The following is a 129,919-nucleotide window of genomic DNA, read 5'->3' as shown; positions in this document are numbered from 1 at the left end:
CATAATGCCCCTATAATAAGGCCAGATACAGGGGGAGATTTATCAAAACCTGTGCAGAGGAAGAGTGGTGCAGTTGCCCATAGCAACCAATCAGATTGCTTCTTTCATTTTCCACAGGCCTCTAAAGAGGCCTGTGGAAAATGAAAGATGCAATCTGATTGGTTGCTATGGGCAACTGAACCGCTCTTCCTCTGCACAGGTTTTGATAAATCTCCCCCAACGTGTATGAAGTCATATTATCTACTCACCATTGTGTTCCTCACTTTCGCTGCTGCTGCTGTGGCTGCCCTTGGCCCAACTCTGCTGCCCGAAGACCAGGAGGAAGCTCAGCAGTATCAATGCATTGGACGCCATGTTGAATCTTAATGATAAGATCGGTGTAGACCTTATGATGGGGGTTCTCTTATATATATAGGGATGATGCTGTTTAACCAGCACAGGGAACATTTACTGAAGGTGGAATAATTTCCTAATTACGGTCGCTACACCCATAGAAATATAACATTGACAAGAATTTATAGCCCACAATAAATGGACAGGCAGCGGATGGGAGACCTGATGTGTGTACAATGACTAACACTGGTCATGTGACCTGCTATCAGCGCACTACATTTATTATATTGTAATTATTAGTCCATTAAATGACAGTATTGGAGTTGTAGGGTTTTATTAGGGCTCGGGATACACAGGTCAACTGCCATTATATATCCCATCAAATATTAATAAAAGTCCTTGAGTCATCTTCTCCTTAGTTATATCTTTTTCGGGAATAGTTGAATGCCAACCAATATGGCTGCCAGTACATGTTCTATAAATTATAGTTTTCTTGAATGCTGAATAGCAAATCCACTTAGTATGATATACTCATGCCCAGAGATGTAGACTGATGAAAAATAATGCACGCAGATAAAGATGTCGGATTAATGTGAATTTTGTCATGCAGTTATGTCTCAGGCAGATGTGTAAATGATTATAAGTGCGGTCTGTCTGGGGCAGTGGTTCTTAACCTGGGACCCCAGGAGTTCGGTGAGTCAGTCTTGGGGGTTCGGCGGTGAGGCCCGCCGGGTGTTTTTGCCTCGGCACATCCCTGTATTCCGAAATATGCTTTCAGAACACAGGGACGCCTCTATTAAATCCCTGCGGCCCCGCGTTTACTTTAAAAACGCGGGGACTGCCGGGAGCTAGCACACGCAGGGACGTCACTCGCGTCCCATGCGTACGCCTATGGCAACAGAGCACGGCGGAGCGGAGAAGAAGCAAGAAGGACGCGCGCTGGCAGTTGGTAAGTGTTTACCAGCGGCGCGTCAGCTTCGGTGTTCCGACCAGTTATCCTCCGGTCCTGCTATGGCCGGACCCGAGGAGCAGTGGTCGGAACACTGAAGTGGGGCAGTGCACAGGCATACAGCCTCCAGCCATACTTTATGGCTGGAGGCTACATGTCTGTGGGGGAACATACTGCACCTAATGTGTGGGGAACTATACTGCCAACGTAATGTGGGGGACTATACTGCCAGCCTAATGTGGGGGGGAACTATACTGCACCTAATGTGGGGGAACATACTGCCAGCCTAATGTGGGGGGACTATATTGCACCTAATGTGGGGGAACATACTACCAGCCTAATGTGGGGGACTATATTGCACCTAATGTGGGGGAACACTGCCTGCCTAATGTGGGGGAACACTGCCTGACTAATGTGGGGAAACACTGTCTGCCTAATGTGGGGGGAACACTGCCTGCCTAATGTGGGGGAACACTGCCAGCCTAATGTGGGGGAACACTGCCGTTGTTGCTAAAATGACACGAGAGTGGCACTTGTCAAAGTAAAGCCGCGCATTTCTGACCTGGTCTCTGAAAGACAACAGCAGAAGTCACACTGATTTGAAGTAAATATTCATTATGTTTTTGTTTTTGTGTGAAAATCATGTTTTCATGGTTTTGTTCTTTGTTCTTAATGGTTTTGTTCATTTGGTGCACCTATTGTCATGAAAGGTGGGCAGGGAACAGGGAGTTAGTGTGCCCTAACTGTCCCTACCTATTGCCCATCTGCCCTAAACGACGGATCGACAACCATGAGTACGGACCCTATATTGCACTAGAGTGCATGGGTGAAAGAGTCAATCAAAACAAACCCAGGAGGTGCAGGAGATGAACAGGTTAACTGAATGTCAGAACACTAAACGGGTAAAGAAACCAAGAGCACTGTTTACACTGGACTCATAACAAGAAACACAGTAGACACCCCACTCCAATCATGGAGGGACATCAATACTATAGCCAAATAGGCTTCTAGCTAGCGGGCACACTCCACAGTGTGAACAGGATACTAGCCTTGGAAGAAACAAAAATCCTAAATACAAGGAAACCCAGGTACAGGCACAAGACTCACTCACTCCTAGATAGATGGATTAGCACAAGGCTCAGAACAGGATTCTATCCTAGGAGATCCAGCATCAAACATGGTCAGAACAGGACGGATAAAACGCACAGTGTGAAAACAGACTCAGGAAACAAAAAGCAGAATGAACAATACAAGAATACTAAAACCCAACAAAGGTACTAAAACAAAGCAGGCTAAAATCAGACAGACAACCATGGTTAAAACTCAGGATACATGTGCTCAGATGGACATAGTGAACATAATGCAAACATGGTCAGAGTAACAGGTGTAATTACCAGCCCAGAGCAGCACCTGAGGAGGCCTTATATACCCTCCCAGTGCTGAAGAACTGGAGGGTTAACTCTTTCCAAACCAGGAAGAATGAACACAGAAACTGTTCAGACATAAACATAATGTCTGAACAGGACCCATAGCAGAAAAATGCAAAATACAGATAAACGGTCATTACACCCCCCTCTCTCTTCATTACACCCCCTCCTCTTCATTACACACCATGTCTCTTTATTACACCCTTCTGTCTTTACATTACACACCACTGCATTGCATCCCTTTTTTCTTCATTACACCCTGTATCTTCATTACACACCCATCCCTTCATTACACCCCTGTCTCTTCATTACACACCCATCTCTTCCTTACACCCCTGTCTCTTCATTACACCCCTGTTTCTTCATTACACATCCCTGTCTCTTCATTACAACCCTGTCTCTTTATTACATCCCCTGTCTCTTCATTAATGAGTGCCTGTCATCAAACCATATTTTCTACACTAACTCAGATTATATTCCCTAACTACTCCTAACACCCCTCCTGCCCTTTAAAAAATTCTAAGCTTTAAAAAGCTGTGTATCATACCTTTCCCCTTGCTCACATTGTGTGAGCTCCTGGCAGGAGAAAGTGGGCGTTCCCCATCAGGCATGACATCACTGAAGCCTGCGAGAGCTGTGCCTCACCGTGCCCCACATGCACTTCCTGAGTTTGGTCTCCTGCCAGGCCGGCAGGAGACCAAACTAACTGTTTGACTTGTGCAGGGAACAGAACAGAGCCATCTAGCGGCTGTTTTTTTAGTCACATCACATATAAAGGTTGAGAATTTTAACAGCAAGTAAATAGCAAAGTGTCTTATAATTACATAAGGAACAATATATTAAAAGTTTAGCTTGGTGACAGGTACTCTTTAAACCCCTGTCTTTTCATTACATTACACTCCCCTGTTTCTTCATTACACATTCCTGTCACTTCATTACACCCATCTCTTCATTACATCCCTGTCACTTCATTACACCCCTGTCTCTTCATTACATCCCATGCTCTTCATTACACTCCTGATACTACATTACACATCCCTGTCTCTTTATTACATTCTGTCTCTTTATTACATTCCCTGTCTCTTCATTACATCCCTGTCTCTTCATTACATTCCCTGTCTCTTCATTACATTCCCTGTCTCTTCATTACACATCCCTGTCTCTTCATTACATCCCCTGTTTCTTCATTACACATCCCTGTCTCTTCATTACATTCCCTGTCTCTTCATTACATCCCTGTCCCTTCATTACATTCCCTGTCTCTTCATTACATCCCTGTCTCTTCATTACATCCCTGTCTCTTCATTACATTCCCTGTCTCTTCATTACATCCCTGTCTCTTCATTACACCCCCCTGTCTCTTCATTACATCCCTGTCTCTTCATTACATCCCTCTCTCTTCATAACATTCCCCTGTCTCTTCATTACATCCCCTGTCTCTTCATTACATCCCCTGTCTCTTTATTACATCCCTGTCTCTTCGTTACATCCCTGTCTCTTCATTACATTCCTGTCTCTTCATTACATCCCTGTCTCTTCATTACATTCCCTGTCTCTTCATTTCATTTGTGGTAACTGCCTTGGGGTGTAGTGTAGTTGGGGTAGGGTGAGGGTTACTACGCTGAGGTAAATCTTTGGCCTATCGCCACCTTTCCCAGAAACGATAGGTGCGTGCTTAAATGAATGAAGGTCCACAATAGAGATGATGAACTTGAACTTGCATAAATTTTACTGAGGTACTTGCGGTACATCCAATTAACAGCAACAGTCTTAGCAATACAGTCTCTATATAGCACGGCAGTGATTGACAGATGCTGAGGACCATTGACTTATCCAAAGGATTATTAGAATTAGGATTGGTGCAGAGATCCGTCCGGATTTAGGGGTCTGTTTAGGTCCGGTGATCTTGCGAAGTTAACAGGGATTGAGATAACTCACAGTTTTGTAAAGATGGCAGTTGCCGCAAGGCTTGGGCCTAGTCACTGCTGATGACAGCTGCGCAGATCCTCCTTCATCAGCAGCCCACGAGGAAAGAGAATGAGTAATGGCCGCCGCTCCCTTATATGGGCAGGGGCAGGACCATTTTGGATTGGTCCGTGTCAGCTGTCACTCACCGTTACAATGCATGGTGGGCGATCACCTGACTTCCTCCAAAGGTCCTTGAAGCAGAAAACCATAGAGTTTTTGGAATGCATCACGTGACCCTCAGGTCCTGCGATGCCACAACAAGGTAAGTACACTTTATTTACATATTTACACATTGAATTTGAATAATTTTAACTATTAAAGGGGTGACAAGGGGCTAACTATTGATGAGGACCCCACCGGTACCTAGGGACTCTGACTTTGGGGACCTCACCACAAGGTAACGGATGTAATTCGGTACTGGGACACCACAAACCCCCTTACTTAAAACAAGTCAACCTTGACACCTGTCCCCTAAGGTAGAGGGACTAGGTCAGGTAGTACAGGATCGCTAACTAGACAGAATCTATATCCTGATAAAACTTTTATACACATTAGGTACTTTTAAACCTACTAGATATTTTTCTAGGCATTTTAAACATTTTTAGACTAGTAATCCTACTAGACACTTATAAAGGCTTCCAAGACATTTATGAAGCCATCTGGCAATTATAAAGCTATCTAGACCTTTAGTTTCTAGCTTCTAAGACATTTTAATTAAGCTTACTATACATTTTAAAGCTTACTAGACAATTAGGCAGCTATCTGACATTTAGTTGCTAGCTCCTAAACATTTTTATTAGCTCTCTACACATTTTTACGAGGCTAACTAGACAGTAGCACAGCTCTTTGTACCTTTAGTTTCAAGCTGACTAAACGTTTTTTTATTATCCCACACATTTTTTTTGCCAACAATGAGTTACCTGTTAGTACACGAAAGGTATACTGGCTAGCCGGAAGCTAGGTCACAGTAAGATTGGCTGCTAGGGTCTATCGGCTACACGCTACTTACCCCTAGAGCACTTCAAAATAACCTACCTAGGTTACCTTTAGAACTACGTGTTTCATTTTTAGCTCGCAAGAGCACCTACTGGCCAGGTAGATCATCTCACACATGTAAGAAAGAGAAAAGAGAAGTGTACCTAACAGTGGCCGGAATTGTATATCAATAGACTACAATTCCTAAAGTGTTTTCTTAAGTGAGATATGTTCTGTTTTTGTGTATGTACTGAAGTAGACTGAAGTAGTACATTTAAGTGGGTAGTCTAAGTACTATGTGTGCAAGTACTATCTTAAGGGTAAGTTACCCAGTTATTTTTGTTGAGACAGGTGCTAGCCATTGGCGACTAGAAACAATGTCACTCTTGGAGAAGCCAAGAGAGTCACCCATTGAGCAACTATTAAAACACCTTTTAGCATGTTTACACCTTTTATATGTACATGTGTACAAGAGTTATTTACATTTCTGTTTTTGGTGTACACGGGCATATAGCGGACAATTTTCTGTGTACAACCTTTACTTATTTTTTATGTACACAGACATGAAGCTATTTTTCTTGTGTACAAGAACCATATACATCTTTATGATACATTTATTAACACTTCAACACGGTTCAGGCGCATACATTTTGACGAGAGTCCTATAAATATAGGGTTATGTACATAAAATGGACATGTAAGGATCTGCAGTCCACCTACACTAGGAGTCTATGGGAACACGGCTTTACCACAATCAGCCTGGCACAAAACTTACGAATCTCCTGCTGGCTAGGAATCTCTTGACCTGATGGTCAGGCACAAAGCTTGATGGTTACGTTGCTGAACTTAAAACTGGAACAATCTTAGCACAGTCCTGCTAGACACATGTCTTGAACTTGGTTACTGAAAAACAAAAGTGGTTAGCATAGAAAAGCAATAAACATTACTTTACAGTCCTTCAAAATACGTTTCTTCTGAATCTTCTTGTGCCCCTAGTAGATCCTCTATATCTGCCAACATCTGGAGCAGGCGAGGAGTTAATGTAACTCTCCCACACCACATTGGTGAGAGTAGAATGGGCAACAGTAGGATTTAGGGTGACCAGCGGCTTTACTGGCCTGGATCCCAGTTGGTGCATAGGGTTTTAGCACCCTCGCCATATCAGGAGTGGGGCAAAACACTTTCGTCGGTACCCTGGAAGCAGGCAAACTCTCCATGTCAGAAGAGGGCCTTGGTACATACGTTGGTACCTGTGCAGGAGGCAAACTCTCATTGCTCCGAGAGGGTCTAGGTACGGTCTTTGGTGGCAGCAATTTAGGCATACTTTCTTGAACTTGAGCAGGACTTGGCACTTTACTGTACACAGAAGATGATTGATGTTGTAGAGGCTCCTCCTCCTTGAGTATGTTGGTGGAGGCATCAGGAGCAGACCATTTCGGCCTCAGGTTGAAGGGATCCGATTCCCAATCTGTAGATGGAAAGTATATAAAAGGGAAGCTGTGTTGGGGCTGTTGGTCTTGTGACCGCTGCAGCCCATTCTCCACGCAGGCTCTGGACAGGGGAGTACTCAACAATTTCACCCACCTCCAGAGAGTAGAACTTTTTCTGAAGATATGGCCTCTGTACTGCTCGCCGGTTTACGAGGATGGTCTGCCCTGGAGTGTCCCATAGCCTCTGACCTTGTCTAACTTGGCCACAGTTGCTCTTCGTCGTTCTAGAGGCTCCTCCCCTTCTCGGAGATGGTCCCATTTGCGGATGAATAAAGCTTCCATTTCTTTAGTATTCTCCTGGCAGCAAATTCTTTCTTCAGGAGGCAAATGCACATGCTTAGGAGTGTACAGTTCTCTGTGTCGGGCCTTTAATCTGTCCATCACTTCAGCCAGCTCGGCTTCTTGACGGGCCCATTCCCTTTGTGCAACTGGAATTAGTGGGAGTGGCTTCCCAGGTATAGGTTGTCCCGACTCGGCCCCAAAGATCCACTGGGGCAAATCTGGTGAGCACGGTCGTGCACTTGGCAAACTTGATCGGGGTATAGCTTCAGGGCTGGAGGAGGAAGAAAAGTCCGCCTCTGGCGGGGCACTCACTGCAGACTCCTCCGATGTGATCTCAGCTCACGCGCCCCAAGTTCTGTGGTGAGGAGACAGTCTCACCGGCGATGCACCTCCAGGTGTCCCTGCACTCTCCGCTGGAGTTGTCTCTGGCCAATCGTCGTCATCATCAGGCAGTGGGGGAAGATTGCAGGCCCCCACTTCGTCTAATGACAACCGCTGCAGACGGTCAGCAAGTTCTTGGAAAAGTCGGGCTGCGACTGCCACAACTTTCCGCTGTTCCGGCACCATTTTGCCATCTTCACCACGTGGAACGCTGCTGTCCGCCATGTCTGTGATCCCTGTGCAGACTGAAGAGGTCGCTGTGCGTGGCGTCTTTTATAGTGGGCTTCCCCAAGATGGCGGCCGGCATGAAGGACGTCATCGGTGCAGCCCCGACTTCCGGTCCTCCCAGAAACAACTCCTGTGTCTCCAAGTTCCCTTTCGGCTGTGATACAGCAACTTGGCAGCCACGCCCAGGGGCGCGGTGCGGCGCAGCGTGGGCCTTCTTTGCGCACTTTTCTGGCAGCAGTTTAGCTCCGCCTGTGCTGACCAGAGCAGAGGATCGCTGCATGAACTCATTGCGCAGTTTACACATCTTAGTTGCAGATAAATTTACGCCTCCCCCTTACTTTTCTCGTGGCCCATTGTATGGCGCACCATGAACACCGCTCCCGTACACAACAACATGGTTTACAGCACATGAATAAAGTTTGTTACTTGGGAACGAGTACACTTTCACTAGTGGCATTAACAGTAGACACACACCAGAATCCTGTTCGTGCTACGCCAAAAAGGTTTTGTGGTAACTGCCTTGGGGTGTAGTGTAGTTGGTGTGTTGCTTCAGTGTATGAGGGGTTAATTTAACCCCTGTCACTCGTGACGCCAGGGTGAGGGTTAATACGCTGAGGTAAATCTTCGGCCTATCGCCACCCTTCTCAGAAACGATAGGTGCCTGCTTAAATGAATGAAGGTCCACAATAGAGATGATAAACTTGAACTTGCATAAACTTTACTGAGGTACTTGCAGTACATCCAATTAACAGCAACAGTCTTAGCAATACAGTCTCTATATAGCACGGCAGTGATTGACAGATGCTGAGGACCATTGACTTATCCAAAGGATAAAGAAGTTAACAGGGATTGAGATAACTCACAGTTTTGTAATGATGGCCGTTGCCGCAAGGCTTGGGCCCAGTCACTGCTGATGACAGCTGCGCAGATCCTCCTTCATCAGCAGCCCACGAGGAAAGAGAATGAGTAATGGCCGCCGCTCCCTTATATGGGCAGGGCCGTTTTGGATTGGTCCGTGTCAGCTGTCACTCACCGTTACAATGCATGGTGGGCGATCACCTGACTTCCTCCAAAGGTCCTTGAACCAGAAAACCATAGAGTTTTTGGAACGCATCACGTGACTCGCAGGTCCTGCGACGCCACAACAAGGTAAGTACACTTTATTTACATATTTACACATTGAATTAAAATAATTTTAACTATTAAAGGGGTGTCAAGGGGCTAACTATTGATGACTACTCCACCAGTACCTAGGGACTCTGACTTTGGGGACTTCACCACAAGGTAACGGATGTAATCCGGAACCGGGACACCACACATTCCCTGTCTCTTCATTACATCCCTGTCTCTTCATTACATTCCCTGTCTCTTCATTACATCCCTGTCTCTTGATTACATTCCATGTCTCTTCATTACATCCCTGTCTCCTCATTACACTCCCCTGTCTCTTCATTACATCCACTGTCTCTTCATTACATCCCTGTCTCTTAATTACATTCCTGTCTCTTCATTACATTCCTGTCTCTTCATTACATTCCCTGTCTCTTTATTACATCCCTGTATCTTCATTACATTCCCTGTCTCTTCATTACATCCCTGTCTCTTCATTACATTCCCTGTCTCTGCATTACATCCCCTGTCTCTTCATTAGATCCCTGTCTCTTCATTACATCCCTGTCTCTTCATTACATCCCCTGTTTCTTCATTACATTCCTGTCTCTTCATTACATTCCCTGTCTCTTCATTACATCCCTGTCTCCTCATTACACTCCCCTGTCTCTTCATTACATCCCTGTCTCTTCATTACATCCCTGTCTCTTCTTTACATCTCTGGCTCTTCATTACATTCCCTGTCTCTTCATTATATTCCCTGTCTCTTCATTACATCCCTGTCTCTTAACTACATTCCCTGTCTCTGCATTACATCCCTGTCTCCTCATTACATCCCTGTCTCTTCATTGCATCCCTGTCTCTTCATTACATGCCTGTCTCTTCATTACATTCCCTGTCTCTTCATTACATTCCCTGTCTCTTCATCACATTCCCTGTCTCTTCATTACATCCCTGTCTCTTCATTACATCCCCTGTCTCTTCATTACATCCCTGTCTCTTCATTACATTCCCTGTCTCTTCATTACATCCCTGTCTCTTCATTACACTCCCCTGTCTCTTCATTACATCCCCTGTCTCTTCATTATATCCCTGTCTCTTCATTACATTCCCTGTCTCTTCATTACATTCCCTGTCTCTTCATTACATCCCCTGTCTCTTCATTACATCCCTGTCTCTTCATTACATTCCCTGTCTCTTCATTACATACCCTGTCTCTTTATTACATCAATGTCTCTTCATTACATCCCTGTCTCTTCATTACACTCCCCTGTCTCTTCATTACATCCCTGTCTCTTTATTACATTCCCTGTCTCTTCATTACATCCCTGTCTCTTCATTACATTCTCTGTCTCTTCATTACATCCCTGTCTCTTCATTACATCCCTGTCTCTTCATTACATTCCCCGTCTCTTCATTACATTCCCCGTCTCTTCATTACATTCCCCATCTCTTCATTACATTCCCTGTCTCTTCATTACATCCCTGCCTCTTCATTTCATCCTTGTCTATTCATTACATCTCAGTCTCTTCATTACATTCCCCATCTCTTCATTACATTCCCCGTCTCTTCATTACATTCCCTGTCTCTTCATTACATTCCTTGTCTCTTCATTACATCCCTGTCTCTTCGTTACATTCTCTGTCTCTTCATTACATCCCTGTCTCTTCATTACATCCCTGTCTCTTCATTACATCCCTGTCTCTTCATTTCATTCCCTGTTTTTTCATTACATTCCCCATCTGTTCATTACATTCCCTGTCTCTTCATTACATTCCCCATCTCTTCATTACATTTCCTGTCTCTTCATTACATCCCTGTCTCTTCATTACATTCCCTGTCTCTTCATTACATCCCTGTCCCTTCATAACATCCCTGTCTCTTCATTACATTCCCTGTCTCTTCATTACATCCCTGTCTCTTCATTACATCCCTGTCTCTTCATTACATCCCTGTCTCTTCATTGCATTCCCTGTCTCTTCATTACATTCCCCATCTCTTCATTACATTCCCTGTCTCTTCATTACATCCCTGTCTCTTCATTACATTCCCCGTCTCTTCATTACATTCCCTGTCTCTTCATTACATCCCTGTCTCTTCATTACATTCCCCATCTCTTCATTACATTCCCTGTTTCTTCATTACATCCCTGTCTCTTCATTACATCCCTGTCTCTTCATTACATTCCCTGTCTCTTCATTACATCCCTGTTTCTTCATTACATTCCCTGTCTCTTCATTACACCCCCTATCTCTTCATTACATCCTTGTCTCTTCATTACATCCCTGTCTCTTCATTACATCCCTGTCTCTTCATTACATTCCCTGTCTCTTCATTACATTCCCTGTTTCTTCATTACATTCCCTGTCTCTTCATTACACCCCCTATCTCTTCATTACACTCCCTGTCTCTTCATTACACTCCCTGTCTCTTCATTACATCCCTGTCTCTTCATTACATTCCCTGTCTCCTTATTACACCCCCTATCTCTTCATTACACTCCCTGTCTCTTCATTACATCCCTGTCTCTTCATTACATTCCCTGTCTCCTTATTACACCCCCTATCTCTTCATTACACATCCCTGTCTCTTCATTACATCCCTGTCTCTTCATTGCACATTATACAATAGGCAGATATTATTTCTTCTTTCAATAAAATAAAAAAGAAAAGAAAAAAATTCCTGACCCTTGCATTGAACCCAAAGATAGACAACCCCATTCATGTTTTTATGTTGATGAATCGGGCAGTAGTGATGGTCTGCCTGCTGGCTCTGGTGGTTCCTAGGTTCAGGGGTCACTGATCCAGGGAATGATACTTGGTATATTAGAATGTTGCTGAGCCTCCGTTGTGCGGTGATGGAGTGGACTCTTTCTTTGTTAGCCGGGATGGTACACAAGCTGACAGAACATTACAGAGTATTATGGAGTCTGAGTTTACATTCGGAATCAGGACCCTGTGCCTCATCCTATGTCATCCTGCGACTCATTCATTACAACTATATCCATATAAACATAAGCACCAAACAAAATTACATATGTAATATATATTGTAGCAGAACCGTGTCAGTGACAGGAAGGGGTACTCCAGTGGAAAACTTTTTTTTTTTTTTTTTTTTTATCAACTGGTGCCAGAAAGTTAAACAGATTTGTAAATTACTTCTGTTAAAAAAAAATCTTAATCCTTCGAGTACTTATCAGTTGCTGTATGTTCCACAGGAAGTTCTTTTCTTTTTCAATTTCTTTTCTGTCTGACCACAGTGCTCTCTGCTGACACCTCTGTCCATTTTAGGAACTGTCCAGAGTAGGAGCAAATCCCCATAGCAAACCTCTCCTGCTCTGGACAATTCCTGATATGGACAGAGGTGTCAGCAGAGAGCACTGTGGTCAGACTGGAAAAAACTACACATCTTTCTCTGTAGTATACAGCAGTTGATAAGTACTGGAAGGATTTCTTAATAGAAGTAATCTACAAACCTGTTTAACTTGCTGGCACCAGTTGATTTAAAAACAATTGTTTTGTACACGAGTACCCATTTAAAGGGCAGCTCCACTCATAATGGAAATTTTAGTTTTGAATGATATCTCAACCCTTAAAACTCTAATTTCTTGGTATAAATGGGGAGAAAGGGACATAAAGTTTGCCTAAGTTTTTCCCTTTAGATTTCCTTTAATGTTGTAACCATTTACTCAGCCCCAAAAATTACAGTAACTCCGACCCCAAAACAGACCCTAAAAGGAATTAAGGCAACAGATCCCTAAATAATTTCAGATTCCAGATTTATGACGGTAGCTGTGCCGCAGTAATGGATCTTTCGAATGTCCTTTGTGTTTCAATTCAGGATCTCTGAATGGACTATGGAGTGGTCTGGAGTCCGAATTACTATGGGTTTTGGCCCAGGGGTGAAGTAAATGTTGGGTCTGGTATGGGATCTGATAAGATTTGGGACTCTGGTCTTGGGTCTGGTTTGGGATCTGATGAGATTTGGGACTCTGGTCTTGGGTCTGGTTTGGGATCTGATGAGATTTGGGACTCTGGTCTTGGGTCTGGTTTGGGATCTGATAAGATTTGGGACTCTGGTCTTGGGTCTGGTTTGGGATCTGATGAGATTTGGGAGTCTGGTCTGTGATCGGTGAAAATTATTGGTTTGGTCTGGAGTTTAAATTGCTTATGTAATCTAGCCTGGGGTGTGAATTACTTATGAAGTTTAGTCTGGGGTCTTAATTACTTTTGGGTTCTGAACTGGGGTCTGAAGTAATTATTGGGTATGGCCTGGAGTCTGCTATAAATTATTGGGGTCTGAGTAAATTAATGGGAGATCTGGGGGTCTAAATCTATATATATAAAACTCAACGTGTGTGTGTGTGTGTGTGTGTGTGTATGTATGTATGTATGTGTGTGTGTATGTATGTGTGTATGTATGTATGTATGTGTGTATGTATGTATGTGTGTGTATGTATGTATGTATGTATGTATGTATGTGTGTATGTATGTATGTGTGTGTATGTATGTATGTATGTGTGTATGTATGTATGTGTGTGTATGTATGTATGTATGTATGTGTGTATGTATGTATGTGTGTGTGTATGTATGTATGTATGTGTGTGTGTGTGTGTGTATGTGTGTATGTGTGTGTATGTATGTATGTATGTATGTGTGTATGTATGTATGTGTGTGTGTATGTATGTATGTGTGTGTGTGTGTGTGTATGTATGTATGTGTGTGTATGTATGTATGTATGTGTGTGTGTATGTATGTATGTATGTGTGTATGTATGTATGTGTGTATGTATGTATGTGTGTATGTATGTATGTATGTATGTATGTGTGTGTGTATGTATGTATGTATGTGTGTATGATCCACAAAAACTTCCACACGGCTAAAGATATTAACATGAAACTTAGCACACATGTTACTTATATGTCAGCAACAAACATAGGATAGGTGATTTAACCCTTACTCACCCCCATTTGTCAGGGGCGGGGTTTATGTTTAAAGTCCCATACAAGTCTATGGAAAATATATGTTACTGCATAACTTCCAAACGGCTGGAGATATTTCCATAATACTTGGTCACATGTTACTTATATGTCCACTTAAAATATAGGATAGTTAATTTAACCCTTAACTACCCACATTTGTGAGGGTCGGGGTTTTTGTTTAAAGTCCCATGCAAATCAATGGGAAATGTATGATCTCACATAACTTCTGTACGGCTGGAGATATTTCAATACCTGGTACACATATTACAGGTCGGGATATGAGGACGGGATGGGAGGTCGAGATAGGAGGTCAAGATAGGAGGACGGAATGGTCGGGATAGGAGGACGGGATAGGAGGACGGGATATGAGGATGGGATATGAGGACGGGATAGGAGGTGGAAATAGGAGATGGAGATAGGAGGTCGGCATAGGAGGCTGGGATAGGAGGTCGAGATAGGAGGACGGCATAGGAGATTGAGATAGGAGGTTGGCATAGGAGGTGGAGATAGGAGGACGGGATACGGGGTTAAGATAGGAGGACAGGATAGGAGGTCAAGATAGGAGGACGGGATAGGAGGACGGGATAGAAGGACGGGATAGGAGGTCGAGATAGGAGGATAGGATAGGAGGTCGGGATAGGAGGCCGAGATAGGAAGACGGGATAGGAGGATGGGATAGGAGGACGAGATAGGAGGTCGAGATAGGAGGACAGGATGGGAGGTCGGGATAGGAGGTCGAGATAGGAGGACGGGATAGGAGGTCGAGATAGGAGGTCGAGATAGGAGGACGGGATAGGAGGACAGGATAGGAGGTCGAGATAGGAGGCCGGGATAGGAGGCCGGGATAGGAGGCCGGGATAAGAGGTGGAGATAGGAGGTCGAGATAGGACGGGATAGGAGGTTGAGATAGGAGGTCGGCATAGGAGGTGGAGATAGGAGGACGGGATAGGAGGTTGAGATAGAAGGATGGGATAGGAGGACGGGATAGGAGGTCGAGATAGAAGGATGGGATAGAAGGACGGGATAAGAGGTCGAGATAGGAGGACGGGATAGGAGGTCAGGATAGGAGGTCGAGATAGGAGGTCGAGATAGGAGGTTGAGATAGGAGGTCGAGATAGGAGGACAGGATGGTCGGGATAGGAGGTCGGGATAAAAGGACGGGATAGGAGGACGGGACAGGAGGTGGAGATAGGAGGTGGAGATAGGAGGTGGGGATAGGAGGCCGGGATAGGAGGTCGAGATAGGAGGACGTGATAGGAGGTTGAGATGGGAGGACGGGATAGGAGGTCGGCATAGGAGGTCGAGATAAGAGGTTGAGATGGGAGGATGGGATAGGAGGACGGGATAGGAGGACAGGATAGAAGGACGGGAAAGGAGGACGGGATAGGAGGACGGGATAGGAGGTCGGGGTATGAGGACAGGATTTGAGAACGGGATATGGGGTTGGGATATGACAACAATATATGGGGATGGGATTTGAAGTCAAAAGCTTCCTCCTTTGTTGATTTTCCTCCCCAACAAAGATGAAGAAGGAAAAAACGGGCAACGCCAGGTACTCAGCTAGTTACTTATGAAGTTTAGTTTGGAGTCTGAATTAAAAATGGGTATGGTCTGCGGTCTGACCTAATTATGGGGTCTGGTAAGGAATTTGAATTACTTATGGGGTCTATTCTGGGGCCTGAATTGCTTATGAGGTCTGGTCTGTGGTCTGAATTAATTATGGGGTCTATTCTGGAGTCTGAATTACTTATGAGGTCTAGTTTGGAGTCTGAATTACTTATGGGGCCTGGTCTGGATTCTGATTTAGGCTGGGTTCACACCACATTTTTGCAATACAGTTCCCATATACAGTTTCAATTTGAAAACCGTACGGAACAATATTGAAAACCGTATGCATTGACTCTCCATTGAAAACCATATGCCAAAAGATGCAACAGGTTGTGTCCGTTTTGCGTCTTGTATGGTTTTGTCTGTTTTTTCCCGTACCCAAAACCATAGCCTACCACGGTTTTTGGTCCGGGTGAAAAATCGTATTGAAACACTTGTTTTTTTAATTTTTTTTAACATGGGAGTCAAGGGGAACCGTACAGAACCGTATGTGCGTACGGTTCCATCTGGTTTTCACCATACGGTTTTTGACTTTGCACAGTTTTTTTTCTTGGAATTTCAATCAAACTTTATTCATAATGGAATGAAAAGTTAAAAACGTGTACATTTAAAAAAAACTAAAAACTGATGCAACCGGACATAATTTTTCAAACCGTATACGGTTTTTAACCGTATTCGGATTCAAATTTTTACACATTTTTTGATACGGTTTAGTCCGGGTTTTGAGGAATCCATTTTATATTAAAATCCTGATACGGGATCTGTATTGCAAAAATATGGTGTGAACCCAGCCTTATTATGGAGTCTAGTCTGGAGTCTGAAATAATTATGGGGCCTAGTCTGGGGTCTGAATTACGTATGGAGTTGAGTCTGGGGTCTGAATAACTCATGGGGTCTAGTCTGGGGTCTGAATTACATATGGAGTTGAGTCTGGGGTCTGAATAACTCATGAGGTCTAGTCTGGGGGGTCTGAATTATGCATGGAGTTGAGTCTGGGGTCTGAATAACTCATGGGGTCTAGTCTGGGGTCTGAATTACGTATGGAGTTGAGTCTGGGGTCTGAATAACTCATGTGGTCTAGTCTGGGGTCTGAATTACATATGGAGTTGAGTCAGGGGTCTGAATAACTCATGGGGTCTAGTCTGGGGTCTGAATTACTTATGGAGTTGAGTCTGGGGTCTGAACAATTCATGGGGTCTAGTCTGGGGTTTGAATTATGTATGGAGTTGAGTCTGGGGTCTGAATAACTCATGGGATCTAGTCTGGGGTCTGAATTACGTATGGAGTTGAGTCTGGGGTCTGAACAACTCATGGGATCTAGTCTGGGGTCTGAATTACATATGGAGTTGAGTCTGGGGTCTGAATAACTCATGGGATCTAGTCTGGGGTCTGAATTACATATGGAGTTGAGTCTGGGGTCTGAATAACTCATGGGATCTAGTCTGGGGTCTGAATTATGTATGGAGTTGAGTCTGGGGTCTGAATGACTCATGGGGTCTAGTCTGGGGTCTAAATAACTTATGTAATCTAGTCTGAATAATTGTGGGGTCTATCTGGAGTCTGAATAACTTATGGAGTCTTGTTTGGGGACTGGACAAAAAAGAGGACCAAATGACTCCAATCAGAGAAGACATTACCTAAAGTGTTCTGTCTGGGACTGTGTCTGAACGATGCCATATTCACTTGTATACTCTGCAGAACATCTCTGTACATGTAGGATGTGACTACTATATGGCCACTGTATGGCATTATTAGATATATTTGTATTTGCATAATTCTTTTGGTATATTATAAACCCCATTAGCCATTGTCAGTTTGTATAGGAGCTACTCTGCGGCATAGAAATGCATTTGTCATTCACCATTGTGCATTGTATAAAGCTTCTACAATATATCACATATATGTCAGTCTAGGACCTGTGCAAATGCATATATACAGAGACCTGTCCTGTAAAAATGCTATATCATGTCAAATGGTGGACAACAAACATAGTTTAAAAGGTTTTGAAATTAGCCTTGTTCAACGTTTAAATTAAAAAAAATGTAATTAAAGGGGTATTCCAGGAAAACCCGTTTTTTTTTTTTTTTTTTTTATATCAACTGGCTCCAGAAAGTTAAACAGATTTGTAAATTACTTCTATAAAAAAAAAAAATCTTTACTCTTCCAGTTCTTTTTCGCAGCTGTGTGCTACTTCTATTAAAAAAAATCTTAATCCTTTCAATAATTATCAGCTGCTGAAGTTGAGTTGTTGTTTTCTGTCTGGCAACAGTGCTCTCTGCTGACATCTCTGCTTGTCTCGGGAACTGCACAGAGTAGAAGAGGTTTGCTATGGGAATTTGCTTCTACTCTGGACAGTTCCCGAGACACATGTCATCAGAGAGCGCTTAGACAGAAAAGAACAACTCAACTTCAGCAGCTCATAAGTACTGAAAGGATTAAGATTTTTTTTTTTTTATAGAAGTAATTTACAAATCTGTTTAACTTTCTGGAGCCAGTTGATATATATATTAAAAAAAAAAAATAAGTATTTTCCTGGATAACCCCTTTAATAAATATGTTTCATTTTCATACCCCCCCCCCCCCCCTCCCCCGGATTTTTTGCCCTGGGGCCTCCACTACCCTTAACCCCTTAACGACGCACCACTACCCTTAACCCCTTAACGACGCGCCGCGATCCCCCATCATATCGCGTCGGTCCCGGCGCTAATCAACGGCCGGGACCCGCGGCTAATACCACACATCGCCGATCGCGGCGATGTGCGGTATTAACCCTTTAGAAGCGGCGGTCAAAGCTGACCGCCGCTTCTAAAGTGAAAGTGAAAGTGACCCGGCTGCTCAGTCGGGCTGTTCGGGACCGCCGCGGTGAAATCGCGGCGTCCCGAACAGCTGATCGGACACCGGGAGGGCTCTTACCTGCCTCCTCGGTGTCCGATCGACGAATGACTGCTCCGTGCCTGAGATCCAGGCAGGAGCAGTCAAGCGCCGATAATGCTGATCACAGGCGTGTTAATACACGCCAGTGATCAGCATAGGAGATCAGTGTGTGCAGTGTTACAGGTCCCTATGGGACCTATAACACTGCAAAAAAAATGTAAAAAAAAAGTGTTAATAAAGGTCATTTAACCCCTTCCCTAATAAAAGTTTGAATCACCCCCCTTTTCCCATAAAAAAAATAAAACAGTGTAAAAAAAATAAAAAATAAACATATGTGGTATCGCTGCGTGCGTAAATGTCCGAACTATAAAAATATATAATTAATTAAACCGCACGGTCAATGGCGTACGCGCAAAAAAAATTTCAAAGTCCAAAAAAGCGTATTTTGATCACTTTTTATACCATTAAAAAATGAATAAAAAGTGATCAAAAAGTCCGATCAAAACAAAAATCATACCGATAAAAACTTCAGATCACGGCGCAAAAAATGAGTCCTCATACCGCCCCGTACGTGGAAAAATAAAAAAGTTATAGGGGTCAGACATTTTTAAACGTATAAATTTTCCTGCATGTAGTTATGATTTTTTCCAGAAGTGCGACAAAATCAAACCTATATAAGTAGGGTATCATTTTAACCGTATGGACCTACAGAATAATGATAAGGTGTAATTTTTACCGAAATATGCACTGCGTAGAAACGGAAGCCCCCAAAAGTTACAAAATGGCGTTTTTTTCCCGATTTTGTCGCACAATGATTTTTTTTTTCCGTTTCGCTGTGCATTTTTGGGTAAAATGACTAATGTCACTGCAAAGTAGAATTGGCAACGCAAAAAATAAGCCATAATATGGATTTTTAGGTGGAAAATTGAAAGGGTTATGATTTTTAAAAGGTAAGGAGGAAAAAACGAAAGTGCAAAAATGGAAAAACCCTGAGTCCTTAAGGGGTTAAAGGGGTTATCCAGGAAAAAAAACTTTTTTTGATATATCAACTGGCTCCAGAAAGTAAAACAGATTTGTAAATTACTTCTATTGAAAAATCTTAATCCTTTCAGTACTTTTGAGCTTCTGAAGTTAAGGTTGTTCTTTTCTGTCTAAGCCCAGTTTAGAATCAAATCCCCATAGCAAACCTCTTCTAAATTGGGCGTTTCCCGAGACAGGTGTCATCAGAGAGCACTTAGACAGAAAAGAACAACCTTAACTTCAGAAGCTCATAAGTACTGAAAGGATTAAGATTTTTTAATAGAAGTCATTTACAAATCTGTTTAACTTTCTGGAGCCAGTTGATATATAAAAAAAAAAGTTTTTTCCTGGAATACCCCTTCAATCCTCAATATGACCAATATCAATTGACCAATATAATATAATCTAGAAATCAGAAATGTATAAAAGAACACAAAATCCAAAACATTTAAGGATCTTTTTTTGCATCAAGAAAGTTTAATTGAAAAAATCATTGAAAAACTCTGATAAGGTGCTTAGTATTAGTGTAGATCACTTGTAACCAGATCTTCAAGGCAGTGATGTCATAGCCGGTTCTCTGCAGCCATTTTGGATCATATTCTGTGATACTGTTTCCCAACCAGGATGCCTCCAGCCGATGCAAAACTACAACTCCCAGCATGCCTGGGGGCACCCTGGTTGGGAAACACTGTTCCATACAGTACTGTAAGTCCAGAGTCCTTTATAAGACTGGTTTGAGGCGGTAACTAGAGATGAGCGAACTTACCGTAAATTCAATTCGTCCCGAACTTCTCGGCTCGGCAGTTGATGACTTATCCTGCGTAAATTAGTTCAGCCTTCAGGTGCTCCGGTGTGCTGGAAAAGGTGGATACAGTCCTAGGAAAGAGTCTCCTAGGACTGTATCCACCTTTTCCAGCCCACGGGAGCACCGGAAAGCTAAACTAATTTATGCAGGAAAAGTCATCAACTGCCGAGCCGAGAAGTTCGTGACGAATCGAATTTACTGTAAGTTCGCTCATCTCTAGCGGTAACCTTAGGCCATGGCGTCTTCATTCAATGTATAATTGTGGAGATGGTGGGGTAGATCAGAAAGTGCAAGCAATTGGACGGAAGGACGATGTTAACATCTAGAGGGCACAATCTGAAAAAGAAGGGTAAATATGTTTAGAATTGTTGTGACCTTAAAGAGAAGCCATCATATCCAAAGCGTAGTCCAATCTGAGCTGAGTATTTTGATATATAATACTGTGGCTAAAGATTCAGGAGAACTAGTAATTTTTTTCATTTAAACCTCTGCTCATTTTGTATTCAGGAGTCCAGTGGGTGGTCTTATCTGCTAATTGAGTAGGACCTCCCACTGGACTCTCAAATGGAATAATAATTACTAGTTCTTCTGATTCGTTACTCCCCCCTTCCCCCCCCCCCCTCCCCCAATATATATATATCAATCTGCTCAGCTCCTCGTTCTCTTTAACCTTTTGCCCACAGATTGGATGACATTTTCTATGTTGTGGACTTTAAAGGGGTACTCCGCCCCTAGACATCTTTTCCTCTATCCAAAGGATAGGGGATAAGATGTCAGATCGCCGGGGTCCCGCTGCTGGGGACCACAGGGATCGCTGCTGCAGCACCCCGCTATCATCACTGCGCCGAGCAAGATCGCTCTGCACGTAATGACGGGCAATACAGGGGCCGGAGCATCGTTACGTCATGGCGCCGCCCCTCGTGACGTCACGGCCCGCCCCCGTCAATACAAGTCTATGGGAGGGGGCGTGGCGATCATCACGCCCCCTGCCATAGACTTGCATTAAGGGGACGGGCCGTGATGTCATGAGGGGCGGAGCCATGACGTCATGCTGCTCTGTCCCCTGTATCGCCCATCATTACGCACAGAGCGAACTCGCTCTGCGCAGTAATGATAGCAGGGTGCTGCAGCAGCGATCCCCGGGGTCCCCATCAACTGGTGCCAGAAAGTTATACAGATTTGTAAATTCCTTCTATTAAAAAACCTTAATCCTTCCAGTACTTATCAGCTGCTGAATACTACAGAGGAAGTTATGTAGTTCTTTCCAGTCTGACCACAGTGCTCTCTGCTGACACCTCTGTCCATGTCAGGAACTGTCCAGAGCAGGGGAGGTTTGCTAGAGGGATTTGCTCCTACTCTGGACAGTTTCTGACATGGACAGAGGTGTCAGCAGAGAGCAGAAAATAACTACTCAACTTCCTCCTCTGGAGCATGCAGCAGCTAATAAGTACTGGAAAGATTACGATTTTTTAAAAGAAGTAATTTACCGTACAAATCTGTTTAACTTTCTGGAACCAGTTGATATGATTTTTTTTTTTTTCCACCGGCATACCCCTTTAAGTAACATTTTTGTTGGTAAAAGCATTGTTGCATTTTTTAGCAATTTAAAGGGGTACTTCAAAGGACCCCCATGATATCTAGCACTGTGTTTTTAACATTTATATTCAGAACACTGGCTGTGGTCGTCTCATCCCCCTCCACTAATGTCTATGGAAGGGGGATGTAAGGACCGTAGTAATGGATTACTGGGATGTCAGGCCAGAGATTGCGGGGGAGTCTTTTAGATAGTGGATAAGATGTCTAGGGACGGAGTTCCCCTTTTAGAAGAAAGCAATTAGCAGATAAAATTTAGGATACAATTTCCTCTAATGATTTTGCACGATTTCTTCGCCATTCAGGTCTAAAGCTTTAAAGGGGTACTCCGGTAGAAAACTTTTTTTTTTTTTTTTTATCAACTGGTGCCAGAAAGTTAAACAGATGTGTAAATGACTTCTATTAAAAAATCTCAATCCTTCCAGTACTTATTAGCTGCTGAATACTACAGAGGAAATTCTTCTCTTTTTGGAACACAGAGCTCTCTGCTGACATCACAAGCACAGTGCTCTCTGCTGACATCTCTGTTCATTTTAAGAACTGTCCAGAGTAGGAGAAAATCCCCATAGCAAACATATGCTGCTCTGGACAGTTCCTAAAATGGACAGAGATGTCAGCAGAGAGCACTGTGCTCGTGATGTCAGCAGAGAGCACTGTGTTCCAAAAAGAAAAGCATTTCCTCTGTAGTATTCAGCTGCTTATAAGTACTGAAAGGGTTAAGATTTTTTTAATAGAAGTTATTTACAAATCTGTTTAAGTTTTTGGCACCAGTTGATTTAAAAAAGAAAAAAAGTTTTCCACTGGAGTACCCCTTTAAAATCCTGCTAGTCGTCAGAAAGCAGTGCATTGTGGAACAGTATCACATGTAGATCTAAGCTGTAAGGTCATGTGACTGACAGAGGGGGTGGAGCTAGGATGCTTTCATTTTCTAAGGACAACCAGAAGAATTCTAGAAGCAGCTCTTTGTTACAAATAAGGAAAAAAGACGGAAAGGAACAAAAATCAGAGCAAAATTCATAAAGCAAAGTATATGTAGACTGACTGGACGTGTTGTGTAGTTTTATACAGTGGGATATTATTAAAAGTAGAAAAAACCCTTGAAGACTACCTTCCGATTTAGAGTGGAAACACCAGATGACACCAGATATTTGGGAGTTGAAGCAGCATCCTCTCTCCTCGCAGAGGGCCGGTGAGATTCCGGGATAACCGCAGTTTACTCTGGCTTTTGGCTCCACGTCACATTCTGCGGCAGCTGTAAGACACGTAGAAAGCTGCGTTATTGATCCCATTTTTGGGATCCATGTTTTATCGGGCGTCTGACCTCAGGGACTTCTGACAATGATATGGGACAAGCTGTAGTATCAGGACACCACAAATCATGAGAATGAGCCCCTGTGGGACCATCATCATGTTGCTTGGCAGGAGCCCCGGAGAGAGGACCTCACCAATTATAGATGGATAACACATCCTGATGGGGCCCAAAGGCCCCTCACCCATAAGAGGACACGAGGATTATGGTAAGGGGGGATTCTGTTACAGAAGTTGTGCTATGGGGGTTATACACGTTCAATAGCTGTCGGCTGAATGTTCAATTGGACCACAGTTCTCCCTTCTGACCTCCCCATACACATGAATGTTCGGCACCAAAGAATATTAATGTGTCCTAAAAGGCAAAGGTCCCCAACTCAGTCCTTAAAGGGGTACTCCTCCCCTAGACATCTTATCTCCGGGAGACCCCAGCGATCTCGGCTGTGGTACCCCAGACATCCGGTGCACAGAGTAAACTTCACTCCATGCCAGATGACTGGCGATGCGGGGTGGAGGTTTGTGACGTCATGGTCACGCCCCACTTGTGATGTCACAGCCACACACCCTCAATTCAAATCCATAGACTTACATTGATGGGGCGTGACCATGACATCACGAGCGGGCGTGGCCATGACCTCACGAGCCTCCGGCACCCCACTCAACGCTCTAAACGAACGCCGGATGCAGCAGGGAGATCGCAGGGGTCCCCAGCGGTGGGACCCCCGCGATCAGACATCTTATCTAATATCCTTTGGATATGGGATAAAGATGTCTGTGGGCAGAGTACCCCTTTAAAGCTCCACCAACAGTCGAGAATTTACATTTTTCCCTGTTCTATTCCAATGGAGAAACTGGTAAAACCAAAAATGTTACTACTGGCAGACTCCAGGAATCTATAGATAGACACCAAGCCATATGGGGTCCCTGGCACGCCTTTCTATCCCCCACTGACCACGAAAGGATGTGTCCACATGACAATCATGTTTCTCTGTCACCACCTCCCCCCTGTAATTAACACATGTCATTCCTGCTGTCCCATCACAGCCCAGGAGGTCACGGGCCGGGAGGTTGTCCATATCTTTACCTTATCTGGATCAACGTTCTATCCCCATAAATCTACTATCCATAATCTGTAATATTATATTTTTCCAGAAATACATCCAGGCCCCCCTGGAACTTGTTTATTGAGTCAGACATCACAACATCATGTGGCAGAGAATTCCATAGTCTCACTGCTCTTACAGTAAAGAATCTCTGTCTGTGATGATGGTGAAACCTTCTTCCCTCTAGTAGAGGATGCCCTCTTGTCATGGTTACCGGCCTAGGTATAAAAAGATCCCTAGAAAGATCTCTGTACTGTCCATTCATATATTTCTACATTGTGATCATATGGCCCCTAAGACGTCTTTTCTCTAAAATAAATAACCCCAAGTGATAACCTGTCTTGGTCCTGTAATCCCCCCCTACCATTATTTTCTGTGTCGCCCTCCTCTGCACCCTCTCCAGTTCGTTATAAGATATAACACTCTAGGCACTACTGTTAGGATAGCATTTTAGGCACTACTGTAAGGATAGTACAATGGGTACTACTTTGAATATAGCATTTTAGGCACCAATGTGAGGCTAGTACTATAGATACCATTATGAGGATATCACTGTGGGCATTACTGTAAGGATATTGGGGGAGGTTTATCAGAACCTGTGCAGAGGAAATGTTGACCAGTTGCCCATAGCAACCAATCAGATTGCTTCTTTCCTTTTACAGAGGCAATTTCAAAAATGAAAGCAGCGATCTGATTGGTTGCTATGGACAACTGGGAAACTTTCCCTCTGCACAGGTTTTGATAAATCTTCCCCATTGTTATTTGTTTCAATGGGAATACAGCACTGTAGGCACTAATGTGAATACCGCACTATAGGCACTAATGTGAATACAGCACTATAGGCACTAATGTAAATACAGCACTATAGGCACTAATGTGAATACAGCACTATAGGCACTAATGTGAATACAGCACTATAGGCACTAATGTGAATACAGCACTATAGGCACTAATGTGAATACAGCACTATAGGCACTAATGTGAATACAGCACTATAGGCACTAATGTGAATACAGCACTATAGGCACTAATGTGAATACAGCACTATAGGCACTAATGTGAATACAGCACTATAGGCACTAATGTGAATACAGCACTATAGGCACTAATGTGAATACAGCACTATAGGCACTAATGTAAATACAGCACTATAGGCACTAATGTGAATACAGCACTATAGGCACTAATGTGAATACAGCACTATAGGCACTAATGTGAATACAGCACTATAGGCACTAATGTGAATACCGCGCTATAGGCACTAATGTAAATACAGCACTATAGGCACTAATGTGAATACAGCACTATAGGCACTAATGTGAATACAGCACTATAGGCACTAATGTGAATACAGCACTATAGGCACTAATGTGAATACAGCACTATAGGCACTAATGTGAATACCGCACTATAGGCACTAATGTGAATACAGCACTATAGGCACTAATGTGAATACAGCACTATAGGCACTAATGTGAATACAGCACTATAGGCACTAATGTGAATACAGCACTATAGGCACTAATGTGAATACAGCACTATAGGCACTAATGTAAATACAGCACTATAGGCACTAATGTGAATACAGCACTATAGGCACTAATGTGAATACAGCACTATAGGCACTAATGTAAATACAGCACTATAGGCACTAATGTGAATACAGCACTATAGGCACTAATGTAAATACAGCACTATAGGCACTAATGTGAATACAGCACTATAGGCACTAATGTGAATACAGCACTATAGGCACTAATGTGAATACAGCACTATAGGCACTAATGTGAATACAGCACTATAGGCACTGATGTAAATACAGCACTATAGGCACTAATGTGAATACAGCACTATAGGCACTAATGTGAATACAGCACCATAGGCACTAATGTGAATACAGCACTATAGGCACTAATGTGAATACAGCACTATAGGCACTAATGTGAATACAGCACTATAGGCACTAATGTGAATACAGCACTATAGGCACTAATGTGAATACAGCACTATAGGCACTAATGTGAATACAGCACTATAGGCACTAATGTGAATACAGCACTATAGGCACTAATGTGAATACAGCACTATAGGCACTAATGTGAATACAGCACTATAGGCACTAATGTAAATACAGCACTATAGGCACTAATGTAAATACCGCACTATAGGCACTAATGTAAATACAGCACTATAGGCACTAATGTGAATACCGCACTATAGGCACTAATGTGAATACCGCACTATAGGCACAAATGTAAATACAGCACTATAGGCATTAATTTGAATACCGCACTATAGGCACTAATGTGAATATCGCACTATAGGCACTAATGTGAATACCGCACTATAGGCACAAATGTATATACAGCACTATAGGCACTAATGTGAGCATAGTGCTACCAAGATGACTGTATTATAGCTATTACTATGAGGGTAGATGCTGTTATGGTACAAAATCTAAAGCTAATATTATGGGGATAACATTAAAGGTACTACAGGGAGGTTAAAGGGGTACTCTGGCACTAAGACATCTTATCCCCTATCCAAAGGCGGGACCCCCGTGATCTTCCACGCCGCACCCCGTTAGAATCAGTCCTCGGAGCGTGTTCACTCCGGGTCTGATTACTGGCGATCACGGGGACGGAGCATAGTGACGTCATGGCTCCGCCCCCCTGTGACATCACACTCTGCCCCCTCAATGCAAGCCTATGGGAGGGGGCGTGACAGGTGTCACGCCCCTCCAATAGACTTGTATTGAGGGGGCGGAGCGTGACGTCACACGGGGCGGAGCCGTCACGTCACTATGCTCCGTCCTCGTGGTCGAGATGGACTCAGCCTGAGGACTTCCAGCGGTTCCGGAAGCCGCTAGAGGTGGGTGCTGCATGGTAGATCCCGGGGGTCCCCAGCGGCGGGACCCCGGCGATATAACATCTTATTCCCTATCCTTTGGATAGGGGATAAGATGTCTAGGGGCGGAGTACCCCTTTAACATGATAGACCAGTGGTCTTCAACCTGCGGATCTCCAGATGTTGCAAAACTACAACTCCCAGCATGCCCGGACAGCCAACGGCTGTCTGGGCATGCTGGGAGTTGTAGTTTTGCAACATCTGGAGGTCTGCAGGTTGGAGACCACTGTGATAGACAGTGTCTATAGACCACTGTGATAGACAGTGTCTAGTGTTGAGCACGAATATTCGTAATGCAAATTTTTATCGCGAAAATCGTCAATTCGCAATTTGGCGAATATTTAGAATATAGTGCTATACATTCGTAATGACGAATATTCATTTTTTTTGTTGTTGTTTTTTTCACATGCAAATTTTTCTGCGAATTTTCCATGTGAACTTTCGCATGGAAAAAAAAAAGTGAATGAACATAGCGAATATGCGAATTTCGCGAACATAGGACGAATAATCGTCACTATATTCGTGAAATATCAAAAATTCGAATATGGCCCCTGTTGCTCATCACTACTGGTGTCTTCTTATGTCCAGATGGGCCTTCAGGCCCCAACAGGCACCAGGGCCCAGGGTGAATGCTATTTCTCCACCCCCCCCCACCCCCCCTGTAGCTACACTCATGAATATGGAAACTGGGGATCTCCATTTTAGTGTTGAGCGGCATAGGCCATATTCGAATTTGCGATATTTTGCAAATATATGGATGAATATTCGCGGCCTTTTTTTGCTATGCGCCATAAAATTTTACATGCGCCATAAAATTTTGCAATAGAAAAAATGTTTACCCAAAACCTCATGGAGAGTGTATATAGTATTTATAATGAATGGAACAGACCGTGCTTCAATTAACAGTAGAATTTATTATAATATCACATTAATTATAAGAATTGCGGTAGTATTAAGAAGATCCCCTCACAGGGCCCTATGGGGGGATCAGACAATAAAATAAAATACACTAAAATAATTACTGATGCCTCTAATGTGCGTTCATATAGCAGATATCATGTAAAAATATCTAGCAATAAATGGTTCACTATAAAGATATAAATGTCACTTAATAATGTATCACAAAACTGTTCTTTCAATAAAGATGAATGGCAGTTGTTATGAAACAATGTTGCAGTATTGTCCTTCTGATATGAAAATGTATCAGGATTGCGGTATCATCTGAGGGCAGAGATATTAACCCCTTAAGGACCGGAGGTTTTTCGGTTTTTGCATTTTCGTTTTTTGCTCCTTGCCTTTAAAAAATCGTAACTCTTTCAATTTTGCACCTAAAAATCCATATGATGGCTTATTTTTTGCGCCACCAATTCTACTTTTTAATGACTTCAGTCATTTTGCCCAAAAAATCTATGGTGAAACGAGAAAAAAAATCATTGTGCGACAAAATTGAAAAAAAAATGCCGTTTTGTAACTTTTGGGGGCTTTGGTTTCTTCGTAGTACATTTTTCGGTAAAAATGACACCTTCTCTTTATTCTGTAGGTCCATACGATTAGAATGATCCCCTACTTATATAGGTTTGATTTTGTCGCACTTCTGGAAAAAATCATAACTACATGCAGGAAAATTAATACGTTTAAAATTGTACATCTTCTGACCCCTATAACTTTTTCATTTTTCCGTGTATGGGGCGGTATGAGGGCTAATTTTTTGCGCCGTGATCTGAAGTTTTTAACAGTACCATTTTTGCATTGATAGAACTTTTTGATCACTTTTTATTCATTTTTAAATGATATAAAAAGTGACCAAAAATGCACTATTTTGGACTTTGGAATTTTTTTGTGCGCACGCCATTGACCGAGCGGTTTAATTAATGATATATTTTTATAATTTCCGCACGCGGTGATACCATATATGTTTATTTTTATTTTTATTTACACTGTGTTTTTTTTTTTATTGGAAAAGGGGGGTGATTCAAACTTTTAATAGGGGAGGAGTTAAATGATCTTTATTCACTTTTTTTTGCAGTGTTATAGCTCCCATAGGGACCTATAACACTGCACACACTGATCATTGTTATCCCATAGGGACCTATAACACTGCACACACTGATCATTGTTATCCCATAGGGACCTATAACACTGCACACACTGATCTCTCATACTGATCATTGTTATCCCATAGGGACCTATAACACTGCACACACTGATCTTCATTATTGATCACTGGTTTCTCATAAGAAACCAGTGATCGATGATTCTACCGCTTGACTGCTCGTGCCTGGATCTCAGGCACTGAGCAGTCATTCAGCGATCGGACAGCAAGGAGGCAGGTAGGGGCCCTCCCGCTGTCCTGTCAGCTGTTCGGGATGCCGCGATTAGCCGCGGCTATCCCGAACAGCCCGACTGAGCTAGCCAGGAACTTTCACTTTCACTTTTAGCCGCGCGGCTCAGCTCTGAGCGCGCGGCTAAATGGTTAATAGACCCTTTCTTCAGTAGGGATAACCCTACTGATAACCCTATTGATTATCCCTACTGAAGAAAGGGTCGATACCTAAGTACCCTGAAACGCGTCTAGGAGGTGGATGCCATCTACATGTGCGGTTTTTCACTTGGCAGTTGCAGTTCTAATCTAGTATACCCCGCAGAGGATTTATGCGGCTAACACTTACGGCTCCTATTCCATCTCCACTCCGGTGAGGCCGTTGTTCCAGCAGAGCTCTCAGTAACGTCACACGCCAACTCCACGAGGCCGAGATACTGGAGCCCATCAGAGAACCGGCAAACAGCTCTTGTCCCAGATCGGGTACTAACGTGGACTGCCTAACATCAGATACCGGTGAGTGCATAACCCTTATTCTTAAAGCGCTTCTATAATCCTGTGCACACAGACGGGCAGCTTAAACAACAGGACCGGTGCAGTCCGGACCAGCTGCTACCATCACCGGCAACATCCTTAGTCAGCGCCTGACAGCACAGACATATATCGGCACTCATAGTCCACAGACTTTCTATTATACTTTGCTGGAACTTTTAATATCTCTGCCCTCAGATGATACCGCAATCCTGATACATTTTCATATCAGAAGGACAATACTGCAACATTGTTCCATAACAACTGCCATTCATCTTTATTGAAAGAACAGTTTTGTGATACATTATTAACCCCTTCCCGCAGAATGTCATATATAAACGCCGGGTTGTGCAGTGCGTTCGCGCATCCCGGCGTTTATAAATGACATTCAGTTAACCCGGCGATGCGCAGCATCGCACGGGTTAACTGGCAGAAGTCCCGCTGTTTCCAGCAGGGGACAACTTCTGCTTCACCCCCAGGACCATCCATTGATGGTCCTGGTCAGCGATCACTGTGATTGGTCCCTGTGGACCAATCACAGTGATCTGGGGTGAAAGTTCAGATCCCCCGCACTGCCCGCCCCTGGAAGTCGGGCAGAACGGGGGACGAAAGCTGCAGGGGCTCGCTCGGGACCTGCGGCATTCGGGGGGAACACGTGGGGACCGGCGGACTTACCTGGAGCAGCGGCGGGACCGAGGAGCAGCGCGTGACCGGCCACGTGGACGAGCAGCGACGGGTAAGTATATAGTCCTCAGAGGCAGCAGTGAAGATCTTCACTGCTGCTTCTAGGAGTCTGAAAACTACAACTCCCAGCATGCCTAGACAGCCTTTGGCTGTCTGGGCATGCTGGGAGTTGTAGTTTTGCAACATCTGGAGGGCCCCAGTTTGGAGACCATTGTATAATGGTCTCCAATCTGTGCTCTTCCAGCTGTTGCAAAACTACAACTCCCAGCATGCACTGACTGTCCAGGCATGCTGGGAGTTTTAGTTAAGCAACATCTGGCCCTTCAGATGTTGCCGAACTACAACTCCCAGCATGCCCTTCAGCTGTCTGGGCATGCTGGGAGTTGTAGTTTTGCAACAGCTGGAGACATACTGGTTGGGAAACATTGTTTCCAACTCAGTGTTTCCTAACCTGTGTGCCTCCAGCTGTTGCAAAACGATAACTCCCAGCATGCACTAAAAGACCATGCATGCTGGGAGTTGTAGTTTTGCAACATCTGGAGGGCCCCAGTTTGGAGACCATTGTATAATGGTCTCCAATCTGTGCTCTTCCAGCTGTTGCAAAACTACAACTCCCAGTATGCACTGACTGTCCAGGCATGCTGGGAGTTTTAGTTCAGCAACATCTGGCCCTTCAGATGTTGCCGAACTACAACTCCCAGCATGCCCTTCAGCTGTCTGGGCATGCTGGGAGTTGTAGTTTTGCAACAACTGGAGACACACTGGTTGGGAAACATTGTCTGTTTCTAACTCAGTGTTTCCTAACCTGTGTGCCTCCAGCTGTTGCAAAACTATGACTCCCAGCATGCACTAACAGACCATGCATGCTGGGAGTTGTGGTTTTGCAACAGCTGATGCAACCCCCCCAAGCCCCCCCCCCCCCCCCGCCCCGCCACCCCCGTGAATGTACAGGGTACATTCACATGGGCGAGGCTTTTACAGTGGGTTTCTCGCATCTTGAGATGCAGCAAATTTTGCGCTGGGAAACTCGCTGTAATCCCCCGCCCATGTGACTGTACCCTAAAAACACTACACTACACTAACACAAAATAAAATAAAAAGTTAAAAACACTACATATACACATACCCCTACACAGCCCCCCTCCCCCAATAAGAACGTCCGGTACACCACTGTTTCCAAAGCAGAGCCTCCAGCTGTTGAAAAACAACAACTCCCAGTATTGTCGGACAGCCGTTGACTGTCCAGGCATGCTGGGAGTTTTGCAACAGCTGGAGGCACCCTGTTTGGGAATCACTGGCGTAGAATACCCCTATGTCCACCCCTATGCAAATCCCTAATTTAGGCCTCAAATGCACATGGCGCTCTCACTTTGGAGCCCTGTCGTATTTCAGGGCAACAGTTTAGGGTCACATATGGGGTATCGCTGTACTCAGGAGAAATTGCGTTACAAGGTTTGGGGGGCTTTTTCTTCTTTAACCCTTCATGAAAAGGAAATGTTGGGGTCTACACCAGAATGTTAGTGTAAAATTTTTTTATTTTTTACACTAACATGCTGATGTTGCCCTATACTTTACATTTTCACAAGAGGTAAAAGGGAAAAAAGCCCCCCAAAATTTGTAACGCAATTTCTCCCGACTACAGAGATACCCCATATGTAAGCGCAAAGGGCTCTGGGGGCGCACAACAAGGCCCAGAAGGGAGAGCGCACCATGTACATTTGAGGTGATTTGCACAGGGGTGGCTGATTGTTACAGCGGTTTTGACAAACGCAAAAAAAACAAAACCCCACATGTGACCCCATTTCGGAAACGACACCCCTCACGGAACGTAATTAGGGGTGCAGTGAGAATTTACCCCCCACAGGTGTCTGACGGATCTTTGGAACAGTGGTCCATGAAAATGAAAACTTGTACAGCCCACTGTTCCAAAGATCTGTCAGACACCAGTGGGGGGCAAATGCTCACTGTACCCCTTGTTACGTTCCTCAAGGGGTCTAGTTTCCAAAATGGTATGCCATGTGTGTTTTTTTTTTTTGCTGTTCTGGCACCAGAGGGGCTTCCTAAATGCGACATGCTCCCCGAGCAAAATTTGCTCTCAAAAAGACAAATATGACTCCTTCTCTTCTGAGCATTGTAGTTCGCCCATAGTGCACTTCAGGTCAACTTATGGGGTACCTCCATACTCAGAAGAGATGGGGTTACAAATTTTGGGGGGTATTTTCTGCTATTAACCCTTGCAAAAAGGTGAAATTAGGGGGGAAACACACATTTTAGTGGACATTTTTTTTTTTTTTACATATGCAAAAGTCGTGAAACACCTGTGGGGTAATAAGGCTCACTTTATTCCTTATTACATTCCTCAAGGGGTCTAGTTTCCAAAATGGTATGCCATGTGTTTTTTTTTTTTTGCTGTTCTGGCACCAGAGGGGCTTCCTAAATGCGACATGCTCCCCGAGCAAAATTTGCTCTCAAAAAGACAAATATGACTCCTTCTCTTCTGAGCATTGTAGTTCGCCCATAGTGCACTTCAAGTCAACGTATGGGGTACCTCCATACTCAGAAGAGAAGGGGTTACAAATATTGGGGGGTATTTCCTGCTATTAACCCTTGGAAAAATTTGAAATTTGGGGGGAAACACACATTTTAGTGAAAAAAAATATTTTTTTTTTACATATGCAAAAGTCGTGAAACACCTGTGGGGTATTAAGGCTCACTTTATTCCTTGTTATGTTCCTCAAGAGGTCTAGTTTCCAAAATGGTATGCCATGTGAGGGTTTTTTGCTTTTCTGGCACCATAAGGGCTTCCTAAATGCAACATGCCCCCCAAAAACCATTTCAGAAAAACGTACTCTCCAAAATCCCCTTATCGCTCTTTCCCTTCTGAGCCCTCTACTGCGCCCGCCGAACACTTTACATAGACATATGAGGTATGTGCTTACTCGAGAGAAATCAGGCTACAAATATAAGTATACATTTTCTCCTTTTACCCCTTGTAAAAATTAAAAAATTGGGTCTACAAGAACATGCGAGTGTAAAAAATGAAGATTGTGAATTTTCTCCTTCACTTTGCTTCTATTCCTGTGAAACACCTAAAGGGTTAAAATGATGACTGAATGTCATTTTGAATACTTTGGGGGGTGCAGTTTTTATAATGGGGTCTTTTGTGGGGTATTTCTAATAAGAAGACCCTTCAAATCCACTTCAAACCTGAACTGGTCCCTGAAAAATAGTGAGTTTGAAAATTTTGTGAAAAATTGGAAAATTGCTGCTGAACTTTGAAGCCCTCTGGTGTCTTCCAAAAGTAAAAACTCGTCACTTTTATGATGCAAACATAAAGTAGACGTATTGTATATGTGAATAAAAAATTTTTTTATTTGTAATATACATTTTCCTTACAAGCAGAGAGCTTCAAAGTTAGAAAAATGCAAAATTTTCAAATTTTTCATCAAATTTTAGGATTTTTCACAAGGAAAGGATGCAAGTTACGACAAAAATTTACCACCATGTTAAAGTAGAATATGTCACGAAAAAACAATCTCGGAATCAGAATGATAACTAAAAGCATTCCAGAGTTATTAATGTTTAAAGTGACAGTGGTCAGATGTGCAAAAAACGCTCTGGTCCTTAAGGCCAAAATGGGCTTGGTCCTGAAGGGGTTAAGTGACATTTATATCTTTATAGTGAACCATTTATTGCTAGATATTTTTACATGATATCTGCTATATGAACGCACATTAGAGGCATCAGTAATTATTTTAGTGTATTTTATTTTATTGTCTGATCCCCCCATAGGGCCCTGTGAGGGGATCTTCTTAATACTACCGCAATTCTTATAATTAATGTGATATTATAATAAATTCTACTGTTAATTGAAGCACGGTCTGTTCCATTCATTATAAATACTATATACACTCTCCATGAGGTTTTTGGTAAACATTTTTTCTACTGAACTTTTTCCTCTTGCACCTAGGGTATAGGTGCCTACCCAATTTAACCTCGGATCAGTGTATTAATTGTGAGCTGCACTTATTCTTTTTCTTTAAATTTTGTTTGTGCAATATCGCATGATCTTCAACAAACATGATGATTCTCATTGGCCCACAAGCTAAAAGAATGGAGGGATCAATATTCGCGAATATTCGCACGCGCGCCAGTCTGACACAGTAACTAGCATTGGAGTCTTGTTTAGACCACAAGCTGGAAGCAGGGAGGCATGATCACTGTGATGTGTACTGCGAAAGAAAAAAAAATGCGAATACTCGTAATTGCGAATATATAGCATGATATATTAGCAATATTCACGAATTTGCGAATATGCGAAATTCGCGATAAATTTGCGCATTGTGAATATTCGTGCCCATCACTACTCCATTTGGGCTTTCATGTAGGAACTGTATTGGAAGCCGCCCTATTGGATGTTACCCAGCTTTCTCAGGAAAATAATAAATTTAAAGAGATATTCCAGGAAAAAAATTTTTTTTTTTTTTTTTTAGATCAACTTTCACCGGAAAGTTAAACAGATTTGTAAATTACTTCTATTAAAAATTCTTAATCCTTCCAACAATTATCAGCTGCTGAAGTTGAGTTGTTCTTTTCTGTCTAAGTGCTCTCTGATGACACGTGTCTCGGGAGCTGTCCAGAGTACAAGCAAATTCCCATAGCAAACCTATTCTGCTCTGTGCAGTTCCTATGGGAATTTGCTTCTGCTCTGGACAGCTCCCGAGACACGTGTCATCAGAGAGCACTTAGACAGAAAAGAACAATTCAACTTCAGCAGCTCATAAGTACTGAAAGGATTAAGATTTTTTAATAGAAGTAATTTACAAATCTGTTTTACTTTCTGGAGCCAGTTGATATATATATATATATATATATATATATATATATATATATATATATATATATATATATAAAAAGTTTTTTCCTGGATAACCCCTTTAAGTATAGTTCACAGATGTTTTGTTCCCAACTTTATAGAAGCCCAATATGCCACGGTAATGTACCAACCTTCTAGTAAAGGAAGTCTTCACCAGTGCCAATACTTACTGAGACTAATGGCCCTACAGCTGGCAGCCAGGACCACGAGGAGGGCCAGGACCCAGCACAGTCTTCGATCCATGACCTTCTTCTCTCTGTGCCGTAGACGATGGGCACGGGGGTTATTTTATACCCTCGGACCTCTTTTCTGTATTCTTTAAAGAAGGTTTACTCAAGGAGAGGCCTTGGTCTACTTCTTCCCCCGCCCTCTGTATTCTAAATCTAGTAAAATGTGACTAAGGCGGAATTCCCTATACATTCAGATAAGATATGTTATGTTTTATTATTTCACAGATTGGAGGAAGGAAATGTGCACGGCATAGCACTGGGATGTTGGGTAAGGGTTACTAACACTGACAGACCCCTGTAAGAAAGTCCGTCTATCAGTGGCTGCTGTTGTTGTATCCCGAAATCTTGTTTGGGGCCCTGATCACAGGGAGGGCTGGTCCATATGTATGTGAGCCCTTGGATGATACTTACAATTGGCCGATTCAAGCCTCAACTTAACAGTTACGGTGTTTATGGGTGGTGTATAGACTGCTCAACACCGGGACCCGGCCTCGAAAGAAGAACCCCCAATGGGTTCCTGGGGATCCTGTCCAGCCAAAATAGTTGGGGACACAATAGGCTTCATACACATTAGATATGTTTTTGCCCGGCCTCGAAAGAAAATGTTGGGCCCCCAATGGGTTCCTGGTGATCCTGTCCAGCCAAAATAGTTGGGGACACAATAGGCTTCATACACATTAAATATGTTTTTGCCCGGCCTCGAAAGAAAATGTTGGGCCCCCAATGGGTTCCTGGTGATCCTGTCCAGCCAAAATAGTTGGGGACATAATAGGCTTCATACACATTAGATATGTTTTTGCCCGGCCTCGAAAGAAAATGTTGGGCCCCCAATGGGTTTCTGGTGATCCTGTCCAGCCAAAATAGTTGGGGACGCAATAGGCTTCATACACATTAGATATGTTTTTGCCCGGCCTCGAAAGAAAATGTTGGGCCCCCAATGGGTTTCTGGTGATCCTGTCCAGCCAAAATAGTTGGGGACGCAATAGGCTTCATACACATTAGATATGTTTTTGCCCGGCCTCGAAAGAAAATGTTGGGCCCCCAATGGGTTCCTGGTGATCCCGTCTAGCCAAAATAGTTGGGGACACAATAGGCTTCATACACATTAGATATGTTTTTGCCAAACCCACCAATTTTGGCAGAACTCGACGACCATCTAATGTGTATTATGGCCTCCTGACAGATGATGTTGGTGGAGAGAAGAATCAGACATGTTGAATTTTAACTGTTTTTGGGAAGATAGAGCAAGACCAAGAGAGGGGTCTGGCAATGATTTACTTCCCCACCCCGCTTACAGGTCAAGCCAAGCATTCATGGGTATTGAGGGATTGGAAGAGATGCTGAACAGTTTAAAGGGGTACTCCGCTGCTCAGTGCTTGGGACAAACTGTTCCGAACGCTAGAGCCGGCGCCGGGCGCTCGCGACTTAATAACATCATAACATGCCCCCTTATGACATCACACCCCGCCCCCTCAATGCAAGTCTATGGGAGGGGGCGTGACAGCGTCACGCCCCCTCCCATAGACTTGCATTGAGGGGGTGGGGCGTCCAATATTCAGGATTGTTTGATAGTATAGGGGATAATACAGGAGCCAATTAGATGCCGGGATTCTGAGATGTGACCTATTTTTATAACTTTTAAAATTTCTCTGAATAGCACTTCCTGTTTTCCGTCCTAAAAAAAAATAGGAAGTGGCGGCTTATTATTTTATTGGCCCCCTTTAATTTACCATCAAATGTATTACCAAATAAGGTTATAAAAATATCTGCGTTAGAAAATGGTAAACAAAAAACTAAAAACCTGCTTGTTATTTTAATTCTCAAGGTCATTACGATTACAGCTATACCAAATGTATCTACTCTTTGTGGTTTTACAGTTTTTTTAATATTTTGCATATCAATATTCTGACTCCATAACTACTTTTTTGTTTTTTGTCTGTGGAGCTGTGTGAGGATTTAGGGTTTGTTGCACTGAGATCTGTAGTTTTTATTGGTCTGATCAGTGGTTTCTCATCACTGGTTTCTATCTAAAGGGGATTGTCAAAAAGTATAATAAGTCAACTTACTAATATAATGTTATTATCTATACTGAACAAATCTTCCATTAATAATAATTTTATAATAATAATTGTATTTTTTATAGCGCCTACAGATTCCGCAGCGCTTACAATTATGGGGTACAAACAAAGACAAGTGTTACGCCGAGCGCTCCGGGTCCCCGCTCCTCCCCGGAGCGCTCGCAGCGTTCTCCTGTTCACAGCGCCCCGGTCAGACCTGCTGACCGGGAGCGCTGCGATATTGTCCCTAGCCGGGATGCGATTCGCGATGCGGGACGCGCCCGCTCGCGATTCGCATCCCGGCCCGCTTACCAGACTCGTTCTCCGTCTGTTCTGTCCCGGCGCGCGCGGCCCCGCTCCCTAGGGCGCGCGCGCCGGCTCTCTGCGATTTAAAGGGCTGGTGCGCCACTGATTGGCGCCTGGTTCTGATTAGTATGTTCACCTGTGCACTCCCTACTTATACCTCACTTCCCCTGCACTCCCTCGCCGGATCTTGTTGCCATTGTGCCAGTGAAAGCGTTTCCTTGTGTGTTCCAAGCCAGTGTTCCAGACCTCTTGCCGTTGCCCCTGACTACGATCCTTGCTGCCTTCCCAGACCTTCTGCTACGTCCGACCTTGCTCTTGCCTAATCCCTTGTACCGCGCCTATCTCAGCAGTCAGAGAGGTGGAGCCGTTGCTGGTGGATACGACCTGGTTGCTACCGCCGCTGCAAGACCATCTCGCTTTGCGGCGGGCTCTGGTGAATACCAGTAGCAACTTAGAACCGGTCCACCGGCACGGTCCACGCCAATCCCTCTCTGACACAGAGGATCCACCTCCAGCCAGCCGAATCGTGACAACAAGTATCAGACATAAAATTACACAATAACTATTCAAACAAGAGGTGTGGGAATATATTGGGGATATGTTGGGGATATGTTGAGGATATGTTGGGGATATGTTGGGGATATGTTGGGGATATGTTGAGGATATGTTGAGGATATGTTGGGGATATGTTGGGGATATGTTGGGGATATGTTGAGGATATGTTGAGGATATGTTGAGGATATGTTGAGGATATGTTGGGGATATGTTGAGGATATGTTGAGGATATGTTGGGGATATGTTGAGGATATGTTGGGGATATGTTGGGGATATGTTGGGGATATGTTGAGGATATGTTAGGGATATGTTGAGGATATGTTGAGGATATGTTGGGGATATGTTGAGGATATGTTGAGGATATGTTGGGGATATGTTGAGGATATGTTGAGGATATGTTGAGGATATGTTGGGGATATGTTGGGGATATGTTGGGGATATGTTGAGGCCAATTAGAGACTGTTATAGGCCTGTCTGAAGAGATGTGTTTTTAGGCCACGTCTGAAACTATGGATGTTGTTGTTGAGTCTGAGGGACTGAGGGATAGCATTCCAGAGAACCGATGCAGCACGAGTGAAGTCTTGGAGACGGGAGTGAGAATTATAGAAGATGTTAGTGTGAAGTCATTAGCAGATCGGAGAGAACGTGTAGGATGGTAGACAGAGATGAGAGAGGAGATGTAGGGAGGTGCAGCATTGTGGAGAGCTTTGTGTGTGAGACTTTTGTACTGTATTCTGGACTGAATTGGTAACCAGTGTAATGACTGGCAGATGAGTCTGGCTGCGGCATTAAGGATGGACTGGAGAGGAGAGAGTTTGGAGAAAGGAAGGCCTATTAGTAAAGAGTTACAGTAGTTGAGGCGGGAGTGAATCAAAGCAATAATGAGAGTTTTAGCAGATTCAGTAGTGAGAAACGGGCGGATTCTGGAAATGTTTTTGAGATGCAGGTGACAAGAACGTGAAAGGGACTGAATATGTGGAGTGAAAGACAGATCAGAGTCAAGTATAACTCCAAGACAGCGAGCCTGCTGCCCGGAAGTTAAGGTAGTACCACATACCGAGATGGAAATGTCAGGGGTAGGTACAGTATCAGTTGATGGAGAAAAAACAAGAAGTTCTGTTTTCGAAAGATTTAGTTTCACATATAAAGAGGACATGATGTCTGAGACGGCAGAGAGACAGTCACTGGTATTCTGTGGGAGTGCAGGGGTGATGTCTGAGACAGCAGAGAGACAGTCACTGGTATTCTGTAGGAGTGCAGGGGTGATGTTGGCGGAGGAGGTATAGAGTTGGGTGTCATCAGCATAGAGGTGGTACTGGAAACCAAATCTACTGATTGTTTTTCCAATGGGGGATGTGTAGAGTGAAAAGAGTAGAGGACCCAGGACCGATCCCTGGGGAACCCCGACAGCAAGGGGAAGAGGAGAAGAAGTAGAGCCAGAAAACGAGACGCTAAAGGAGCGGCCAGAGAGATAGGAGGAAAACCAGGCGAGAGCAGAGTCCTTGAGACCGATGGAGCGGAGACTACTGAGGAGGAGTTGGTGATCCAACTCCTCCATTCCATTATCAGCTGTCTGGCTCTTCACACTCTCTGGAAAAGAAGCCCCCACCCCCACCACCACCTCCCCTTCTGTCTGCTCAGGACATGGCTATTGATGTAAAGGGGGAGCTCATATTACTGCCCATTAGATTTTTGTGCAACAAGACGCCTTTCTCAGATAAAGCAGCAGTGAACCTGTTCTGACTGAAACTACTGTGACTGAGCAAGATTTCCTGCTCCCTTAAATTCGAATTACCAATAATATGAGCTCCCCTTCTTCTAATCAATGGTTTGGTCCTCAGCAGACAGGAAGGGGGGAGGGGAGCAGAGACAGAGCAGACTGCTTTCAAAGAATGTAACATGATGTCACAGCTACAATCCAAACAGCGTATATGGAGATATTTGTACAGTATGGCTAATAACATTATTATAACAAGTTTCTTTATTATACTTTTTGACACAATACACAGGTTGTTTCTTTCCCTGGACAACCTCTTTAAATTTTTGTCGTAGTTAGTAGTTTTATTTTATTTTATTTTGTTTACAGCATTCCGTGAGGGATCAATACCATTATATTGATGCCAAATATACATATTTTTTTAGACTTTTTTTGTTTAGAAGCAGGAAAGCAGGAAAACCAATCAATCTTTTAATTTCATATACAGTACACTGCAATACTATTGCATTGCAGTGTTCTGTCAGATGTGGGCTGTAACAGTAGATTTGATCCTGCAGCCACGGATGTCTTCAGTAGGCCCCTGGCTCCCATGGAAACAGATTGGCAACCCCCAAATGCTTTGCGGGGGGTGCCGATCGTCATCCTGACAGGACAGGCATCTGTCAAATAACCAACTAGAGGAATAATTTCAGGTCACTCGTGGGGAGTGTTGGCTGTTGATAAGACCCACCATGTATGCAGCAGGCTCAGCTTCTGAGCATGCTCCATATTTTCCTACTAGACACATGACATACATAACCAGAGGCACATACTTATATATGACGTAATACTCTGAGTGCCTTTCCTTTATCCTCTCAGGGCACTGGCTAAGTCTGCTGTATACTCATGTAAATATCACAGTGACATTCGACCGAACAAGCCGGCCAGAAGGTGGGGGACACTTTGGCCTCACAGAACCTGGGATTATCCATGTAGATCTCCTATGGATGTCTCAGTCAGACCTGTCTCCTTCGTTTCTGGCTCAGGCCTTTCATGACTACAGGAACATCACCCAATGTCTTATCCTAGATATGGCCTTCATGCAATTGGTGTTACTCAAGGTTCTCAAGGTTCTCCCTTGGCCTCCACAGCCTTCAGGGCCACCCACGGGACTAAGTGATCAGACACCCAGCCTTGCAGCACCGCCCCTCACACACCGGTTGCACCAGTCCAGAGGCCCCTATGTCAGCCCCTTCACTGCCTCTCACTCATGCAGCTGCTACACTGGCCGACACCATCTATCTGACACCACCGCCCCACCTGGTACAAAACCTGTACTCAAAGTCGTGTTGGGTCATTAGTGTCTACTCGGCAATGCAACCTACGGGCTCAGTTTTCCAAGATCACTGTAGAAATAACATCTATAGGCAACCAATCAGCCCATAAAGGGTCTACAACACCTGAGCTCACCACAGCTGAGGGGATGAAGCGGCCATAATAAAGGCTAAAATTGTTGAGCAATGGTCAAAGAGCAATAATATTAGATCCAGAAACATCCTTGAATTGGAACCAAGGACTTGGTGGCCTTTTTGACGGATACATTTGCCTGTTTGCGTCCGGCTGCGTCTTCCACGGATCTTATTACAGACAGGAAACACAGATTACCAAAACCCAAGTCCTTTCCACAATCTGCACTAAGGGATGTTTTTGCAAGAATCCATCTTTGATACATGAAGGAACGTGTCCTGCAGGGTGTTGTAAATCTATACGGGGCTCCCAGACAGATTCAAGGATCCTGCATATCCCTGTTTGCACACTGGCCTGAGGCCGAGGAGACTGCCTCCAGCACTAAAATTGCGGATGATCACTCAGTCCCCTACAAGTGGAGATTCCCCGTTCATCTGATCGTCACTCAAAATGGCTCCTTGCCAACTCCCCTAAAGGTGCGAGGTCTCTTTGCAAAGAATGGAACCCTCTCGTTCGAGGCGGCACAGATCCTCCCGGCAAAGTATCTTCTCCCCTTTAAAGGGGTTATTCAGCTATTAAAAAACATATCCCTTATCTCCAGATTGGGGCCCAACAGCCCAATAAAAGCTCTGGACCCCGCCTTCCGATACATACACGTCAGCAGTGACGGGCTGCTCAGCCAATCACTGCCCACAATGGTGCCCGCCTCAATTGGTGATTGACCAATCATTGCGATAGAAGTACATCTCAGAAGGTGGGGTGGGGGTTGGGTTGACCGGGAAGAGTCAGGCTCTGTCCTGTGGATAGGGGATAACCCCTTTAACCAAATGTGTTACACCAAGTGTGTCCTTTCTGCCCTGCTATGCCAACTTATTGATAGATTTTTCTCCACAGACCCCCAAACTGGCCTCTTCTACTCAGAATTATTATTATTTTTTTTTACCCATGACCCATATCATTCTTATTTCTTCCCCAATATTCATGTATTAAAGGGGTATTCCAGGATTTTTTTTCCATTTAACTATGCTAGAGGTGTAATTTTGTTTGTAATCTAGTGTCTGTACCTGTGTGTGACGGTGGTCTCGCAATTCTTCTGTGATTTTCGCCCCAATATTTATTTTTAACAGCATACAAAATTACTCAGGTCTTGGGATTTCCCAGGTTGCAGTGCGTGAAAACCTGACATCATTAGTCAGGTGATCAGAGGGAGCCTATTCTGCTTCAATAGGCACCCTGGTTAGAAAACACTGGTCTTTTGAATGAAATGCCGCTAATTTGGGGAGCCTATCCTGCTTCAAAAGGCACCCTGGTTAGAAAACACTGGTCTTTTGAATGAAATGCAGCTAATTGAGTGGGGAGGCTGGTGTCGGGGAGGAGGGAATGTGACCTCAAACTTTCAAGCATGGAACTATGGAATGTGTAGTTTAGAGAACAAAATCCAACAGGAAATGACCAGTTCTGGCAGGTAAGTACTAAATTTCCCTTATGGTGGATAACCCCTTTAATATAGCACTGTGGACACTATGAAAAAAAGCAAAGAGTCAAGAGCCGGAAGACATTACAGAGAAATCCCCCAGGGAGGGAGAAAGGTGAGTGTGCATATTTTGTTTTTATTTATTTATTTTAGTTTTTCAAAGGTCCATATTGTACAGGGCGTGTTTTACAAACAGTGTGCCTCCAGCTGTTGCAAAACTGCAACCCCCAGCACGCCTGGACAGCCTTCGGCTGTCCAGGCGTGCTGGGAGTTGTAGTTTTGCAACAACTGGAGGTGCACTGTTATGAAAACACTGTTGTAGAAGGAGGCCGATTCCTCTTCAGAGATGCTATGCATAAAGCAAACTCATTTAGAATAGAACAACTCCCATATATTGTATGTGCACCTGCTTTAAAGGGGCACTCCGGTGGAAAACTTTTTTTTATTTTTTTTAAATCAACTGGTGCCAGAAAGTTAAACAGATCTGTAAATTACTTCTATTAAAAAAAATCTTAATCCTTCCAGTACTTATTAGCTGCTGCATACTACAGAGGAAATTCTTTTCTTTTTGGAACACAGAGCTCTCTGCTGACATCACGAGCACAGTGCTCTCTGCTGACATCTCTGTCCATTTTAGGAACTGTCCAGAGCAGCATAGGTTTGCTATGGGGATTTTCTCCTACTCTGGACAGTTCTTAAAATGGACAGAGATGTCAGCAGAGAGCACTGTGCTCGTGATTCAGCAGAGAGCTCTCTGTTCCAAAAAGAAAATAATTTCCTCTGTAGTATTCCGCAGCTAATAAGTACTGGAAGGATTAAGATTTTTTAATTGAAGTCATTTACAAATCTGTTTAACTTTCTGGCACCAGTTGTTTAAAAAAAAATAACAAAAATGTTTTTCAGGGGAGTACCCCTTTAATGTTCAGACCCCCACTGATCACTAGATGTGGGTGATGTGCTCCATAGATTTATTATCGAATTCATCTCCTGCTTCTTTCTAGCGATTGGTCGGAGTCTGATCACCCAGACTGATCAAAAAAACACTACGGCCGGCACGCCTCCTGCACGGGAGAGCCGCGGCAGAGCCGTGGCCCCATGCAAGAGATCGCAGGGGGTCTGACCGCTTGGATACTTGTCCCCTATCCTATAGGCACTTATCCCCTATCCCGTGGATAGGGGACAAGTTGTCTTTGGCTGCAGATGTCCTTTAAACAGATTTGTAAATGACTTCTATATAAAAAATCATAATCCTTCCAGTGCTTATCAGCTGCTGTATGCTCCAGAGGAAGTTGGGAAGTTCTTTCCTGTTTGACCACAGTGCTCTCTGCTGACACTTCTGTCCATGTCAGGAACTGTCCAGAGTAGGAGAGGTTTGCTATGGGAATTTGCTTGTACTCTGCACAGTTCCTGACATGGACAGAGAGCGCTGTGGTCAGACTGGAAAGAACTACACAACTTCCTCCGTAGTATTCAGCAGCTGATAAGTACTGGAAGAAATAAGATTTTTAAATAGAAGTCATTTACAAACCTGTTTTACTTTTTAGCACCAGTTGATTTATTAAAAAAAAAAAAAAATTCCCACCAAAGTACCCCTTTAATGATTCCTCCAAACTTACCAAGGATCCTTCTAAATGTTATGCGTTGGGAACAAACTGTTCTGAAAGCTGGAGCCGATGCCAGGAGTGTGTGACATCAAAGCCCCGCCCCTTCGTGCCACCATGCCCCGCCCCCTCAATGCAAGTCTTTGGGAGGGGGCGTGACGGCCATCCCGCCCCCTCCCATAGACTTGCATTGAGGGGGCGGGGCTATGATGTCACAAGCTCCCGACTCCAGCGTTCGGAACAGTTTGTTCCAAACGCTGAGCAGCGGAGTACCCCTTTAAGTCTAATAATTCTTCCGATCGCAAACAAAAAGAAATTCCGAAAAGTTTTAAACTTTTTGGAAATTTCAGAAGAAATTCTGAATCAATTTTACTTATCTCTACTAATAAATATTAAAAACCTTTGCCTTTTTTTCCTGAAAAACTGCAATAAAAAAGACAAGTTGCTGTGGAATTGGCCAGCAAGTAGTCATGGGAAGGATTGAAACAAATATCAGTTACTTCTGGGCTTCGGGCAACAGCCGGCACCTTTATGTAATACGTTTACGGAAGTATTTTATGATGTGTAATCTGGTCTTTCTCTGATTAGTAAGTCTATGTAGAGATGATAAGCGATGACGGTCGTGTCCTATGGCGTTCTTCCACTGGCGGAGACCGGGGTATTTGTCAGAATCCATTTACAAGACGCATTCTATAGAGGGGAAAAAGGCCATTATTAATGCAGATAAAATGAGGACAACAGAATATCTGATCAAAGCATTCCTCCCATGATGTTTAGTAGGCTCCGCCTCTGACCCGCCCATGAGCACCGACTATATGGTAGAGCAGCATTAGTCCTGCCCCCTTTTAGATCTGTGTGTCAGAAATCTGATCAAAACATACCTCCCATAATATTCTATATTTAGTAGTCTCCGCCTCTGACCCACCCATGAGCACTGACTATATGAGAGAGCAGAGTAGTCCTGCCCCCTTTTAGATCTGTGTGTCAGAAATCTGATCAAAACATACCTCCAATAATATTCTATATTTACTAGGCTCCGTCTCTGACCCGCCCATGAGCACCGACTATATGGTAGAGCAGCATTAGTCCTGCCCCTTTTAGATCTGTGTGTCAGAAATCTGATCAAAACATACCTCCAATAATATTCTATATTTACTAGGCTCCGCCTCTGACCCGCCCATGAGCACCGACTATATGGTAGAGCAGCATTAGTCCTGCCCCTTTTAGATCTGTGTGTCAGAAATCTGATCAAAACATACCTCCAATAAAATTCTATATTTAGTAGGCTCCACCTCTGACCCACCCATGAGCACCGACCAAATGGTAGAGCAACATTAGTCCTGCCCCTTTTAGATCTGTGTGTCAGAAATCTGATCAAAACATACCTCCCATAATATTCCATGTTTAGTAGGCTCCGCCTCTGACCCGCCCATGAGAACCAACTATATAGTAGAGCAGAATTAGTCCTGCCCCCTTTTAGATCTGTGTGTCAGAAATCTGATCAAAACATGCCTCCCATAATATTCTATATTTAGTAGGCTCCACCTCTGACCCGCCCGTGAGCACCGACTGTATGGTAGAGCAGCATTATTCCTGCAGCCTTTTAGATCTGTGTGTCAGTAATCTGATCAAAACATAACTCCCATTATATTCTATATTTAGTAGGCTCCGCCTCTGACCCGCCCATGAGCACCGACTATATGGTAGAGCAGCATTAGACCTGCCCCCTTTTAGACCTGTGCCTCAGAAATCAAAGTATCTGTCCCTACTTTTTTAGGTTTATAAAGGGAACCCACCACCAATACAAGCTCCTTAAAAACTGGGAAATCAAAATATATATCTATACTAGTTTTGTTGTGTGATATTTTTATGCTCTATCTTTGATCCACCCATGAACACCCACAATTGGGTGAAGCAGCATCTTTAGATTCATGTCCCAGGCAGCATCTGTCCCTCCATAGAAGTTTTTAATGGGATCCTCCAACCTATACAAGTTCCCTACAAAAGATGGCGTCTCTAAGATACCCTATCGAACCTGAATTAGCGGGTAAGATAGCATCCCCTTAAAGGGGTACTCCGCTGCACAGCGTTTGGAACAAACTTGGGAGCTTGTGATGTCATAGCCCCACCCCTCATTATGTCATGCCCCACCCCCTCAATGCAAGTCATGCCCCCTCCCATCGACTTGCATTCAGGAGGCAGGGTGTGACATCATGAGGGGCGGGGCTATGACGTCACGAGCTCTCAGCGCCTTCTCCAGCATTCGGAACAGTTTGTTCCAAACGCTGAGCAGCGGAGTACCTCTTTAATAGCTTACAGAACTGACAATTAAAAGGGCTATCCTAGGATTAGAAGTCATCCTCTATCCACAGAATAGAGATAACTAGCCAATCGATTCATTGATTTGATTATGAATTGATTTGTATTTTACTTGGTGAAATAAGTATTTGACCCCTATTAATTAGAAAAGATTTCTGGATCCCAGGTATTAAAGGGGTACTCCAGAGGAAATTATTATTATTATTTTTTTTTTTAAATCAACTGGTGCCAAAAAGTTAAATAGAATTTGTAAATCACTTCTATAAAAAAAAAAATCTTAATCCTTCCAGTACTTATTAGCTGCTGAATACTACAGAGGAAATTCTTTTCTTTTTGGAACACAGAGCTGTCTGCTGACATCACGAGCACAGTGCTCTCTGCTGACATCTCTGTCCATTTTAAGAACTGTCCAGAGTAGGAGAAAATCCCCCATAGCAAACATGTGCTGCTCTGGACAGTTCCTAAAATGGACAGAGATGTCAGCAGAGAGCACCGTGGTCGTGATGTCAGCAGAGAGCTCTGTGTTTCAAAAAAAGAAAAGAATTTCCTCTGTAGTATTCAGCAGCTAATAAGTACTGGAAGGATTAAGATTTTTTTTAATAGAAGTAATTTACAAATCTGTTTAACTTTCTGGCACAAGTTGATAAAAAAAAAAAAAAAAAAGGCAAATCAATTCATAACTTATTTGAAATGTGTTTTTCTGGATGTTATTGTTGTTATTCTGTCTCTCAATTTTCATATAAACCGACCATTAAAATTATAGACGGATCATTTCTTTGTGGGCAAACGTACAAAATTATCAGAGGCTCAAATATTTTTACCTTCACTGTTTATCACATTTCCCAAACAAAGGTCCTCCAGCTGTTGCAAAACTACAACTCTCACCATGCCCGGACAGCCACCGGCTGTCCGGGCATGCTGGGAGTTGTAGTTTTGCAACAGCTGGAGGCACCCTGGTTGGTAAACAACCACTTTAAGCTGATCATGAATGAGTCGTATCTTTTGCAAAAGATACGATGGAATAAATCTTACCATCGGTTGAGGCAGCATAGAAGCACCAGATGGAATTCGGGACGGAATCGTCAAAGCAGCACCCCTGGTTGACGCATTGGGTTGACGTGATGCCGGGTCCTCCACAATCTACTCTTACAGCGGGATCAACGCTGCATTGAGTCTGAGCTGAAAAAAAGAGCAAAAAATTTAATAAAATAAATAATACGGTAATTAAAAAATAATAAAAAAATATATATATTAGTTTTTAAAGTGAATCTAAGATAAGATATCCTTTCAAATCTTAAAGGGCTACTAAGGTGAAAAACATTTTTTTAAATCAACTGCTGCCAGAAAGTTAAAAAAAAAAAAAAAATTATTAAAATAGTAATTATAATATATCTATATCTATCTATCTATCTATCTATATATATATATATATATATATATATATATATATATATATATATATATATAAAACTCAATGTGTATGTATGTGTGTATGATCCAGCATCACGTCCAAACGGCTAAAGATATTAACATGAAACTTGGCCACTTGGGGCTTATGTTTAAAGTCCCATACAAGTCAATGGGAAATGTATGTTTCCCACATAACTTCTGTACGGCTGGAGATATTTCAATACCTGGTGCACATATTACAGGTCGGGATAGGAGGACGGGATAGGAAGCCGAGATAGGAGGACGGGATAGGAGGTCGGGATAGGAGGACGGGATAGGAGGACGGGATAGGAGGACGGGATAGGAGGACGGGATAGGAGGACGGGATAGGAAGACGGGATAGGAGGACGGGAAAGGAGGACGGGATAGGAAGACGGGATAGGAGGAAGGGAAAGGAGGACGGGATAGGAGGACGGGATAGGAGGTCGGGATAGGAGGTCGGGATAGGAGGAGGTGATATGAGGACGGGATAGGAGGACGGGATAGGAGGAGGTGATATGAGGACGGGATAGGAGGATGCGATTGGAGGACCAGGATGGGATAGGAGGTCGGGATAGGAGGTCAGGATAGGAGGTCGAGATAGGAGGACGGAATAGGAGGACGGGATAGGAGGACGGGATAGGAGGACGGGATAGGAGGACGGGATAGGAGGACGGGATAGGAGGACGGGATAGATGGACTGGATAGGAGGACGGGATAGGAGCGCAGAAAAGGAGGTCGAGATGTGAGGACGGGAAAGGAGGACGGGAAAGGGGGATGGGAAAGGAGGATGGGATAGGAGGACGGGATAGGAGGACGGGATAGGAGGACGGGATAGGAGGACGGGAAAGGAGGACGGGATAGATGGACGGGATAGGAGGACGGGAAAGGAGGACGGGAAAGGAGGTCGAGATAGGAGGACGGGAGAGGAGGACGGGAAAGGAGGTCGAGATATGAGGACGGGAAAGGAGGACAGGAAAGGAGGTCGAGATAGAAGGATGGGATAGGAGGACGTGATAGGAGGTCGGGATATTACAACAATATATGAGGACGGGATATGAAGTCAAAAGCTTCCTTCTTTGTTTATTTTCCTCCCCAACAAGGATTAGGAAGGAAAAACCGGGCAACGCCGGGTACTCAGCTAGTATATATATATATATATATATATATATATATATAATATCTATTACCGGTAGTTTTAAAGTGAATCTAAGATAAGATATTCTTTCAAACCTTAAAAGGGTACTAAGGGGGGAAAAAATTAAATTAAATCAACTGGTGGCAGAAAGTTAAACAGATTTGTAAAATCTTAATCCTTCCAGTACTTATCAGCTGCTGTATGCTCCACAGGAAGTTCTTTCCTTTTTAAATTTATTTTCTGTCTGACCACAGTGCTCTCTGCTGACACCTCTGTCTCATAAACTGGAGAAACGGCTGTCACACCCGGTCCCATAGACTTGCATTGAGTGGGACGTGGCCGTGACGCCACAAGCTTCTAGTGCTGCACTTGATGCTTTAAACCCTTAAGGACTGAGCCCTTTTTCACCTTAAGGACCCGGCCCTTTTTTGCAATACTGACCACTATCACTTTATGCATTAATAACTCTGGGATGCTTTTACCGATTATTCTGATTCCGAGAAAGTTTTTTCGTGACATATTCTACTTTAACACAGTGGTAAATTTTCGTCATTACTTGCATCCTTTCTTGGTGAAAAATCCCCAAATTTCATAAAAATTTTGAAAATTTTGCATTTTTCTAACTTTGAAACTCTCTGCTTGTACGGAAAATGGATATTCCAAATAAAGTATATATTGATTCACATATACAATATGTCTACTATATATTTGCATCATAAAATTGACATGTTTTTACTTTTGGAAGACATCAGAGGGCTTCAAAGTTCGGCAGCAATTTTCCAATTTTTCACAAAATTTTCAAAATCTGAATTCTTCAGGGACAAGTTTGTTTTGAAGTGGAGTTGAGGGGTCTTCATATTAGAAATACCCCATAAATGACCCCATTATAAAAACTGCACCCCTCAAAGTATTCAAAATGACATTCAGTAAGTGTGTTAACCCTTTAGGTGTTTCACAGGAATAGCAGCAAATTGAAGGAGAAAATTCAAAATCTTCATTTTTTACACTTTCATGTTCTTGTAGGCCTAGTTTTTGAAATTTGACAAGGAGTAAAAGGAGAAAAAGTCTCCCGAAATTTGTAACCCAATTTCTCTCGAGTAAGGAAATACCTCATAGGTGGATGTGAAATGCTCTGTGGGTGCATTAGAGGGCTCAGAAGGGAAGGAGCGACAATAGGATTTTGGAGAGTAAATTTTTTTTTAATGGTTTTTGGGGGGCATGTCACATTTAGGAAGCCCCTATGGTGCCAGAACAGCAAAAAAAAAAAACAACATGGCATACTATTTTGGAAACTACACCCCTCCAGTGAGCCCCACAGGTGTCCTACGACTTTTCGTTAAAGTCGGATGTGTAAATGAATTTTTTTTTTTCACTAAAATGCTGGTTTTCCCACAAATTTAAAATGTTTGCAAGGGATTATAGGAGAAAATGCCACCCAAAATGTGTAAATCCATCTCTTCTGAGTATGGAAATACCCCATATGTGAGCGTCAAGTGCTCTGCTGGCGCACTACAATGCTCAGAAGAGAAAGAGTCACATTTGGCTTTAGGAAAGCAAATTTTGCTGAAATGGTTTTTGGAGGGTATGTCACATTTAGGAAGCCCCTATGGTGCCAGAACAGCTGAAAAAAAAACACATGGCATACTATTTTGGAAACTACACCCCCCAAGGAACATAACCAGGGGTACAATGAGCCTTAACACCCCACAGGTGTTTGACAAATTTCCACAAAATTTGGACAGGAAAATAATTTTTTTTATTTTTTTCACTAAAATCTGATGTTACCCCAAATTTTTCATTTTCACAAGGGGTAATTGGAGAAAAAGCCTCCCAAAATGTATAACCCCATTTCTACTGAATTTGGAAATACCCCATATGTGGATGTAAAGTGCTCTGATGGCAAACTACAATGCTCAGAAGAGAAGGAGCGCCATTGGGCATTTGGTGAGAGAATTTGGTTGGAATAGAAGTCGTTGGCCTTGTGCGTTTACAATGCCTCTCATGGTGCCTGAACAGTGGACCCCCCCCCACATATGACCCCATTTTTGAAACTACACCCCTCATGTAATGTAATAAGGGGTGCAGTGAGTAGTTACACCCCACTGGCGTTTGACAGATCTTTGGAACAGTGGGCTGTGCAAATGAAAAAAAAAAAATTCCTTTTCACAGACCACTGTTCCAAAAATCTGTCAGACACCTGTGGGGTATAAATGCTCACTGTACCCCTTATTACATTACATGAGGGGTGTAGTTTCAAAAATGGGGTCACATGTGGGGGGGCTCCATTGTTCTGGCACTATGAGGGCTTTGTAAACACCCATGGCCTTCAATTCCGGACACATTCTCTCTCCAAAATCCCAATGGCGCTCCTTCTCTTCTGAGCATTGTAGTGCACCCGCAGAGCACTCTACATCCACATATGGGGCTTGTTCTTACTCAGAAGAAATGGGGCTACAATTTTTTTCCTATTCTCCCTTGTGAAAATAAAAAATGTAGGGCAACACCAGCATTTTAGTGAAAACATTTTTTTTGTCATTTTCACATCTAAATTTAATGAGAATTTGTCAAACACCTGTGGGGTGTAAATGCTCACTGTACCCCTTATTACATTACATGAGGGATGTAGTTTCTAAAATGGGGTCACATGTGGGTATTTATTGTTTTGTGTTTATGTCAGAACTGCTGTAAAATCAGCCACCCCTGTGTAAATCACCAATTTAGACCTCAAATGTACATGGTGCTCTCTAACTCTTGAGCCTTGTTGTGCGCCCGCAGAGCATTTTATGCCCACATATGGGGTATTTCCACACTCCACGATTTTGACTAAAAAGAAACTAAAAAAACACGCCAGTGGCTCAACATGCTGTGATTTTGGAAAACCGCCAAGGAGATGAAAAACGTCAAAAAAGAGTGAAAAAACGCCAAAAGGATTAAAAAAACGCCAAAGTGAAAAACGCCAAGTGGAATAAGATTTTTTCAATTTCTCATTGATTTACAGCTAACATCTCTCCGCGGCGTTTTTTGGCCTAAAAAAACGTCATGCGGCAGAATTGGCGTTTTTCTTGGCGTTTAAAAAAAATAAAAACCCAAGTAGAAACTTAGCCTAAGACAAATGTAAGGAAACACAGTAAGGACACAGCAGCCATTATATTTTCTGCAAACATGATCTGTGCTAGGATACTGCAACTTCCTCCGAGATTGAAGGTTGTCCCCAAATCACAGGATGCCAAGATTAAAGGGGTACTCCGCTGCTCAGCATTTGGAGCAAACTGTTCCGAATGCTGGAGATGGCGCCTGGAGCTCGTGACGTCCCGCCCCCTCAATGCAAGTCTATGGGAGGGGGGCGTGATGGCTGTTACGCCCCCTCCCATAGACTTGCATTGAGGGGGCGGGGTGTGACTGCATGAGGGGGCAGGGCAATGACATCAAAAGCGCCCGGCATCGGCTCCAGCATTCGGAACAGTTTGTTCCAAACGCTGAGCAGCGGAGTACCCCTTTAAGCGTACAGGAGACCCGAAACAGGTCGGCGTATTTTGTCTTGCACTAAATGCTGTATTTTCGGATTGCTGAACAGAGATTCCCGTTTTTACCACACGTACGAGCTGGAACTTCGTTCTTCTGTATTTGGATCTAATAAGGGCTCAAGTCCTGCAGGAACGCGTGGGAACTGAGTTCCTGCCCTTTTCTCCCCAGCAGGATAATAATTTTCATTAGTGTTGAGCACGAATATTCGTAATGCACATTTTTATCATGAATATCGGCACTTTGCGATCTTGCGAATAGTTAAAATATAGTGCTATATATTTGTAATGACTAATATTCGTTTTTCTTAGTTATTTTTTTCACATGCTAACTTTTCAGCAAATTTTCCATGCGAATAGGGGTCTATCACGTGGGTCTGTTTTTTTTTTGTTTTGTTTTTTCACATGCAAATTTAAATGTGAATTTTATGCAAATTTTCCAATGCGAATTTTTGCATGAAAAAAAAAGTGAATGAACATAGTGAATATGCGAATTTCGCAAACATAGGACGAATAATCGTCAATATATTTGCGAAATATTGCGACTTTGAATATGGCCCCTGCCGCTCATCACTAGTCATGCAGAACCAGTCTGTAAGTTCAGTTCAGCCATGTCCTTCTTATATACAGCATAGTGATGAGCGTAAGGGGCCATATTTGAATTTGCGATATTTCACGAATATATGGACGAATATTCACGAAATTCGCATATTCGCTATGTTCGTTTAATTTTTTTATGCGAAAATTCATAATGAAATTTGCATAGTGCGCATGCGCAATTATATCTTTCACCTAAAAGAAGGGAGGGATCAGTGTCCAGTATGGAAGTGCCAATATTCGTATAAATATTAGCATAAATATTAGCATAAATTTGCATTACAAATACGAATATTTGTCATTACGAATATATATCACTATAGTCTAAATATTCGCGAAATCGCAAAGTGACGATATTCGCGGTAAAAAATCGCATTTCGAATATTCGCGCTCAACACTATATACAGGTGCCCAGAATTGGACGCAACACTTCATATGTGTCCAATATGATTTATACAGAGGTAATTATGTCCTTGTCATGTGCCTCTATGCCTCTCTATACATCACATGACTTTATTAGCCTTGGCAGCAGCTGCCGGGCATAGGGTTGCCACCTGAGAGTTTTTTTACCGTCACGGCCGGTATTTTGGCCACCCTGTCGGTAATTTTATATTAAAAATACATTAAAAGGGCGGTATTTATCCAAGCAATCCTCCAACTAACGGAATGTTGCACCATATCCTATACCAGTTTTTCCCAACCAGAGCGCCTCCAGCTGTTTCAAAACTACAACTCCAACTTTGGCTGTCTGGGCATGCTGGGAGTTGTAGATTTGCAACAGCTGGAGGCACCCCTGGTTGGGAAACACTGACCTATACTATATGCTACTATATAGTCCAACATGCTGGGAGTTGTAGTTTTGCAACAGCTGGAGGCACCCCTGGTTGGGAAACACTGACCTATACTATATGCTACTATATAGTCCAACATGCTGGGAGTTGTAGTTTTGCAACAGCTGGAGGTGCCCCTGGTTGGGAAACACTGACCTATACTATATACTACTATATAATCCAACATGCTGGGAGTTGTAGTTTTGCAACAGCTGGAGGCGCCCCTGGTTGGGAAACACTGACCTATACTATATACTACTATATAGTCCAACATGCTGGGAGTTGTAGTTTTTGTTTGGAGCAGCTGCTGAGCCACAGGCTGTATCAGGGCATGCTGGGAGTTGTAGTTTTTGTTTGGAGCAGCTGCTGAGCCACAGGCTGTATCAGGGCATGCTGGGAGTTGTGGTTAGTAACTAATTGTAACTCCCAAATTTAATTTTAAAAAAAGCGATTAGAAAGTCACATCAAAACAAAAATTAAAAACTACAGATCGGGCGCAAAAAATGACCCTCATACATCCACGTATAAGGAGAAATAAAAAAAAGTTATAGGGGTCAGAATAGGACAAAATTTCCCACGCATTTGTGTATCCTGTGATGTCACGCATATATAATTAATTATGCAAATGAGCATTGCCGATATTTTTTTGCAAGAGACGTGGCGACCCTAGCCGGGCACAGATCACTAAAGATTAGGTACGTTTATCATTATCAGAATGTTGTAACATTCCCAGACGTTTTACTACAGTGACATCATGGAGAATAGTTTTTAGTCTGTACAAATGAAGAAGTCTTTTCTTTAAATCTTACCAACATATGAGGCAGGATAGAAGCACCAGATGGATTTTGGGACAGATTTGTCAAAGCAGCACCCCTGGTTGATGCATTGGGTTTGTGTGATGCCGTAGTGTCCACAATTTACTCTTGCAGCGGGCACAACAGTGCATTGGGCCTGAGCTGAAAAAGGACAAAAAAAAACTTGAAGGGGTACTCCACTGGGAAACATTTTATTTTAAATCAACTGGTGCCAGAAAGTTAAACAGATTTGTAAATTACTTCTATAAATAAAAATCTTAATCCTTCCAGTACTTATCAGGTGCTGTATGCTCCACAGGAAGTTCTTTTTCTTTTTGAATTTCCTTTCTGTCTGACCACAGTGCTCTCTGCTGACACCTCTGTCCATGTCAGGAACTGTCCGGGGTAGGAGCAAATCCCCATAGCAAACCTCTCCTGCTCTGGACAGTTCCTGACATGGACAGAGGTGTCAGCAGAGCAGTGGTGTACCTAGGGGGGGGCGGCCGGGTTGATTAAAAAAAAATGTTTTCAAGGGGAGTACCCCTTTAATGACAATTATCTGAAGGAAACAAAAAAAAAACTTCACTGGCTATTTGTTATGTATCTGGATTGAAAAGCTGCAATCGTCAGCCTGGTGAAAATAACGGAGCAGTACTGTGCGAGGTGCTTGACTCCAAGTGTCCCGACATCTCCATTTAGACTCCTTACACTCCATCATTCTGGATATAAATGGGGGACCAGATCTGTACTCTCCCTCTAAATTGCTCTTATGTCTTCAGATATATAAAAAAAAAAGCAAACAAACCACCTTAAGGGCACGTTCCCACGTGCCGTATTTCGCTGTGTATTTGCTGCTGCGTATTTTCTTTCCCATTGAAGTTAATGGGTAGCAAAATACACGGCTGATTTTCCTACCCATTGACTTCAATGGGAAAGAAAATACGCAGCAAAATATGGCACGTGGGAACGTGCCCTAAAAATTTGATTGTAATTTTCTAGGTACCATACCCAGGGTGGGATTAGGGGGAGGCAAAAGGTATCTGGGACCATTTGCAGGGTGTTGGTATGAAAGGAGGTGCAAGAAGGTAGATGAGACCTAAGATGGCAAAGAGGACACAATGTGGCAAGTTTTTGGGGGAAAGAAAATAAGGGAACACACAAAAGATGAAAGGTGGTCTATGTGGGAAAGGTAGGAACACAAGGTGGCAGTAAGGGGTCAGGGGTAGACACAAGGTGTCAGGAGGGGGTCAGAGGTAAACAATAGGGTTTCAGGTGTAGAAAGAAGGTGAAAGGAGGGGGTCAGGGGTAGACACAAGGTGGCAATAGGGGGTCAGGTGTAGAAAGAAGGTGACAGGAGGGGGTCAGGGGTAGAGAGAAGGTGGCAATAGGGGGTCAGGGGTAGAGAGAAGGTGACAGGAGGGGGTCAGGGGTAGACACAATGTGGCAATAGGGGGTCAGGTGTAGACACAAGGTGACAGAAGGGGGTCAGGGGTAGAGAGAAGGTGACAGGAGGGGGTCAGGGGTAGACACAATGTGGCAATGGGGGTCAGGGGTAGACACAAGGTGACAGGAGGGGGTCAGGTGTAGACACAAGGTGACAGAAGGGGGTCAGGGGTAGAGAGAAGGTGACAGGAGGGGGTCAGGGGTAGACACAATGTGGCACTAGGGGGTCAGGTGTAGACACAAGGTGACAGAAGGGGGTCAGGGGTAGAGAGAAGGTGACAGGAGGGGGTCAGGTGTAGGCACGAGGTGACAGGAGGGGGTCAGGTGTAGGCACGAGGTGACAGGAGGGGGTCAGGGGTAGACACAAGGTGGCAAGAAGGGTCACTGTGACGGTAATAAAGGAAACCATGTTGCTCCGGTCGAGTTGAATCTATCTAGTTTTATATAAGTGCTACTAGGTATTTTTTTTTTAACCTAAGTTAAAATATACTGTCCTCATTGGATTGTGCTATAGTGGGTAGAATATACTAAAGTGGGAGGGGGGGCAGGGGATAGGCCTCTGACTGTACCACTTGTGCTGCATAAATACATTTACCCTAGTGCAAACTCTGTAACAGGCCCCACCTACCACAGAGCATTGATAACACTGGTGTCTTCCTGTGTGAAAAAGGGGTCTTTGGGCCCCTCAGGTATAAGGCCTGGATGTGACTGCTACCTTTGAGTAATGGAAGTCTTCCCAAGCACCAGTACTTACTGAGAGTTATGGCCGTACAGCTGGCAGCCAGGAACACAACGAGGGCCAGAACCCAGAACAGTCTCCGTTCCGTCACCATCTTCTCTCTGCTCTGTTGACCATGGGCACGGGGGTTATTTTATACCCTCGGATCTTTTTGCTGTATTCTTCAAAGAAGGTTTACTCAAGGTGAGGCCTACCTCTCCCCTCACCTCCTATATTCTAAATCTAGTAACTACGTGACTAAGGTGAAATTCCATCTACATCAGATAAGATCTTATCTCATTTCACAGATCGAAGAAAGGAAAGGGGCAAAGCTACGTACTAGGACGTCAGGTGAGACCCCTGTAAGAAAGCTCATAGATCAGTGGCTGCTATTGTGGAATCCTGAAATCTTATTTGTGCCCTGATCCCACGCTCCTCCTCGTTGGTCTAAATGTGTGAGCACATTGGTGATACTCATAGTGGCCCCCTTCCAGCCTCACGTCTGTCACCCACCCCTGGTAGTCACTGTGTATACACTGCTCACCTTTGACACCCAACCTCTCAAAAATTCTATGAACCTGACCGCATTGGCTTAGGTGAATCTGACTGGCCGGACAGGAGAGGGGCAGGACATGAGGGGTTAACTGAGCCGGACCAAAATGCCTAGGAGTTAAAGGTGTACTCCGCTCCAAGAAATCTGATCCCCTATCCTTTGGAAGTCAGATCGTGGGGGTCCCACAGCTGGGAACTCCGCAATCTCTTTGCAGCAGCCAGCGTTTGTATAGAACACAGGGTGCGGGCAGCGGGGGTCGTGACATCACGGCCACGCCCCCCCCCCCCGTGATATCACGCCACGCCCCCTCAATGCAAGTCTATGGAGGGGGGTGTAACATGATGTCACAACCCCCGCCGTCCTCTCCAAGTGTCAGGAACAAAAGTTCTGAACGCTGGGGTAGTAAAGTACCCCTTTAATGTGAGGATCTGGGAGTTGGTGGGTATGCCCATAGTTTATAACCCCCACCCCTCTTTCCCTGTCTCTATACTCACCAGCGTGGGAGTGAAGCATACCGCCATCCCTTTTTTGTGTGTTGTATTCTTTTTACCGTATTGTATCTCGAAATGGCGTTGTTTCCTTTTGTTGGTTGTGACTGCCTTTTGTTACCCCTATTTAAAAATATATATATATGAAAAAGTGATTATAATGATAATTGAAAATATTTAAAGGCTGGTGTTTTTTTGCTGGTTCTGTGTCCTTCCCTTTTAGGCTTTGTGTTAGGGCTCTCGCACCGTCCGGGAGCGTTCTCTTGTGTTGCCCTCTGCTCCCGGCAGTGCCGCGATTCACATTGCGGGACGCACAGGCATGCGAATGCCGGACTGCCGCTCACCTTCCGCCCCGTCCTCTTCTTTCCCCGGTGGTCTTGCTCCTCGCATTGCGGGGTGCGCTCGCTTGCGAGCCCCACTCTGTTCTCCTCCTCCTGTTCATCTCTGCCAGCGTGCACGTCCCTGCCTCCTAGGGCATGCGCGCCAGTTCTTCTAAATTTAAAGGGCCAGTGCACCAATAATAGGTTCTTGTCTGAAACCAATTTATTTTGTTCCGGCACTTCCTACTGTTCCCTGACGGATCTTTGTGCCTAGTGAAAGCGTTCTTCTGTGTATTGCCTATTAGTGTTCCAGACCTCCTGCTTGTGACCTGACCTCGCACCTTTGCCGCCTGCCTCCTGACCTCGTGCCTGTGACCTGACTATGCTTCTTTGCTGCCTGACCTTGATCTTCTGCTACGACTGACTATTCTTGTGTACTCCAGTGCCAAGTTTCACCTAGGCAGCCTGTGTGGACTAATCATGTCAGGGGTAGCGACCTGGGTGCCACCTGCCGCAGCAAGACCATTCGGCTTTGCGGCATGCTCTGGTGAAAACCAACGGCACCTTAGAGTCCGCTCCCTGATATGGTTCAGTCAGTGTCCATACAGGTCCAGCGGATCCACTTTCTCCAGCCGGTGACACTTTGGTTTTTGGTTTAGCTGGTGATGGAGCATAATGAGAGGAAAATGTGGGAGACTGAAGGCACTCATGCCCACTGGGGAACCGGCGGCCGGCATACTGATTCAGCATAAAGCAAGTTAGTCAAGATGTGTCACTGTATATGGTTACACATTCAACTGCTGTGCACTTGTTTACAGTTACTATGTACTACGCTGTGACCAACCACCCAATCCAGTTAAAACTTAATACAGTTGTTAAAAAGGTACTCGGCCCCTCGACATCTTATCCCCTATCCAAAAGATAGGGGATAAGTTGTCTGATCGTGGGGGTCTCACCACTGGGGTCCCCCGGCGATCTCCTTGCTGCACCCGATGTTTGTTTAGCGCGTTGGGTGCAGCACTGGAGGCTCATGCCGTCTTGGTCACGCCCCACTAGTGACATCATGGCCACGTCCCATCAATGCAAGTCTATGGGAGGGGGCGTGACGGTCGTAACGCTTCCTCCCATAGACTTGTATTGAGGGGGCATGGCCGTGACATCACGAGTGGGGCATGACTGTGACATCACGAGCCTATGCCCCGCATCGCCAGTCATCGGGCACAGAGCGAAGTTCGCTCTGTGCACCGGATGTCTGGGGTGCCACAGCTGAGATCATGGGGGTCCCCAGCGGTAGGACCCCCGCTATCAGACATCTTATCCCCTATCTTTTGGGTAGGGGATAAGATGTCTAGGGGCACAGTACCCCTTAAAGTGTCTTATTTATGGTGGGAGGGCTCGAGGGGAGTAAGCCTGGTCTTAAGGGGTAGTGTGTTACTGGCAGTCTATGAAGAATCCTTGATGGTTTCTTGGTGACCCTATCCGGCCACGACAATGTACAATAGTCAATAGCTACAGAATCTTGAAGGTACTGAGGTATTGCTGTAACAAGAAAAAGCCAAAAGACACAAGGTGAAAGTAAGGCAGCATACCCATCAAGATTACTCAACCATGTCTGGTTTCAGAGGGAGTGTAAGAGGAACCAAAATGTTGCTGTGATGAGGAAGAACTTGTCTTTACTCAACTGGAAGGGCCACACAGGAACAATAAGAAAGCTTACATTCTTCCCAGCAAGAAAGTTCTGTGGGAGAAGTACACAAGTCCAACTCTGTCTCCTAGACGGCTGGAACTTATCCAAATTAGTTAGTTAATCCATACATTGAACCAAGGCATCATGTGGAGTTAAGGAGGTGTAGTACCAAGAACTGCTTCCAGTTCATGCTGAAGGGTTATCTATTTCTACATTTTTATTTTATATTTTTATTCCAAAAAGGGGAATCGTTTCGGGGTCAGGAGAGATAGAGCTGAACAAGTGCTCTTCTGCTAACCACTGGACTCTTTGCAGGATTCCTGCCAGAGTCCACGCCATGTGTCTTACAAGCCTCAACCTTTTTACCTTACACCCTGTGATAGGGAATCATAACACAGCTAACCTTGTATATAAGTCTGCTACATATACAATGAGCTAAGCTGTGACCCTCCTCTGTAGAGTTAACCGAAATGAAATGTGTGTCCCAAAGTAACACCTAAATGTTACTAGACACTTACTTCATGATAATTATGCCCACATATTATACACTGTAGACTGTAAGGAGGCTGTATACTGTATTGGTGTACAAATCTTGGTGTACAAAGGAATCTTCAAGTAAAGTATGTTCCTTTGTGTCTGGTTCAAGTCATTTGCACCTAACATGAATGGAACACCAGCACCCAGACACTATCACCATAGAGTGTCCCGGGGTTAAGGATTACCCTTTTTGTGTTGACCCTTAATCACAACAGTTACAGAAACCACAGGAGGATATTCAGGGTTCAGCCAGATCCTGGAAGCTACTGTGATACCATAGGCTCTTCTAGGTGTACTACTACCCTCCAGAGAGCCCCATACTACGTCTACACCCCCCGTGTGGGCAGCACAAGTTCATGTGTTTTTAATGGGTAGAGAGCAGTAAGCTTCTACCAGACACTTCAGTGGTCTTTCTTGACACCATCTATCAGAGGAGAGTTGGGAGAAACCAGCAGCTTCAGCATCCCTTTCTCTAAAGTGTACGGGTGGAGCGGGTTTGGTTTGTAGTACCTTATAGTATATGTCACTGGTATTTACCAAGGCAACAGGTATTTGGTTGTATCCCCCCCACCCCCAATCTGGTTGTGTCTCATCTAGACCCTTTTTCTCCAGTGATCCATAATGATGTTAGCAATTTTTGGTCCATTTGGAATTTCAAAAACGTTTTGGGTCTATGTTTAGTATTACATCTCAGCCCCATTCACTTGAAATAAACATGCTGCAATACCAGAAATAGCCTAAGGTGGAGCTGTTTGTAATTTGGCTCTAATGTTGTCGCTCTATTCATTGGAAAACAACAGGAAATGTTAGCACTGAGGTGGCAAATACTGGGTTAGCAGTAGCACAGAGTTTTTCAGCTCAGAACAGCATGAATGATCTAAGACGTACCGTACCACGTACCAGTGTTTCCCAACCAGGATGCCACCACCTGTGGCTCCAATGGGGCCTTTGTATGGTCCTACCTCCCTTTGCTGGGGATTGAATTCCCCATTCAACCCTCAGCAAAGGGAGTTAGGACCATATAGCCATGAGAAGTAGAGAAACAAATACCAGGCCCTTCTAGCTTTGGTGGCAATACCATTAAAGGGGGTCCATTGCTATGGTGTCCACTCTCCCCCTCACTGATAATAAAAAAAATAAAAAAAAAGCAAAACACGCCTTTATTTCCAATTGCAGCTTTATTTCTTTACATATGTGCCTGGCTGTAATAAATTTAGAAAGAGGGAAAGTCTTTTAGGATGTGAAATCTGGCAGAGATGGTTTTCTGATAGTTCCGTCTATAGGTAGAGATGATACGCGATGACGGTTGTGTCCTATGGCGTTCTTCCACTGGCAGAGACCGTGTTGTTCATCAGAGTCCATTTACAAGACGCACTCTACAGAGAAAAAAACAGCCATTATTAATGCGACATTCCATGATGTTTAGTAGGCTCCGCCTCTGACCCGCCCATGAGCACCGGCTATATGGTAGAGAAGCATAAGTCCTGCCCCCTTTTAGATCTGTGTCTCAGAAATCAAAGTATCTGTCCCCACTTTTTAGGTTTTTAAAAGGGAACCTACCACTGATACATGCTCCCTAAAAATTGGGCCATCTGTTGGATACACGAGGTTTAAACCTAAACTAATTGGTGCAATAACACCCTCATTAATGGTCGGGCTTTAAAAATTTGTGAGAAATTGAAAGAATAGAGGCCAAATATAAGGGGGTAACACATGAGTGTGGGATCAAAATACACAGGGTTTGTTTGTCGTTTGAAACCATGGAGATACAAAGGTCTGCATAGGAGCTGTATGCACAAAACGGTGGCAGATTCTTAATCAAGTCTATTCAGAATGGGAATTGAGGATTTATATGTTAAGAGGTTGCGTCAAAGAAAAAAAGTTCCACCAAAACAGTGAAACCCTTGGTCATTGGCTTAGTCAATGCAGTACCAGATGCTACCAGTGGATAAGAGTGGCACTGTTTAAGCTTAAATAGTATGCAACCACCTTAGGCTGCACACGGATACGTTTTATCACGATCAGAATGATCCAACATGTCTGAGATACTGGAATATGGTTTAGAGCCTAAATCTTACCATCATCTGGACGAGCGTAGTAGCACCAGATGGCATCTGGGTTAGTGCTGTCGAAGCAGCATCCCTTGTTGAAACACTCAGTTGCTGTGATTCCGGGTTCTCCACAATTTACTCTTGCAACGGGTAGAACGTTGCATTGGGCCTGAGCTGAAAAAGGACAAACAAAATCATGAATTGTAAGCTCAGTGTCCGGCAGCAGCTGTAAAGGGTATAAGAGATAAAGCTACAGTAAGGAAAGGAAATTCATTCACGGAACATTACTCTTTACTTAAAGGGGTACTCCAGTGAAAAACATCTTATCCCCTATCCGAAGGCTGGGGCACCCCAGACATCTGGTGACCTTTGCTCTGGATGACTGGCAAAGCGGGGCAGAGGCTCATGACGTCACGGACTCACCCTGCTCATGACATCTTGGGCCATGCCCCCTCAATGCAAGTCTATGGGAGGGGGCGTGACGGCCGTCATGCCCCCTCCCATAGACTTGCATTGAGGGGGCATGGCCGTGACGTCACCCAGACGCTCTAAACGAACACCGGGTGCAACAGGGAGATTGCGGGGGTACCGCTGATGGGGATCAGACATCTTATCCCCTATAAGATGTCTATGGGCGGAGTACTCCATTAATTTTAACCCAAGGCCTACAATAGGATAATATAATACGTATAGGATATTACGTATCTGGACTAAGTGGTATATTTGTGTTGGACTTCAGATGTGCCTTACGAAATACGTAAGGTCATTGGAATCCTTCTGCCCCAATATTCAGGCCACATGTAGAGGCCCAGATTTGGAAGCTTCTACCAATATGGCCCTTATCACGTGTTCACACGAAAAGACACCTTTACACCAATAAATATATGTCTCGGCAGTCCTACCCTTCAAATTTACCATAGCAAGGGTAAAATATGGGGGGGAGGGGCAGAGACTCATTGTAGGGACGTAGTACATGGATTATGGCAGATTCAGGGGCTTTTTAAGGGGAGGCAAATGTAGGGGGATACAAGATGTCAGGAGCAGAAGGGGATGCTAAGTAACAGGGGATCTGTGGGGGAGGGCAAAAAGTGGGAATGGTTCTGTGTGGAAAGGGGAGCAGGGAACACACACAGGATGGAAGGAGCAATGTAGGGGAAGGTAGAAAAACAATATGGCAAGGGGTACACAAGGTAGCATGGGCTTTATTTGGGATTGCAAAATGTATAGCAGTGCCTGTTTTGGACAAAGAGAGGGGACGCAGTTTTTTTTCCAGTCCTAGGTGGCCCATATAATTTACCCAAGTAAATAGGTCCCTATTGAGTTGATTTAGTGCTACAGACTAAACTGGGTGACAATGGATGGGCCCCTGACTCTGCTGGCTGTATGGCCCTGATGGCAGCACTCAAGAGCTACAACTGGAATTTACTGGGCACCAATGGATGACTGGAGGGATTTTAGATACGTACTCAGGGTATGGCCAATTAACCAATAAATTACCCCCACGTACCACCTACCATTCCCTCCCTCCAACCACCCCTTTTTACCATAAGATACACAAGACCTGGTTGGAGAAATGGGCTTTTTAGCCCGTTAATTTAACACCATTATAAACATATAAATATTATAAATAACTGTACCATAACAACTGGCCAACTCTCCACCATTTCCATACTCTTAACAATATTTAAAACCATACACACCTCCAAGGACCCTTAGACCTGCCTCCCAAACTAACCAAACCTCACACACAAAGAGAGGGTGGGTAGGACTTCTTCAACTAGCTTTCCCGTCATTGGCTAGCTCCTCCCCTTACAGCCCTTAAAGGAATAGTCCAGTGGTGACTCAGTGGTGAACAACTTATCACCTATCTTAAGGATAGGGGATAAGTTGCAGATCTCTCTGGGGGTCCGACTGCTGGGGCCCCCTGCGATCTCCTGTACGGAGCCCCGACAGCCCGCGGGAAGGGGGCGTGTCGACCTCCGCACGAACGGCGGCTGACACGCCCCTTCAATACAACGCTATGGCAGAGCCGAAGCGCTGCCTTCGGCAATCTCCGGCTCTGCCATAGAGATGTATTGAGGGGGCGTGTCGGCCGCCGCTTCGTGCGGGGGTCGACACCCGCTATCTGGGCGGAGAGCCGGGACGCCGTACAGAGAGATCGCAGGGGGCCCCAGCGGTCGGACCCCCCGTGATCTCAAACTTATCCCCTATCCTTAGGATAGGGGATACGTTTTTCACCACTGGACTACCCCTTTAAATACCCCTAATACTCCTCCACCCGACTACTGAGCCTCCCAATAAAAATAAAAAAATAAACACCAGAAAACCACCCATTTTAACCCCCCAAGGTTCCATAAACAACTTTAACCCCTTAAGTACACTAAAACCCCTGTCAAGGCGCTACTCCCATAGGGTGTTACCCTCCGCTCCATACGCTCCCAAAATCTGTAACTCATTATAGGGCCTTATTATTCTGGCATCCTCCTACGAGCAATAGGGCCTAGTGGGAAGAGGGGGGACTGTGCCAAACCTCTAAGGACTGTTTCTAAGAGCAGCCTCAGACTTCTGTTTAACCGTGTGAATATACAAAGCTTTATTTATAAGACGCTAATACAAACAGGCAACGCTAAGAAATTCAACGATTAATTCTGTTTCCTTAAAATGGTTTACATCAGGAATTAAACAAACCGAGGTTATGAATGAGCGGGAGCATCCGGCGCAGTCACCTGACGGGTGTTTACGGACATGTGTACGCTGAGTAATCTCATACCGCAACAACGTTTAGAGGAAGGTTGTATAAACAATCGTGGTTTCAGCCTTAGGTCGCGTCTCATCTCCAGCTGATGGATTTACATGAACTCATTTCATTTTGGAAAACGTTTAAAAGGGACGATGACACTAAACAGGGCCCAACATGAGGGAATTATGGAATTATAAAAAATAAAAAAAAATAAAAAACATTTTATTACTTTAATGTCTTGATTCTCAAAAATATCATGAATCTGTACCTATCTGATATTTTAATAACATTTCTTCAATTTTATAGACTACATTTTAGGGCCATACTATGTGCTGTAATTTTGATATTACAACAGGAAGATTATTTTGTGGCTCAAAAATGTTATAGAAAAATAATTTTTTAGTGAAAGGATTTTATGTACCGCATTTTTCGCCCTATAGGACGCACCGGCGTATAAGACGCACCCAAAATAAAAAAAAATAAAGATTTTGAACCCAATAGTGGTCTTCAACCTGCGGACCTCCAGATGTTGCAAAACTACAACTCCCAGCATGCCCGGACAGCCGTTGGCTGTCCGGGCATGCTGGGAGTTGTAGTTTTGCAACATCTGGAGGTCCGCAGATTGAAGACCACTGCATAGGAGGTAATACTCACGTGTCCCCGCCGCTCCGGACCCGTCACCGCTGCCCTGGATGTCGCTCCATCGCTGTCCCCGTCGCTCCGGAACGTCTCTGCTGCCGGCCGGGTATCCTCGCTCTCCGTCATCACGTCGTTACGCACGCCGACGCACGTACGCGACGACGTGATGACGAGGAAGGAGAGCGCCGGCCATACAGGGGATCCCTGAACGGAGAAGACACCGAGGAGGCAGGTAAGGTCCCTCCCGGTGTCCTGTAAGAACTAACCCGGCTATTCAGTGGGGCTGTTCGGGACCGCCGCGGTGAAATCGACTGAACAGCCGGGTTAGTGTCACTTTCCCTTCAGACGCAGCAGTCAGCTTTGATCGCCGCGTCTGAAGGGTTAATACAGGGCATCACCGCGATCGGTGATGTCCTGTATTAGCCGCAGGTCCCGGCCATTGATGGCCGCAGGGACCGCCGCGATAGGGGTGTATTCGCCGTATAAGACGCACCGACTTTTTCCCCACAGTTTTGGGGAAGAAAAAGTGCGTCTTATATGGCGAAAAATACGGTATTTATATATATAGATCCCTTTTTTGCCCTAAAGGAATCACAAATTGGACTGCAACCCAACTTGACTCATAGACCTGAAATTAGCCTATATGGCTTTCCCCTATAAATTTTTAGAAGCTCTAAGGTCCTCTTCATCCATTTATGTGAACATCTTCCCCTCCAAGGTCATCCTTATCCATCCATCCTTATCCTTAAAGGGGTATTCCAGGAAATAAGTTTTTTCTTTATATCAACTGGCTCCAGAAAGTTAAACAGATTTGTAAATGACTTCTATAAATTTTTTTTTAATCCTTTCAATAATTATCAGCTGCTGAAGTTGAGTTGTTGTTTTCTGTCTGGCAACAGTGCTCTCTGCTGACATCTCTGCTGGTCTCAGGAACTGCACAGAGTAGAAGAGGTTTGCTATGGGGATTTGCTTCTAAACTGTGCGGTTCCCGTGACAGGTGTCATCAGAGAGCACTTAGATAGAAAAGAACAACTCAACTTCAGCAGCTCATAAGTACTGAAAGGATTAAGATTTTTTCCTGATAGTAATTTACAAATCTGTTTAATTTTCTGGAGCCAGTTGATATATAAAAAAAAAGTTTTTTCCTGGATAACCCCTTTAATCCTTCCACTTATCAGCTGCTCTTTACTACAGAGAAGGTTCTTTTCTTTTTGAATTTCCTTTCTGTCTGACCACAGTGCTCTCTGCTGACACCTCTGTCCATGTCAGGAACTGTCCAGCGTAGGAGCAAAATACCATAGCAAACCTCTCCTGCACAGAGGTGTCAGCAGAGAGCACTGTGGTCAGACAGAAAAGATATTCAAAAAGAAAAGAACTTTCTCTGTAGTAAACTGCAGCTGATAAGTACTGGAAGGATTAAGATTTTTTAATAGAAGTAATTTACAAATCTGTTTAACTTTCTGGCATCAGTTGATTTAAAATAAATTGCTATCCACCGGAGTACCCCTTTAATCTCAGATATTTTCCTTTCCCTCTTTTCTTTAACATCTTTATGCTTTCAAAATCATTATTCATCTGCAATCAATCGATTAGAGAACCTGTTGAATTTGCCCACAGTGCCACCCCAGGGCTAATTAGGAACTGCACTTTTCCCATTTAAAACAATTGGCTAAAAAAAATAATGCAACAGTCTGATAGGTCCTCCAGAATGGGAGACGTCCTCTGTAGCTGTTCTCCATAATGTCTTTTGGTTGAGGAACCTAATCAGAACCTAAACCTAAACCACTATCCAATAACCCATCATTCTCTGATAATGCACTTGAATGGGGATTATCTTATAAGACACATGATGAACTTTTTTTTTGACTAATATAAATTTTAGTCTTTTTGAACTTAATAATGCCTATTACTTACTTAGTGCGGCCTGTCCATGTGCGGAGCTGAAGGACCCAACGATGAGGGCGATGGCAAATAAACAAAAGACCTTGTAGTCCATGGCTGTTCTCCTCACCTGGTCTTGCCCGTGGAAGGTTGGATTAGAGTGTAGGATGGACGAGTCTCCAGGGACCGTACTTTATATTCCTAGTTGTTGTTTGCTATCTCTTATCAGATCCCGTCTATTAAGGCGAGTCCATCTAAGACAAGGAAACACAATGGCCTCCTGTACTTTTACTTTATTTTGGCACGGTGCGGGACCAGTGAGTCATGACCCTCTGTATCTTATCTGGGGTAAAATGGTGCCAATTTCAATATTACATTGGGTGTGAATTCATGTGATTTGGAGTAGCCCAAAATGTTATGCAAGACCTCTATGCTATTGACGTGGAAAGGTCTTGACCACTTAAAGGGGTACTCCGCCCCCAGACATCTTATCCCCTATCCAAAGGATAGGGGATAAGATGTCCGATCGCCGGGGTCCAGCTGCTGGGGACCCCGGGGATCGCTGCTGCAGCACCGCGCTATCATTACTGCGCAGAGCGAGTTCGCTCTGCACGTAATGACGGGCTATACAGGGGCCGGAGCATCGTTATGTCACGGCTCCGCCCCTCGTGATGTCACGGACCGCCCCCGTCAATACAAGTCTATGGGAGGGGGCGTGGCGGTCGTCACGCCCCCTGCCATAGACTTGCATTAAGGGGACGGGCCGTGATGTCATGAGGGGCGGAGCCATGACGTCACGCTGCTCCGGCCCCTGTATCGCCCGTCATTACATGCAGAGCGAACTCGCTCTGTGCAGTAATGATAGCGGGGTGCCGCAGCGGTGATCCCCGGGGTCCCCAGCAGCGGGACCGCGGCGATCTAACATCTTATCCCCTATCCTTTGGATAGGGGATAAGATGCCAGAGGCGGAGTACTCCTTTAAGGACTCAGTGTTTTTCCGTTTTTGCACTTTCGTATTTTCTTCCTTACCTTTAAAAAAAAATCATAATTCTTAAAATGTTGCACCTAATAATCCATATGATGGCTTATTTTTTGCGCCACCAATTCTACTTTGTAATGACGTCAGTCATTTTACCCAAAAGTCTACGTCGAAACGGAAAAAAAAACCTTGTGCGACAAAATTGAAGAAAAAACATTATTTTGTAAATTTTGGGGACTTCCGTTTCTACGTAGTACATTTTTCGGTAAAAATGACACCTTATCTTTATTCTGTAAGTCCATACGATTAAAATGATCCCCTACTTATATAGGTTTGATTTTGTCGGACTTCTGGAAAAAATCATAACTACATCAACAAAAATGAATATGTTTAAAATAATCATCTTCTGACCCCTATAACTTTTTTATTTTTCCGCGTATGGGGCGGTATGAGGGCTCATTTTATGCGCCGTGATCTGAAGTTTTTAGTGGTACCATATTTGTATTAATTGGACTTGATATAAAAAGTGACCAGAAATACGCTATTTTGGACTTTGGAATTTTTTTTGCGCATACACCATTGACCATGCGGTTTATTAATGCGGCAATACCACATATGTTTATTTTTGTTTTTATTTACATTGGGTTTTTTTAAATGGGAAAAAGGGGGGTGATTCAAACTTTTACTAGGGAAGGGGTTAAAAGATCTTTATTCGTTTTTTTCCCACTTTTTTTTTTTTTGCAATGTTATAGCTCCCATAGGAGACTATAACACTGCACACACTGATCTTTTACATTGATCATTGTTATCCCATAGGATAACATTGATCAATAATTCTGCCGCTTGACTGCTCATGCCTGGATCTCAGGCACTGAGCAATCATTCGGCGATCAGATACCAGGAGGAAGGTAGGGGCTCTCCTTGTGTGTTCCAGCTGTTCGTGACGCCGCAATTTCACAGCTGTGGTCCCGAACAGCCGGCTGAGCTAGCTGAGAATAGTTTACCTTCACTTTTGATGTGGCGTTCAACTTTAAACGCCGCATCTAAAGGGTTAATAGCGGTGCCGCGTGCTATTAGCCCCGGGTCCTGGCCATTGTTAGAGGTCAGGCCTGACCCGCTATGATGCGGGGCCCACGCCGTGGCCCTGCACTATAGAAAGGGAACGGACTCAGGGCATACAGGTACGCCCTGAGTCCTTAAGTGGTTTAAGGGGTTATCCAGGAAAAAAAAAACTTTTTTATATATATCAACTGGCTAACAGAAAGTTAAACAGATTTTTTAATTACTTCTATTTAAAAAAAAAATCTTAATCCTTTCAGTACTTATCAGCTGCTGAAGTTGAGTTGTTCTTTTCTGTCTAAGTGCTCTCTGATGAGACCTGTCTTGGGAATTGTCCAGAGTAGAAGCAAATCCCCATAGCAAACCTCTTCTACTCTGTGCAGTTCCCGAGACAAACAGAGATGTCAGCAGAGAGCACCGTTGCCAGACAGAAAAGAACAACTCAACTTCAGCAGCTGATAATTATTAAAAGGATTAAGATTTTTTTCATAGAAGTAATTTACAAATCTGTTTAACTTTCTGGAGCCAGTTGATATAAAAAAAGAAAGTTTTTTTTCCGGGAATACCCCTTTAATCGTGATAGTAACATCTAGTGATACAGATGGAGCAAACGTTATCATCTGAAATTATGCTTTAAATGATAACCCAAGCTCTAGAGGCATCTTAAAGGGGTACTCCACTGCCCGAGCTTTGAGACCATTTAGTTCCCAAAGCTCGGTGCGTGATGTCACGACCACGCCACCTCAATGCAAGTCTATGGGAGGGGGCGTACGTCCCCTCCCATAGACTTGCATTGAGGGGGCGTGGCGGAACTAAATGGGCTTTTGGAACCAAATGTTCTGAACACTGGGGCAGTGGAGTACCCCTTTAAAGGAGGACTCCATAAGTGTTTCCTGGTGTGAATTTTTATCGATTAGCTGTTCTGCTTACTAAATAGTGACCCAATTCTGTACAGACCTCTGCTTTATAAGGAAAGGTGCAAGGTGGATCTCCATGGACTTATCCAAATGTGGCATTGTCACTCAATTGGGCAAAAGCAGTTCCGGTTCCTCTACTTTGGGATAAGATGGTGCCAGATGATATCGCAAAAACATGGATATCTCAATAATAAAAAAAAATATTTTTTTAAATAGCGAACCTAGTGAACTTGTAGAGAAACTTTGCAGAGTACTTTGCTGGTTTGCAAGAGTAACCAGACATAAAGAGAACCTATCAGTGAGCCAATCTCCATGAGTACCCACCACAGATGCCACCAAACCTGCCCGCTGTATGTACGTTCATACGTCACTGAGGCGCTCCATCCCATGTATGTAGGACACGTCTCACAACCCCAAACAAACATACATCACCCCCCCCCCAAAAAAAAATTATAACAGACCCTCCTGGATTCCACCCCTTAAACTAAAGCAGACCCAGAAGACAGCTCTAAACTATTACAGGCCCCCTAAGTAAATACAGAACCCAAGGTCACCTTAGATACATTCCCGGCCACTTTATTAGGTACACATTGCTGGTCCCGGGCTGGACTCTTGGTGGCGTACTTTCTACAAAGTGCTGGAAATATTCCTGAGAGATTTCCCTCCATATGGACATGATGACATCACACAGTTCCTCTATATGGACATGATGACATCACACAGTTCCTCCATATGGACATGATGACATCACACAGTTCCTCTATATGGACATGATGACATCACACAGTTCCTCTATATGGACATGATGACATCACACAGTTCCTCCATATGGACATGATGACATCACACAGTTCCTCTATATGGACATGATGACATCACACAGTTCCTCTATATGGACATGATGACATCACACAGTTCCTCCATATGGACATGATGACATCACATAGTTTCCCCATATGAACATGATGACATCACACAGTTCCTTCATAAGAACATGATGACATCACATAGTTTCCCCATATGGACATGATGACATCACACAGTTCTTCCATATGGACATGATGACATCACACACTTCCTCCATATAGACATGATGACATCATACAGTTCCTCCATATGGACATGATGACATCACACAGTTCCTCCATATGGACATGATGACATCTAAATGTCACAGCTAGAATTGCGTCTCATCTGACCAGGCAATGTTCTTCCATTGTTTAATTTTGGTGCCTGTGTGAATTGTATTAGACTGAAGTATTGGCTGGCAGAATATGTGCATGGTCAGAAACTGGCAAACAGGTAGGGCCAGATGCTCAGGTTTGTATAGGTTTGTATCAGACCAAGGTCAAACACAGGAGAAACAAATAGAGTGGGCACTTGCCCAGGACCCTCTGTCAACGGAGGCCCAAATAGCAAAGAATGGTTCTGAGAGAGGAGGAGGGGTTGCTGGGGTAGGGGGGCATTGGTGTTACAGTTTGTCAGTAAAGGCCGCTGTCAGGGGAGGCTCCAGGAAGTGTTGGCCTCCATGTGACCTCTGCCCCGATGCAGTGTAGGCATTGATGACGCAACTCATCAGTGCCTCAGTGCCTGCACTGTGAAGGACAAAGGACGAGGCGCAGCTGTACTGTATGGAAAATCCCTGCATGGAACAGGAGGTGAGTATCATTTCTTTTTTTTCTTCCTTCATTGTAAGGGGGGGGGGGATATCTGGCTACTGGGGGGGTTACCTAGTGACATACCTACTTACCTTATTGGGGATGGAGGAGGTTGACTGCAGGAGGATGGAGGAGGTCGGGCACAGCATGCTAAGGCTAAGTTTCTACTTGTTTTTTTTTTTTGTGTGCACTTTTCCCCCAAAAAACGCCAAAATGGCCCCCATGGTTTTTTTTCATTGAAAAAATACTGCGGCCAGATGTTAGCTGTAAATCAATGAGAAAACGCAAAATTCTTTTACCACTTCGCATTTTTCAGTTTGACATTGTTTTAATCCTTTTGGCTTTTTTTCCACTCTTTTTTAGCTCCTTGGCGGTTTTGCAAAGTCGCAGCATGTTGAGCCTATGGCATTTTTTTTCCCTGAAATCGTGGTGTTTTTAAATCTACGGGAGTAAAAAAAAAGCCAAGAAAAGCATCATGTGGGTTTTAACTTTGGCGTTTTTGCCGGCGGTTTTTATTTTTTTGGACTTATTTATACCTTTTTTAATAAAATTTCGTAGAGTGCCATTAAAAAATAAAAAAGATACAGTAGTGATGAAATTTGTTTTATGTAACGAAATTTATCTTTTTACTAACAACATTTTTATACATTTTTAAAACAGGGATCAATTTATGTGTGTGGGCAGGGCACTAAAAACGTAGCTGCTTAGACCATGGCTGCTTTTGTGAAGTGCTGTCCTGTGATTGGTTTAGAGAAGTAAGGAAAAAGAAGTCCAGGTATAAGTATTGCTGACTCAGCTCAGCTTTGGTCCTAGACCATGAAATAGCAAGAATGAGAAATAGCTGTGCACCATGGAAGGGTCACTCAGGGGCTGGAGGGGTCACTCAGGGCCTGGAGGGGTCACTCAGGGCCTGGAGGGGTCACTCAGGGGCTCAATAACAGCAGTGAAAACACTAAAATCACCTTGTTGTCACAATCAAGTTTGCTTTAATAGAAATCAATATAGTACAGGACATGGGACATAACTGAATGAAAAAGTAAAGTAAACACATGAGAACATATATGTATGGATAAGTGGAATCGAATTGAACGTAGACACACGCACATACAGTCTATATACATCTTCTATACCCTTTTCATTTAAAGGAAAACTGTCACCAAGTTCACCCACACTAAACCCACACTCGTCCGCAAAAGTTCCGCTGTTTGCCCTTCACTTGTGCCCTGAAGGCGGGTCCCCCGCCGGAAGCCTTGCTTTGGCCCCCCTTGTTCGCATATTCATTTTCCCCTTGAGCGCAGCATGTCAGGAGAGTGCTCTGTGCAGTTTAACTGCGCATGCGCTGGCCCCTCGCTATACCCAGAAGTAGCGAGACGTCAAAAAGAATTACTTCGAAGTGCAGTGAGGGACCGGCGCATGAGCAGTTACACTGCACAGAGCACACTCCCGACATGCTGCATTCAGGGGGAAAGTGAATATGCGAACAAGGGGGGCAGGCTAAGGCCCCTAACTCCGGGACCCAAAACAAGGCTATCGGCTGAGGATCCGCCCTCAGAGCGCAAGTGAAGGGCAAACAGTGGAACTTTAGCGGATGACAACTCGGCAACAAGAAAAATAAAAAAAGTAAGTGACCCCTTGTTGGACTCCTGTTCACCCACACTATAACCCAGAGTATTGGGTTTAGTGTGGGTGAACTTGGTGTCGGTTTTCATTTAAAAATGGATTTTGTAAACCAAACAACTCCTTAAAGCACCTTTATATGTAATGATATTTGACATGAGGTTCTAGAATACAATCATGTAGCAGAGCTATGGAAGCCATGGAAGAGGAAGCCATCTACACCTTGGTTAACTTCCTATTTCGGAAGAATTTTTGTAATGGCTGTTGAAGTAGGTGGAGTTTGGGGTTTGTTCCAATCACAGAAGTAGGGGTGGCACCTATTACCTCCTAACCACAGACTGAGCAGCCTTACCCTGACACTTTTACCAAATTAATTCTTTGCCTATTCTTGGTTTAGAAATGGAGATGAAAATGACTGAAAATCTGTCTCTTAGTCGCATCTCCCTCTGTTAGAGTCTATTCACACTGCAGAATTTCTGCTTGCGGAATTCTGGCTTAAATTAAAGCCCATAGACTTCTATGGGATTCCGCACTCCCATTCACATTTCTGAATTTCCACCCATCTTATAAGGTGCTGGATGTTTCAGACCTCCTGGTAACTGACTGCACAGAGGCACATTCACAGTGTAGGGTCCATCCCAATGAGGTCACCTTATCGCGGTGGGATGGTCCAAACTATTTGGCCAAATGGTGAGCGAAGCACCTACAATTTTCATTTTTAATCTTAGCAATATAGCATTACATATTTTATCTGTATCTTTGTGCTAGCAGTGTGCTGCTGTATTCTCCTGCTTGTCTAATAAAAGCTCATCCACTCTAGTCTAGTCACACAGCAGAACTCTGCCTCAAATTAAAGCCCATTCAGCTGAAATTCAGAAGTGTGAATGGGAGTGCGGAATCCCTTAGAAGTCTATGGGCTTTAATTTGAGGCAGAATTCTGCAGCATGAATAGCCCCTTTTTCTTGTGGGTGGACACACCTAGCTGGAGGGCTCCTTTAAATTAAAGGGGTACTCCACTGGAAAACATTTTTTTTAATCAACTGGTGCCAGAAAGTTAAACAGATTTGTCAATTACTTTTAATTAAAAATCTTAACCCTTCCAGTACTTAACAGCTGCTGCATGCTCCAGAGGAAGTTATTTTCTTTTTTAATTTTTTTTTCTGTCTGACCACAGTGCTCTCTGATGACACCTCTGTCCATTTTAGGAACTAGTGAAAGCAAATCCCCATAGCAAATCTCTCCTCCTCTGGACAGTTCCTGACATGGACAGAGGTGTCAGCAGAGAGCACTGTGGTCAAACAGAAAAGAAATTCAAAAAGAAAATAACTTCCTGTGGAGCATACAGTAGCTGATCAGTACTGGAAGGGTTAAGATTTTTAAATAAAAGTAATTTACAAATCTGTTTAACTTTCTGGCACCAGTTGATTAAAAAAAAGTTTTCCAGTGGAGTACCCCTTTAATGCCTTAGTATTTTCTGCATCCCTATGTAAATAACAAAGGGCAAAAAGAAAAAAAGCTCTAATAAAAGCTCAGCCACTCTTATAAATTCTTCTCCTCTAAATGTGACCATACACTTTAGGCCCCTTTCACACTATAAATTCATCCGTTTTAAAGACCTGTTATAATGTTCCGTTATGAAAACCCTTAAAATCAGCCGTTAAAAGGCTGTTACAAAAAACAAGATTTTTACATTACCCGTTTTAACCCGTCGTAGCCCGTTATTAATAACGGACGCTATTTTGTGACGGGAGAAAGAATGCATGCACTATTTCTCCCGTTACCTCTCCTGTCACAAAATAACGTCCGTTATTAATAACGGGCTATGACGGGTTAAAACGGGTAATGTAAAAATCCCATAGACTATAATGGGATTTTTTAACGGCCGTTTAAAGGAGTACTCAAGTGCAGAGTATTCCTGCTCCGTCCTGCCCGGGCTGCAAAATAAATGAAAATGAACCATCACTCACCTCCCTGGGTTCCCGCGGAGCGCCACTACAGCTGATCGGTCCTCCGGTCCATCTCCTTCATACTTCCGGGTGTACCTAAGCGTCACATGGCGCTCAGCCTATCATGGGCCGAGGCTGAACATCGCGGCGGCCGGCGATAGGCTGAGAGCCATGTGACGCTTCGTTACACCCGGAAGTAGGAAGAGGATGGACCGGAGGACTGATCAGCTGTAGTGACGCTCCGCGGGAACCCAGAGAGGTGAGTGATGGGTTTTCATAACGGAACATTATAACAGGTCTTTAAAACGGATGAATTTATAGTGTGAAAGGGGCCTTAAATTTGATGTAAATTGACAATTTCCACCCAAGTCAGTCGACAGGTGATTTCAACAACTAGCCGGCTGATGGCAGACTGTCACCGGCGGAAAAATAGTCGGCCATGTTTAACAGTAGTGTACTGGATTCAGTAGTCAGGCAAAAGATGTTTCCTCAGGAAAAAAAAAGTATTCTCAGAACACTTGTGGGGAATTCCCGGAAAGATCGTTCACACTTCACTAAATGTCATTGATCATGTGTGACCAAGCTGCAACAACTTTTAAGGAGTATTCCGCCCTTAGACATCTTATCCCCTATCCAAAGGATAGGGGATAAAATGCTGGATCGCTGGAGTCCCGACACTGGTGACCCCCCGCGATCTCGGCTGCGGCACCCCAGACATCCAGTGCACAGAGCAAACTTCTGGATGACTGGCGATGCGTGGCGGAGGCTCGTGAGTTCACGGTCATGCCCCCTCAATGCAAGTCAATGGGAGGGGGCGTGATGGCCATCATGTCCCCTCCCGTAGACTTACATTGAGGGGGCGTTGCCGTGACGTCACAAGACTCCGGCGCTGCACCCGACGCTCTAAACAAACGCCTTGTGCAGCCGGGAGATCGGGAGGATCCACAGTAGCTGGACTCCGACGATCAGACATCTTATCCTTTGGATAGGGGATAAGAGGTCTAGGGGCGGAGTACCCCTTTAATGGCCAATATGGACTGTAATGTGTATGAGCGTCATCAGAGCACAGCTCATTGAACAGTTGTTCCCCCATCAACCTACTTCTGTCTAATGTGTATGGCCAGCCTAACTTGTGCAACGCTTAGGGCTCACTCATACCGTGTCCGTCACAAGCCGGCACCACGACCCATGTGCGTTTCATGGCGTATTCCGACAAAAGAATGAATATGTTTATTCTTTCAATGAAGTCACGGGTCCGGAAAAGTGCAGCAAAATCCCACTGAGAGCAATGGGAGGCTACTGCACCACATTTTCCTTGCAGAAGAATTCCGGAGTAGAATTCCACTCTGAGAAGATGTAGTGTTAATAGGGCTCTTAAAGGGGTACTCCGGTGGAATAACAAAAAAATTCAGATCAACTGGTGCCATAAAGTTATACAGATTTGTAAATTACTTCTATTAAAAAAAATCTTAATCCTTCCAGTACTTATCAGCTGTTGTATGGTCCAGAGGACGTTGAGTTGTTCTTTACAGTCAGACCACAGTGCTCTCTGCTGACACCTCTGTCCATGTCAGGAACTGTCCAGAGTAGAAGCAAATCCCCATAACAAACCTCTCCTGCTCTGGGCAGTTCCTGACACGGACAGAGTTGTCATCAGAGAGCACTGTGGTCAGACAGAAAAGAACAACTAAACTTCCTGTGGACCATAAAGCAGCTGATAAGTACTGGAAGGATTAAGATTTTTAACAGAAGTAATTTACAAACCTGTTTAACTTTCTGGAGCCAGCTGATATATTTTTTCCCCCCACCGGAGTACCCCTTTAAGCTGCCCATACACCTTAAGGTGGCCATACATTTTCAATAACATCCGAATGAACATTATCATACCCAATTTCCCCGTACACAAGAACTTTCGGCATGGCCGAGCGTCCATGCTTCATCTCTGGAGAGAGAAGGGTTAAGCCATGGCTAGACCGCTCTGGCACCGACCAATCCCTCCAAGAACAAAAGGGTCAGGTGGTGAAAATCCCTCACACCAGACCCTTCATTCGGGAGACTGCTATACAACTTAGAGTAGTGTTTCCCATCCAGGGTGCCTCCAGCTGTTGCAAAACTACAACTCACAGCATGCCCGGACAGCCTTTGGCTGTCCGGCATGCTGGGAGTTGTAGTTTTGCAACAGCTAGCGGCAGCCTTGTTGGGAAACACTGACTTAGAGCATCGACTGAACCCAGCATAAGGGTAGGGTCACACATAGCGCATCCGCTGCGTATTTGGCACTGCGGATGCGCTACTGCCAGTCCCTAGAGTGTGACTCCAGCTATTATCCCCTTGTGTCCTGCTCGTAGTGGAGGATTGCTGCTGGGAGCAGGACACAAGGGGAAAACAGCTGGAGGCACACTCTAGGAACATGCAGTAGGGACACAGAGGGAGCTGTGAGTCTCGCGCATCGCAGCTCTCCAGACATCGCGGACGTTCCCCCTGGTCCCTGAGCTAGGCCACGAGCGGCCGCGATGTCTGAAGTACACTGCGCATGCGCGCCACTCGCAGCTCCTGTGTCTGCTCATAGCGGCTGACACAGGCGGGAAACAGCTGGAGGTACACTCTAGGGACAGGCAGTAGCGCATCCGCAGTGTTAAATAAGCAGCGGATGCTCTATGTGTGACCCTACCCTAAATAATTATAAGGTGCATGGGCTCTTTTAGATAGTTCTTGAATGAAAGCATGTTTGGCCAATTGCTATCTTTCCTGATACCTCTCAACTCCACCCCCTCTCCCAATGCCCATGCACAGGGACTTGCACAGATTGACTAGAAAGGGGTCTTTTGATGTTGCTCCCATAAGTGCCCTGGGCACTAGAAAGTTAAACAGATTTGTAAATTACTTTTATTTAAAAATCTTAATCCTTTCAGTACTTATGAGCCGCTGAAGTTGAGTTGTTCTTTTCTGTCGAAGTGCTCTCTGATGACACCTGTCTCTGGAACTGTCCAGAGTAGAAGCAAATCCCCATAGCAAACCTCTTCTACTCTGTGCAGTTCCTGAGACAAGCAGAGATGTCAGCAGAGAGCACTGTTGCCAGACAGAAAAGTACAACTCAACTTCAGCAGCTAATAATTATTGGAAGGATTACAATTTTTTAATAGAAATAATTTACAAATCTGTTTAACTTTCTGGAACTAGTTGATATAAAAATAAAAATAAAGTTTTTTTCCTGGAATACCCCTACAACTGCACCATCAAGAGGTCACCATACACAGTAGATGGCCAGTCGCCAGTCGGTCCAACCGAAATCAGCTTTAGCATGTTCCCAGTTGGCATACGTGGTACATGCAGCTCCTGACTATATGAAGAGTATATAGTATATATTATCCTCTACGCAGTGCACCGATACATAGACATAAGGGTCACTCGGTCACAGGTCAATGGTCGGTAGGTTCCTTATTCTTGATGGAGTCTATTTGTTGTAAACATAAGACAAAATAGGAGGTTGGTGAGTGCCCTCAGTTCATCCTCCTCTCTTCTCTCTGTGATAAGAAACAAAGAGTTAAATTTTTTTTCTTCCTAAAACAGGAACTTCTGGGCCACTCTGTACCAATGTGTTGTATCATATAGGTGGCATAGTGTCCTTATCATATAGGTGGCATAGTCAGGGCCAGATCATCATTGGCGCACCTGGAGCACCTGCTCCAGGACCTGTGCCCGCAGGGGGCCCCTTCACATTCAGGACATGCCTGCGGGCTGCTCAGTAGCGGATCGGGGGGGGGTGACTGTTTTAAAGTGGCCACAGCGCCGGCTGCTTGTTAAAGATCAGTAGCCCGGCCGCGGCCACTTTAAAACAGTGACCTGCTTTTTCTGTTTTTCATATTTCCTTACCTGGCCGCGCTCGGCAGGCTCAGGTGATGCGTCGGGTCATGTGGGCTGTGACGACTGACGTCTCCTGCGGCTCCTCTGTTCGGCGTCAGGGACGTCACTCATCATTTCCTGCGGCCGCTACAGGGCACAGTTTTCTTCATTACACCCCAGCGCTGCAGGAAATGATGAGTGACGTCCCTGACGCTGAACAGAGGAGCCGCAGGAGACGTCACTCGTCACAGCCCACATGACCCGACGCATCACCTGAGCCTGCCGAGCGCAGCCAGGTAAGGAAATATGAAAAATAGAAAAAGCAGGAGGAGGGGGGAGCAATGAGCAGGGGAGGATTATGAGTGGGGGAGGATGATGAGGCAGAGGGGGGTAATGATGAGCATGGGATGAATGATTGGCAGGGGGGTAATGATGAGCGGGGGGGGGGGGGTAATGATGACCAGGGGGGGTAATGATGACCAGGGGGGGTAATGATGAGCAGGGGGGTTATGATGAGCAGGGGTGGGTAATGATGAGCAGGGGGGGAATGATGAGCAGGGGTGGGTAATGATGAGCAGGGGGGGAATGATGAGCAGGGGTGGGTAATGATGAGCAGGGGGGGGAATGATGGGCAGGGGGGGTAATGATGAGCAGGGGGGTAATGATGAGCAGGGGGGGTAATGATGAGCAGGGGGATGAATGATGAGCAGGGGGGAATGATGAGCGGGGGGGAATGATGAGCAGGGGGGGAATGATGAGCAGGGGGGAATGATGAGCAGGGGGGGGAATGATGAGCAGGGGGGGTAATGATGAGCAGGGGGGGTAATGATGAGCAGGGGGGGGTAATGATGAACGGGGGGGTAATGATGAACGGGGGGGAATGATGAGCAGGAGGGAATGATGAGCGGGGGGGGAATGATGAGCAGGGGGGGAATGATGAGCAGGGGGGAATGATGAGCAGGGGGGGGAATGATGAGCAGGGGGGGAATGATTAGCGGGGGGGGGAATGATGAGCAGGGGGGAATGATGAGCAGGGGGGGGAATGATGAGCAGGGGGGGATGATGAGCGGGGGGGAATGATGAGCAGGGGGGAATGATGAGCAGGGGGGGGAATGATGAGCAGGGGGAATGATGAGCAGGGGGGGGAATGATGAGCAGGGGGGAATGATGAGCAGCGGGGGGGAATGATGAGCAGCGGGGGGGAATGATGAGCAGGGGGGGAATGATGAGCAGGGGGGGAATGATGAGCAGGGGGGGAATGATGAGCAGGGGGGGGGAATGATGAGCAGGGGGGAATGATGAGCAGGGGGGAATGATGAGCGGGGGGGAATGATGAGCAGGGGGGGATGATGAGCTGGGGGGGATGATGAGCAGGGGTAAACACGGGAAAGGAGGCGGGGGGGTGTAAATATGGCACAGGGGTTGATAAAAGGGGGAGGAAGGAACAAACTGAGGATCAAGGGGAATCAAAGTTGGGGGGATGATGCAGCATATAGTTCAGAGCTTCCAAGTCATAAATTTTACATTTATTTTTTCCCCTCAAATTTTCCTGTGAAAATTAGGGTGCGTGTTATATGCCAGTGCGTGTTATACGCAGATAAATACTGTAATTCAGCAGGACATACCTGTGTCCTGAAAGATCTTTTCGGGACACAAGGATGTCCCGGTTACCTTTCTGTGGCCCCGTGTTAACTTTAAAAAACAGGGGCCGCCAGGAGGTAGCCCACGCAGGGACATCACTGACATCCTGTGCGTGCGCCCGTAGGAGCGGAGCAACGAGGATGCACGCATGGTAAGTTACCTACACGTCATCTTCAGTGCTCCGACCACTGCTCCTCCGTTCACGGGACCTACTGCTATGGCCCCTAGGCCATAGCAGTAGATCATGACCCCAGACAAGAGGAGCGGTGGTCGGAGCACTGAAGTGGGGCAGTACACAGACATACGGTTCTCCAGCCATACACTGTATATGGCTGGAGGCTGTATGTCTGTGGGGGACACTGCCAACGTAATGTGGGGGGACTACAACCTACTGTGGGGGAACTACAACCTAATGTGGGGGAACTGCAACCTACTGTGGGGGAACTACAACCTAAAGCGGGGGAACTGCAACCTACTGTGGGGGAACTGTCACGCCCCCTCCCATAGACTTGCATTGGGGGGCAGGTCACGTCACACTGGCACGTCACATGGGGCAGAGTCGTGACGTCATGATCTTCCGTTCCCGTGGTCGGGAGCCAGAACCTCCAGCGCTGCCAGAAGCAGATACAGGTGGGTGCTGCATGCTATATTGCGGAGGTCCCCAGCGGAGGGACCCCCGCGATCAGACATCTTATCCCATATCCTTTAGATAGGGGATAAGATGTCTAGGGGTGGAGTACCCCTTTAAGGACCAGGGGAGGACTAAGGCTAAGTTTACAGAGAAGGCAAAAGCACAAGAAAAAAATTCCAAAAAATTACCATAACACAGGAAAAAGCAGTAGCAGTTTTTCTGTGTTTTTGCAGGTAAAAAAAAAGGGGGAAACCTAGCCTTAGGGGTCTCTGGGAGCAGGAGTCTGGAGGAGGACTTAGGGGTCTGTGGGAATTAGGGCTCGTCCACACTACGAACTTCCGCCAGCAGAATTTTGCTTGTTTTCAATGGGATGCTGCTGCTCTGTGCACACAATGGAAGACACAGTGTGTGGTAGTATTATTTTTAGAGGGCATGATGTTTGGTAGTATACAGAGTACACAGAGTTTGGCAGTATAATATACAGGGTACACAGGGTTTGGCAGTATAATATACAGAGTACACAGGGTTTGGCAGTATAATATACAGAGTACACAGGGTTTGGCAGTATAATATACAGAGTACACAGGGTTTGGCAGTATAATATACAGAGTACACAGGGTTTGACATTATAATATACATGGTACACAGGGTTTGGCAGTATAATATACAGGGTGCACAGGGTTTGGCAGTATAATATACAGAGTACACAGGGTTTGGCAGTATAATATACAGGGTACACAGGGTTTGGCAGTATAATATAAAGGGTACACAGGGTTTGGCAGTATAATATACGGGGTACACAGGGTTTGGCAGTATAATATACAGGGTGCACAGGGTTTGGCAGTATAATATACAGGGTACACAGGGTTTGGCAGTATAATATACAGGGTACACAGGGTTTGGCAGTATAATATACAGAGTACACAGGGTTTGGCAGTATAATATACAGAGTACACAGGGTTTGACATTATAATATACATGGTACACAGGGTTTGGCAGTATAATATACAGGGTGCACAGGGTTTGGCAGTATAATATACAGAGTACACAGGGTTTGGCAGTATAATATACAGAGTACACAGGGTTTGGCAGTATAATATACAGAGTACACAGGGTTTGACATTATAATATACATGGTACACAGGGTTTGGCAGTATAATATACAGGGTGCACAGGGTTTGGCAGTATAATATACAGAGTACACAGGGTTTGGCAGTATAATATACAGGGTACACAGGGTTTGGCAGTATAATATAAAGGGTACACAGGGTTTGGCAGTATAATATACGGGGGTACACAGGGTTTGGCAGTATAATATACAGGGTGCACAGGGTTTGGCAGTATAATATACAGGGTACACAGGGTTTGGCAGTATAATATACAGGGTACACAGGGTTTGGCAGTATAATATACAGGGTACACAGGGTTTGGCAGTATAATATACAGAGTACACAGGGTTTGGCAGTATAATATACAGAGTACACAGGGTTTGACATTATAATATACATGGTACACAGGGTTTGGCAGTATAATATACAGGGTGCACAGGGTTTGGCAGTATAATATACAGAGTACACAGGGTTTGGCAGTATAATATACAGGGTACACAGGGTTTGGCAGTATAATATAAAGGGTACACAGGGTTTGGCAGTATAATATACGGGGTACACAGGGTTTGGCAGTATAATATACAGGGTGCACAGGGTTTGGCAGTATAATATACAGGGTACACAGGGTTTGGCAGTATAATATACAGGGTACACAGGGTTTGGCAGTATAATATACAGGGTACACAGGGTTTGGCAGTATAATATAAAGGGTACACAGGGTTTGGCAGTATAATATACAGGGTACACAGGGTTTGGCAGTATAATATACAGGGTACACAGGGTTTGGCAGTATAATATACAGGGTACACAGGGTTTGGCAGTATAATATACAGGGTACACAGGGTTTGGCAGTATAATATACAGGGTACACAGAGTTTGGCAGTATAATATACAGGGTACACAGGGTTTGGCAGTATAATATACAGGGTACACAGGGTTTGGCAGTATAATATACAGGGTACACAGGGTTTGGCAGTATAATATACGGGGTACACAGGGTTTGGCAGTATAATATACAGGGTACACAGGGTTTGGCAGTATAATATACGGGGTACACAGGGTTTGGCAGTATAATATACAGGATGCACAGGGTTTGGCAGTATAATATACAGAGTACACAGGGTTTGGCAGTATAATATACAGGGTATACAGGGTTTGGCAGTATAATATACAGGGTGCACAGGGTTTGGCAGTATAATATACAGGGTACACAGGGTTTGGCAGTATTATATTTAGGAAGCACAGTCTCTTGTAGGGTTATAATGATTGTTGTCTTTATACAGAGGATGAGGAGCGGCTGTGAGGAACCAATGATGTCCGGGCATCGAACTTTACAGAGGAAGATGGAGCTGGAAGAAGACCTGGCGTCTGGACCAGATGAAGAAGAAAAGGAAAGACAACAGAGAAGACGTCTCCTGTGAGTGATTTTATGTTTGTGTTTTCTCCTGACCGTCCCATTAGGTCTCTCCTCACTTCTCAGTTTTGCAGTAATAATGGATGACACTGTATATGAGGCTCCAGCTGTTACAAAACTACAACTCCTATAATGCCCGAAGCTCTCCAGACATAATGGGGGTTGTAGCTTTGCAACAGCTGGAAAGAGTGACCTGAACTGAAGTGATTTTAGACCATGCCGCCCATTTTATTTTTACGGGTCCTGACTCCTGTTCCACTCAGTGGAAGGGAAGGGGGACTGTCGTGGGGGGGGGGGGGGGCATCATAATGAAGTGCTCCGTTTTCCAGGCAGCCTTAATCTGGCCCTGGGCATAGTGTCCTTATCATATAGGTGGCATAGTGTCCTTACCATATAGGTGGCATAGTGTCCATATCATATAGGTGGCATAGTGTCCTTACCATATAGGTGGCATAGTGTCCTTATCATAGAGGCGGCACAGTGTCCTTACCATATAGGTGGCATAGTGTCCTTATCATATAGGTGGCATAGTGTCCTTATCATATAGGTGGCATAGTGTCCTTATCATATAGGTGGCATAGTGTCTTTATCATATAGGTGGCATAGTGTCCTTATCATATAGGTGGCATAGTGTCCTTACCATATAGGTGGCATAGTGTCCTTATCATATACGTGGCATAGTGTCCTTACCATATAGGTGGCATAGCGTCCTTACTGTTACGCCGAGCGCTCCGGGTCCCCGCTCCTCCCCGGAGCGCTCGCTACACTCCTCTCACTGCAGCGCTCCGGTCGGTCCCACGGACCCGGGGCGCTGCGATACCGCCTCTGGCCGGGATGCGATTCGCGATGCGGGTAGCGCCCGCTCGCGATGCGCACCCCGGCTCCCGTACCTGACTCGCTCTCCGTCAGTTCTGTCCCGGCGCGCGCGGCCCCGCTCCCTAGGGCGCGCGCGCGCCGGGTCTTTGCGATTTAAAGGGCCACTGCGCCGCTGATTGGCGCAGTGGTTCCAATTAGTGTTTACACCTGTGCACTTCCCTATATCACCTCACTTCCCCTTCACTCCCTCGCCGGATCTTGTTGCCTTAGTGCCAGTGAAAGCGTTTCCTTGTGTGTTCCTAGCCTGTGTTCCAGACCTCCTGCCGTTGCCCCTGACTACGATCCTTGCTGCCTGCCCCGACCTTCTGCTACGTCCGACCTTGCTTCTGTCTACTCCCTTGTACCGCGCCTATCTTCAGCAGCCAGAGAGGTTGAGCCGTTGCTAGGGGATACGACCTGGTCACTACCGCCGCAGCAAGACCATCCCGCTTTGCGGCGGGCTCTGGTGAAAACCAGTAGTGACTTAGAACCGATCCTCTAGCACGGTCCACGCCAATCCCTCTCTGGCACAGAGGATCCACTACCTGCCAGCCGGCATCGTGACAGTAGATCCGGCCATGGATCCCGCTGAAGTTCCTCTGCCAGTTGTCGCTGACCTCACCACGGTGGTCGCCCAGCAGTCACAACAGATTGCGCAACAAGGCCAACAGCTGTCTCAACTGACTGTTATGCTACAACAGTTACTACCACAGCTCCAGCAACCATCTCCTCCGCCAGCTCCTGTACCTCCTCCGCAGCGAGTGGCCGCTTCTGGACTACGACTATCCTTGCCGGATAAATTTGATGGGGACTCTAAGTTTTGCCGTGGCTTCCTTTCCCAATGTTCATTACACTTGGAGATGATGTCGGACCAGTTCCCCACTGAAAGGTCTAAGGTGGCTTTCGTAGTCAGCCTGCTGTCTGGAAAAGCCCTGGCTTGGGCCACACCGCTCTGGGACCGCAATGACCCCGTCACTGCCTCTGTACACTCCTTCTTCTCGGAAATTCGAAGTGTCTTTGAGGAACCTGCCCGAGCCTCTTCTGCTGAGACTGCCCTGTTGAACCTGGTCCAGGGTAATTCTTCCGTTGGCGAGTATGCCGTACAATTCCGTACTCTTGCTTCTGAATTATCCTGGAACAATGAGGCCCTCTGCGCGACCTTTAAAAAAGGCCTATCCAGCAACATTAAAGATGTTCTGGCCGCACGAGAAATGCCTGCTAATCTTCATGAACTTATTCACCTAGCCACTCGCATTGACATGCGTTTTTCCGAAAGGCGTCAGGAGCTCCGCCAAGATATGGACTCTGTTCGCACGAGGCGTTTCTTCTCCTCGGCTCCTCTCTCCTCTGGTTCCCTGCAATCTGTTCCTGTGCCTCCCGCCGTGGAGGCTATGCAGGTCGACCGGTCTCGCCTGACATCTCAAGAGAGGACACGACGCCGCATGGAGAACCTCTGCCTGTACTGTGCTAGTACCGAACACTTCCTGAGGGATTGTCCTATCCGCCCTCCCCGCCTGGAAAGACGTACCCTGACTCCGCACAAAGGTGAGACAATCCTTGATGTCCACTCTGCTTCTCCACGTCTTACTGTGCCTGTGCGGATGTCTGCCTCTGCCTTCTCCTTCTCTTCTGTGGCCTTCTTAGACTCTGGATCTGCAGGAAATTTTATTTTGGCCTCTCTCGTCAACAGGTTCAACATCCCAGTGACCAGTCTCACCAGACCCCTTTACATCAATTGTATAAACAATGAAAGATTGGACTGTTCCATACGTTTCCGCACGGAGCCCCTTCTAATGAGCATCGGATCTCATCACGAGAGGATTGAACTTTTGGTCCTCCCCAATTGCACCTCGGAAATTCTCCTTGGACTTCCCTGGCTTCAACTTCATTCCCCAACCCTGGATTGGTCCACTGGGGAGATCAAGAGTTGGGGGCCCTCTTGTTCAAAGGACTGTCTAAAACCGGTTCCCAGTAACCCTTGCCGTAACTCTATGCTTCCTCCAGTAACCGGTCTCCCTAAGGCCTATATGGACTTCGCGGATGTTTTCTGCAAAAAACAAGCGGAGACTCTACCTCCTCACAGGCCTTATGATTGTCCTATCGACCTCCTCCCGGGCACTACTCCACCCCGGGGCAGAATTTATCCTCTCTCTGCCCCAGAGACTCTTGCCATGTCTGAATACGTCCAGGAGAATCTAAAAAAGGGCTTTATCCGTAAATCCTCCTCTCCTGCCGGAGCCGGATTTTTCTTTGTGTCCAAAAAAGATGGCTCTCTACGTCCTTGCATTGACTACCGCGGACTTAATAAAATCACGGTTAAGAACCGCTACCCCTTACCCCTCATCTCTGAACTCTTTGATCGCCTCCAAGGTGCCCACATCTTTACTAAATTGGACTTAAGAGGCGCCTATAACCTCATCCGCATCAGAGAGGGGGATGAGTGGAAAACAGCATTTAACACCAGAGATGGACACTTTGAGTATCTGGTCATGCCCTTTGGCCTGTGCAACGCCCCTGCTGTCTTCCAAGACTTTGTTAATGAAATTTTTCGTGATCTGTTATACTCCTGTGTTGTTGTATATCTTGATGATATCCTAATTTTTTCGGCCAATCTAGAAGAACACCGCCAGCATGTCCGTATGGTTCTTCAGAGACTTCGTGACAATCAACTCTATGCTAAAATTGAGAAATGTCTGTTTGAATGCCAATCTCTTCCTTTTCTAGGATACTTGGTCTCTGGCCAGGGACTACAAATGGATCCAGATAAACTCTCTGCCGTCTTAGATTGGCCACGCCCCTCCGGACTCCGTGCCATCCAACGTTTTTTGGGGTTCGCCAATTATTACAGGCAATTTATTCCACATTTTTCTACCATTGTGGCTCCTATTGTGGCTTTAACCAAAAAAAATGCCGATCCCAAGTCTTGGCCTCCTCAAGCGGAAGACGCCTTTAAACGACTCAAGTCTGCCTTCTCTTCGGCTCCCGTGCTCTCCAGACCTGACCCATCTAAACCCTTCCTATTGGAGGTTGATGCCTCCTCAGTGGGAGCTGGAGCTGTCCTTCTACAAAAAAACTCTTCCGGGCATGCTGTTACTTGTGGTTTTTTTTCTAGGACCTTCTCTCCGGCGGAGAGGAACTACTCCATCGGGGATCGAGAGCTTCTAGCCATTAAATTAGCACTTGAGGAATGGAGGCATCTGCTGGAGGGATCAAGATTTCCAGTTATTATTTACACCGATCACAAGAACCTCTCATACCTCGAGTCTGCCCAACGGCTGAATCCTCGTCAGGCCAGGTGGTCTCTGTTCTTTGCCCGATTTAATTTTGAAATTCACTTTCGGCCTGCTGATAAGAACATTAGGGCCGATGCTCTCTCTCGTTCCTCAGATGCTTCTGAAATTGAACTCTCTCCTCAACACATCATTCCTCCTGACTGCCTGATTTCCACTTCTCCAGCCTCCATCAGGCAAACTCCTCCAGGAAAGACCTTTGTTTCTCCACGCCAACGCCTCGGAATCCTCAAATGGGGTCACTCCTCCCATCTCGCAGGTCATGCGGGCATCAAGAAATCTGTGCAACTCATCTCTCGCTTCTATTGGTGGCCGACTCTAGAGACTGATGTGGTGGACTTTGTGCGAGCCTGCACTATCTGTGCCCGGGATAAGACTCCTCGCCAGAAGCCCGCTGGTTTTCTTCTTCCTCTGCCTGTTCCCGAACAACCTTGGTCTCTGATTGGTATGGATTTTATTACTGACTTACCCCCATCCCATGGCAACACTGTTATTTGGGTGGTCGTTGATCGATTCTCCAAAATGGCACATTTCATCCCTCTTCCTGGTCTTCCTTCAGCGCCTCAGTTGGCTAAACAATTTTTTGTACACATTTTTCGTCTTCACGGGTTGCCTACGCAGATCGTCTCGGATAGAGGCGTCCAATTTGTGTCTAAATTCTGGAGGGCCCTCTGTAAACAACTCAAAATTAAATTAAATTTTTCTTCTGCATACCATCCTCAATCCAATGGACAAGTAGAAAGAATTAACCAGATCTTGGGTGACTATTTACGACATTTTGTTTCCTCCCGCCAGGATGACTGGGCAGATCTTCTACCTTGGGCCGAATTCTCGTATAATTTCAGAATCTCTGAATCTTCCTCCAAATCCCCGTTTTTCGTGGTGTACGGCCGTCACCCTCTTCCCCCCCTCCCTACCCCCTTGCCCTCTGGTCTGCCCGCTGTGGATGAAATTTCTCGTGATCTTTCCATCATATGGAGAGAGACCCAAAATTCTCTCTTACAGGCTTCTTCACGCATGAAGAGATTCGCGGATAAGAAAAGAAGAGCTCCTCCCATTTTTTCCCCTGGAGACAAGGTATGGCTCTCCGCCAAATATGTCCGCTTCCGTGTCCCTAGCTATAAGTTGGGACCACGCTATCTTGGTCCTTTCAAGATTTTGCGCCAGATTAATCCTGTCTCTTACAAACTTCTTCTTCCTCCTTCTCTTCGTATTCCTAATGCCTTTCATGTTTCTCTTCTTAAACCACTTATCATTAACCGTTTCTCTCCCAAATCTGTTCCCCCCACTCCTGTCTCCGGCTCCTCGGACATCTTCTCCGTCAAAGAAATTTTAGCATCTAAAAAGGTCAGAGGGAAAACCTTCTTTTTAGTGGATTGGGAGGGTTGTGGTCCAGAAGAGAGGTCCTGGGAACCTGAGGACAATATCCTGGACAAAAGTCTGGTCCTCAGGTTCTCAGGCTCCAAGAAGAGGGGGAGACCCAAGGGGGGGGGGTACTGTTACGCCGAGCGCTCCGGGTCCCCGCTCCTCCCCGGAGCGCTCGCTACACTCCTCTCACTGCAGCGCTCCGGTCGGTCCCACGGACCCGGGGCGCTGCGATACCGCCTCTGGCCGGGATGCGATTCGCGATGCGGGTAGCGCCCGCTCGCGATGCGCACCCCGGCTCCCGTACCTGACTCGCTCTCCGTCAGTTCTGTCCCGGCGCGCGCGGCCCCGCTCCCTAGGGCGCGCGCGCGCCGGGTCTTTGCGATTTAAAGGGCCACTGCGCCGCTGATTGGCGCAGTGGTTCCAATTAGTGTTTACACCTGTGCACTTCCCTATATCACCTCACTTCCCCTTCACTCCCTCGCCGGATCTTGTTGCCTTAGTGCCAGTGAAAGCGTTTCCTTGTGTGTTCCTAGCCTGTGTTCCAGACCTCCTGCCGTTGCCCCTGACTACGATCCTTGCTGCCTGCCCCGACCTTCTGCTACGTCCGACCTTGCTTCTGTCTACTCCCTTGTACCGCGCCTATCTTCAGCAGCCAGAGAGGTTGAGCCGTTGCTAGGGGATACGACCTGGTCACTACCGCCGCAGCAAGACCATCCCGCTTTGCGGCGGGCTCTGGTGAAAACCAGTAGTGACTTAGAACCGATCCTCTAGCACGGTCCACGCCAATCCCTCTCTGGCACAGAGGATCCACTACCTGCCAGCCGGCATCGTGACACTTACCATATAGGTGGCATAGCGTCCTTATCATATAGGTGGCATAGCGTCCTTATCATATAGGTGGCATAGCGTCCTTATCATATAGGTGGCATAGTGTGCTTATCATATAGGTGGCATAGTGTCCTTATCATATAGGTGGCATAGTGTCCATATCATATAGGTGGCATAGTGTCCTTATCATATAGGTGGCATAGTGTCCTTATCATATAGGTGGCATAGTGTCCATATCATATAGGTGGCATAGTGTCCTTATCATATAGGTGGCATAGTGTCCTTATCATATAGGTGGCATAGTGTCCTTACCATATAGGTGGCATAGTGTCCTTATCATATAGGTGGCATAGTGTCCTTACCATATAGGTGGCATAGCGTCCTTATCATATAGGTGGCATAGTGTCCTTACCATATAGGTGGCATAGCGTCCTTATCATATAGGTGGCATAGCGTCCTTATCATATAGGTGGCATAGCGTCCTTATCATATAGGTGGCATAGTGTGCTTATCATATAGGTGGCATAGTGTCCTTATCATATAGGTGGCATAGTGTCCTTATCATATAGGTGGCATAGTGTCCTTATCATATAGGTGGCATAGTGTCCTTACCATATAGGTGGCATAGTGTCCTTACCATATAGGTGGCATACTATCCTTATCATATAGGTGGCATAGCGTCCTTATGATATAGGTGGCATAGTGTCCTTATCATATAGGTGGCATAGTGTCCTTATCATATAGGTGGCATAGTGTCCTTATCATATAGGTGGCATAGCGTCCTTATGATATAGGTGGCATAGTGTCCTCAACATATAGGTGGCACAGTGTCCTTATCATATAGATGGCATAGTGTCCTTATCATATAGATGGCATAGTGTCCTTATCATATAGGTGGCATAGTGTCCTTATCATATAGGTGGCATAGTGTCCTTATCATATAGGTGGCATAGTGTCCTTACCATATAGGTGGCATAGTGTCCTTACCATATAGGTGGCATACTATCCTTATCATATAGGTGGCATAGTGTCCTTATCATATAGGTGGCACAGTGTCCTTATCATATAGGTGGCATAGCGTCCTTATCATATAGGTGGCATAGTGTCCTTATCATATAAGTGGCATAATGTCCTTATCATATAGGTGGCATAGTGTCCTTATCATATAGGTGGCACAGTATCCTTATCATATAGGTGGCATAGTGTCCTTATCATATAGGTGGCATACTATTCTTATCATATAGGTGGCATAGTGTCCTTATCATATAGGTGGCATAGCGTCCTTATCATATAGGTGGCACAGTGTCCTTACCATATAGGTGGCATAGTGTCCTTATCATATAGGTGGCATAGCGTTCCTTATCATATAGGTGGCATAGTGTCCTTATCATATAGGTGGCATAGTGTCCTTATCATATAGGTGGCATAGTGTCCTTACCATATAGGTGGCACAGTATCCTTATCATATAGGTGGCATAGTGTCCTTACCATATAGGTGGCATAGTGTCCTTATCATATAGGTGGCATAGTGTCCCTACCATATAGGTGGCACAGTGTCCTTACCATATAGGTGGCATAGTGTCCTTATCATATAGGTGGCACAGTGTCCTTATCATATAGGTGGCATAGTGTCCTTACCATATAGGTGGCATAGTGTCCTTATCATATAGGTGGCATAGTGTCCTTACCATATAGGTGGCATAGCGTCCTTATCATATAGGTGGCATAGTGTCCTTATCATATAGGTGGCATAGTGTCCTTATCATATAGGTGGCACAGTGTCCTTACCATATAGGTGGCATAGTGTCCTTATCATATAGGTGGCATAGTGTCCTTATCATATAGGTGGCATAGTGTCCTTACCATATAGGTGGCATAGTGTCCTTACCATATAGGTGGCATAGTGTCCTTATCATATAGGTGGCATAGTGTCCTTATCATATAGGTGGCATAGTGTCCTTACCATATAGGTGGCATAGTGTCCATATCATATAGGTGGCATAGCGTCCTTATCATATAGGTGGCATAGTGTGCTTATCATATAGGTGGCATAGTGTCCTTATCATATAGGTGGCATAGTGTCCTTACCATATAGGTGGCATACTATCCTTATCATATAGGTGGCATAGTGTCCTTATCATATAGGTGGCATAGTGTCCTTATCATATAGGTGGCATAGTGTCCTTATCATATAGGTGGCATAGTGTCCTTACCATATAGGTGGCATAGCGTCCTTACGGTGATAATCCAAGGAGTCTGGTTGAAAAATGGGTAGGATTGGAGTCACCTGCTGTTCCTCTTGAATTTTCTGGTTTTGCGTGGAGTTTGCCCTTAAATTGCGCTGAGAAGGACTTTTTGTATATTAAATATTTATCTATAGACTTTCTGTATACTATATATATATATATATATATATATATATAGAGAGAGAGAGAGAGAGAGAGAGAGAGAGAGAGAGAGAGAGAGAGAGAGAGAGAGAGAGAGAGAGAGAGAGAGAGAGAGAGAGAGAGACTGTCTATAGAGAAAGCAGAAACGGTAGGATCCAGCTCAAATGCAAATAAAATCCATTTATTGAGGACAAAAACAGGAACAGGAAAATGGTAACACGTTTCAAGCGTCAAAGGCTCTTAGTCATACATATAGACTTTGTATATACTATATATATCTATAGACTTTCTGTATACTATATATATCTATAGACTTTGTATATACTATATATATATATATATATATATAAATATATAGACTTACTGTATACTATATATAAATATATCTATAGACTTTGTATATACTATATATATATATATATAGACTTTCTGTACACTATATATATATATCTATAGACTTTCTGTATACTATAGACATCTATAGACTTTCTGTATACTATAGACATCTATAGACTTTCTGTATACTATATATATATCTATAGACTTTCTGTATACTATAGACATCTATAGACTTTCTGTATACTATAGACATCTATAGACTTTCTGTATACTATAGGCATCTATAGACTTTCTGTATACTATAGGCATCTATAGACTTTCTGTATACTATAGACCTCTATAGACTTTCTGTATACTATAGACCTCTATAGACTTTCTGTATACTATAGACCTCTATAGACTTTCTGTATACTATAGACCTCTATAGACTTTCTGTATACTATAGACCTCTATAGACTTTCTGTATACTATAGACCTCTATAGACTTTCTGTATACTATAGACCTCTATAGACTTTCTGTATACTATAGACCTCTATAGACTTTCTGTATACTATAGACCTCTATAGACTTTCTGTATACTATAGACCTCTATAGACTTTCTGTATACTATAGACCTTTATAGACTTTCTGTATACTATAGACCTCTATAGGCTTTCTGTATACTATAGACCTCTATAGGCTTTCTGTATACTGTAGACCTCTATAGACTTTCTGTATACTATAGACCTCTATAGACTTTCTGTATACTATAGACATCTATAGACTTTCTGTATACTATAGACCTCTATAGACTTTCTGTATACTATAGACCTCTATAGACTTTCTGTATACTATAGACCTCTATAGACTTTCTGTATACTATAGACCTCTATAGACTTTCTGTATACTATAGACCTCTATAGACTTTCTGTATACTATAGACCTCTATAGACTTTCTGTATACTATAGACCTTTATAGACTTTCTGTATACTATAGACCTCTATAGGCTTTCTGTATACTATAGACCTCTATAGGCTTTCTGTATACTGTAGACCTCTATAGACTTTCTGTATACTATAGACCTCTATAGACTTTCTGTATACTATAGACATCTATAGACTTTCTGTATACTATAGACATCTATAGACTTTCTGTATACTATAGACATCTATAGACTTTCTGTATATTATAGACATCTATAGACTTTCTGTATACTATAGACATCTATAGACTTTCTGTATACTATAGACATCTATAGACTTTCTGTATACTATAGACATCTATAGACTTTCTGTACACTATATGTATATCTATAGACTTTCTGTCTACTATAGATATCTATAGACTTTCTGTATACTATATATATGTATCTATAGACTTTTTGTATACTATATATTGTGAGAAGGTGAAAGGCATGGTGGTGGATGGGCGATATGTGTCACCAAGGATCCTGGCCGCTTGGTGAAGTAAGAGCCGTCATTTTTTCAATGTCTGTGCTGCGATGCAGACTGACACTGTGGCCGTAGTATTGCTGGAAGACCAATCCGGCTCTTACTGGGAATGGTCAAGTGTATAGTGGGGGCCTTTCCCCACAATCCAGGCCACCTTTTGTTGGCCTTAAAGGCAGTTTGCTTCACCAGCTGAGGGGGATTTGCTAGTTGCAGCTCACAGTGCAAGAGTGAGCTGTAGGTGGAGTTCTTCCCTGAGAGTTTGGAAGCTGGTGAGTAGCCTGCCTGGAGGCCTGGAAAAGACTTGCTTGATGCCGCATGGCATGGTCTCAGGTGTGAACAAACACCTAAGGAATACAGGTTGGACTTTTGTTACGTTTTTCTTTGCATTGCATGTAAGACTGTTTTTGCTGTTTGCCAAGTGTGAATAAAACACGGAACTTTGATTTGAAAAGTACTGTTTCCTTGCCTCTATACTGCAACCACCCCTGTCTGCATGAGGAAGTCATAACATTTGGTGGAGGATGCGGGCATCGCAGTAAGGTCTGAGCCTGGGATAAACTGTTGTAGTGGTTGCTAGGGGCAATGATCCTGCCGACAAAGGACTGACAGTACAACAGGAGTGCTTTCTCCAGAGAGTCAAGGCAAAACAGTGTTCCAGTGACCGCAGTGTTGCTAAAATGGAGGTTGTTATGAAAGCACTCATGGAGGCTAACAAGCCCCAGCAGGAAACCAACCAGCTGCTGTTACAGCACATGATGGTGCTACAAACTGCAGTGATAACCCGGGCTGCCCCTGATGCCCGGAAAGCCATGCGGACGGCAATCCCCAAGATGACCCCCTCGGATAAGGTCGAGTTCTACCTTGCGGTTTTTGAAAAAGGGGCCATGAGGGAGAAGTTACCCCGGAACCAGTAGGCTGAGGTCATCGCTCCGTTCCTGGTGTCGGAGTCCCAGCAAGCGTACTTTCCCTTGCCCGACAACCAGGTTGCTAATTATGACACTGTCAAGGGTGAGATCCTGGCAAGATTGGGGGTAAATTTGTGGGTCCGGGCCCAGGTAAGGCAGTGGGAATATAAGTCAGCTCAGCCTGTGTGGCTGTAGAAGTGGCTGCAGTGGGAATATAAGCCAGCTGAGCCTGTGTGGCCTGCAGAAGTGGCTGCAGCCGGAGGTGTCGAGTCCCACTGCCATGCCGTCTCCTGGCCGATATGTTCTAGAGGGCTCTGTCTTAGTCCCTCCAGAGCTGGATTGGCCAGGCGTCCCCTAGCAATCCGCTGGGAATGGTATACCTTGTAGAAAGGTTTGAGGCCACCGTAAAACTCCGGGAGGGGGCGATTAAACCCAGGAGGTCCCCACCCTTGCTCAGGTGGCTGGAAAGCCCTAAAAGCCCCGCCCCATTGCTACATTGGGACTGCCACGAAACAAGACTTGTTAGGGCTAATTTTCCCCAGCAGCAGCACTCCGCCCGTCCCTGTATGCCCAGAGACTGTGTGCTACTGGTGTCCCCAAGACAGGGGACTCTGATCACCTCTGCCAGGTAAAGGTGGGAGATAGTGTTGTGGGGGCACTAATAGACTCAGGTAGCATGGTGACTTTGGTGAGGTCCAACCTGGTGCCACCAACTGAGTATACAGGCCAACAAGCGGGAGTCTTGTGCATACACAGGGACTTTAAAGACTATCCTAGTGCCCTGGTGACTTTGTCAACAACGACCGGCCGCTGGACTCATGAGGTGCCCGTTGCCACGCACTTACTCTATGAACTTATAATTGGGAGAGACTTTCCAGGGTTCGTGTCTTTGTGGCCCCAGACAAGAGTTCCCCAGACCCATGAGGCAGGGGTATCCCCAATAGACTGGCCCTACTCAGGGGTGACCCCGGAACCCTGTGTACCTGAGTCGGAAGCAACAGCAGTTGGGGTGACCATCACTATGGTGGAATAGAAGGAGTCATCTCCACTAAATGTAATGGTGGGAGATGTGGAGGAGCTTTAGTCAGGTCCAGAGTTGGCAGACTTCAATGTCTCGGGAGAAAATATCGGTACAGCACAACATCAGGACCTGACCCTATCTCGGGCCTGGGAAAATGTCCTAATTGTAGAAGGTGTACCACAACAACTGGAGGCCGAGACTGTATACCCCCACTTTGTGGTCCACCAGGGGATGCTGTACCGGGTAAATCAGGTACAGGGTGAGAGTGTGGAACAATTGGTGGTACCTAAAGCATATCGGAGGCTTGTGTTAGAGTTAGCCCATCAACATGTTTTGGGCCAGCAGAAGACGCAGTCGCAGTGTTTGGCCCAACATGTAGAAGGAGGTTGAAAGGTATTAAGAATCTTGCCCAACATGCCAAATAACGAGCCCCCAGCCACATTACCGTAGTCCCCTGGTAGCCCTCCCAATTATTGAGGTCACGTTTGAACGGATCGCTATGGATCTTGTAGGCCCGTTGCCGAAATCCGCTAGGGGGCACAAACACATCCTGGTAGTCCTGGACTATGCGACTCGGTATCCCGAGGCACTACCTCTGCGACATAACGCGGCCAAACTCATAGCTGAGGAGCTAATGGAGATGTTTTCCCGAGTGGGCTTACCTAAAGAGGTGTTGACTGACCAGGGCACCCAGTTTATGTCAAAGGTAATGAAAGAGCTCAGTAAGTTACTGCAGGTAAAACAGCTATATGCCTCCCTGTACCACCCGCAGACAGACGGCCTGGTAGAAAGGTTTATTCAAGCATTAAAAAACATGTTAAAGCGGGTGGTGGCTAGAGATGGGAAGAATTGAGATCTTTTGCTGCCATATCTCCTGTTCGCAGTGCGAGAAGTGCCCCAGGCCTCTACTGGGTTCTCGTCCTTTGAACTGCTGTACGGCAGACATCCATGTGGTCTGTTAGTCATAGCTAAAGAGGCGTGGGAACAACAGCCCACGCCGCACTAAAGTGTAGTTGAGTATGTCATGAAGTTGCAAGAACGGATGGAAACAGTGTTGCCCTTGGTTAGGGCACAAATGCAGACAGCTCAGCGGGCCCAGAGTAGAGTCTATAATCACCAGGCTCGGGTACGGAATTTTAACCCCGGAGATCGGGTTCTGGTACCAACGGTCGACAGTAAGTTTCTGGTACCAGCGGTCAACAGTAAGTTTCTTGCTAGGTAGCAAGGACCCTACGAATTGATTGAAAAAATAGGGGAGGTGACGTACAGGGTACACCAGCCCGGGCGGAGGAAGCCAGAGCAAGTGTACCATATAAACTTGCTGAAACCCTGGAGAGAGAGGGAGACCAGTGTGGAGGACAGCTTCCGGACAGGTTTGTTAGGGGTGGAGTTTCCCATCCCTCAGTCTGGGGCGAGGGAAGTAGTTGCCACAGTAAAGATTGATGACAACCTTTCCTCTGCACAGACTCAGGAGGCCAGGGAGTTTATCAGTAGGAACACCGATGTGTTCTCAGACCTTCCTGGGCGTACTTCTGTCATCCGCCATGACATTGTCACTGAGCCCCAGGTGAAAATACGGTTGAAACCATACCGGGTACCTGAGTCACGACAACAAGCCATTTCGGAAGAAGTGCAACAGATATTAAAACTGGATGTCATCGAAGAATTGAAAAGTGAGTGGGCCAGTCTGATAGTTTTAATACCCAAACCAGACAGTACATTATGGTTCTGTAACGATTTCCGGAAACTTAATGAGGTTTCCAAGTTCGATGCATATCCAATGCCCCGAGTTGATGAGCTTATTGAGAAGTTGGGACAAGCCCGGTACTTTTCTGTTTTGGACCTCACAAAAGGGTACTTAGCAGGTACCCTTGAAGGAGGCTGCCAAAGAGAAAACAGTCTTTGTCACACAAGAAGGTTTATTCCAGTACAAGGTGTTACCCTTTGGTCTACATGGTGCTCCCGCTACATTTTAAAGGCTAATAGATATTGTACTCCGGCCACATCGTCAGTATGCCTGAGCCTATCTAGACAATATCATCATCAGTACAGACTTGTAAAGTCACCTTCCAAAAGTACAGGCAGTGGAATACTCCCTTAGGAAGACCGGTGTTACGCCTAGCGCTCCGGGTCCCCGCTCCTCCCCGGAGCGCGTACGGCGTCTCTCTCTCCGCAGCGCCCCGGTCGGTCCCGCTGACCGGGAGCGCTGCACTGTCATGGCCGTCAGGGATGCGATTCGCACAGCGGGACGCGCCCGCTCGCGAATCGCATCCCAGGTCACTTACCCGTTCCCGTCCCCTGCTGTCATGTGCTGGCGCGCGCGGCTCCGCTCTCTAGGGCGCGCGCGCGCCAGCTCCCTGAGACTTAAAGGGCCAGTGCACCAATGATTGGTGCCTGGCCCAATTAGCTTAATTGGCTTCCACCTGGTCCCTGACTATATCTGACCTCCTCCCATGCACTCCCTTGCCGGATCTTGTTGCCCTTGTGCCTAGTGAAAGCGTTTTGTGTGTCCATAGCCTGTGTACCAGAACTTCTGCTATCACCCTGACTACGAACCTTGCTGCCTGCCCCGACCTTCTGCTACGTCCGACCTTGCTTCTGTCTACTCCCTTGTACCGCGCCTATCTTCAGCAGCCAGAGAGGTTGAGCCGTTGCTAGTGGATACGACCTGGTCACTACCGCCGCAGCAAGACCATCCCGCTTTGCGGCGGGCTCTGGTGAAAACCTGTAGTGACTTAGAACCGGTCCACTAGCACGGTCCACGCCAATCCCTCTCTGGCACAGAGGATCCACCTCCTGCCAGCCGGCATCGTGACAGTAGATCCGGCCATGGATCCCGCTGAAGTTCCTCTGCCTTATATCTCTGATATCACCACGGTGGTCGCCCAGCAATCCCGACAGATCGCCCATCTAACCCACCAGCTGTCGGAAGTGTCCACCATTGTGCAGCAACTTCAGTCGCAACTTCTGCAGCAATCATCTCCTCCGCCAGCTCCTGCACCCCTTCCGCAGCGAGTGGCCACTCCTAGCCTCCGCCTGTCCTTGCCGGACAAATTTAATGGGGACTCTAAGTTTTGCCGTGGCTTTCTTTCGCAATGTTCCCTGCACTTGGAGATGATGTCGGACCAGTTTCCTACTGAAAGGTCTAAGGTGGCTTTCGTAGTCAGCCTTCTGTCTGGAAAAGCCCTGTCATGGGCCACACCGCTCTGGGACCGCAATGACCCCGTCACTGCCTCTGTACACTCCTTCTTCTCGGAAATTCGAAGTGTCTTTGAGGAACCTGCCCGAGCCTCTTCTGCTGAGACTGCCCTGCTGAACCTGGTCCAGGGTAATTCTTCCGTTGGCGAGTACGCCATACAATTCCGTACTCTTGCTTCTGAACTTTCCTGGAATAATGAGGCCCTCTGCGCGACCTTTAAAAAAGGCCTATCCAGCAACATTAAAGATGTTCTGGCCGCACGAGATACTCCTGCTAATCTGCATGAACTCATTCATCTAGCCACTCGCATTGACATGCGTTTTTCTGAGAGGCATCAAGAGCTCCGCCAGGAAAAAGACTTAGATCTCTGGACACCTCTCCCACAGTCTCCATTGCAATCTGCGCCTAGGCCTCCCGCCGAGGAGGCCATGCAAGTGGATCGGTCTCGCCTGACCCTGGAAGAGAGGAATCGCCGTAAGGAAGAGAATCTTTGTCTGTACTGTGCCAGTACCGAACATTTTTTGGTGGATTGCCCTATCCGTCCTCCACGTCTGGGAAACGCACGCTCGCACCCAGCTCTCGTGGGTGTGGCGTCTCTTGATGCTAAGTCGGCTTCTCCACGTCTCACGGTGCCTGTACGGATTTCGCCTTCAGCCAGCTCTTCCCTCTCAGCCGTGGCCTGCCTGGACTCTGGTGCCTCTGGGAATTTTATTCGGGAGTCCTTGGTGAATAAATTCCGCATCCCGGTGACCCGTCTTGTCAAGCCACTCCACATTTCCGCGGTCAACGGAGCCAGGTTGGATTGCACCGTGCGTTTCCGCACGGAGCCCCTCCTAATGTGCATCGGACCTCATCATGAGAAAATTGAGTTTTTGGTCCTCTCCAATTGCACTTCTGAAATTCTCCTTGGACTACCCTGGCTTCAACACCATTCCCCAACCCTGGATTGGTCCTCAGGGGAGATCAAGAGCTGGGGTACCTCTTGCTTCAAGGACTGCCTTAAACCGGTTCCCAGTACTCCCTGCCGTGACCCTGTGGTTCCTCCTGTATCCGGTCTCCCTAAGGTCGTTATGGACTCTGCCCGCCTTAAGAAGTGCCTCTCCCCCCCTCCCAGTCCAGTCAGTCAAGCCTCGGTGCCTCCTTGTGGCCCTCGTCCTGGTGTCACACTGCCCCGTGCCAGGCCTCGCCCTCTGCCCTCCCTCCCCATTCCCACTCCTGCTGTACTGCCTGCCGTTGAGGAATCCCTCCATCCTTTCCAGGTGTCCTCATCCCAGGGGGGGCAGTTACCGGACAAAGAGAAGGGGAGACCTAAGGGGGGGGGTACTGTTACGCCTAGCGCTCCGGGTCCCCGCTCCTCCCCGGAGCGCGTACGGCGTCTCTCTCTCCGCAGCGCCCCGGTCGGTCCCGCTGACCGGGAGCGCTGCACTGTCATGGCCGTCAGGGATGCGATTCGCACAGCGGGACGCGCCCGCTCGCGAATCGCATCCCAGGTCACTTACCCGTTCCCGTCCCCTGCTGTCATGTGCTGGCGCGCGCGGCTCCGCTCTCTAGGGCGCGCGCGCGCCAGCTCCCTGAGACTTAAAGGGCCAGTGCACCAATGATTGGTGCCTGGCCCAATTAGCTTAATTGGCTTCCACCTGGTCCCTGACTATATCTGACCTCCTCCCATGCACTCCCTTGCCGGATCTTGTTGCCCTTGTGCCTAGTGAAAGCGTTTTGTGTGTCCATAGCCTGTGTACCAGAACTTCTGCTATCACCCTGACTACGAACCTTGCTGCCTGCCCCGACCTTCTGCTACGTCCGACCTTGCTTCTGTCTACTCCCTTGTACCGCGCCTATCTTCAGCAGCCAGAGAGGTTGAGCCGTTGCTAGTGGATACGACCTGGTCACTACCGCCGCAGCAAGACCATCCCGCTTTGCGGCGGGCTCTGGTGAAAACCTGTAGTGACTTAGAACCGGTCCACTAGCACGGTCCACGCCAATCCCTCTCTGGCACAGAGGATCCACCTCCTGCCAGCCGGCATCGTGACAACCAGGTTAACTGCTTACCCCAAAATATGTGCCATAGGGTTGGAATAGGCCAAATACCTGGGGTATGTCACTGGGTGTGGAGTTGTCAAACCCCAGGTAAACAAAATGGAGGCCATTAGAAATTGGCCCCGACCTGTCACTACCCGACAGGTGAAGTCGTTTCTAGAAATGGTGGGTTACTATATGAGATTCATCCCCGATTTTTCTACCGTGGCTGCACCCTTAACAGACCTCCTGAAGGGACGCAAGTCCGTAATGGTGCGTTGGAACGAACAGGCAGAGCAGGCATTTTCCGCTTTGAAGTCGGCCCTATGTGGGTCTCCGGTGTTGGTGACACCCGACTTCAAAAGGGAATTTGTGGTACAGACCGATGACTCTGAGGTAGGTCTCGGTGCTTTGCTCTCCCAGAAAGTCGATGGGGAAGAGCATCCCGTTGTCTTTCTCAGCCGCAAACTGACTCAGAGTGAACACAGAGTGGGTTGTTTACTAGGCAACGCCGATGCCCTATCACGAGTCCACTGTTGCACAAGTGTTCACCCCCTCAGGCTTGAACAAAGGGGGGGGGAGTATGTGAGAAGGTGAAGTAAGAGCCAGTATTTTTTCAGTGTCTGTGCTGCGATGCCTACTGACACTGTGGCCGTAGTATGGCTGGAAGGCCAATCCGGGACGGCTCTTACTGGGAATGGTCAAGTGTAGGGTGGGGATCATTCCTCACAATCCAGGCCGCCTTTTGTTGGCCTTAAAGGCAGCCTGCTTCACCAGCTGAGGGGGATTTGCTAGTTGCAGCTCACACTGCCATAAAGAGCTGAATGTGGACTTCTTCCCTGAGAGTTTGGAAGCTGGTGAGCAGCCTTCCTGGAGGCCTGAATAAGGCTTGCTTGATGCCGCATGGCATGGACTCAGGTGTGAACAAACACCTAAGGAATACAGGTTGGACTTTTGTTACGTTTTTCTTTGAACTGCATCTAAGACTGTTTTTGCTGTTTGCCAAGTGTGAATAAAACACGGAACTTTGATTTGAAAAATACTGTTTCCATGCCTCTATACTGCAACCGCACCTGTCTGCAAGAGCGAGTCCTCACTATATATATCTATGGACTTTCTGTATAATATATATATATATATATATATATATATATATATATATATATATAGCTATAGACTTTCTGTATACTATATATATCTATAGACTTTCTATATAGTGTATATAGATAAAAGAGTAGATAAATAAAGCGGTGCCAGCGGCTAAATAGCCCGGTCAAGGCGGTCACACATCCAAGGTAGTAATCCGCAGCACTCCAAGATTAGGTGCAAAAATAAGGTGCTTTATTGCATACTAATACAGAGCAACGTTTCAGCTGCCATGCAGCCTTTCTCAAGCTGTATTAGACTGCTGTAGTAGACTTTACGTATACTATATATATATATATATAGAGAGAGAGACGTTCTGTATACTATATATAATATATATGTATATCTCTATATATATATATATCTCTATATGTATATATATATATATATATATATATATATATATATATATATACACAATAGGTAGAGAGGAGAGACCGCACCGATCCAATCAGCATGTGCAGGTGATCATCCGGGAATGCCAACCCGGACAGACATACAGAAGTTCAGAGTGGATACAGCACCAAATAGCTGAGGACTCAGGCTAGTAGATGGAACAAGACTTTATTTGCCATCCATGGATGGCAAATAAAGTCTTGTTCCATCTACTAGCCTGAGTCCTCAGCTATTTGGTGCTGTATCCACTCTGAACTTCTGTATATATATACACATATACTTTCTGTATAAATATATATATATATATATATATATATATATATATATATATATTTTTATTTATTTTTTTTCTGTATACTATATATACCGAATTTTCAGGGAATTTTTCACCTGTGGTACACCGTGCCCACATAATGGTGACTAATAATGGTAACGTCCCCGGCCCTGCAATCCAAACATAGACAATCTGATCAACTGGAACGGGACAAACTCTGCGCCAGATAATCTCTGGGTGCCATATCTCCACTGTGTGCACAGAGGGCTCGGTCTCTGGAGGTAAATATTGTCTCAGGGTCCTCACACCCTTCTCCGCTCAGTCTGTAGATTTCTGTAGTCTCTATCTGTAGTGTGCAGGTTAAGTGATCTGGAGAGGACGGAGATTTGCTCTATGTCCACTATACACGCTACATGTAGCTCACACTTCCCATAGAAGGCGCCTACAAAAAGCAATATCTCCCTAATAATATCTGCAGAGCACTGTCTCCCTGCCACAAAGCCTCCAGTACCCCCCACAGAGCCAGCAGTACCCCCACAGAGCCAGCAGTACCCCCACAGAGTCTCCAGAACCCTCCACAGAACCTCCAGTACCCCCACAGAGCCAGCAGTACCCCCACAGAGTCTCCAGAACCCTCCACAGAACCTCCAGTACCCCCCACAGAGCCAGCAGTACCCCCACAGAGCCAGCAGTACCCCCACAGAGCCAGCAGTACCCCCACAGAGTCTCCAGAACCCTCCACAGAGCCTCCAGTACCCCCCACAGAGCCAGCAGTACCCTCCACAGAGCCTCCAGTACCCCCCCCCCACAGAGCCTCCAGTACCCCCCACAGAGCCTCCAGTACCCTCCACAGAGCCTCCAGTACCCTCCACAGAGCCTCCAGTACCCCCCCCCCCACAGAGCCTCCAGTACCCCCCACAGAGCCTCCAGTACCCCCCACAGAGCCTCCAGAACCCCCCACAGAGTCTCCAGAACCCCCCACAGAGCCTCCAGAACCCTCCACAGAGCCTCCAGTACCCTCCACAGAGCCTCCAGTACCCCCCCCCCCCCACAGAGCCTCCGGTACCCCCCACAGAGCCTCCAGTACCCTCCACAGAGCCTCCAGTACCCTCCACAGAGCCTCCAGTACCCTCCACAGAGCCTCCAGTACCATCCACTGAGCCTCCAGTACCCTCCACTGAGCCTCCAGTACCCTCCACAGAGCCTCCAGTACCCTGCACAGAGCCTCCAGCACCCCCCCACAGAGCCTCCAGTACCCCCCACAGAGCCTCCAGTACCCTCCACAGAGCCTCCAGTATCCCCACAGAGCTGCCAGTACCTCCACAGAGCCTCCAGTACCCTCCACAGAGCCTCCAGTACCCCCCACAGAACCTCCAGTACCCCCCACAGAGCCTTCAGTACCTGCCATGGAGCCGCCAATACCCCCCACAGAGCCTTCAGTACCTGCCATGGAGCCTCCAGTACCCCCCACAGAGCCTCCAGTGCTTCCCACAGAGCCTCCAGTACCCCCCCCCCCCCCACAGAGCCTCCAGTACCCCCCACAGAGCCTCCAGTACCCCCCACAGAGCCTCCAGTACCCCCCAGAGAGCCTCCAGTACCCCCCCCCCACAGAGCCTCCAGTACCCCCCCACAGAGCCTCCAGTACCCCCCACAGAGCCTCCAGTACCCCCCACAGAGCCTCCAGTACCCCCCACAGAGCCTCCAGTACCCCAACAGAGTCTCCAGAACCACCCACAGAGCCAGCAGTACCCTCCACAGAGCCTCCAGTACCCTCCACAGAGCCTCCAGTACCCTCCACAGAGCCTCCAGTAACCTCCACAGAGCCTCCAGTACCCCCCCACAGAGCCTCCAGTACCCTCCACAGAGCCTCCAGTACCCTCCACAGAGCCTCCAGTACCCTCCACTGAGCCTCCAGTACCCTTCACTGAGCCTCCAGTACCCCCCACAGAGCCTCCAGTACCCCCCACAGAGCCTCCAGTATCCCCACAGAGCTGCCAGTACCCCCACAGAGCCTCCAGTACCCTCCACAGAGCCTCCAGTACCCCCCCACAGAACCTCCAGTACCCCCCACAGAGCCTTCAGTACCTGCCATGGAGCTGCCAATACCCCCCACAGAGCCTCCAGTGCTTCCCACAGAGTCTCCAGTACCCCCCCACAGAGCTCCCAGTATCTAACAAATTCCCCCCACATGTCCTCTCCCATCACCCAAGAAAACAAATTAAAGGGGTACACCGGTGAAAAACTTTTTTTTTTATATATATATATCAACTGGTGCCAGAAAGTTAAACAGATTTGTAAATCACTTCTATTAAAAAATCTTAATCCTTCCTGTACTTATTAGCTGCTGAATACTACAGTGGAAATTATTTTCTGTTTGGAACGCAGAGCTCTCTGCTGACATCATGAGCACAGTGTTCTCTGCTGACATCTCTGTCCATTTTAGGAACTGTCCAGAACAGCATATGTTTGCTATGGGGATTTCCTTTTACCCTGGACAGTTCCTAAAATGGACAGAGATGTCAGCAGAGAGCACTGTGCTCATGATGTCAGCAGACAGCTCTGTGTTTCAAACGGAAAATAATTTCCACTGTAGTATTCAGCAGCTAATAAGTACTGGAAGGATTAAGATCTTTTAAATAGAAGTAATTTACAAATCTGTAGAGAGACTGCTGCAGTGCTAATAATAATAATAATAATACCCCTTGTGACTGCTGCAGTGCTAATAATAATAATAATAATAATAATAATAATAATAATAATAATACCCCTTGTGACTGCTGCAGTGCTTATAATAATAATAATAATACCCCCAGTGACTCCTGCAGTGCCTTAGACATGGATTCCCAGCACTATGAAATGTGATGACTTGAGCCAACAATAACATAGGGGCCCTTCTTAATTCTTCCTATAGGGTCCCCCCCCCCCCCCCAGGTGGTCTTTATACAACCTTAGGTGTAAGATGTTTTTATGTAGCTGCTGTAATATAAGGGTAAGTAGCGGATTACCTCCATCTGTATGTGGATCCAGTCCAGGAAGGAGGTTATTCGGGTATACACTCCCGGCTTATACCTCATGGCACAGCCGATACCCCAGCTAGTGGTACCCATCAATTTCCACACTTTCCTGTCTTCACAGGCTAAAGGACCCCCACTGTCCCCCTATAAAAATACACAAACAATATACAGAGAGATATTACCAGGAATAGTGCAGGTTATACAAATCAATGATCCACAATACTGTATAAAGAGAAAGTATGGAGAAACATACAGCTACATACACTGCCTGTACTACAGCGGTTATATTTTATTACATAGAGGGCAGTATTATAGTAGTTATATTCTTGTTTATAGGAGCAGTATTATAGTAGTTATATTCTTGTATATAGGAGCAGTATTATAGTAGTTATATTCTTGTATATAGGAGCAGTATTATAGTGGTTATATTCTTGTATATAGGAGGCAGTATTATAGTAGTTATATTCTTGTATATAGGAGGCAATTTTTATTGTGAAAACAAACAAAATTACAATTAACATAAATTCTTACAATACAAAACAAAAATAACAAGCATTGTACACACAATGACTACTCAACTAGAGTATGTACAGAGTAATATTAAACTTAGAAAGTCCACATTTGCTGGAAAAGGAAAAACACAAAAAAAATAAAATAAAATAACATGACATCATCCGTGTTAAACCAAAGAGACATTCCTCCATAATTTCCCATTATTTTGGTTCCTCCGTATCTCTAATGACTTTACCCACTGGAGCTCGGACATGATCTGGCTTACTGCTGTGATGTGGTGGAATGGCTCGTTGTGTATGGACACTTTAGTTCTCATGTGCCAATGGTAATATTTAATGATTGTTATAATTATGTACATTGTCTCTCTGTCTACAGTCCTGTTACTGGATGGATGGTACAGCATATATGATGTCAGGATACGTCAGGTTCTGCAGTAATGGGATGTTCAGCTTACCGGACACTTCTTCCCATATCCTCCTCCCGCCCCTGCAGTCAGATATGAAATGCTCCATGGTCTCCTCCTGCTGACAACCCAGAGGACAGTTCCTATCAGAAACGCTTAGATATTTTAGATTACCCCTGACAAAAAGCCTCCCATGGAGCGACAGCCAAGCTATGTCAAAGAATTTTGCGGGGAGTCGTTTCCCATTGAGGAACTTTAGACTTTCTTGTAAAGTGCTGGTCACACAATCCCTCAAGGCAAGTGGAGAGCAGAAGAAAGCCCTACAAACCCTTACATATAGATCCTTCCTTGGCTTACTGTCTATATAGGACTTCTCAATGCGCCATCTCTTCAGACATCTGAGCCCGTATTCCAGGTACGGGGGGAGGTAGTCACGCGTCCATCTCCCCCTCTTGAGACTGCCGCCTCGCACCCAAGACTCTGCAAAAGGCAATATCCAGTCCCTGATACTATTCGCCCACAGGGAGCTGTTGTTTGAGTCCATGCAACCAAAATTAACTTTTAGAAACATGGAGTCAAAGAACACCCTTGGATTCAGCATATCCAACCCACCCTCTCTCCTCTGTAGGTAGATGACCCCTCTTTTTATCAGGTTCAACCTGTTCCCCCAGAACATTTGGAAGAACAGGCTAAAGAGCCGAGCGGAGAAAGATTCTGGCAAAGGAAAAACGACAGAGACATACAAAAAGACGGGGACCAGGTAAGTCTTCAACATTTTAACCCTTTCTCTATAGGTCAGCCTCCAGTTCTTACATCGCTGAACCTTTGCATTTCCGGCTTCCAACTTCTCTTCCCAATTTAGTTTGGCGTTATCGTCCCTCCCGAATTTGACCCCTAGGATTTTAATATAGGAGGAGGCTCTCACAAATTGGGGCAGATCAAAATCTGGATCAGTATCTGATACCCAGAGAGCTTGACTCTTCTCAAGCTTGACCAGAGACCCTGAGGCCTCCGAGTAACTTCTGATGGCCGCAGACAACATCTCCACCTCACGAGGCTCAGATATCACTATGGTCACATCATCCGCGTAGGCAACAACACTCAGGGGTAGGCAGTGGGGGACTGGCACCCCCTGAAAACCACACTCCTGCAGTGACCTCAGAAACGGGTCTAAGGCAAATACATACAGCAGCGGGCTCAGTGGGCAACCTTGTCTCACCCCCGCCTCAACCCTGAACGTGTCACCCTGCCAACCATTGATCAGAGGAAAGCTCTCGGCCTCACAATACAAAGTCTTCAGCCAATCGATGAATTGTCCCGGAATACCGTACTTTGACAAGGTGGCCCATAGATACTCATGATCTACTCTGTCAAAGGCTTTAGCCTGGTCAAGACTCACAACATATCTCCCACACCTCAGGGCTTTACATCTCTCAAACATCTCCCTTATGGAGATCACTGCCCCAGAGATGTTCCGCCCTTTTACTGTGCCATACTGACAGCCTGCCAACAGTGCCGGGGACAGACAAACTAACCTAGAAAACAGGATCTTTGCCAGAATCTTCCTGTCGACATTCAAGAGGGCAATTGGCCTCCAGTTCTTGATGTCACTCGGCTCTTTACCTTTCGACAGCAGAATCAGCGAGGACACTCTCATGGATGGAGGCATCAGGTGACTTTCTAGACAATTTGTATAAACATCCACGAGGATTGGGGCCAATAGGTCTCTGAATGTCTTATAGAATTCTGCTGTTATCCCATCTGGACCTGGTGCCTTCTTCACATGTAACTTATCAATGGCCTCTTTGACCTCTGCCACCGTCAATTCTGCTGTCAAAGGAGAAAAGTCCAAATCATTAGTATCAGGGAGCGGAGTTGTCTCCAAGAATTGGGTCATCTTGTCTCTATCCAAAACCTTCCTCTGAAACAAGTCAGCATAGTACGATCTCACCACCCCCAGGATACCCTCCCGAGATTCCTGCAAAACACCCTGGGAGTCAGTGAGACCGGTGACAGATTTATTTGCCACCCGCTCCCGGCAATTCTCAAAGGGATCAGGAGACCCTAAGGACCCATAATCCCGTTCAAGAACCAGGGAGGTATACCTGCTGTACTGATACTGCCTTATCTCAGATTTCAGCCGGTCTATCCTTTGTTGATCCCCACCCACCGAATATAGTGACTCCAATTCTTTGCGCAGCTTGAGATACTGGCCATACTTACTCTTCCCCTTTATAACTGACAGTCTCTTTAAGAGGGTTCTGATCTCATCCTTGACATCCTCCCACCAGGCGGCCATATCATCATAGAAGTCCACTCTCTCTAGCTGACCCTGTATAAGAGATTGAACCTGTCTCTGCACAGAAGGATCCTCTAATAGACTGGAATTCAGTCTCCACAACCCTCTACCTGTCTCAGGACCCTGTGTGACACCCAGACAAAAATATAAGGCCAAATGGTCAGAATAAGGGACGATCTTCTCATCCTTCTCACCAATGGTCTCTGTGGGACTAACCAGAGCTAAATCTATACGACTACTTCTTCCACCACAGAAATAGGTAAATTTTGGCTTCCGACCACCCTGCACAAACACATCCGACAACTCGGCCTGTAGAATAATGTTGTTTAAGACCTTGGAGTCTCAGGTCAGAGGTCTATTAGAGGATCTGTCACTAGTTGTTCTGGAGGCATTAAAATCTCCAGCCAAGATGACAGGGACAGATGTGAAGAGATATGGCTTTACTTCATTATAAAGATTAACCCTTTCAGTCACTGTCTGTGAACCATAGATATTAATGAGTCGGAGCCTTCTACCCCGTATAGTAACTTCCAGCATTAGGCACCTTCCCATCAATACCTCTGTCAGCCTATGTACAGTTACATCATTGGTGGTAAAGAGGATAGAGACCCCGGCACTTGGTTCCACACCCAGTGACCAAAAGGATGGACCAGACCGCCATTCACGCTCTGCCTCACGTAACAGTCCTTGAGTATTTAAACGTGTCTCCTGTAAGAAGAAGATGTCAGCATCAATAGACTTTAGATGGTCATATACGACGTGTCTGGTCCTCCTCACTCTGACACTGTTCACATTACTGGAGAACACTTTAAGGGTAAAGTCGGCCATCATAACAAAGGAAAGCAGAAGAAGCAGAGATGTCACCCCCATCATCACAGATCTGAGTCCGAGCCTTCCTGCTGACCACCTGTTTCCATGTCCGATTCTGACAGACGTTTATCCCGTGGGGGTCTCCTTTTTGTGGGGGGATCACCCTCTTGGTCCTCATTAAATTCATCTATCACTCGCTTCAACTCCCTCTCCATCTCTTCCTCAGCGTCTGACTCTGACAACACACTGTACCTATTTGTGATGGTCATTACACCTGACCCGGGGTCCACTTTCTTTTTGGAGGGCTTTTGGACAGTGGTCCATCCCTCCTCAGGCTTACGACTGGTTTTATCTTTTTTCCGTCTCTTCTGCGGATTTATTGATGCTGGGGCAGAAGAAGATATGGCCACAACCTGCTCAGTGACCTCCCTGTTCCCCTCAGTGGCTCCTGGCTGGGACTGGTCGGGCACTGTGTCACCAATATTGTCACCCATATTGTCACCTACAGTGTCACCCATATTGTCACCGCTAGTGTCACCCATGTTATGCTGAGGCTCGGGCTGTGTCACTGCTGACCCTGACACCAACGTCTCCTCCTCCAGGTCCTCTACCCCCTCCAGCAGGTCCTCATCAGGGAAGTCCTTGCAGATGTTATGCCAGGCATCAGGACAGTCCCTGTGGGAGTGACCGGTCTTACCACAGAGGTTGCAGCGGATATTCTGGCAGGTGGCGCTGACATGGCCGATCTCCCCACATAAATTACATTTTACCAGGGTGCAGACACTCGCGATATGACCGGTCTTCCCACACTTAAAACATTTTCTGGGCTGACCTGCATAGAAACAAATCCCTTTCTCCCAGCCAATGAAGAAAGAATTAGGCAGATGTTGGGTAATGTTATTAATCTGCCGTAACTTCACCAGGACCTTCCACCCTCCCGTCCATATGCCGTCCTCATCCCTGGTCTTAGTCAGGTCTGACATTAGGTCACAGTGTCTCTTTAACCATACGACAATATCCTGGGGGGGGACAGACTCGTTCCAGAATATAATGGTGACATTCGCTGTGTCTGGTCTGGAGATGGGGACAAAGCTGAACTTATTCCAGCCATCAGCATCTCTCACCCGGGTGACATGGGCCCAGAAGCGGTCCAGGTCAGACATGAGTTTGAAGCTGACGTCATAGCCCTGCCTGTCAGGAAGGTTTATCACTGCCAGGATGTTAGATGGCAGGAAGCCCATTTGGTGGCACAGAAGTTCACGGACCACAAACCTCCTGTCAGGCAGCTCCTCCTTGGCCCCTCTATGTCTGAACCTGACCACGTTCCTCCTCTTGAAAGCCTGACCCGTGTAGTTTACATTGGACATGAATGGTGATCCACGACTCCAGGCATTACCAGAGGAGGCGCCACTACTTCTACCCTCCTGCTGTACTTGGGGGCGCTGTAGTGGCTGCTGACCAGCTGTACTAGGGGGGTCTGACACTTGTGTGACTAAAGGGGGGAAGTGTTGTGCATCAGACTGTACAGCCCCCTCCCCACCATCAACCTCTATACTCTGGGGGTCACAAGCCTCTGAAGGCTGAACTAATGGTGGACCTGACCCCAGAGATGACCCCAGATCCCACACAGACTGTGAAGCGCTCCCCTCTGCAGACACATTATCAGTAATATCACATACAGTCATATCAGTGCAGTCACTGGCAGCATGATCCTGCACTACAGAGCCCAGCAAGCCCTGCAGAGCCATGTCCTGTGAACTCTCTGCTGCACTGCTGCCTTCAGGTAAGAGTCCACAGTCCTGCTGCTCTCTACTGCCCCCCAGGGCTTGTGGTGACTGCACTGCGATTACAGAGTTACCTTCAGGTACGTGTCCATAGTCGTGCTTCACCGTGCTGACTGCTGGGACTTGTGGTACCTCTGGAGGAGTCTCTGCAGGTCTCTGATGTTGCTGGACGCTTGTTCCCCCTTGCTTGTACAAATCCCCTTTTTCAAAAGGGAAGCTGGCTGGTCTGAGGAGTGGTCTTGCACAGGACTGCTGGATGTCCTCTTGTCTTGCACAGGACTGCTGGATGTCATCTGGACAGGTTGTAGACTTGGGTTCAGCAGTAGATGTAGATGACTTTGTTGCTGGTCTTTCCTTATATCCCTCAAATCGCTGCTGATTCCTGAAGGTTTCAGCGACTGGTCCCATCTGGTCCAATACGTCCTCCATGTCCTGCACAGTGTCAGCGAGCTGCACAGCGAGGGAGCTCAGCTTCTTGTCATGTACAGCATGGTTATTGGGGTTTGCTGCCTTTAGCTTGTATATACAGTCTATTTGTTTCTGCAGCTGTAACTTTGTCTTTTTTAAGGTCTCAAGTCTCTTTACTAGAGCTGGGATCTGCTCGGCCAAACATAGTTCAGGCGCCCGCAGAGTATTGGGGGGCCGCGCTGGTGGGGTACTCACAGGACTCTGCTTCTGAGGTGGGATCTGTCTCGGTGCTGTGGTCACTGCTGCAGGGTCAGAATCTCCAGACTGGGGACTGGGCCCCTGGTTCTTCTCAGTGACCGCACTTGTGGCCCCCTGAAGCCTTCCTGGTGTATTCACTCTTGTCTCTGGCGTGCTTGTAACTTTTGCGCTGCTCCCGCTCCCGTATCGTGTGCGGTCAGAACGTATCAGGACAGGCTGCTGCAGATTCTCCTGCATGGTCTGCTTCTCCAGGGATGTTCTCCTCTGTCTGACTGCAGGAGGGGTGGATTGCACCTGCAGCCATTACCTGACTTGCTGATGATTCCTTCTTAGCTTCCAAGACTTTCTTCTCATCTGTGCTTCTTGCTGCACCAGAACTGACAACATTCTGAACATTTCTCACATCCATAGAAACTTTAGGATTTTCATCCATGGTTTGTGGTGTCTGGGGATTAATTCCCAGAATAGGCCGAGAAGCCTGGGCCTTGCTTGGGGAGCTTCCCCATCCAGGGTGGCCCCGCCCTGGGCTTTCTCCAGACATCAGGAGAGCTACACAGACACAACCTCTCAGCTAGGAGGCAGTATTATAGTAGTTATATTCTTGTTTATAGGAGCAGTATTATAGTAATTATATTCTTGTACATAGGAGCAGTATTATAGTAGTTATATTCTTGTTTATAGGAGCAGTTTTATAGTAGTTATATGCAAGTAGAAAGAATACACATCTGCACTCACCTGGGTAAAACTTCACTTTATTTCATCATCATCATCAAGAAAGGGATAGCCGGCTTGGTGGGATCAGGAAAAAGGTGCAACAGCCGGAGCTGTGCGGGTGTGTGGCAAACAGCTGGTTTCGCGGCAAAAAACGCTTCCTCTGGCCTCACCGGACGTCACATCCAGGTTTGATTTACCTGGTGGGAGCTGTGACGTCATTGTTAGGATTCGGCAGGCTGGATGTGGATCCTCTGTGTCAGCGAGGGATTGGCGTGGACCGTGTCGGTGGACCGGTTCTAAGTTGCTACTGGTATTCACCAGAGCCCGCCGCAAAGCGGGATGGTCTTGCTGCGGCGGTAGCAACCAGGTCGTATCCACCGGCAACGGCTCAACCTCTCTGACTGCTGAGAAGACGTGGGACAGAAGGACTAGGCAGAGGCAAGGTCAGACGTAGCAGAAGGTCGGGGCAGGCGGCAAGGTTCGTAGTCAAATAGGAATAGCAGAAGGTCTGGAAACACAGGCTTTGGACAACACTAAACGCTTTCACTGGCACAAGGCAACAAGATCCGGCAAGGGGGTGCAGGGGAAGTGAGGTAATATGGACAGGGAGCAGGTGGAAGCTAATTAGGCTGATTGGGCCAGGCACCAATCACTGGTACACTGGCCCTGTAAATCTTAGAGAGCTGGCGCGCGCGCGCGCCCTAAGGAGCGGTGCCGCGCGCACCAGGACGTGACAGCCGGGGACCGGGACAGGTGAGTGACTTGGGATGCGATTCGCGAGTGGGCGCGTCCCGCTATGCGAATCGCATCCCCGCCGGCAATGTCAGTGCAGCGCTCCAGGTCAGCGGGTCTGACCGGGGCGCTGCAGAGAGAGGAACGCCGCGAGCGCTCCGGGGAGGAGCAGGGACCCGGAGCGCTCGGCGTAACAGTCATGAGGGAAAAGAGGAGGAGTGCTACGCGCTCGGGGAAAGCAGGGGAGAAGCAACCGATACATAGAATAAAATAAATTAAGCTGCCGAAAAAGAGAGAAAATGTTAGGAACATGGAATACATGGACATCAAATCATAAGTGGGAGCATGTAAAAATGCAATAATGGAAAAATCAAAAAAAGTTGTGTGAGCTGGAAAAGAAAGTCACTACAGAAAAACAGTGAGTTCATTCCTGTGGTTGAGTCCGAGGATGCCGAGCACATCTGTGCGCATAATCCATACAACTTCGCGCTGCCTGAGGATCGCTACCTTCATGTTGCTGGTAGTGAGGATTCTTTCAAGGCCACAGAAGGTGAGACAGTCAGGGTTGTTTTTATGATGAGATCGCATATGTTCAATGAGCCTCGCCGATCTGATGCCAGTCTTCAGAGATCTTTTATGTTCTCTAAATCTGGAGTACATACAGCGCTTGGTGGAACCAATGTAGAAAAATTTGCACGGGCAGATGAGGGCGTAAATGACCTATTCAGAACGACAGCTGATGAATTCTTTTATATAGATGTTGGTGCCACCCAGTTTGAGGAAAGCATCTTTCAACAACTGGGGACAGTGGATGCAAGAACCGCATTTGAAGTTGCCTTTTAATTCATTTTTGGCTAGCCAGTTTTCATTGGATTTTGTAGAGGAGAAAGTGGATGAGACCAGCAGATTTTTAAGGCTGGTACTGCGTCTGAACGTAATAAGTGGTTTGTTGATGGTAGTGTCATGTAAGACAGGGTCCCGTTCGAGGATATGCCAGTTTTTCTACAGGGTTTTCTTGATGATCTCGGACAACGGATTGTATTGAAAGGAGAACACGAATCTGTCGTCTTTAGTAGTATCTTTCTTTGTGAGTTTTTTCTTTTTGTAGGTTTTATGAATGAGATCATTGCGAGGGATCTGAGACACTTTTTCTAAGGATGCGATGAGTAGTTCACTAGGATAGCCTCTCTGGGTGAATCTTGTGACAAGCTCACTGGCTTGGGAGTTGCAATTCTCCTGAGTGCTGTTGATTTTTTTCAAACAAAGAAGTTGACTATATGGTAGTGATTTTTTAGTATGTGCAGGATGGTAGCTGTTAAAATGCAGATATGAGTTGGTAGCCGTCGGTTTCCTGTAGCCTGCGGTAGTAATGGCATCATTGCAGATGTGGACTTCAACGTCCAGAAAATCTATAGTGTCAGAGGCAAATTTACTGGTAAAGAACATGTTCATGTTGTTGAGGTAGATGAGAAATTCCCTAAATGCTTCTTCTTCACCCTCCCAGACAATGAAGACATCATCTACATAGCGGGTGTAGAGCTTGAGATTTCTGTTAAAGGGGTTGTTGGGGTTATAAATCATCTTCTGTTTCAGGGCCGCGAGGTAGAGATTAGCGAAGGTACATGCTACAGGGGTACCCATTGCGGTCCCTGTCTTTTGTGTGTAACATTGACCATCAAATATGAAGCAGTTGTTGCTTAGGACCATATCCAGACCTGTGGTGACAAAGTCAATATATTCATTTTATCTGCAGCAATAAGGAAGTCTTTGACTACCTGGACCCCCAAATCCTGTGGGATCCGGGTGTATAAACTTTCCACGTCGATGGTGGCCAATTTAAAGGAACTTTCCCATTGAAACTCTTCGAACACCTGTCCAGCTACCTCTACTGGCTACTCAGACCGATTCTTCAGGATATACCATCCTATCTAAAGGGCACTGACAACTTCCTTCTGAAACTCGAAGAGTTTCAATGGGAAAGTTCCTTTAAATTGGCCACCATAGACGTGGAAAGTTTATACACCCGGATCCCACAGGATTTGGGGGTCCAGGTAGTCAAAGACTTCCTTATTGCTGCAGATAAGAAAAAGGAATATATTGACTTTGTCACCACAGGTCTGGATATGGTCCTAAGCAACAACTGCTTCATATTTGATGGTCAATGGTACACACAAAAGAAAGGGACCGCGATGGGTACCCCTGTAGCATGTACCTTCGCTGATCTCTACCTCGCGGCCCTGGAACAGAAGATGATTTATAACCCCAACAACCCCTTTACCAGAAATCTCAAGCTCTACATCCGCTATGTAGATGATGTCTTCATTGTCTGGGAGGGTGAAGAAGAAGCATTTAGGGAATTTCTCACCTACCTCAACAACAGCAACAACATGAACATGTTCTTTACCAGTAAATTTGCCTCTGACACTATAGATTTTCTGGACGTTGAAGTCCACATCTGCAATGATGCCATTACTACCGCAGGCTACAGGAAACCGACGGCTACCAACTCATATCTGCATTTTAACAGCTACAATCCTGCACATACTAAAAAATCACTACCATATAGTCAACTTCTTTGTTTGAAAAAAATCAACGGCACTCAGGAGAATTTCAACTCCCAAGCCAGTGAGCTTGTCACAAGATTCACCCAGAGAGGCTAGCCTAGTGAACTACTCACCGCATCCTTAGAAAAAGTGTCTCAGATCCCTCGCAATGATCTCATTCATAAAACCTACAAAAAGAAAAAACTCACAAAGAAAGATACTACTAAAGACGACAGATTCGTGTTCTCCTTTCAATACAATCCGTTGTCCGAGATCATCAAGAAAACCCTGTAGAAAAACTGGCACATCCTCGAACGGGATCCTGTCTTACATGACACTACCATCAACAAACCACTTATTACGTTCAGACGCAGTACCAGCCTTAAAAATCTGCTGGTCTCATCCACTTTCTCCTCTAAAAAATCCAATGAAAACTGGCTAGCCAAAAATGAATTAAAAGGCAACTTCAAATGAGGTTCTTGCATTCACTGTCCCCAGTTGTTGAAAGGTGCTTTTCTCAAACTGGGTGGCACCAACATCTATATAAAATAATTCATCAGCTGTCGTTCTGAATAGGTCATTTACGCCCTCATCTGCCTGTGCAAATTTTTCTACATTGGTTCCACCAAGCGCTGTATGTACTCCAGATTTAGAGAACATAAAAGATCTCTGAAGACTGGCATCAGATCGGCGAGGCTCATTGAACATATGCGATCTCATCATAAAAACAACCCTGACTGTCTCACCTTCTGTGGCCTTGAAAGAATCCTCACTACCAGCAACATGAAGGTAGCAATCCTCAGGCAGCGCGAAGCTGTATGGATTATGCGCACAGATGTGCTCGGCATCCTCGGACTCAACCACAGGAATGAACTCACTGTTTTTCTGTAGTGACTTTCTTTTCCAGCTCACACTACTTTTTTTGATTTTTCCATTATTGCATTTTTACATGCTCCCACTTATGATTTGATGTCCATGTATTCCATGTTCCTAACATTTTCTCTCTTTTTCGGCAGCTTAATTTATTTTATTCTATGTATCGGTTGCTTCTCCTCTGCTTTCCCTGAGCGCGTAGCGCTCCTCCTCTTTTCCTTCATGACGCCACAGCTCCCACCAGGTAAATCACACCTGGATGTGACGTCCGGTGAGGCCAGAGGAAGCGGTTTTTGCAGCGAAACCAGCTGTTTGCCACACACCCGCACGGCTCCGGCTGTTGCGCCTTTTTCCCGATCCCACCAAGCCGGCTATCCCTTTCTTGATGATGATGAAATAAAGTGAAGTTTTACCCAGGTGAGTGCAGATATGTATTCTTTCTACTTGCATATATTCAGATGTCTCCATTTCTCATACATTCTGCACCCCTGCTCTCCGGACGTTACCTTTCCCCGCTCAGGACATTGCCTTGATATTTCGCATGATCTCATATATAGTAGTGCCGTCTCATCTTTCCTTCTACTACCTTCACATTATAGTAGTTATATTCTTGTACATAGGAGCAGTATTATAGTAGTTATATTCTTGTACATAGGAGCAGTATTATAGTAGTTATATTCTTGTATATAGGAGCAGTATTATAGTAATTATATTCTTGTACATAGGAGCAGTATTATAGTAGTTATATTCTTGTATATAGGAGCAGTATTATAGTAGTTATATTCTTGTATATAGGAGCAGTATTATAGTAGTTATATTCTTGTATATAGGAGCAGTATTATAGTAGTTATTTTCTTGTATATAGGAGCAGTATTATAGTAGTTATATTCTTGTATATAGGAGCAGTATTATAGTAATTATATTCTTGTACATAGGAGCAGTATTATAGTAGTTATATTCTTGTATATAGGAGCAGTATTATAGTAGTTATATTCTTGTATATAGGAGCAGTATTATAGTAATTATATTCTTGTACATAGGAGCAGTATTATAGTAGTTATATTCTTGTATATAGGAGCAGTATTATAGTAGTTATATTCTTGTATATAGGAGCAGTATTATAGTAGTTATATTCTTGTATATAGGAGCAGTATTATAGTAGTTATTTTCTTGTATATAGGAGCAGTATTATAGTAGTTATATTCTTGTATATAGGAGGCAGTATTACAGTAGTTATATTCTTGTATATAGGGGCAGTATTATAGTAGTTATATTCTTGTATATAGGGGGCAGTATTATAGTAGTTATATTCTTGTATATAGGAGCAGTATTATAGTAGTTATATTCTTGTATATAGGAGCAGTATTATAGTAGTTATATTCTTGTATATAGGAGCAGTATTATAGTAGTTATATTCTTGTATATAGGAGCAGTATTATAGTAGTTATATTCTTGTATATAGGAGCAGTATTATAGTAGTTATATTCTTGTATATAGGAGCAGTATTATAGTAGATATATTCTTGTACATAGGAGCAGTATTATAGTAGTTATATCAAAGTCCAAGAAAAAAAGGGAAAAAGTGGCACCAAAGAGCAAATATCCCTGTTCAATAATGAAATCCTGAGGCAATACAATCAGGGCTATCCAGAAGATTTGAAGTACTGCCGTACCTGGGGGTGCAGGTGTAATATCAGATAACATCAAACATCGAGGAGAAGAAGGTAAAAAGACCGCACTCACCCACTGTACTCGCTGGTGGATTGCAGATTTATTCAGAATGCAAAAAACTATTCCATATGGTGGAGGACGTGGAGGGGATAAAAAGCCAAACGGACTAGTTTCGCGCCAGCCAGCGCTTTCTCTGACTGGGCTACCAGTCAGAGAAAGCGCCGGCTGGCGCGAAACTAGTCCGTTTGGCTTTTTATCCCCTCCACGTCCTCCACCTTATGGAATAGTTTTTTGCATTCTGAATAAATCTGCAATCCACCAGCGAGTACAGTGGGTGAGTGCGGTCTTTTTGCCTTCTTCTCCTCGATGTTATAGTAGTTATATTCTTGTATATAGGAGGCAGTTGTCACGATTCGGCAGGCTGGAGGTGGATCCTCTGTGCCAGAGAGGGATAGGCGTGGACCGTGCTAGTGGACCGGTTCTAAGCTGCTACTGGTTTTCACCAGAGCCCGCCGCAAAGCGGGATGGTCTTGCAGCGGCGGTAGCAACCAGGTCGTATCCACTAGCAACGGCTCAACCTCGCTGACTGCTGAAGATAGGCGCGGTACAAGGGAGTAGACAAGAGCAAGGTCGGACGTAGCAGAAGGTCGGGGCAGGCAGCAAGAATCGTAGTCAATATGGCAATCGCAGGAGGTCAAGTACACAGTATGGACAAACACAGTAAACGCTTTCTCTAGGCACTAAGGCAACAAGATCCGGCAAGGGAGTGCAGGGGCAGTGAGCAGATATAGTCTGGGAGCAGGTGGGAGCCAATTAAGCTAATTGGGCCAGGCACCAATCATTGGTGCACTGGCCCTTTAAGTCTCAGAGAGCTGGCGCGCGCGCGCCCTAGAGAGCGGAGCCGCGCGCGCCAGCACATGACAGCAAGGGACCGGGACGGGTAAGTGACCTGGGATGCGATTCGCGAGCGGGCGCGTCCCGCTGTGCGAATCGCATCCCCGCCGGCCATGATAGTGCAGCGCTCCCGGTCAGCGGGACTGACCGGGGCGCTGCGGGGAGAGAGACGCCGTGAGCGCTCCGGGGAGGAGCGGGGACCCGGAGCGCTAGGCGTAACAGTACCCCCCCCCTTAGGTCTCCCCTTTTCTTTGTCCGGTAACTGCCTCCCCTGGGATGAGGACACCGGGAAAGAATGGAGGGTTTCCTCAACGGCAGGCAGTACAGCAGGAGTGGGAATGGGGAGGGAGGGCAGAGGGCGAAGCCTGGCACGGGGCAGTGTGACACCAGGACGGGGGCCATGAGGAGGCACTGAGGCTTGCCTGACGGGACTGGGAGGGGGGGAGAGGCACTTCCTATGGCAGGCAGAGTCCCAGTTCTCGATCTCCCCGGTGGTCCAATCAAGGGTGGGAGAATGAAGCCGGAGCCATGGCAGACCGAGGAGGACCTCCGAGGTACAGTTGGGAAGAACGAATAACTCAATCCTTTCGTGGTGGGGTCCAATACACATCAGAAGGGGTTCTGTGCGGTAACGCACGGTGCAATCCAACCTGACTCCGTTGACCGCGGAAATGTAGAGCGGCTTGACGAGACGGGTCACCGGGATGCGGAATTTATTCACCAAAGAATCCAGAATAAAATTCCCAGAGGCACCAGAGTCCAAGCAGGCCACGGCTGAGAGGGAGGAGTTGGCTGAAGGAGAAATCCGCACGGGCTCCGTGAGACGTGGAGAAGCCGACTTTGAATCAAGAGACGCCACACCCACGAGAGCTGGGTGCGAGCGTGCGTTTCCCAGACGTGGAGGACGAATAGGGCAATCCACCAAGAAATGTTCGGAACTGGCACAGTACAGACAAAGATTTTCTTCCCTACGGCGATTCCTCTCTTCCTGGGTCAGGCGAGACCGATCCACTTGCATGGCCTCCTCGGCGGGAGGCCCAGGCGTAGATTGCAACGGAGACTGTGGGAGAGGTGCCCAGAGATCTAAGTCTTTTTCCTGGCGGAGCTCTTGATGTCTCTCAGAAAAACGCATGTCAATGCGGGTGGCCAAATGGATAAGTTCTTGCAGGTTGGCAGGAATCTCTCGTGCGGCCAGCACATCCTTGATGCGACTGGATAGGCCTTTTTTAAAGGTCGCGCAGAGAGCCTCGTTATTCCATGATAATTCGGAAGCAAGAGTACGAAATTGGATGGCGTACTCGCCCACTGAAGAATTACCCTGGGCCAGGTTCAGCAGGGCAGTCTCGGCAGAAGAAGCTCGGGCAGGTTCCTCAAAGACACTTCGAATTTCCGAGAAGAAGGAGTGTACAGAGGCAGTGACGGGGTCATTGCGGTCCCAGAGCGGTGTGGCACATGACAGAGCTTTCCCAGACAGAAGGCTGACTACGAAAGCCACCTTAGACCTTTCAGTAGGAAACTGGTCCGACATCATCTCCAAGTGCAGGGAACATTGCGAAAGAAAGCCACGGCAAAACTTAGAGTCCCCATCAAATTTGTCCGGCAGGGACAAGCGGAGGCTAGGAGCGGCCACTCGCTGCGGAAGAGGTGCAGGAGCCGGCGGAGGAGATGGTTGTTGCTGCTGTAGCTGTGACTGAAATTGCTGTAGCTGTGACTGAAGCTGCTGTAGCTGCGACTGAAGTTGCTGTGTCATGGTGGTCAAGTACGACAGCTGGTGATCTTGTTGGGCGATCTGTCGGGCTTGCTGGGCGACCAGCGTAGTGAGGTCAGAGACAACTGGCAGGGGAACCTCAGCGGGATCCATGGCCGGATCTACTGTCACGATTCGGCAGGCTGGAGGTGGATCCTCTGTGCCAGAGAGGGATAGGCGTGGACCGTGCTAGTGGACCGGTTCTAAGCTGCTACTGGTTTTCACCAGAGCCCGCCGCAAAGCGGGATGGTCTTGCAGCGGCGGTAGCAACCAGGTCGTATCCACTAGCAACGGCTCAACCTCTCTGACTGCTGAAGATAGGCGCGGTACAAGGGAGTAGACAAGAGCAAGGTCGGACGTAGCAGAAGGTCGGGGCAGGCAGCAAGAATCGTAGTCAATATGGCAATCGCAGGAGGTCAAGTACACAGTATGGACAAACACAGTAAACGCTTTCTCTAGGCACTAAGGCAACAAGATCCGGCAAGAGAGTGCAGGGGCAGTGAGCAGATATAGTCTGGGAGCAGGTGGGAGCCAATTAAGCTAATTGGGCCAGGCACCAATCATTGGTGCACTGGCCCTTTAAGTCTCAGAGAGCTGGCGCGCGCGCGCCCTAGAGAGCGGAGCCGTGCGCGCCAGCACATGACAGCAAGGGACCGGGACGGGTAAGTGACCTGGGATGCGATTCGCGAGCGGGCGCGTCCCGCTGTGCGAATCGCATCACCGACGGCCATGATAGTGCAGCCATGATAGTGCAGCGCTCCCGGTCAGCGGGACTGACCGGGGCGCTACGGGGAGAGAGACGCCGTGAGCGCTCCGGGGAGGAGCGGGGACCCGGAGCGCTAGGCGTAACAGCAGTATTATAGTAGTTATATTCTTGTATATAGGAGGCAGTATTATAGTAGTTATATTCTTGTATATAGGAGCAGTATTACAGTAGTTATATTCTTGTATATGGGAGCAGTATTATAGTAGTTATATTCTTGTACATAGGAGCAGTATTATAGTAGTTATATTATTGTACATAGGAGCAGTATTATAGTAGTTATATTATTGTACATAGGAGCAGTATTATAGTAGTTATATTCTTGTATATAGGAGGCAGTATTATAGTAGTTATATTCTTGTATATAGGAGCAGTATTATAGTAGTTATATTCTTGTATATAGGAGCAGTATTACAGTAGTTATATTCTTGTATATGGGGGCAGTATTATAGTAGTTATATTCTTGTACATAGGAGCAGTATTATAGTAGTTATATTCTTGTATATAGGAGCAGTATTATAGTAGTTATATTCTTGTATATAGGAGCAGTATTATAGTAGTTATATTCTTGTATATAGGAGGCAGTATTATAGTAGTTATATTCTTGTATATAGGAGCAGTATTATAGTAGTTCTATTCTTGTATATAGGAGCAGTATTATAGTAGGTATATTCTTGTATATAGGAGCAGTATTATAGTAGTTATATTCTTGTATATAGGAACAGTATTATAGTAGTTCTATTCTTGTATATAGGAGCAGTATTATAGTAGTTATATTCTTGTATATAGGAGCAGTATTATAGTAGTTATATTCTTGTACATAGGAGCAGTATTATAGTAGTTATATTATTGTACATAGGAGCAGTATTATAGTAGTTATATTATTGTACATAGGAGCAGTATTATAGTAGTTATATTCTTGTATATAGGAGGCAGTATTATAGTAGTTATATTCTTGTATATAGGAGCAGTATTATAGTAGTTATATTCTTGTATATAGGAGCAGTATTACAGTAGTTATATTCTTGTATGTGGGAGCAGTATTATAGTAGTTATATTCTTGTACATAGGAGCAGTATTATAGTAGTTATATTTTTGTATATAGGAGCAGTATTATAGTAGTTATATATTCTTGTATATAGGAGGCAGTATTATAGTAGTTATATTCTTGTATATAGGGAGCAGAACATTTGGAAGAACAGGCTAAAGAGCCGAGCGGAGAAAGATTTTGGCAAAGGAAAAACAGAGACATATAAGAAGACGGGGACCAGGTAAATCTTCAACATTTTAACCCTTTCTCTATAGGTCAGCCTCCAGTTCTTCCATCGCTGAACCTTTGCATTTCCGGCTTCCAATTTCTCTTCCCAATTTAGTTTGGCGTTATCGTCCCTGCCGAATTTGACCCCCAGGATTTTAATATAGGTGGAGGCTCTCACAAATTGGGGCAGATCAAAATCTGGATCAGTATCTGATACCCAGAGAGCTTGACTCTTCTCAAGGTTGACCAGAGACCCTGAGGCCTCTGAGTAACTTCTGATGGCCGCAGACAACATCTCCACCTCACGAGGCTCAGATATCACTACAGTCACATCATCCGCATAGGCAACAACACTCAGGGGCAGGCAGTGGGGGACCGGCACCCCCTGAAAACCACACTCCTGCAGTGATCTCAGAAACGGGTCTAAGGCAAATACATACAGCAGTGGACTCAATGGGCAACCTTGTCTCACCCCCGCCTCAACCCTGAAGGTGTCACCCTGCCAACCATTGATCAGAGGAAAGCTCTCGGACTCACAATACAAAGTCTTCAGCCAATCGATGAATTGTTAGGTCATTAGGTCACAGTGTCTTTTTAACCATACAACAATATCCTGGGGGGGGGGGGACAGACTCGTTCCAGAATATTATTGTAACGTTTGCTGTGTCCGGTCTGGAGATGGGGACAAATCTGAACTTATTCCAGCCATCAGCATCTCTCACCCGGGTGACATGGGCCCAGAAGCGATACAGGTCAGACATGAGTTTGAAGCTGACGTCATAGCCCTGCCTGTCAGGAAGGTTTATCACTGCCAGGATGTTAGATGGCAGGAAGCCCATTTGGTGGCACAGAAGTTCACGGACCACAAACCTCCTGTCAGGCAGCTCCTCCTTGGCCCCTCTATGTCTGGATCTGACCACGTTCCTCTTCTTGAAAGCCTGACCTGTATAATTCACATTGGACATAAATGGTGACCCATGGCTCCAGGCATTACCAGAGGAGGCGCCACTACTTCTACCCTCCTGCTGTACTTGGGGGAGCTGTGGTGGCTGCTGACCGCCTGCACTAGGGGGGTCTGACACTTGTCTGACTAAAGGGGGGAAGTGTTGTGCATTAGACTGTACAGCCCCCTCCCCACCATCAACCTCTATACTCTGGGGGTCACAAGCCTCTGAAGGCTGAACTAATGGTGGACCTGACCCCAGATCCCACATAGACTGTGAAGCGCTCCCCTCTGCAGACACATTATCAGATAAATCACATACAGTCATATCAGTGCAGTCACTGGCAGTATGATTCTGCACTACAGAGCCCAGCAAGCCCTGCAGAGCCATGTCCTGTGAACTCTCTGCTGCACTGCTGCCTTCAGGTGAGAGTACACAGTCCTGCTCTCTACTGCCCCCCAGGGCTTGTGGTGACTGCACAACGGTTACAGAGTTACCTTCAGGTATGTGTCCATAGTCCTGCTTCACCGTGCTGACTGCTGGGACTTGTGGTACCTCTGGAGGAGTCTCTGCAGGTCTCTGTTGTTCCTGGACACTTACTTCTGCTTGTCTGTACAAATCCCCTTTTTCAAAAGGGAAGCTGGCTGGTCTGAGGAGTGGTCTTGCACAGGACTGCTGGATGTCCCCTGGTGAAGCTGAAGACTTGGGTGCAGCAGTAGATGTAGATGACTTTGGCGCTGGTCTTTCCTTATATCCCTCAAATCTTTGCTGATTCCTGAAGGTTTCAGCGACTGGTCCCATCCGCTCCAATACGTCCTCAATGTCCTGCACAATGTCAGCGAGCTGCACAGCGAGGGAGCTCAGCTTCTTATCATGTACAGCCTGGTTATTGGGGTTTGCTGCCTTTAGCTTGTATATACATTCAATTTGTTTCTGCAGCTGTAACTTTGTCTTTTTTAAAGTCTCTAGTCTCTTTACCAGAGCGGGGATCTGCTCGGCCAGACATAGTTCAGGCGCCCGCTGAGTATTGGGGGGCCGTGCTGGTGGGGTACTCACAGGACTCTGCTTCTGAGGGGGCATCTGACTCGGTGTTGCTGTGGTCACTGCTGCGGGGTCACAATCTCCAGACTGGGGACTGGGCCCCTGGTTCTTCCCAGTGACCGCACTTGTGGCCCCCTGAAGCCTTCCTGGTGTATTCACTCTTGTCTCTGGCGTGCTTGTAACTTTTGCGCTGCTCCCGCTCCCGTATCGTGTGCGGTCAGAACGTATCAATACAGGCTGCTGCAGATTCTCCTGCATGGTCTGCTTCTCCAGGGATGTTTTCCTCTGTCTGACTGCAGGAGGGGTGGATTGTACCTGCAGCCATTACCTGACTTGCTGATGATTCCTTCTTAGCTTCCAAGACTTTCTTCTCATCTGTGCTTCTTTCTGCACCAGGACTGGACACATTCTGGACATTTCTTACATCCATAGAAACTTTAGGATTTTCATCCATGGTTTGTGGTGTCTGGGGATTAATTCCCAGAATAGGCCGAGAAGCCTGGGCCTTGCTTGGGGAGCTTCCCCACCCAGGGTGGCCCCGCCCTGGGCTTTCTCCAGACATCAGGAGAGCTACACACACACAACCTCTCAGCTAGGAGGCAGTGTTATAGTAGTTATATTCTTGTATATAGGAGCAGTATTATAGTAGTTATATTCTTGTATATAGGGGCAGTATTATAGTAGTTATATTCTTGTATATAGGAGGCAGTATTATAGTAGTTATATTCTTGTATATAGGAGCAGTATTATAGTAGTTATATTCTTGTATATAGGAGCAGTATTATAGTAGTTATATTCTTGTATATAGGGGCAGTATTATAGTAGTTATATTCTTGTATATAGGGGCAGTATTATAGTAGTTATATTCTTGTATATAGGAGCAGTATTATAGTAGTTATATTCTTGTATATAGGAGACAGTATTATAGTAGTTATATTCTTGTATATAGGAGCAGTATTATAGTAGTTATAGTCTTACATATAGGAGCAGTATTATAGTAGTTATATTTTTGTATATAGGAGGCAATTTTTATTGTGAAAACAAACAAAATTACAATTAACATAAATTCTTACAATGCAAAACAAAAATAACAAGCATTGTACACACAATGACTACTCAACTAGAGTATGTACAGAGTAATATTAAACTTAGAAAGTCCACATTTGCTGGAAAAGGAAAAACAAAAAAAAATTTAATAAAATAACATGACATCATCCGTGTTAAACCAAAGAGACATTCCTCCATAATTTCCCATTATTTTGGTTCCTCCGTATCTCTAATGACTTTACCCACTGGAGCTCGGACATTATCTGTCTTACTGCTGTGATGTGGTGGAATGGCTCATTGTGTATGGACACTCTAGTTCTCATGTGCCAATGGTAATATTTAGTGATAGTAATTATAATGTACATAGTCCCCCTGTCTACAGTCCTGTTACTGGATGGTACAGCATATATGATGTCAGGATACGTCAGGTTCTGCAGTACTGGGATGTTCAGCTTACCGGACACTTCTTCCCATATCCTCCTCCCGCCCCTGCAGTCAGATATGAAATGCTCCATAGTCTCCTCCTGCTGACAACCCAGAGGACAGTTCCTATCAGAAACGCTTAGATATTTCAGGTTACCCCTGACAAAAAGCCTCCCATGGAGCGACAGCCAAGCTATGTCAAAGAATTTTGTGGGGAGTCGTTTCCCATTGAGGAACTTTAGACTTTCCTGTAAAGTGCTGGTCACACAATCCCTGAAGGCAAGCGGAGAGCAGAAGAAAGCCCTACAAACCCTTACGTATAGATCCTTCCTTGGCTTACTCTCTATATAGGACTTCTCAATGAGCCATCTCTTCAGACATCTGAGCCCGTATTCCAGGTACGGGGGGAGGTAGTCACGCGTCCATCTCCCCCTCTTGAGACTGCCGCCTCGCACCCAAGACTCTGCAAAAGGCAATATCCAGTCCCTGATACTATTCGCCCACAGGGAGCTGTTGTTTGAGTCCATGCAACCAAAATTAACTTTTAGAAACATGGAGTCAAAGAACACCCTTGGATTCAGCATATCCAACCCACCCTCTCTCCTCTGTAGGTAGGTGACCCCTCTTTTTATCAGATTCAACCTGTTCCCCCAGAACATTTGGAAGAACAGGCTAAAGAGCCGAGCA

General features: G+C 45.6%; 4 protein-coding genes across 8 annotated transcripts in view; all 4 read right to left on the bottom strand.

Moving 5' to 3' along the window:
- LOC130357200 (trefoil factor 2-like) overlaps nt 1–4,853 on the bottom strand; it is a 23,112-nt gene extending 18,259 nt beyond the window's left edge. Inside the window, exon 1 of one of the 5 annotated variants that reach the window (XR_008889129.1) lies at nt 50–73. Coding sequence is in view for 2 of the 5 variants with exons in the window: in XM_056559762.1 (XP_056415737.1) it covers nt 249–447 (199 nt within the window). In the remaining 3 variants the exon portion in view is untranslated. Of the gene's footprint in view, nt 19–49; nt 74–248; nt 553–4,823 lie in introns of those variants that run through there. The other 4 variants (XR_008889127.1, XR_008889130.1, XM_056559763.1 and 1 more) reach the window with 4 other exon arrangements.
- Nucleotides 4,854–20,586: 15,733 nt separating this feature from the next.
- On the bottom strand, nt 20,587–60,882 carry LOC130357515 (putative gastrointestinal growth factor xP4). Its single transcript, XM_056560212.1, has 5 exons — nt 60,879–60,882; nt 60,725–60,828; nt 30,013–30,163; nt 23,134–23,277; nt 20,587–20,768 (listed from the first exon to the last, which is right to left on the bottom strand). Exons 1-5 carry the CDS (start codon nt 60,880–60,882, stop codon nt 20,755–20,757), a joined length of 417 nt encoding a protein of 138 aa, XP_056416187.1. The 3' UTR covers nt 20,587–20,754.
- A 1,796-nt stretch (nt 60,883–62,678) lies between these two features.
- On the bottom strand, nt 62,679–69,014 carry LOC130357201 (putative gastrointestinal growth factor xP1). The gene is made up of 3 exons (XM_056559764.1): nt 68,858–69,014; nt 63,592–63,738; nt 62,679–62,889 (listed from the first exon to the last, which is right to left on the bottom strand). The coding sequence occupies exons 1-3, from the start codon at nt 68,937–68,939 to the stop codon at nt 62,876–62,878; spliced, it is 243 nt and encodes an 80-aa protein (XP_056415739.1). The 5' UTR covers nt 68,940–69,014; the 3' UTR covers nt 62,679–62,875.
- An 11,112-nt stretch (nt 69,015–80,126) lies between these two features.
- TMPRSS3 (transmembrane serine protease 3) overlaps nt 80,127–129,919 on the bottom strand; it is a gene marked incomplete in the record, with an annotated part of 200,034 nt that continues 150,241 nt past the window's right edge. The window contains 3 exon segments of the mRNA XM_056559761.1: nt 80,127–80,524; nt 94,193–94,320; nt 108,100–108,252. Of these exon segments, the coding sequence (XP_056415736.1) occupies nt 80,524; nt 94,193–94,320; nt 108,100–108,252 (282 nt within the window).

This window comes from Hyla sarda, chromosome 2, assembly GCF_029499605.1.
Source record: "Hyla sarda isolate aHylSar1 chromosome 2, aHylSar1.hap1, whole genome shotgun sequence".
Lineage (NCBI taxonomy): Eukaryota > Metazoa > Chordata > Amphibia > Anura > Hylidae > Hyla > Hyla sarda.
This window is presented reverse-complemented; position numbering and strand designations above follow the sequence as displayed.

Coding starts and splice junctions, on each gene's coding strand:
- LOC130357515 (XM_056560212.1), bottom strand. Junction 30,164..60,724: donor GGATTCTTCATAGACTGCCA/GTAACACACTAC, acceptor ATCTGATGTTAG/GCAGTCCACGTTAGTACCCG. Junction 23,278..30,012: donor GTGGAGATGGAATAGGAGCC/GTAAGTGTTAGC, acceptor CGTGTCTTACAG/CTGCCGCAGAATGTGACGTG.
- LOC130357201 (XM_056559764.1), bottom strand. CDS start 68,939: ATGGACTACAAGGTCTTTTGTTTATTTGCCATCGCCCTCATCGTTGGG. Junction 63,739..68,857: donor ACATGGACAGGCCGCACTAA/GTAAGTAATAGG, acceptor GTCCTTTTTCAG/CTCAGGCCCAATGCAACGTT.